Source organism: Lygodium microphyllum, chromosome 12 (genome assembly GCF_053477565.2).
Source record: "Lygodium microphyllum isolate KBCC chromosome 12, Lygodium_microphyllum_v1.1.10, whole genome shotgun sequence".
In the NCBI taxonomy this organism is placed as follows: domain Eukaryota; kingdom Viridiplantae; phylum Streptophyta; class Polypodiopsida; order Schizaeales; family Lygodiaceae; genus Lygodium; species Lygodium microphyllum.
Window position 1 is genome coordinate 113,253,443 of NC_141146.1, and position 144,179 is coordinate 113,397,621.

General features: G+C 40.9%; 2 protein-coding genes and 1 long non-coding RNA gene across 9 annotated transcripts; 2 read left to right on the forward strand and 1 right to left on the reverse strand.

Annotated features, from left to right (window-relative positions):
- Window positions 1-4,115: 4,115 nt before the first annotated feature.
- LOC148028167 (kinesin-like protein KIN-8B) lies at window positions 4,116-64,231 on the forward strand. 5 transcript variants are annotated; one of them, XM_087689844.1, is made up of 16 exons: window positions 4,140-5,265; window positions 5,362-5,586; window positions 5,696-5,773; window positions 5,871-5,960; window positions 47,397-47,485; window positions 47,610-47,754; window positions 47,823-47,918; window positions 58,665-58,756; window positions 58,959-59,060; window positions 59,189-59,335; window positions 60,163-60,313; window positions 60,720-60,782; window positions 60,925-61,161; window positions 62,092-62,193; window positions 62,305-62,418; window positions 62,520-64,231. In XM_087689844.1, exons 2-16 carry the CDS (start codon window positions 5,539-5,541, stop codon window positions 63,402-63,404), a joined length of 2,439 nt encoding a protein of 812 aa, XP_087545970.1. In that variant the 5' UTR covers window positions 4,140-5,265; window positions 5,362-5,538; the 3' UTR covers window positions 63,405-64,231. The 5 variants fall into 5 exon arrangements, 4 of the variants coding, with proteins under 4 accessions (XP_087545970.1, XP_087545971.1, XP_087545972.1 ...); XM_087689845.1 differs by having other exon boundaries at window positions 4,140-5,246; XM_087689846.1 differs by having other exon boundaries at window positions 4,140-4,937.
- Window positions 64,232-82,352: 18,121 nt separating this feature from the next.
- Window positions 82,353-82,882, forward strand: LOC148028168 (uncharacterized). Its single transcript, XR_015692584.1, has 3 exons — window positions 82,353-82,451; window positions 82,548-82,668; window positions 82,755-82,882. It is a non-coding gene; the product is annotated as an uncharacterized LOC148028168 (long non-coding RNA).
- Window positions 82,883-91,077: 8,195 nt separating this feature from the next.
- On the reverse strand, window positions 91,078-133,421 carry LOC148028169 (auxin response factor 12-like). Of its 3 annotated transcripts, none has more exons than XM_087689848.1 (15): window positions 132,832-133,421; window positions 113,121-113,233; window positions 112,853-112,951; window positions 112,286-112,342; window positions 112,025-112,177; window positions 96,164-96,248; window positions 95,968-96,058; window positions 95,673-95,837; window positions 95,406-95,528; window positions 95,202-95,277; window positions 94,631-94,769; window positions 92,751-93,992; window positions 92,404-92,633; window positions 91,790-91,980; window positions 91,078-91,679 (listed from the first exon to the last, which is right to left on the reverse strand). In XM_087689848.1, the coding sequence occupies exons 1-15, from the start codon at window positions 132,836-132,838 to the stop codon at window positions 91,526-91,528; spliced, it is 2,925 nt and encodes a 974-aa protein (XP_087545974.1). In that variant the 5' UTR covers window positions 132,839-133,421; the 3' UTR covers window positions 91,078-91,525. The 3 variants fall into 3 exon arrangements, with proteins under 3 accessions (XP_087545974.1, XP_087545975.1, XP_087545973.1); XM_087689847.1 differs by having other exon boundaries at window positions 91,092-91,679; window positions 92,404-92,663; window positions 132,832-133,420; XM_087689849.1 differs by lacking the exons at window positions 112,853-112,951; window positions 113,121-113,233; window positions 132,832-133,421 and having other exon boundaries at window positions 91,088-91,679; window positions 92,404-92,663; window positions 112,025-112,190; window positions 112,286-112,348.
- Window positions 133,422-144,179: the final 10,758 nt, after the last annotated feature.

Below are 144,179 nucleotides of genomic sequence, written 5' to 3' on the forward strand. Positions count from 1 at the left end.
TTTTTGGGTCACACTCTACATTTGGCTCACGACAGTTGTTACCTCAATTATATCGACATTGCATGCTACAAAGAGGTTTTGCAAAATCTTAGGTGTATCTCCCCATCTCCACAACTATTCCTCTCAGGACAAGGCTAGTAACATAATCATCGTTGTAATATCCATCTTCATAGCCTTTGACTCTCCACATTTCCCAGTCTCAATGAAAGGTTGATGGCCTCAACGTATTGCAATGGTTTATTTTCCAAAAAAAAAAAGAAAAACAAAAGAAAAGTGAAGAAAAAAGAGAAAACAAAAAGAAAGAACAAGCAAAGAAAAGAAAGAAAGAAAAAGGAAAAAGCACTCACAATCAGAGCACAACACCTAGGGGCCCTCAAAATTAGGTGTGTCCAGTGATCTTGGCTAACTGGCTCCGTCCTTAGTCTCCTAGCCCTTTTCACATCCCCCACAATTGTTCAAGGCACATCAAGGGCAGGACACACCCAGGGAGCTTGTCTCGCCTCGGGTTAGACATGTCACCTTGACCCATTTGCATGCTTCCTTTTTTGCACTCTACTTCATTACCATTGCAATTGATTGTGATAAGCAATGTGCAAACGATCATGGAAAGTACATCGTAGTTGTCAAGCAATACAAGTAGCTACAAGCTACCAAAAGTTAAGGTGTCGATGAGTTCAATTCGTTTGAGGGTTAACATTATTCCCTTCCTAGACGAGTGCCAGTCCCATGGCACTCACCGTCGTAGGTAGCAAGCCTTGGCATGCACTGAAGACGTGGGTGGAAGGGACTACTGTGGTTGGCCTTGGAGGAGTTTTAGTGGGGGTGCGAATGAAGGTGGTTGGTGGCACTTTGTGGGCCTGAGTGGTTGGTGATAGGGTGGTTGAAGTAGTTGATAGGGCTAGTTTTTGGGAGTTGCACTCATGGGTTGGCACATGTGTGGATGTGCTGGGAATTTGGCGGCGGGCGACGATTCGTCAATGGGCTTATAGGATGATGAAGGATAAGAATTCAGAGTGGAGTATTGATGAAGAGCTGCCTCTACTTTCGTTGGAGTCTGCAATACCTGCAATTTAAAATTTTTATATGTGGTCTCTCCTTGGGGGTAGTGCTAGTCTTCTTATCGTACACAAGACGTAGTTTGATTAGTTTGGGAGATAGGTCGAACTCTAAGCAATCTGAGAGTATTGTCCTACACTTAAGGACCCAAACGGTGTATAGATTGTGGTGCATATATTGTGTGAGTATATGTGTATGCTTCAATATTACGTAGTTAGAAGATTGCTAGTCCAGTGCCGCATAGCAACATGTGGTAGGGGAGGGAGAAGTACAGAGGAAGGTGGATGAGACATCATTTGTGCTGTGATAAGAAGCTGGAAAATCTGAAAAATCTAAAGCGGAGGACAAGGTCAAGGCACAAGTGGAACGAAACATGAAGGCATGCCAAGAAGAATCTAGAAACACAATAAGTGTAGAAAAGTCCTAAATCAAGGAGAAAGGCGCACAAGAAAAACACATGTCAATACTTTTATAAAAGAGCGCAAGGCACACCATGATTTATTTTAAGAGTATCGGGCTCTCACCTGTGCAATTTGTAAAGGTAGATGGGTGGTGGGAAGGAAGCTACAAAGATAGGAGGACAATGGAAAAAATGGCCCCGGCCATGAAAAAAAGGGGATAAGAGGATGACCGCCCAAAAGGGATTTAGGGTTTTGTATATAAAGTTGAAAAGTGAATGAGAAGCTCATTCTTGTGTGTGGCCAAAAGTGGCTTTCCTCCTCATCCTCTTCTTCTTCTTCTTCTTCTTCTTCTTGGCTTGAGCTTGTGCTTGAGAGAGGGAGTGTGAGAGTATGAGGGAGAGAGTGTGTGAGGGTGAGGGACCGAGGTGGAGAAGCTATCCATTTTCTCCTCTCTTCTCTTGTCTTACTCACAGCAATGGAGCTTGGAGTGTGGAGCTTGAGGATGGAGCTCACTTGAAGCTTGCACTTGGACCGTGGAGCTACCGGAGTGCTCGAGAGAGGAGGAATCTCGATTGGGCACGGAGGTAAGCTCACTACACTCGTAGGGATGGATAGCGCATTGGCTATGTGAGAGGCAGCCATTAGTGCTCGGCTTGGAACTCTTGAAGCAATAAGTGGTCGGCGGGTCTTGGCGGTTGATCGCCTCTACAGTCAAGATGACTACCCTTCACTTGGTTTATGCCTTGGTCACATAGTTAGATCCAGACTTGTATCAGATAGATGTTAAGATGGCTTTTTCTACATGGGGACCTACATGAGGATATCTAAATGTAGCAGCCTAAGGGCTTTGTGGAAAAGGGCAGGGAACACCTAATATGCAAGTTGAGGAAGAGTCTCTATGGACTTAAGTAGGTACCTATAGAATGATATCATAATTTTGATATCTTTATGCATTCACAATCCTATACCCATGGTGTTATGGAGCTGTGCCTTTATATGAAGAAAATATGTGATGGTTTATTATTTTGGTATTATATTTGATGATATGCTGATTGCTAGGAGTGATCATGATGAATTGGATGCTTTAAAGACTCGACTCAAGATGAGCTTTGAGATGAGGAACATGGGGTATGCTTCTCATATACTTGGTATGTGCATTATGCACAATCACTTTAAGGGACTTCTCTACTTGTTGTAAAAAGAGTACATCCACAAGGTACTTGAGCAAATTCATATGTATGGTGGTAAGCACATTAACACCCCTTTACCTCCCCATGTGAAGGCCAATCAAGCAAATTATCCCTAGTTTGATGATTAGAGGGCCGAGTTGACCAAGATTGTGTATGTATCTGTAATGGACAACTTGATGTATGCTATGATAGCCACTACATCTGACATAGCATTTGAAATGGGAGTTGTGGTTCATTATACGACAATACCTGGTTGGTACATTGAACATCATGAAAGGTATTATGAGATATCTTAAGGGCACTACAGACTTGTGTCTTTGCTATGGCAGCTAGGATACTAGAGTCATAAATTGCATTAACTGTACTTATGCAGAACATGAAAATAGTAGAAAGTCCACCTCTAGCTACGTCTTCACCGATGCTAGAGGTGCTATTTCTTGGATGCTTAGGGTATAAAAATGCAATGCCTTGTCTACTATTAAGGTTGAGTATATTGCGGCTATTGAAGCTTATAATGAGGCCCTATGGTTAGGCTATCTAGTTGTAGACCTTGGTATCACTTTTATGACTCCTGTTCTACATTTGAATTCTATGACTGCCATCTAGGTGGAATGTAATCTAGTCTTTCATGCAAAGACCAAATCCGTTTATGCTCTTCTCACCCTTTCATATCCATCTAAAAAAGATGTGAGGGTTTTTGGTGAAAACACCAATGGGGGTTATTTCCCAAAAAGCAAGATGGTTGTGAAGAAAAACCAAGAACACCCAATGACTTTAAGGAATTATTGATTTTTGGAGGAAGACTGAAACCCCCCTCCCCCCTCAGCTCAAAAACATAGGTGGGAATAGCTCCGCACACGCGCGCGCACACACACAGTCCTAACATTCCCCAACTCAATGTGGAAAAAAACAAGGGCACATTATCATGTGCAAGAGCCAATATTGCCGCGAGAGAGAGAGAGAGAGAGAGAGAGAGAGAGAGAGAGAGAGAGAGAGAGAGAGAGAGAGAGAGAGAGCACATTTTTCTTTAATTTTCTAAAATAAACTCTTCTTTCTGGATAGGCAAGTTGTCCATATATCTCAAGATTGACTATTTAACTAAAGTTATTTCCGGTGGGTAAATTTTGTGAGACTTGTGCCACCTTGTTACCGTACCATTGTATAAGCATATGTTGTTAAGGGCAATGCTAACAAAGTTACTGCAAGCAAATTTCGTTTCCCTCCCAATGCAGCTGCGTGCTAGCTACGACGTGACTTAGCGATTCACATGTAGAAACGCTGGTTTCTCCGTTATGCAAAAGTGCTCCCCTTCTACATGCGCGTGAGAGTCGAGACTCTCTTGTTGTTGCCTTCTGGTGATAATTAATTAAGGGTCCGAGCTGTGGAACACCATATGTGTAGTACACAAGCATTAGCTTGTGAGTTGTGAGTCAGTCACGATCCCACTCCCATTTTATAAAAAAATTGTGCCTTGCCTGGACCATGGGCATGCATTTCGAGCATGTCATGATTGCGTGCAAAAGTCTTCTTCTCGTGGCTGCCTTTCACTGAGCACTTTTTCTGCTGACGCTGGATGGATGGATGGATGGATGTAGATGATCTGCAGGCGAGAAGAGAGCAGACAGCATGTGCGCTCTGCCTTCATGCCCGAGAAAAGAACGACGGATCGGTAGAGAGCACAGCAACTGAGCAATCTTGTTCTTGTATACATGACGAGATGGGACTCGTGGGAGAGAGAGAAAGAAAAGAGGAGGAGCTCTCTCATTGCATCATCATGGAGATACGGCCAGCTTAAAAGCCTGCAGCTTCTCTCCAAGACGAAAAGCAACAGTGCCTCTTCCTCGCCTTTTACCATTTTCGATCATCAGAAGAGCCGTCGGTCAAGCTTTTGACACGAAGGATGCATTAAGCCTGCGAGTGTTTGACATGCACAGTCAAAAGTCTCACAATAGTCTACTATTTCACCACGCCCCCGGACGGTTCGATGCCTTTTGCCTTCTTCCTCCATAGCTTTGCTAAAAGATAGCAAGCGCAACCGTGCGTCTGTCTGTTTCCACATTTTACCCTCACGCTTCGATCTGCAGTTAAAGAGCAAGCGTTATTATAATTCTATTCCCTGTTCCCTGCCTCTTCTAGAGCACCTGCTCTCTGACACGGCCTTAACTTTGAGGTGCCGCTTTCTGTCGTCGCATGCTTTGGGATGAAACATCGTGTCATTCTCTGTGCGGGCGACGCCAGTTTGGCAATGTGCTTCCGGATCTTCCATCCGATTCTTCTTCAACGCGCAGAGGTAAGCTCAGAAGGTTGCTAGAGCTGGTATAAAGCTCTTTCAACGATGATAAGACATGGACTCCCACTCGTTCTTAGTATGGTGGACAAATGCATTGGCCTTCCTGATTCTTTTTTCAAAGCTAAGACATGATCTTGCTGCGAGCCATATTTGACGCTCAGGGGTGGTGGAAAAGCTAAAAGAGAGGTTCTGATTTCTCAAGCGCTTTCTTTGAGTCAGGACTTGGCAGTTCGACGTCAAAAGTTTGAATCTTTGGTTGCAAAACCTCGGCATTCGCAACAAGACTGACGGCTGCAGATGTCGTTGCCGGTTGACATTTGCGTTTCTTGTCAGTGACAGCACATTTTGGGCCTCTCGGCCTGTTAATTATGTGCTGCAAAGTGCCTGAAGGCTGACATCTGGCCAGTGATTTGATACTTGACAGGCAAAGTACTGTTCATTGAGGCGGGAAGGTCGAAGACGACCGATTTGCAGAATGTGCTTTCACGAAATTAGTTTTTGGAAATCGACTGTGAATTAGGCGCCCCGAAAATTTTGCTGTAGCTGAGAACGACTGGTTTGCAACGAGTTTGGCTTTGCCAAATTGCAATGCGTTACGACGATGCGCACCATACGACCGCCGGAATGTAAACGAACGACTACTCTGCAGGTATCTCGATCAAGTACAGAAGCATGCAAATTCCTGACAACGTTTTCTTGTCTTTACTAACGCTTCTTGCTTAAATCTGCTTTTGAAATCGTTCCTCCTTCCCCCGCAGGTAGCTGTAAAATGTCGTCCTCTAACGGCTGCAGAGAAAAACAAGTGCAAGGAGATTATCCGCATTTTGGACGAAAAGGTCGCTTGCTGCGTTCTCGTTTTTACACACCTGTGCCTTACCTTGAGCTGTTTGGTTGTGGTGTCAATCTTGTCTATCAATCCTTCTCCTTCCGCAGGTGGTCTTAGTGACGGATGTGGACGGCAGCAGACAGCGGGAGAAAAGATATGCATTCGATTACGCTTTCGGCCCAGAACTGAAGAATCGGGTACTTGCTTTCTCGTCGTGTACCCAAGCTTGCTATTGCTGGGAATTTAACTATTATGTAGAAATATTTTCTTGTACGAGCTCTCCGAGAATCTCGTTTCAATTGGAGTCAAGCTTTCTGACTCTGTTGAGTTTTCGCAGAGTGGACTTGTGCGGAATTGGTTCAGACGAAGGCTCTTAGTCTTGTGATAAGCATTAAATTTCTCTTTGCGTGGAAAACACCATCGAGACTAACCAGCGAGCGCTTTTGGTCACAGCCACATTTTTGAGGCTTTTCTGCCAGTAATTGGCAGATAGCCTGCCACAACGCCAGGAATCACTGGCAGTCAGGCAAGTTGAAATTGGACGGGCAAGTGTCTCCAAGAAGCCTCATAGCACTCGTGCTTAGTACTACTTCTCACTGTCGTAAGGCCCTTATGCTACAGCTTTGGCTTGGAGCCCTCCCCTTCAGACGTGAAGCTCTGGGATTTGAAGAGGGTTTGTTCAGCAGCCTCAGCTTCCTTTGATTTCGTGAAACTTAGTGAGTGAACTATGTAAAATAAGCTCTGGGATTTAAAGGCGGTTGGTTCAGCAGCCTCAGCTTCCTTTTATTTCGTGGACGAAGCACGCCACGGATATAGACATGAACAGTCTCCTTTCATCCATCAATTTACATACATGTGACCCTGCGAGCACGGCCTTGGACACCCCAAGACACCACAGTTCATTCCTACATTAAAATTTATTGGAGCATTAGGCAAATTCGTTCACCTCAGTGAACATGAGTGAACCTTTTGTGGTAGCAAAATTCCTTGTACCCAGACTTTGAGTAGTACGTTAGGAACAATCATATGGTAATTCCTAAGCTAAACACGTCGCTAAGTTGCAATGACTCATAAGACATGCTTGCTTAGTTCTCATGCAATGAGACGTGTGTAGTAGAAGCTCTTGTACCCAGCCTTAGAGGACTGGATGGAAGGGCATTTCTTTGGGTCAAGTTCTAACTAAGTTAGAAAGACTCATAGCTCGTGCACATGGAAGCTTTAGACCTCACCATGGTGAGCACCTCCTGACGTGCTATGGAATATTCTCAACCAGTGGTTAATCAATTCTCCTCCTGCAAACAAATCATAGGGAAAAGCTGTGTTCAAGGTTCTACTGTGGTAGAGTAGATTGTTTGACGACTTGTCTCCATACGATTGGGCAATTGCTTTCACTAATCAACCATAATTCGTGTGTGCTGAAATCAAAGTCAAAGTTACCATGGTAAGCCTTTTCCACACCACCCTAGTAACTCCTTTGCAATGGCATGTGAGCGGATAATGAGGAGTGGCTCCTATAAGCTTGTTGGTATTACTAGTTTTATGGGTTCTCATGAGTTTTCGTTGTGGAGAGCGGTCAGTGAGAAGAGCCCATGAAGAGACGAGAGTGGAAAATGTTGCAACTGAGAATGAAAATCAGGGTACAAACCCTGCATGATTTTCACTGATGGACAACGATGGACAGAATTAGAGCGGTACATATATGGATCAGGTTGTGGCTCTAACCAACCCTTGTGCCAAATTCCAAAGACCCTAAAAGTGAGAACTTTTTGCGTCAAATTAGACTAGGTAGTAAACTTAGGTGCATAAGAAGCCTTGTCACTGAAAACATTCCTGGGCGTCTAACGATTATTAAAAGCACTAATGGAGGATAGCTCATAGGGGCAACGTACATTTGGCGAATAGCCCCAAAATCCCCACCACGCGAAGGAGAAGGTTCTTGCGGGTTGGCTTCAATAGGCACATAAGGGTTAGCGGTAGCTTGGTATGAGTGAGTGCTCAGGAATGGAACACCAACATGCTGAGTAGGACTTCGCACAGAAGCTGGGTAACTGCCATACGGAAGCGAGACTTCAGAGTGAGATGAAAAAATTGGTAAAAGCCGGAAAGAATGGGATTTAGAGAAAGGGTTGTACCAGGAACATGGTCAACAGAAGCAAAATATGCTGAGCAAAATATAAATGTAAATATCTAACTTATTCGAGATCTTCTATGTACACATCTGCATTTAAAAAGATCTCGTACAGATTCCTTTCAAGTTTACATATTGGTATGACTTTGGGTCTCCACTTACAGTTGGTACTTGTACAATGGAGCAACAAGAAGGGATTTGCTCCGTATAAATTTGACAGAGACGTAGGAGCTTTAGGAGTTTAGGTGCATTTTCTTTATTTTGTCAGCTTCTTGTGTGTATTCCTAGGCCACTTTCTGGTTTCCACAGTTTGCCTACACCCATTGAACATTGTCATGGTCATCTGGCTCCACTTACAGGTGGTACTTCAATGTTATGGTCATCTGGCACCACTTATAGGTGGTACTTGTACAATGGAGCAACGGGAAGGGAGTTGCTCCATATAAATCTGACGAAGACGCAGGAGCTCTAGTAGTTTAGGTGCATTTTTTAAATTTGTCAGCTTCCTGTGTGCATTCCTAGGCCACTTTATGGTTTCCACAATTTGTCTACACTTGTCGAAATTGTCATTGTCATCTGGGATTTTTTCTGGGGTCTCCTCTATTTTTCTCACATTTTTTCTCTTTAGTGACCAACATTTATTGCTGGTTGGCCAGCATTTATGGCCCCTACAGGACCAGGTCTGTCAAAGTTTTAGAGGGAGAGAGAAAGACACAGACATTGGAAACCCACACAAAGAGTAGAGTACTCTCATGTTCTTTTCATTATTCATAACTCATAGACTAAAGTCTAGTCACACACACTTAACAGTCTAGTCTACTAATTGAATATGTCACTAACTACGGTTAAGTCTCCGACTCATTTATTGGATACACATGACAGATAACAACAGCTAAGACTACGGCTGTTAGGGTAGAGTCGGTATTAGTGATCATAAGCTTGAATCTCAACACTCCCCCCTCAAGCTCAAACTAACTGTTGTACTCCAAGTAGCTCTGTGAAATGAACAAACTTATCTCTACTAAGTGATGTGGTAAAGATGTCTGTTACTTGGTCTTCTGTCTTCACATGAAGTAGATCAATCTGTCCAGCAAGTACCATTTGCCTAATGAAATGGTAATGAACCTCTATGTGTTTAGATCTTGCATGATAGACAGGGTTGCTAGCCAACATTACGCTACTAAGATTGTCACAATGCAATATGACTTTGTTGTCCAACTGAATATCCAAGTCATGTAGCAGTTTCACAAGCCAAACTGCTTCGCAAGTTGCTAAGGTTGCACCCCCTGTATTTTATCTCTGTGCTAGACAATGCAACGGTTGGCCGTTTCTTACTACTCCAGCTGATGATACGGTTGCCCAAGCTAAAAGCATAACCACTGGTTGACCTTCTATCATAGACACAACCAACCCAATCAGCATCTGTATAACTTGTCAAGTCAAGTGATTTCCCATGCTCATAAAATAATCCATAGTTAGCAGTATCTTTGACATACCGCATGATTCTCCTGACAGCATCTAAATGTGGCTTACAAGGTTTTTGCATGAATTGGCTAATCAGTCCCACCGTATAGCTCAAGTCAGGACGAGTGATAGTGAGGCATATTAGATTGCCCACCATCTATCTATACATAGTGACATTCTCTATTTCATTCCCAACATCAATTGTAAGTTTGACATTCTGATCCAACGGTGTTTCCATGGGTTTACATTCCATCATCCCATATTTCAGCAGTATATCATGAGGATACTGTTTTTGGAGTAGCCATATACCATGAGGTGTAGACACAACCTCAATCCCAAGAAAATACTTCAATTCTCCAAGATCTTTCACCTTGAACTCAGCCTGTAACATTGATTTAATTTCAGCAATCCCATAATCATCATCTCCAGTGATGTTCAGATCATCTACATAAACCACCAGAAAAACATCACTATTTTGTGTCTTCTTCGTAAACAAGCTATAGTCTGCATGACCCATCTGAAAAATCAAGTAAACCCATTTACAGCCAATGGGTACTTTGCCCTCAGGCAGGCTGAGCAATTTCCATGTGTTATTTTCAATCAATGTTGCATATTCCTCATCCATGGCAGCACATTGGTTTTTATCTCTAACTGCCTCATTGAATTCGTAGGCTCTCTGTAGCCTGACACTTTGGTTATATATGCATAATGTCTAGTTGGATACCCACTGTATGTCAGCCTATCAATTGGTTTCCTGACCCTTTTAGATATTCTCAATTGCGGTTCACTATACGCCTCTCATGAGGCGGCACGTACCTGCTTTGCCTTACAACAGGTGTCATAACCGATGGTATGCCCAATTTATTGTCAAGGCTGTCATTGTCTGGTGACTCATATCCAAACGTAAGCAGGCCAGGAATATGATCAAGCAAATTTTTCTTACCTTTATCCAATCTCCCCCTCATTGACATATCCGTGTCAGTGGATCTAGCGTCATAATTGCGCAGCCGTCTTGTTGAAGGACTAACAATGGATGAACCACTATCTCAAGGGCCGTTGACTGTAGTGCTAATTGAAGGGTAATTTTCAGCATGAGTAGAGCTGGCTGATGCATCAGAAACCATTGCATTCAGAGCACCATACCAAGAGGCCAGCTCATCAAAAACTACATGTCTGTTCATCAAAGTCTCTCAAGTAGATGGGTTATAGCACTTGTAGGCCTTTCTATCTTGTGCATATCCAAGAACGATACTCTTTACTACCTTGGGGTCTAATTTCCTTTTCTTTTCATCAGACACATGAACATAAGCAATGCAACTAAACACTTTAAGGTGGTTGATGTCAGGTTTGTGCTTATACAATTTCTTATACGGAGTCAAATCATGAATTTCAGCTATAGGTGTTCAATTCAATACATAGACTGTAGTAACCACTGCTTCAGCCCAATATCCATTTAGCATATTCTTTTCATTGAGCATTGCCCTGGCAACTTCCATAATGAGATGATTTGTTCGCTCAGCCATGCCATTTTGTTGAGGTGTGTAACTGCATGTGAGCTGCCTTTTTATGCCATATTTGGTTAAGTACCTGCCAAACTCTTTAGAGACATATTCTCCACCTCCATTAGATCTCAGACATGAAATGTAACAACTAAACTCATTTTCAGCATGTTTCTTAAAATCCTTGAATACATCAAGTACCTCGTCCTTGTGTTTCAGAATGTACAGTCATGTATACCGGTTGAAATCATTAATGAATGATACATAACACCTAGCACCACCAAAAGAGACATTATGGGATGGATCCCATATATTCGTACATGTCCTAAATCATTGAACTTGAACTTTGGCAAGCCAAGTACAACCTGCTTGTGTTGCATATTTTTCAGCCTATGAATATTTACATAACCAATGCGTTTGTGCCAGATTTTTACATCTCAAACTGCTCCACTATCATGGGTAAACATGGTTGCTTTCAACTCAAGAATAGACGCATCAAGTGTGAACATCCTTCCATCTCTTCTACCTCTAGCAATCAATTTACAACCATTTCCGTACTCTTCAATAAAGCAACCATCCTTGTTGAACCTTACTTGTAAATTGTGTTTTGCCATCTAACCAACAGATAGTAGGCTCTTAGTGATTGAAGGTACATGTAATACATCATGTAAACTCTTTTTCTTGCCATTGCCATTATGCATAATCAGGGGAACCACACCTGTATACTGAATATCATGTTGTGTGTCATCACCAGTGCAAACATATCCATGAGATTTTGCTACTAACTTGTCAAACCATTATTCTTAGAAACATGCTGCATAGCAAAAAATCTATCGCCCTGATCATTCCGTGTATCATTAAAAGATACATAATTTCTATGTTGTTTACCTTTTGTCTTTATATTTGCTTGCTTTTTATGACAGTTCTTCGCTATATGTCCGTATCTATCACAATAATGACAGTCTTTATCCGTGTTAGATTGATCATGTGACTACCAGGAGCCACCTTTGCCTCTAGGTGATCTCCCCCTATCTCAAAAGACTCCAGATCCGCATTGACCTTGCACATTAGAACTTTGCCATGCATTTTGCTGCTGCTATCCATGTGCATTCCGAGTGTCCCCTTGACCTTGAAAAGATCCACGGCCTTTGCCATCTCTAGCACATTGACTAGAGTAAAGTACAGTATCTCTTCCTTGAGAGATACTGGAACTAGTGTTCAATCCAAGTTTAACTTCCTCATGCAACAATAGAGCAAGCAACTCATCCTAGTCAGGAGGTTTTACTCTCACAGATATCGATGTGTCAAATGTCTTATACTCCTTGTCTAATCCATTCAATGTAACTGCAATCATGTCATCCTTTAACACTTTAGAACCAATAGTAGCAAGCTGGTCTGCTATGGTCTTTATCTTTGTCGTATAAGCTTGGATGCTCTTGCCATTTCTAGACATCTTATTAAATTGCTGCTTCAGCTGTATCTTCCTTGCATGAGTAACATTACCATAATTCTTCATGAGAATATTCCAAGCATCCGTTGGGGATTGACAACTTGTAATTTGCATAGCTATCATTCAGAAATGTATAAAGAGAACCAATGTAACACTTTGCTTGCTCTTTCCAACCACTGTCAGTGAGCTCTTCGCTGATCATGAGTCGGATTCCGTTCAGCTAATTTAGGTTCACTTCAGCTCTTGTGCATAAATCTCAGTCGCCTCTACCAATCAAGAAATTTTGCATCTTGAATTTCCACAAAGCAAAGTTTTTATTATCAAGCTTCTCTCCCACAATTTGAGTAATATTGTCAGTGCCTTGAGCACTTGTCATATCTGCAATTATAGTATTCAATGCCGTATACCACTTGTAAGTGTTTGACTCCTTGCAAACCACTCAGTTGTTTATGACAGTTTCAGTCCAAGAACATGTAACAGTAATTCTTAGTAATAACCAACTCAGAGACATGTCAAAAACATCCCCAAACATGTAGCAAAACATCTAGATACAGTGGCATTCCAAGTAGATAGCATATAGTTGATCTAGGTGTTTTCCAACCACTTATGATAAACAACAACTGTGTTTAACCAGCCATAAATCCTCTGCACAAACTGGAGTATTTCCAGCTCAAAACAGCCTCAAACCATCTCCAACATATACCATAACCTCTGGAGTTCAATGCCTGTACATACAAGCTTCAGCAGTAGTTCAGATAGGCAATAACAATGCTAGACAAACTCTTGACAGGCTGTAGACAGCCAACCCACTACATAACCAGCAGTGAAATCAGTCCAAATTTAGAGTATTTACAGCCCACAACAGCCCATAGACATGTCCATATACTCACATGACATATATAGAGTCAATACATCTAGTTGGAGTACTCAGACAATAGTAAACCACTTTATGGGAATCTTGTCAAGATGTCTGCTAGCTGCATATTGTATTACAACAGTAAAAACACAGTTATAGTGAGGTCATTGCAGCTCCAAAACAGCTCAAAATTATCCTAGAGCACTACCACAACATGTGGGTATCAAGACAAGTCCAAATAGGCATCAACAGATGCATAAAAACCATGCCAACACGAAGACAAATCCTCTTACTGGCAATGACAGACAATAGCCTGTTATAACCATCAGATATGCTTCAGTAACCAGCAGTACATCAGCTCAAAATAGAGCAATTATTGCTCAAACCATTTCAGATATCATCCGAGAGCAATCAAACATCAATATTCCATTACAGAGGCTTTATTGAAGCATAGACACATCAAACGCTTTGCTGAATACAAAGTTTCCAGTATTCTGTCTGATGTACCTAGCCAATGGTTGAACTTAGGAAGCTCAACCCGATGCCAAGATAAAAGCCATCAATGCCTAGAGAGTGACCAATGCCTTCGTCATAAATGTCAAGAAGCATGAAAGCACCTGTTGTTCTTGCAGTAAACAACCAATCTGCACAGGTTTGTGCTAAATATTTCAAAATCCATGAAGAATTTGAAAAAACTTTCTTCTACAAAATCACGTCAAAATGACTAGGGATCGCGAGCCGTTTCTCCAAAAATCATTTCTGCTGTAAAATATGGCTTCTACAAAAACCAAGTTGCTACAGAAATACACTGATTCGATGATGTGACTGTTCTGCTCCAAATGCTGGCCTTAATGCGCACAATCCAGGACTCCAATACAAGCCAATGGACCCCCTTTGTAAGCCTCAATAGGCTCTATGAGGTGTAAACTCTAGAAAGATTGATACATACTACATCAACTGCAAGCTATGGTTGTCAATGAACCTCTACAGGGTTCCTTCTCAAGCTGCAGGTCACAGTCACCTTCTAGCTTCCAGATTCTTCAAGTCTGAGCTCTTGTGTACCACGAAGCCAAGCTAACCTAGCTCTGATACCATGTTAAAGTTTTAGAGGGAGAGAGAAAGACATAGACATTGGAAACCCACACAGAGAGTAGAGTATTCTTTGTTGAGAAACCCTTCACCCTTCACCCGCAGTTTGCGTTTTTTGCGTTTCTGTATTTTGCATTTAGGGTTTGCATCCCCAAGAAGGGGCGCTATCCTAGACTGACTGTGTTTATTTATAGGCCACTCTCTCATTCATTCCTTACAGTTGATTCATTTAGTTTGTCACCTCTTCTCTCCAGCCTCTCCACTACCCCCACACCCCTTCAGGAGGACATTGCGGTTCGTGGTTCGTGGCTATCTTTATCATCTTCCTTGTGCTACGGCACCCTTGTTCTCTTGTATCACATTCACTCCACGATTCAGGTCTTTATCATTCCATTCATTAGAGTTTTTCTCTCTTCGCTTCTCTTCTCCACGTTTGCCGAGCTCACTCCGTGTTCCTCCCCGCAAACCCTACTGTCTCGCTGGTATGTCATCTTTTGACATGGTATCAGAGCTGGATCTGCTCAAACAGCGGCAAAGATCCTCCACTCCAGTGACGGCAAAGATCGGTGGCGGGTTCAGCATCCACTTCTCTTCTTCTTCCGCTTCATCAACATCTTGTCTTTGCAGATTTCAGGTGTTTTAGCTTGCTGCCCGCACCCTATTCGCGGAGGACATCTCAACTGAAGCTGTCCATTGCTGTCTTCATTAGTTGGCGCCTGATTTCCAGCCCTCTTCATGCAGTTTGGAGCTGATTTCAGTCAGGCGACTGCTGTTCCTGCGTAGACCTGCTGCCGTATAGCTTGCCACATCATCACAGTCTTGCTGCTTGCGTTTTTAGTCTTTCTCTCTCATGTTGCCTGCGTTTAGTCTTTCTCTCTCTTGCAAGCTGTCCTGTTTGCGTTTTTAGTCTTTCTCTCTCCTCACCTGCGTTTTTCTACCGGTTGCAATCTCTTACTGCTGGTCGCATCCTCCTCCCACTAGTAGCTCACTTCCAGCCCTTCAGCTACCTTCCTACCCCTTGAGGTAGACATTGCTGTTCGTGCTTCATACTGCTCTCACACCCCTTGAGGCGGACATTGCTGTTCATGGTTTATGGTGGTTGACCTCTTCCTTCTTCAGCAAGGCACACTGGTATCCATGGCTTCTTTACCAATAGATGACTAGACTACTAGATACTCCTACTGTGGCATTACCAGACACACCACCAATGCTTGCCGATTTTGACCTTTGCTCCCCACCCCCAGGAGTACATGCATCTTCCACCAGGCACTCCTTGTGCCATCTCTCCTTTCTGGGCCACAGAGATCGTTCTGCATCGGCTATCAGAGTACTATGCTCAAGACAATAAGACGCATCCAATGCGTACTAAGTCCTTTCCAGCACATGGAGGATCGATTGGCGCTACGAGCTCCTGGAGATTGTCGCAATGCTACGGCAGTCTTCTCCCACTTATTTTCAGGTATAGTGGCTTCCAGGACCTACGGATCTGCAATCCACTCCATCGAGAGACAGTGATTGTTTGATACCGTCTCCTCGTCAGTTTGCTCCTTCGAGAGACAATGGTTACTCGACTCCTTCCTCTTCTTCAGCTACCCAATCCGCCCCACTGAGAGAAAACGCTTGTTGCCTATCTCCTGCTCATTCTAAGCCCTACCCTTCCCCACCCTCGACTACTTAGCTTCGAGAGGCCACCTCTCAGAGTTCTTCAACACCCCAGATACCTTCTTCGGCACGACCCACAAGACTTCCTTCGTCATCAGACATTTCGGAGTCCGTGATCCATCAGTTTTTGGATTCCCTATCTACTTCAGAGGGAGATGTTATTTCTTTGCCCTCAGAGGGGCTATCTACTTCTTCGACTTCAGTGGGGGCCCCTTCACCTTCCAACTCAGAGGGGGAATCTACTCCACATGAAGTTCTTCACCCATCCTCTACTTTCTTGGGGTGGCTGTCTTCGAGTAGTCATCTCTTCTATTGGTACCTAGGATCTTCAGGTACCACTTAGATTGGGACCTTACAGGTTCAGCCGTGACTTGGTGACAAGGCCTTCGTATTCCTTCCAACATGGATGCACGGAGCTAGTGGCTTCTCTCCCAAGGTTGTGTTTCGGGTTCTCTAGTTCACTCTGTCTACTGGTCTTTATTGCAGGTTTCCTTTCCGGTGAAAATCTTGGATCTTAGGGATCCTCTACATCTTCTTCCTCCTCTTCTCTTCTTGCCTTGGTCACTTGGTTAGCATGGAGCCACCTCCCGAGATCGAGTACGGGCATATCCTTATGGTTCTCAGCACCACACAAAGTCTGACATTCCTTCTATGCATTGCATGTTTTCGTCATCTTTGTACTAGGGCGCTTGGGCAAGTAAACAATTTTTCCACGAGGGACACTGTCCAAGTGGCACCTGTTGTGTGAGTATTCTTCAGCATGTAGCATTGTATATCCACCTCATCTTCTCGTTCCCCTTTTTGGGCCTGAGAGGGGGTGTCGAGAAATCCTTCACCCTTCCCCTGCAGTTTGTATTTTTTGCGTTTAGGGTTGGCAGCCCGAAAAAGGGGCGCCATCCTAGACTGACTGTGCCTATTTATAGGCCACTCTCTCATTCATTCCTTACGGCTAATTCATTCAATCCGTCATCTCTTCTCTCCAGCCTCTCCACTACCCTCACACCCCTTCAGGAGGACATTGCGGTTCGTGGTTCGTGGGTGTTTTCATCATCTTCCTTGTGCTTCGGCACCCTTGTTCCCTTATATCACATTCACTCCATGATTCAGGTCTTCATCATTCCATTCATCAGAGTTTATTCTCTCTTCTCTTCTCTTCTCCATGTTTGCCGAGTTCACTCCATGTTCCTCCCTGCCAATCCTACTGTCTCGCTGGTACGTCATCTTTTGACACTCTCATGTTCCTCTTCATTATTCATAACTCATAGACTAAAGTCTAGTCACACACACTTAATAGTCTAGTCTACTAACTGAGTATGCCACTAACTATGGTTGAGTCTCCAACTCATTTATTGGAGACGCATGACAGATGACAATAGCTAAGACTATGGTTGTCAAGGTAGAGTCGGTGTCGGTGATCATGAGCTTGAATCTCAACAAGGTCGGCTAGTCTTTTGGTGTTTTGACTATTTATAGTTGCATCCCCCACTTGGCAGACACACACACTCTTCAGTCGTTCAACCTTCCGTTTGCAGGTGCACTCTCCGATACTTCAACTCTTTGACTCTTCGTGCTTGGTACTGCCATCATCATTAGTTTGATTTGGTACCCTCATTGACGCTTTGGGCCACGTGCAGGGACTGATCAGTCCATTCCCATTGTATTAGCATTCTTCTTCAATCAGTGTAGTATTCTTCCTTCATCTCTTGCTTTCTCTCTTTCTTTCTTTCTCTCTTTGCTTCTCTCTGTGTTTGTGTTTCTCGTCTGTTGCGCACTCTCACATGGTATCATTGCCTAAATGAGGACACAATTTGGAGATTTCTTGGAAAAGAGTAGATTTTCATCGCAGAGGAGCAACCTAGATTTATTAAATGTAGATTTTTAGCCTACGTTTACCACATTTATAGCTCATATAGGTGGTCCACTACCTGTTTGATCTTCGTGTCAGCTAGATGTTATCTTTAAAAGCCTGGGCAACAACATTCAGGCATCAGACGGCCCCTATTTTCTATGTTTTGCAGCAAATGCGAATTTGCATTCTGTAGGTGACAACTTCTTGGTGCAGGTGATAGCTTTCTGACATAGAGATAGCTTCCTAGTGTAATCGACCCCCTTTTGGTGGCACGTGACAACCTTTCTTTGTCAAATGCGGCTTTTTGGGTGATTGCAGGATCGAAGATGTCTTACCAATTCACATGCTTTGATGACTCGGAGGAGGAGCTTCTTTCCAGACACTCTTTTGAATGGAGACACGATTATCATAATTATAGTTGGCAAGGGGAGTCTCTTGTTAGTACATGTTCTCCTTCTATTCATCTATCATAGAAGACTCCATCCTTAGTGAAGATGCTATCCTTGATACCCTCAGTTTGGTACCCATGTGGTATTTACACAGGATACTGTGACAATGGAAGATGCTTCTAAAAGTGCCATTCTTTGGATAGGATCCTAGGAGGGTTGGCTTTATACGCTCACACCCTTAGCCATGAGGTCTTCCCACGAGCTTGGACTGCTTTGGCATGCTCATTATGGTAATCTAAATTTTGATGCTATACGATGGGCTTCTCAAAAGAAGATGGTGGAGGGACTTCTTGGTTTCTCTCCTATTCACACTTTATATCCTAGCCATTTAAGAGGCAAGCAGTATAGCTAGCCTCATCTCCACATTGCCACTAGGAGAACTTCTACTTTGCTTGAATTGGTTCATACCAACCTTGCGGACCTATGGGCACGTCTCCCTTGGGAAGGCCAAGTATTTAATGTTGATTATAGACAAGTTCAGTCATTATGTGTGGTCTCATTTTTTGGAATAGAAGAGCAAGGTGCACTCCCATTTTTGCGACAAGTGAAAGTTATTTGTGGAGACACATACTATCTCTAAAGTTTGTGGCATGTGAGTAGATCATGTTGGAGAGTTTACTTCTAACCAGTTTTCTCAGCGGGGATCACAACATTTGGGTGGAGTATATCCATTTGAACACACCATTGGAGAATGGTGTAGTGAAGCATGTGAATCGGACCATGGTAGAGATGGCAGTATCAGGATCTTTCTCATGTCCTTTGGGGTGAGGCAGTGGCTACTACGATTCACATCTATAACCGTTCCCTAGCTTTTGCGTTACAGGATATAACTGTCTACGAGGCTTTCTTTGGTCGAAAGCCCTTTGTGTCTCACTTCCACATCTTTGGATGTGTAAGTGCGAGGAAGAACGTGAGAATGACAATACTTTGAATTTAACCAACTTGATTAATTATTACCATGGAAATTAGAAGATAGAGAGATAAAAGAGTCGGCACCACGTTAAGAGAGGAACTAGTCCCTCCCCTTTTATAGGAATTTATTGAAACAAAACCATAGGCACCAAGTGCTTGAACCATATACAAAAGGGCCGATTTATTGCAATTTTGAAAATTAGGATTTTGAAATCCAATTTTCTGCAAACTTTGGATAGTAAGTTGATTTTCTTCTTTAGTGTTTGGATTAGATTAACCTAAGTAGAAAGTGTATCTTGAATGAGAGATAGATAGAAGAGTACAAAGCATGCGGCTAAAATTTCAACATGAGAGCTTGTTTCAAATGAAAAAGAGATCTCCAATATTACAGGTGTGGGGCTTGGGTACTCAAATGTGAAAAGTAGAAGCTACAAATGACAAGTATTTGTTGAAGATGACAAATCTAGGGACACTTGTCTCTTCAAAATGACACATGTCCTCTTCTAGATACCACATGTCACTTTTCTAGAGAAAGAAGCTTTCAAACATTGTACTCTAAAAATCTCTCAAATGGTTACAAATTTGAGGTAGCTACTGAAGATAAAATTGTTCCTTGCGAAATAGCGGAGCCTTTGACATAAACAGAAAAAGTTGCCAAATTTAGATTTTGGAGAGCTTCATTATATAGGTTTACCAATTCATGGTTTGTTTCTTCGATCATGAGCACCTGGTTTCACTTTCTAAAACCACTTATTATATACACTTTTAGTCAATGTGACTATCTGAGTGTAAAAGTCTTAGTCATCCGAGCTTTCTAGTCAATCTAACCATCCGATTAAACTTTTAATTTCTCTTTGGCATCTCTCAATGATGACTAAAATATAATTATAGGGCGTTTTGGCCATTGACCACCCTTAAATAGAAAGATGAACATTTAATCATATTTTGAAACACTTAAGTAATACAAATCGCTTTTCAAAGTACATGAGCATAAAATTAATTTGGAATCATTGAGCCAATGTGTCTTGGTAACAATTAATATACAAAATGTTTGTTACATCCGGGTCTGAAATCTTTAGTAACACATAACTTGTTCTCCATCAAAAGAAATTCATCTTTGATAACATAGGAGTTTATCATTTTTTCAAATTGTAAACTCTTCTAGATGATTTTAAAATCTTTATCAGAAGCATATATATCTCTCATACTAGTAAAATTTGTATAATGAATCATGGACACTGCATGAATCTGAAGTCTTCTTGATAGGGAATTAGCTATCTTGTTTTGCTTCCCAAGAATATGCAATATTTGAAAGTTAAATTGAGCTGAGTAACTGGCCCATCGAATATGCTTTTCAGAAATCATTAGTTGGTTGAGAAAATGTCTCAAACTGTCATGGTTCGTCTTGATGAGAAATTCTCCGCCTAAAATATAGCATCTCCAATCTTTTGAAGCTTGAATGATAGCCATTAAATCCTTTTCATAGGTAGTAGCATTCCTTTTTGCATTTTGCAACCTTGTGCTTGCATAAGCAACTGTATGTCCTTCCTGGTTTAAGATTGCACCAATGTAGTCTCTTGAAGCATTACATGCCACAAAAAAAAGGTTTCGACAAATCAGGTATAATCAAAACAGTTCCTTTGTTGATATAGAACTTTAGAGCTTCAAAAGCTTCCTTCTCTAGTTTGGTCCATCGCAATGCCATTGCTTTCTTGGTTAAATTATGCAATGGTCTAGTAACCACTGCAAACCATTTAGTGAATCTCCTGTAATAAGAGCATAATTCCAAGAAACTTTGAACTTCATGAATGCTAGTCAATTTTAGCCATTCTACAATAGCCTTGACTTTTTCTGGATCCATCTGAATCTCAGCTTTGGATATAATATGACCCAAGTAGTAAATCTCTTCTAGGAAAATTTCACTCTTTTTGCCATTCACATGAAGTTTATGTTTGCGGAGTTCTTGGAACATTATTTTTAAGTGTTGCTTATGCTCTTATTTATCTTTTGAATGAATCAAAATATCATCAAAGAAAGTACTTACAGATTTTTGATGTGCAATTTTCCATTATTTATAAATATGAGTCATGTGCGCCAAAGATTCTTTCCATCATTCTATTAAAGGTTGCAGGAGCATTGGTGAGACCAAATGGTAGCACAAGAAACTTATACAAACCAAAAGTTGTCACGAATGGTGTTTTGTAAATATCTTGAGGAGCAATCCTTATCTGATGGTAGCCACTCTTCAAGTCAACCCAGCTGAATACTTTGGATCCATCCAATCTATCCAAGATATCATCAAATCTTGGAATGGGAAACCTATTCCGAATTGTAATCTTGTTGAGGGCCCTGTAGTCCACACACATGTACCAAGATCTATCTTTCTTCTTTACTAAGAGGATTGGAGAGTAAAAAGGTGAGGAGATGGGTCTTATTAGACCCTTCTCTAAGAGCTCATTCACTTGCTTCATGATCTCCTCTTGTTGTGTTGGAGTCACTCGATAGGGTGGCCTATTTGGAGGTGAGCTCCCAAGAATGAGATCAATGTGATAATCTTCTGGCCTCTCTAGTAGTAATTCGTCAGGTAAGATGTCTACAAAGCAATCTTCATACTCCTTTAAGAAACTCATTCGATCCTTGTTCATATATGAGATAGACTCTTCAATTCTAGATTCTTTGTTAAAATCTTTGATAAAAATCAAGTACAAGGAAATAGACTTTTTCATTGCTTTATAAATTTGTAAATCGTATAAGTTGGGAACAGAGTTTCCTTCCACCCCCACATAAAAAAGATACATTTTTACCCTTGAAAGGGAATCTAAACTTATTTTGATTCCAATCGATGGTTGGATCTATTCTTCTATGCCAAGGTATTTCTAATACAACATCACAATGACCAAGATTTTCCATGACAAAACTCTCATGATTTACATAATCTCCTATCTCAATTCATAGTTTCCCAAGAATGGGAGTAACCTTAGACTCCATTCCTTGAAATGCAGCACTTGACATTTCTGGTGTTTCAAACCTCTCCTTTGGTAGATGTAGAGCTTCAACAATCTGAGGATGGATATAATGATATATAGCCCCTATATCAAAATGTATGAGAACAGGTTGATTAGCAATCTTACCCGGAGCTATAAGAAGCTTGCTTTTCTCTGATGAAGTTTCATCTTGTTGCAAGGATTCCTTAGGTATAGCATTTGCTTGAGGTGTCTTTTTGCTAGTTTTTCTTCTTTGCCTTATTAGGACATTGACCAGCCATGTATCCTTTTTCTCCACAAGAGAAACATCGTCCTTCTCTTGTATATTCTGCTAAAATTACTGATATGTTAGCTTCTTTTTAGATGGCAAAGGTGGTCTATCTCCATACTTCTTATACTTTGGTTGTTGTTTATCTGACTTCTTTTGGTCAAACTTCTTAATCTTCTTTCTTTGTTGTTCTTCTTTTAAGGCTTTACCAAGCATCTATGGCATATGTAGTCCTTCAGCTTCAAAGGCCGTATCTTGGGCTACTTCAAAAGTATCAGGCTTTGTCATCTTGACAGCTCGCCGTATCATCGGATGTAATCCATGGGTAAACTTTCTTATCTCCATATTGGAAGGAACTTCATTAAGAGATGCAAATTTAAGAGAAACAATTGCAAACGTGTTGATATATATTTCAACATTTTCTCCATAGCTTTGATTCATCTCATCCCATTCTTATTGCACATCGGATTCAAAGGATGAAGGCAAAAACTTTTTGTTGAACATCTCCTTAAACTCTTTCCAAGACTTGGGTTCCTTTTCCTCTTGTACAACTTTGAGCCACTAATTCAAAACGGCATCCTTCAGTTGCATTTTAACACTCTAATTTTTTATTTTTCTGTATAATCTTTACCACGAAATGCAGCATAAAACTGTCTAATAAAAGACAGAGCTTTTTGAGAATCTCTCTTACCATAGAAAACTTAAAACTTGATGCTTTTCTCTCTAGGCTTGAAGTCTCTTTTAGTATCGTTTTCCTTTGCTAAAAGCATCTTCAGAGATTCAACTACCATGGAAATAGCTGCTTCTTTGACTTTCCCCGTGTCCTTTTTCATGGAGGGATTCTTGGGACAAGAGGAGGCAGCTCGTATATGATGAGACTTTGAAGTCATCGCTTGGGTGAATCCTTGAATGATAGGTGATATGCTACTTTTTATAGACTTAGTTGCATCAATAACATTGATATCTTTCATGTTGAGATAAGCCTTTGTAGCCATAATACCATCTATCTTAAGAGCCTTCTCCGTAAGGAAATCTTCCAAGACCTTCGCTTCAGCCCGTGTTTTAGTCCTCCTCTTCATCAGAGCTTGAATTTCTGGATTGGCTTCTAGCTCCTTGTATCTTTGTATTTTCTCACTGAGGAGCATACAAATACAAATTGTTGGGCCCAATGTGTTGAGAAACCCTTCACCCTCCACCTCTAATTTGCATTTTTGCATTTCTGCATTTTTTGTTTAGGGTTTGCAGCTCCAAAAAGGGGCGTCATCCTAGACTGGTTGTGCCTATTTATAGGCCACTCTCTCATTCATTCCTCACGGTTGATTCATTCAGTTCGTCACCTCTTCTCTCCAACCTCTCCACTACCCTCACATCCCTTCAGGAGGACATTGCGGTTCATGGTTCGTGGCTGTCTTCATCATCTTCCTTGTGCTACGGCACCCTTGTTCCCTTGTATTACATTCACTCCATGATTCAGATCTTCATCATTTCATTCATCAGAGTTTCTTCTCTCTTCTCTTGTGTTCTCCATGTTTGTTGAGTTCACTCTGTGTTCCTCCCCGCAAACCCTACTGTCTCATTGATACGTCATCTTTTGACATGGTATCAAAGCTAGATCTGCTCAAATAGCCGCAAAGATCCTCCACTCCAGTGAAGGCAAAGACTGGTGGCAGGTTTGACATCCACTTCTCTTCTTCTTCCGCTACATCAAAATCTCGTTTTTGCAGGTTTCAGGTGTTTTCAGCTTGTTGCCCACACCCCTTTCATGGAGGACATCACAGTCTCAGTTGTCCCTTGCTGTCATCTACAGTCTGGCATCTGTTTCTAGCCTTCCACCCGCAATTTGGAACTGTTTACAGCAAAGTGACCGTTGCTGATCACTCTCCATTGAGAATCTCCATTTAGAAAATAATCTCGTTTTTTGCAAATTTCAGGTGTTTCAGGTTGCTGCCCACACCTTGTTCGCGGAGGACATCTCAGCCGAAGTTGTCCATTGTTGTCTCCATCAGTCGGCGCCTGATTTTCAGCCCTTCTTACGCGGTTTGGAGATGATTCCAGCCAGGTGACTACTGTTCCTGTGCAGACCTGTTGCCTCTCTTACTGCTGGTCACATCCTCCTCCCACTGGCAGCTCACTTCCAGCCCTTCCACTACCCTCCCACCCCTTGAGGCAGACATTGTGGTTCGTGCTTCACACAGCCCTCACACCCCTTGAGGCGGACATTGCAGTTCGTGGTTCATGGTGGCTGACCTCTTCCTTCTTTAGCAAGACACATTGGTATCCATGGCTTTTTTTACCAACAAATGACTAGACTACTGGGTGCTTCTACTGTGGTATCATCGGACACATCACCGATGCTTGCTGACTTCGACCCTTGCTTCCCACCCCCCTGGAGTATATGCGTCTTCCACTAGGCACTCCTTGTGCCACCTCTCCTTTTTGGGCCACAGAGATTGTTCTGCATCGGCTATCAGAGTACTATGCTTAAGGCAATAAGATGCATCCGATGCGCACTAAGTCCCTTCGAGTACATGGAGGATCAATTGGCGCTACGACCTCTTGGAGATTGTCGCAATGCCAGCGGTAGTCTTCTCCCACTTATTTTCAGGTATAGTGGCTTCCACGACCTACGGATCTGCAGTCCGCTCCATCGAGAGACAGTGATTGTTTGATACTGTCTCCTCGTCAGTCTGCTCCTTCGAGAGACAGTGGTTGCTCGACTCCTTCCTCTTCTTCGGCTACCCAGTCTGCTCCACTGAGAGACAACAAGTGTTGCCCACCTCTTGCTCATTCTGAGCCCTACCCTTCCCCACCCTCGACTACTCAGGTTCGAGAGGCTACCTCTGGGAGCTTTTCGGCACCCAATTATCACTATGAAAATTAGAAAATAGAGAGAGAAGATTCGACACCATGTTGAGAGGGTAACCAACCCCTTCTCCCTTATAGGAATTTATTGAAACAAAAGTATGGGCATCAGGTGCCAAAACCATATACAAAAGGGCCGATTTGCTGGAGTTCTGAAATTAGGGTTTGAAACCTTGATTTCTGCAAACTTCGGGCAGTAAGTTGATTTTTTTCTTTGGTGCTTGGATTAGATCAAGCTAAGTAGAAAGTGTTTCTTAGATAAGAGATAGATAGGAGACTACAAAGTATGTGGTTGAAATTTTAGCATGAGAGCTTGTTTCAAATGAAGAGAGAGACCTCTAATATATAGATGTGGGGCTTGGGTGCTCAAAAGTGGAAAGTAGAAGCTATAAATGATGAGTGTTTGTTGAAGATAACAAGTGTAGGGACACTTGTCTCTTCAAAATGACACATGTCCTCTTCTAGATGCCACGCCACTTTTCTAGAGAAAGAAGTTTCCAGTCCTTCTACTCTAAAAATCTCTCAAATGGTTACGAATTTGAGATAGCTACTAAAGACAAAATTGTTCATTGTGAAATTTTGGAGCCTTTGATGCGAATAAAATTTTCATTTGAGCAACTTTCAAAAATAGTAAACTCCTAAATTTTAGGGGTCGTCAAATTTAGCTTTTGGAGAGCTTTATTATATAGGTTCACTGGTTTATGGTTTGTTTCTTCAATCATGAGTATCTAGTTTCACTTTTTGAAACCACTCATTGTATAGGCTTCTAGTCAATGTGACTATCTGAGTGTAAAAGTCATAGTCATCTGAGCCTGTCGGTCAATTTGACCGTTGGACTAAAGTTTTAATTTCTCTTGGGTATCTCATCAATGACGATCTAAGTATAATTATAGGGTGTTTTGGCCATTGGTCACCCTTAAAGATGAACATTTAATCATATTTTGGAATACTTAAATAATACAAATCGCCTTTCAAAGTACATGAGCATAAAAGATGAAGTTTAAGCATTGATACAATGAACAGTGATAGATGATCACAAGAACTTAAAATGAATGGGCAATGGAATCCATGAAGAGAAGCATGAGATGGATAATGCAACCCCACTAGGGTACCAACATAGCATCAATAGTGCCTCTAGTCTCCCTCCCTCTCCAAGGATGCAATAGATTGAGATGATACAAAGAGTGGAGGAGTGTGCATATATAGGCAATTGGGGTGCCATTGAGGCTTTCCTTGAGTGGGTGGAAATTGTCAAAAATAGGAATATCCAAATTTGGTAGAAATTGGCTTGACATAAACATACCATTTTAGAACAACATTCCTATTTTTTAGGATTAGCATTTTCATGCCAATCAAATGATCCTCAAATTTAGGAACTTTTCCAAGAATTAGGAAACCCCCAATATGGGTATCATACGAAAGCTCTGTTAGTTTTGTACATACCATGGCTTGGATATTTATCTTGTGCATTTGGGCTAGACACCTTTGTGAGCAGCAGGCTGGCCATTTTCTCCATCTAGGCGGCACATTTATACTGGCCAACTTGTCCTCTAGGGTGTGCCCGAGCTGCCTATGTATACCCTATCGCCCACTCTCTATCATCTCAAGACTCACATCTATTACATCCTTGGAGAGAGGGAGATTGGAGGTACTGCTGGTCACTGTGCTAGTACCTTGGTGGTATCGTATTGTTTATCTCATGCTTCTCTTTATGATTCTGTTGCCTGCTCATTCTGCATTCTTGTGTCCATCTCTCATTGTTCATTATGTCAGTGTTTATGCTTTGGCTTTCCATGCTTGCATTTGTTTGTGTATATTATCACATGGTATCAAACAGCTAAATCTTTGATTCTAGTGCTGTGTTGCTGTTTACTGACTGTTCCAGGTCTGCCATTGCTATGTTTTACTGCTATTGGAGCTATTGCACCTTGCACTTGGATCTCCAGATCCTCTGTCTACTGTAGGGCAGTCTATTCCTCAGATGGGAAACCTTTATTTGAGCTGAACGACTTGTTTTTCTGTTCTAAAAAAGGGCTGGTAATCCTGCATCTTGGCTGCTCCTATTGTTGTCAAGGCTGCTATTGCTGTTTCTGCGTGTATTGGACTTTGTGTTTTGGGCTGGATCTGCTCCTGATTGTGGTAAACTTGCATTTTTGCTGAGCTGCTCCTAATCACACTTGCTCTCTTGCTTTTCAACTTGGGGGAGGGTACTTGTTGAGATGTTTGGAATCACACCTACTTCAGTCTCTTTGGAAGGAGCAGTGAGGGCTCAGGACAAGAATCCCATAAGCATAGTAGGAGGACGTGCCTGCCTAGACTTTCCTATAAAGCATTATACTTGCTTCCTTTTTTTTCAATGATATGATAGTACTCTTTTCTTTTCAGTAAAGTGTCTATGTCATTGTACACACATAAGATTGTGTTTATGAGTGCAAGTCTCAATCTTGGAACCTAATTCACTTATGTGACAGTTGGTCTTGTCTTTGTCTATGTCCTCATGAGTTTGGTCTTTATCTTTCAATCTCCATAGCTTCCGCATTGCCATGTCCTAGATCCATGTTTCAATATGGTATTAGAGCCCAATCGGGCATGGCCTAGCTCATCTCACTTCTCTCTCAGCTCCTCTTCACTTCTGGTCAGCTTATGACATCACTTCCAGCTCCATTTTCACTTGTATCTTCAATCAAGCTTATGGTAGCCATAACCAGCTTGCACCTTGTCTCCTTTGAGCACTTGGATCTCTTCGTAGAAGCCATATCTCATCACAAATCCTTCTAGAGAATTATTCCTCAGCTAAAGGCGCTTCTCTCTGTCACTTAAAACCCTAACATTGCTGTCTCTTCAGACCAGCATTGCGTCTGCAATGATTCGCTGCTCAGAATGCGCTTGTGACCTGTTGTATTGCTGATGCTGTGCCCACAGTCCGCAATGTTGACGACCATCATAGGGCATTGATAGCCCATGAAGTAAGCTTCACTTTATAATTTTTTTTTTTGGAAATGATGCACTACAGATCTTGCAATTTGTGAAAAACCAGGTTGCCCTGCAAACCCTAACTGTGACTGCCATAGCCAAGAAATCAAAGCTTTATCTTATCATTATTTTCTCTCTCCTGACACTTAAACCAAGTCTCTGTTACTCTGATCCAATGAATCTGAAGTTGTCCAGCACTTTGTTCAGCATTAAATCAAGGAGGGGAGATTTTGAAGGTCATTCTAAAGGTCTCAAGCTTCGAGCCATAAGCATCAGTATCTCTTGATACTATTCATCTAGTGTCTTTTGACACTTGTGCTTATCAAGTACACTCAAGATTAAGTCTTCTGCTTTTGAAATCTGAGAATTTTGAAGTTGATTTGCCGCTGATCCTCCAACTCCAGCATGGGCAAGGACTCTCCAACAGTTCGCTTCAAAGGGGTCGAGTTTCACACTTGGCAGACTCGTATAAAGCTCATCCTAATGAAGAAGGGTCTTTGGACAATCACCAGTGGCAAAGAGAAGAAGCCTCGTGATGCGGATCTTGGAGTCACTTGGCAAAAGAATGATGATAAGGATCATGCCATTATTAAAATGGAGCTAGACGACAGCTATATCCACCATGTGGATAATTGTGATACTTCACAAGATACATGGAAGAGACTTGACACTTTGTTTGGTGCACAGTCTAAGTCATCAAAGTATGGTCTCTTGATTGAAATTTTCAAGCTTGAAATGAAGTCTAGTATATCACTTGCCACCCATCTAAATTACATGGAAGGACTTCTAACCCAACTTGTAGGAATCAACATTAAAACGAAAGAAGATGTTTGCATTGGTGTTCTATTCAAAAGTTTACCTCTTGAATATGATAATGTGTCAACAACTCTAATCAATATGCCAAACCCTGAGCTTGTTAATATTCAGGTATCACTGTTAGAGGAGGAAAATAAGCTAAAAACTAAGAAAGAACCAAGGACCTCTAGAGATAAACAAGCATTATATGTTAGCAACAAATACAAAGGCAAGAAGGACTAGCTTTTTTGTGATTTTTGCAGAAGGACCAGACACATCAAGAAGTTCTGCCATGCCAGAAAGAGGTCCCAAAAGGTCTATCTAGTTGTTGTTAAAGAAGAAGAAGAACATGGAGCAAAAGAGGAAGAAGAAGAAGAAAAAGACCACCAGGAGAAGGACAAACCTTATTAGTCCTTCTATTCGGATAGACTTTTTTAGCCTTGTATTGTCTAGCCCTAATGCTTCGGACATAAACTTGTAAACTCATGTAGCCTTGTACTACCTTTGTACACTTTGTGAGGTGCTTGTTATAGCCTCTGGATGTCCATCATGTTTATGGTACCCACACTTAGCCTTTTTTGTGATAGCCTCTGGTATTTTGCTACGTCTATGGTATGCCCATACTTTGCAGGTGTTGCTTTCACTAAAGCCTCTATACTCTTTGTACTTCTGGTTGTGATTGAGGGGTGTTGAGATTTTTGCAATCACACCTACTTCAGTCTCTTTGGAAGGAGCAGTGAGGGCTTAGGACAAGAATCCCATAAGCACAGTAGGAGGATATGCTGCCTAGACTTTCCTATAAAGCATTGTACTTGCTTCCTTTTTTTTTTTCAATGATATGATAGTACTCTTTTCTTTTCAGTGTCTATGTCATTGTACACACACAAGATTGTGTTGATGAGTCCAAGTCTCAATCTTGGAACCTAATTCACTTGTATGACAGTTGGTCTTGTCTTTGTCTATGTCTTCATGAGTTTGGTCTTTATCTTTCAACCTCCATATCTTCCGCATTGCCATGTCCTAGATCCATGTTTCAACAGTACTTCTTGTGTTGGTTTTTGTGTTCCTACACTAAACTCGTTTCATTGCTGCCCTATTCTATGTGTTCTTTTACTTGTTGATCTCGTTTGAGTGATTGGGCTATCTGACCACAAGTGCTTGAGGTATTGCTTGTGAACTCTTTCATTGTTACATCTTCATTTTCTCCTATGGCAACCCTATGTACTGACACTGATGATAAGCTTAAAGGGCTTGACAGGTTTACTTGGATTGCTATTATGAAGGTGTGGTTTGTGCAGAAGTGATTGTGGTATATTGTCCCCTTGTGCTCAAAGCCCTTCTCAATTACCATCCGATTGCATGGAGGAAGAATGTAAAGTAGTTCCCCATTGGGGCTCAGATACTGTTGTGGTGTATTCAGCTCTTCTCTGATGCACCTTTAAGGAAGTCCTATTGTGGGTCACCTTGTGTAGGACATATCCTGAGATGTGGATGAAGCTTTGCCATATGTACAAAGCTCCATCACCCATGTGGCCCATCACTCTCTATGGTCAGCTCCAAACCATCAAGTTTGAGCAGATGGATTTCATTCAGTCCATTCTTCTCCAAATGACAACTATTCAAAACCAACTTGCAACACACAAGCTTCCCTTGTTGAAGCACATCTAGTAGGGATGCTGTTTTAAAGCACCCTTTCGAGTTTAATGGTATGACCAATGCCTTGAGGGCTTAGACTTCATTAGATCCAATGAGCTTTCAACATGTAACATCTATGTGAATGAAGCATGAGTTTGTTAGAGTGAAGCAATGCGGAAGCGAATGACCGTGACAAAGAGTGAACAGAGAGAGAAGAGAGAGAGAGAGAAAGAGACAGTGAAACATAGAAAATCTGTAGTAAAGAATGATGTATAAGGACATAGAATTATACATGGGTGTAGAGAGAATATTTGCGTATGTTTATGTCTCCGCCTTGAGGACCTCGATCTCCATCAGCCTTAAGTGCTGTCTCCGTCGCCAATAGGCTGAAATTCGTCAGATACAAGTGTGAAAGTCTATTGGAAACTCAGCCTTAAAAAGGCTGAAACGAATACTGGAGAAAATGCCAAAAATAGGTAGGTCGGTTGCATTAAATGTCAGATTGTCTGACTGCAGTCACGTGGCAATACTGCCATGTGGTTGTGTTGACGTGGTAAGACATGACTCTTAACATTCCCTCTCAGTTCTTGGACAAGGCAGTAGATGTAGGGATCTGGAATGCCGATGAAGTAAAGCTTGGGGAAGTGCCTTCGTAAACAAATTTGCAAGATTGTCTTCAGTCTGACAGTACTCCACATCAATGGTCTCATCCAGAAGCTTCTCCTTGATGAAGTGATATTGGATCTCTATGTGCTTCGTCCGGGCATGCAATACGGGATTCTGTGCCAAGGCAATGCAACTCTCATGTAGCATTGCAAGATAGTAGGACGGGTTTGGGGGCAGCCAAGCTCCTCCAACAACCGCCGAAGCCACACAGCCTCACATGTGGTAGAAGACCCAGCCCGATATTGTGCCTTTGTCGAAGATAGGGCTATCATGGGCTGCTTCTTGCTACTTCAAGAGAGAGTCCCAGCACCCAAGGTAAAACAATAACGTGTAGTAGACCGCCTTTGATCCACATCGCCAGCCCAATTTGAATCACTCCAACCTATAAGAACAAGATCAAAAGCACTTGTACTTGCTGGATATTGAATCCCTAAGTCGGAGGTCCCCCTCAGATATCGTAGTATCCTCTGAGCAGCCTACCAATGCACTTGCTAAGGCGCACTCATGAACCCAGCCAAGAGACCTATAGCAAAATATAGATCAATCCGTGTGTTGGGGAGCCAAATCAATGAGCCAATTAGTTGGCGGTAGCAAGTAGCATCCGCCAGAGGAGAATCTATGTGAAGTGGCCTTCCAGTTCGGATCCATGAGATCCTCCATCTCAAAAGTCACCAAGAGCTCTTGTATATATCTCTGCTGAGAGATGAAAATCCCCCTCTGAGAGTGGCAAATCTCATGGCCCAAAAAGAAATGGAGAAGTCCTACTTCCGTCATCTCGAACTTCTGGTGTAGGGCTGCCTTCGTCTCTTCGACCTTCTGGGTATGATCACCTACAATAATCAAGTCATCAACATACAAAACAAACAACACACGACCTCCCTTGGAAGTGTGCACATAAAGCTGTGGATCGGCCCTAGAGCGCCGATATCCCAACTTGGGTTGGAGAAACGAATCAATCTTCTCATTCCAAGCACGCAAAGCTTGCTTCAAGCCATACAAGGCCTTCTTTAACCTGTAAACCTGCCCATCTGAAGAACCAAAACTAGGAGGCTGCTCTACATAGATCTCCTCCTTCAAATCACCATTCAAGAAGGCCGACTTTACATCCAACTGAAAAACATGCCATCTCCTATGACTAGCCAAGGCAAGAACAATATGGATAGCCGCCATGCGAGCTGTAGGGGCAAAAGTTGTGAGAGTGCGCTGCGGAAGAGAGAATACGAATACGGAGGGAGCCCCGATACCCTTAGGATCAATAAGGAATTACTGACCTTGACTGGCTGTCTTAGGATGTGTATTTCTTTTTGGCCTCTTTTAGTGGGCAGCCACAGGCAGCCCGGCCACTTTTTTTGTCACTGATATGGGGCGCCCATTTTAGGGCATTTTTAGGGTTTGCACCCATTTTAGGGTTAGGGTTAGGGTTTGTCCTTTTGCCTATTTATAGGCAGCCCCCCTCCCCACTTGATCACTTGTCTTCTTGCAGATTCCGACACTCCTCCCCCGTGGTGGTGCTGCCATCATCATCAACCTGATCCGGTGCCCTCATTGACACTGTGGGTTGCGTGCAGGGACTGATCAGTCTCCTTCCGCCTTCCCGTTTGTATTCAGCATTCATTTCAGTCAGTGCAGATTTCTCTTCCTTATTTTCTGCTTTCTCTCTACTAGCCTCCCCCATCATAACATATGACAGATATGTCAGAGCTCCTAATGTCCTCGTCTAACTCAGACTGAGGCTCACAGGCAGGAGATGACAAGGCATGACAAACATGATTGCTAACACCCCCTCAGATCCTGGATGTGGCTGAAGGCCGAAGAAGAAATAGATCTTGGGGTGGCAAGAGGAATGCCAATGTTGATGAAGTCCGTGGATGTAGACTACCGGCTGAAGGAGCTCCTCACGATCCTAGGAATGCCCCTCTAAAACACTAGGGACCAGGGAATCCACAGCTACATCACCGAGATCGTCCCCCTTTGAAAGGGATGGGGGGTACGAGGGAACCACCGGAGGAGAAGGTGGGGGATGGGAAGGAACCTGTGGAACAGAAGGTGCACAAGCGGGAACGGGTGTAGCAATAGACTGCCGCAGAGGACCCTGCATCAAAGAAGGGGAATGGAGCCTGTAAAGCCCGCTCTCTTGCCAACCTATAGATAAGACAGCTCTTGTAAAAGAATCCTCAATAACAACAGCATGCTCGGTGAAGATCACTCGTGTGCCAAGCCTCGTAAGGCCATAAACTGAGAGGAGGGGAAGGCCCAAATCTGGAACATGTAGGGCCTGTGAAAAGGAGCTCGAAGGTCGGTTGGTAAACAAAGGCAATGTGCCAACACCACTAATAGGCATCGATAAAATGTCACCAACAGTGACTGAACCCTCTGATGGACGGAGATCCTGTAACAAATCACCTCGGGGAGTCATATGACTCGAAGCACCATTGTCCACTAACCAAGGCTGCGCAGAAGACACTGCAGCCACGGAAGAAGGATCCTCCTCCAAAGCATGGATATGAAGGAACATTGACTCATGGGTAATAGCTGGTGTAGAGGTAGAAGAAGGCTCCGATGTAGATCCACCCTTCGCTCGGACGAAGGTGAGGATACTTCTTCTAGCATTTCTCCTCGGGATGTGTCTCTTTCCCACAATGTGGGCACTTCGGTCTCTTTGAATCTGAGTCAAAGAACTGTCCTTCTTCTTAGCCTTTGACTTCTTCTTTTTCTTTTGTCCTCCCTAACCTGTAACAAAGGCTCTAGTGGAGTCAGATCCACTAGCACTGACCTCTTTGAGTCGCTCGTCATGCTCCAAGACAAGCGGGGATAGCTCCTCCCATAGAAGCTTCTCACAGGTCCTCAATGTAAGAAAGCTGGTGTAGAAGACATCAAACCGAGGCGATGGCAGCTGAGTTAAGAGAATCATAGCCATGTCTTCAAAAGATATCGTCTGACTGAGGGATGCAAGCTCATCCCTCATATCCTGTAATCTGTTGATGTGGTTCTTCATGGAAGGACTATCATCAATAGCGAGCATCCGCAACTTCTTTTCGAGAGATATCCGGTGGGCAAACGTCTTCTGTTGATAGAGAGATACGAGCTTTCTCCACACGTCTGTTGCAGTCTTCAACCTGTGAACATGAACAAGGACAGAATCTTGCAAACTTAGAAAGAGGAAAGATCTGGCTCTAGAATTGAGCCGATTCCATAAGGCTACACGATCCATAGAAGTCCCATCTACAGGATCCACGGGGAATAGGAACAGAAACAAGCTCCCAAAGATCGAAGGAGTCCAAGATACACTCCACCTTGCAGGACCATAGAGAAAAGTTGGAGCCATCCAACCTGTCCTCTTTGGGCAGCTAAGGAAGTATGGGTACCTGTACAGGGGGTACCAAAGGTTGCATCTTTGGCCCACTGGAAAGTGCTCGTCGAGATACATGAATAGAAGGGGGACGGGAAAGAGGAATAGACTCCGGACGACGGTCCTCGTGATAGAAATCACGCCTCCGTTTAGATGAGTGTTGAGACAAAAGCTCGTCATCTGAGTCATCAAAGCCCGTAAATTGATGAGAAGACATATTCCAATCTGCAAAACACCAAACACCAAAGAAACCTTTGCTGATGCCGAATAATGATCAGCAGTATGGTCACCAATCACCAAAACGCAGGCGGGGGAGGCCTACAGACACCTGGAGTTGCAAAACGCAAGGTTGTTTGATGAATATCACCAAGACAGAAGCCGCCAGTACCAAAACGCAGCCTGGGAGTAGGTGGCCAGCAGGAGAAGAGCCGCTTGGAGATGGAACGACAGCTAGATCAGCAAAATGTAGACTGGAGGAATGTCGCCCAGTTGTAGGAGTGGCCGCCCTGACTGAAAACACAAGCAGGAAGTGGTGGTTGATGACGTGGCAGCCTTTGGAGGGGGCGCCTGCAGCAAACGCAAGGATGGTGACCTCCTGGAAGGGCCGCCTTGGCTGTTGGGGATGAGGCCAGCAGCAAACGCAAAGATTTGGGTGTTCTCCCGCATAAATCTCAGCTTTGTGTACTCTCCTTCGGCTCTGATACCATGTGAGAGTGCACTGCGGAAGAGGGAATACGAACACGGAGGGAGAGAGAGAGAGAAAGCAAAAAATAAGGAAGAGAAATCTGCACTAACTAAAATGAATGCTGAATACAAACGGGAAGGCGGAAGGAGACTGATCAGTCCCTGCACGCAGCCCACAGCGTCAATGAGGGCACCAGATCAGGCTGATGATGATGGCAGCACCACCACGGGGGAGGAGTGTCAGAATCTGCAAGAAGACAAGTGATCAAGTGGGGAGGGGGGCTGCCTACTATAAATAGGCAAAAGGACAAACCCTAATCCTAACCCTAAAATGGGCGCAAACCCTAAAAATGCCTTAAAATGGGCGCCCCACATCAGTGACCAAAAAAGTGGCCGGGCTCCCCACTAAAAGAGGCCAAAAAGAAATACACATCCTAAGATAGCCAGTCAAGAGTGACTAGCCTCCCCCATCATAACATATGACAGACATGTCAGAGCTCCTAATGTCCTCATCTAACTCAGACTGAGGCTTACAGGCAGGAGATGACAAGGCATGACAAACATGACTGCTAACAAAAGTATCATGAAAGTCAACACCTGGGCGCCGTGCAAAACCTTTAGCAATAAGGCGAGTCTTGTACTTGTCCAACGAGCCATCACTATGGTACTCGGTCTTGAAGACCCATTCGACACCAATCACCTTCTTATGAGAGGGACAAGGCACAAGGAACCAAGTGCCACCCCACTCAATAGCCTTCAACTTGGCTTCCATCCCCTTCCGCCAATGATCAGATTGTAAAGCCTCCTTTACTTATGTAGGCTCTCTATCATGCATAACACAAGACATCAAACAATAGTCAAAGCAAACAAGCTCCGTAGTATGTGCTTGGTGTTGCCGTGACCTCCGCGGTCCATCTTGCAGTCTCCACTCCTCGGGGACCCCCTCGATCCTGAATTTCAGAGGGTGTCACGGGCTTAATGAGGAGGAGGTCGGATCTCTCCTTGGTGCTCTCCATGTACTAAAGACTCGAGTGCATCCACTGGTGGAATCTCCACGGGGGTGGCCGATGGAAGAGAAGACTCGGAATTTGAAGAAGAATCTCCATCGAGAGGCTCTGGCTTCAAAGGAACTATCTCGGGAGTCCAACTCTCCCTTGGATCTCCAAATACAAGGTGCTCCTCACCCCTCTCTGTGGCCGGAACTTCCACGAACCGCACATCTTGGCTCGTGTAGACATCTCATTTTACGGGATCATACAATCAATAACCTTGGGATTGGGAGTTGTAACCAACAAACACTCGTCGTCGGGAAGCTGCCTCAAATTTGTTACGCTGCGTCTTCGAGATGTGCACATAGGCGTCACACCCAAAGATCTTGAAACAAGAGACATTAGGCTTAGTCCCAAAGTAAGTCTCAAAAGGTGTTATCTTGTCAAGGGCCAAAGTGGGGGATCGATTTAGGATGTGGACTGCTGTAGCCACTGCCTCGGTCCACAGAAACTGAGGTGTCTATTGGTGCTCCATCATGGTGTGTGCCATCTTGATCACACTTCGGTTCTTCAGCTCCAAAATGCCATTCTCTTGAGGAGTGTAGGTATTAGCAAACTCCTGGTGAATGCCTTTATCTGCACAAAAACGAGCAAACTCATTAGAAACAAATTTCCCACCCTTGTCTGATCGCAAGGTCCTCAATCTTCGACCAGATTAGTTCTCCTCGAAGAGAAGCCAATCCTTGAAGTGGGAGAAAGCCTCCAACTTCAGTGTCAAGAAGTAGGCCCATGTCATCTTGTTGTAGTCATCTACGATCAACATGAAGTACAAGCTCCCCTTCAAGGACTCATTTCTCATCGAGCCATAAAGATCCGTAGATACAAGCTCCATAGGTGAAGTAGACCGCCTCGAAGCTTTGTTGGGAATCGTATCCCTATGTTGTTTCCCACGAATGCAAGAGACACATGGTTGGTGGCTAACCACTATGTTTGGCAAACCTCGAATAAGCGATCCTCGCGATGCCTTTTGAAGATACTCATAGTTCAGGTGGCCAAACTGAGCATGCCATAGCTTGGATTGTGTCTGAGAGGTAAGAAGAAGAGAGGTAAGAGTGGAAGAAGACTTCAATTTGTAGATGCCATTCTCCTCGTACCTTGAAGAGAGAACCTTTCTCAATCCACAATCAAGAACTTGAACAATATCACTGTCAAACTCTACCAAGAGACCAAGAGAACAAATCTTATGGACTAAAAGCAAATGATATCCTAAACTTGGCACATGCAACACCTTGGAGGTGTGGGTACCACCACATCCATCTAGAATTAGCTGCATCTCACCGCATGTAGCAATAGACACAGAAGAGCTGTCTCCGATGAGAATATGTCCATGTGAGGGTCGCAAATGGGCAACACCTACTATTGAAGGAGTCATGTGCCGTGAGGTACCACTGTCCACAATCCACTCTCGAGTTTGGGGAGTTTTTATCGCAACATCAGAAGTCTTCGGTGTGACAGCTAAGTGTAGAAAGGCAGCTGATGAGGGTGCAGCCACCGCTCCAAAATCCTTCATGTCCTTCTTCTTGGTGTGCTTCTTGTCCTTGTCGAGGCAATCATTCTTCCAATGGCCGGTCTTACCACAAATATGGCACGTCGATTCTTTCTCTTTGTTCTTCTTGGTTTTGTTGTCCTTCTTTTTCTTCTTTTGGTCCTTTCCCTTCTTCTGAGAGGCTTGACCAATCAATGCCTCTGATTTAGAAGCATTCTGTCCCTTCAACTGTTCCTCTTAGTCTAAGACCATAGGAATTAACTCTTCCCAACGAATAGTCGACTTTTGCCTTGAAGCAATAAGAGCGGATTAAAAAGTATCGAATCGTGGCGGCAACTTGGACAATAAAGTGATTGCCATGTCTTTGGAGAAAATGGACTCCCCCGCATTTTCAACCTGCATCTGAAGTTGCCAAAGCTTGTTGATTTGTTTCCGAAGTGAATAAGACTTATTCACGGACAAGATCTGCATCTGCACCTCCAAAGAAACCCTCCTCATAAGGGTCATCCGGTTGTACATCTGGTCAAGTTTTAGCCATATCTCACGAGCCACCGTCAAGTGCTCTATATGGGCTATCACAGTTGTTGTACAAGACAGAAAAAGAAAAGAATGAATTGTGGCATTTAGTTTGTCCCAATGAGACTGGGCTTTGGTCAACTCGACACGAGCATTGGAAGAGAGTTTGGACTCATCTCTCATTGAGGGTTGGTTGATCTCCTCCATCACAAGCTCCGCCAAATCATAAGACTCCAATATGGCCAATATCATCACATGCCATATGCTGTAATTGTCACCATCGAGCTTTTGATCTGATGGAAGAGCCGGTAAGGCAGGCACCTTTTGGTCCATGATCTCCTGGAACTCCACGTCAGTCTCTATAGACATCTTTACCTGCAATGCTTGTACAAATGCAAAAGAAACCCCCTCTGACTGTGAAAACGCAGCTTACTAGGGCTCTTGTCTCCGTGTCCCGAACCTTCTTTAGCCACCAGAGGCAATGAAAAGGTAAAATCTGCACTTGAAGGCCAAAAACGCAGCCTTCTTCCTTCTCTAACAACAGAAAAATAGTAGTAGCTTTAGCAAATCTTCTCTTTTCTCGCACGCCCACGCTTGCCTCAGCCTTGTTTTGATGCGCAGCCCGCCTGCTTGCACTTGAACGCTGAAAACATAGCCTTGTGTCATGCTGAAAACTCCTCTTCAGTTATATCCACCCTAGGTTAGTCCTTTAATGCTTTGATACCATGTCGGAGTGAAGCGATGTGGAAGCGAATGACTGTGACAAAGAGTGAACAGAGAGAGAAGAGAGACAGTGAAATGCAGAAAATTTGTAGTGAAGAGAGAGAGAGAAAGAGACTGTGAAACACAGAAAATCTGCAGTGAAGAATGTTGTATAAGGATGCAGAATTATACATGGGTGCAGAAAGCATATCTGCGTATGTCTTCGCCTTGAGGACCTCGATCTCCGTCAGCCCCGAGTGTTGTCTTCGTCACTAGCAAGCTGAAATATGTCAAATACAAGTGTGAAAGTCTGCTGGAAACTCAGCCTTAAAAAGGTTGAAAAAAATGCTAGGGAAAATGCCAAAAATAGGCAGGTCGGCTGCATTTAGCTGATTGCAGTCGGACTGTCCGATTGCTGCCACGTGGCAGTACTGCCACGTGGTAGTGCTGATGTGGCAGAAGATGACTCTTAACAGAGTCCACACTCACGTCTCAAGATAGTAGCCTGCATCTATGAGCTTTTATCCTTGCAAAGAGGGTTGATAAGTGTCAGAGTGTAGCGGTGCGGAAGCGTAGGACTGAGAGAGAGAGAACGCAGAGAGAGAAGAGAGAGAAAGAGACAGTGGAAGATGAAGATCTGCTGTATAAAGTGTGCTGAATACAAAGATATGCAGATATATACATGGGCGCAGTGCGCTGGACTATGTGTCTCCACCTCGACGATGCAACCTGTTGTTCACCTCGAAGTCCGCTGCAGTCTGCACTGTCTCCTGTCTGAAATCTGCGAACAGAGACGGAATCCGCGTGTGTCACCGGTCTGTAATCTGTGAGCAGAGAAGTGTTGAAGACTGTTGGAAAAATCGGCTATTTATAGCCAGAAATGTGGGCGAAAATAGGGTCCTGTCCGACTGCACTGGCTGCGTAGCTATGATCTCTAACACCCCCTCTCAGAGCTTGGGTAGGGCAGAAGCCTGAGGGATCTGGAATATCGCCGAAGTAGAGCCAGGGGAAGTGCCTTCGTAAACAAATCCGCAAGATTGTCCTCCGTCTTGTAGTACTCCACAGTGATGGTCTCATCTAGAAGCTTTTCTCTGATGAAGTGGTACTGGATCTCTATGTGCTTCGTCTGGGCATGAAAAACAGGGTTCCGTGCCAAGGCAAGGCAATGCAACTCTCATTGTCACATTATAGCAAAGTAGGACGAGTCTGGGGGAACCCAAGCTTCTCCAATAATCTCCGAAGCCACACGGCCTCACATGTGGTGGAAGACGCGGCCCGATACTCCACCTCAATAGACAAAAGGGCTACCGTGGGCTGCTTCTTGCTACTCCATGAGATAACACTTGCATCCAAGGTAAAACGGTAACCTGTAGTAGACCGCCTGTGGTCCACATCACCGGCCTAATCCGAGTCGCTCCAACCTGCAAGTACAAGATCTGAACCATCTGTCCTTGCGGGATAATGAATCCCTAAATCAGACGTCCCCCTCAAATACCGAAGTATCCTCTGAGCAGCCTACCAATGCATCGTCTTAGGTTTACTCATGAACCTTGCCAAGAGCCCAACAGCAAAACAAAGATCAACCCGTGTGTTGAGAAGCCAAATCAAGGATCCAATCAACTGACGATAGCGGGAAGCATCCGCCATAGGAGAAGCTGAATGGGAAGTGGCCTTCCGGTTTGGATCCATAGGAGTAGAAAGGGTCCGACAGTCCTCCATCTCAAAAGACACCAAGAGCTCCTGTACATATCTCTGCTGAGAGATGAAGATCCCCCTCTGAGATTGATAAATCTCATGGCCCAAAAAGAAATGGAGTAGACCCAAGTCCGTCATCTCGAACGTCTGATGTAAAGCTGACTTCGTCTCTTGGACCTGCTGTGCATCATCACCTGTGACAATCAAATCATCAATATATAACACAAAAAGCATACAACCATCCTCGGAAGTGTGAACATAAAGCTGCGGATCGGTCTTGGAACGCCGATAGCCCAACTGAGACTGAAGGAACGAGTCAATCTTCTCGTTCCATGCACGAGGAGCCTGCTTGAGGCCATACAAGGCCTTCTTCAACCTGTAGACTTTCCCATCTGAAGATCCAAAGCCAGGAGGCTACTCAACATAGATCTCCTCCTTCAAATCACCATTGAGGAAGGCCGACTTCACATCCAACTGGTAAACAGGCCATTTCCTATGGCCAGCCAAGGCAAGAACAGCTCTAATGGTCGCCATACGAGCTGTGGGGACAAAAGTATCATGACAGTCAATCCCTGCTGGTCGCTCTGCAAAACCTTTAGCAACAAGGCGAGCCTTGTGCTTATCCAAAGAACCATCGCTAAGGTATTTGGTCTTGAAGGCCCACTTGACGCCAATCACCTTCTTATTCGGGGGGCGGGGCATGAGTGACCAAGTGTCATTCCTCTCAATAGCCTCTAACTCGGCTTCCATAGCTTTCTTCCATGGTGCGGACTGTAAAGCCTTCTTCACGGAGGTGGGCTCTCGATCCTGCATAACACGGGTCATCAAACAATAGTTAGAGCAAACAAGCTCCGTAGAATGTGCCTGGTGCCGCCGTGACCGCCGCGGACCATCCTGCGGTCCCCACTCCTTAGAAACCCCCTCGATCCCTGAATCACGGAGTGTGTCACGGGCCCAATGAGGAGGAGGCCGAACCTCCCCTCGTCTCTCTCCATCAGCGGAAGACTCTGGAATATCCATCGGTGGTAACTCCTCAGGGGTGACCGGTGGAACAGTAGACTCTGTGTTAGAAACAGAATCGTAATCAAAAGGCACGGGCTGCAAAGGAACTGTACCAGGAGCCCAACTCTCCCCTGGATCTCCAAGAATGGGATGCTCCTCACCCGTTGATATAGCCAGAACCTCCTCAAACCGCACATCTCGACTAGTGTACACATCCCGCTTGACGGGATCATATAATCTGTAGCCTTGGGACTGGGAGCTGTAGCCAACAAATACCTGTCTTCGAGAAGCTGCTTCAAATTTATCACGGTGAGCCTTGGGAATGTGAACATAGGTATCACACCCAAAGACCCGAAAGTAAGAAACATCTGGCTTGGTCCCAAAGTAAGCCTCAAACGGGGTCACCCCTTCAACGGCCGAAGTAGGGGATCGATTAAGGATGTGGACTGCAGTAGCCCCAGCCTCGGCCCACAGAACCTGAGGGGTCTGTCGGTGCTCCATCATGGTGTGAGCCATCTCGATCACATTGCGGTTTTTCCGTTCAAGAATGCCATTTTCTTGAGGAGTGTTGGTATTGGCAAACTCCTGGTGAATACCTTTATTTGCACAAAACCGAGCAAACTCATTAGAAACAAATTCACCGCCCTTGTCGGATCGCAAGGTCGTCAACTTCCGGCCTGATCGGTTCTCCTCAAAGAGAAGCCAATCCTTGAAGTGTGAGAAAGCTTCTGACTTTAATGCCAAAAAATAGGCCCATGTCATCCTACTGTAGTCATCTACGATCAACATGAAGTACGAGCTCCCACGCAAGGACTCGTTCCTCATAGGGCCACATAGATCCGTAGATACAAGCTCCATTGGTGAAGTAGACCGCCGCGAAGCTGTGTGGGGAATGGCATCCCTATGCTGCTTCCCCCGAATGCAGGAGACACATGGCTGCTGGCTCACCACTATATCCGGCAACCCTCGAACAAGCTGTCCACGTGATGCCCTCCGAAGATAATCATAGTTGAGGTGACCAAACCGAGCATGCCATAACTCTGACTGTGACTGAGAGGTAAGAAGAAGAGTAGAGTGGGCGGTGGAAGACTTCAATTTATAAATGCCGTTCTCCTCATATCCGGATGATAGAACCTTCCTCGACCCACGATCAAGGACGCGCACCGTAGTGCTGTCAAACTCCACCAAAAGGCCAAGGGAGCAAATCTTATGAACTAACAGGAGATGGTACCCTAAGCCTGGTACATGCAAAACCTCTGAGGTATGGGTACCACCTCGTCCATTTGGAATAAGCTGCATCTTACCCCGACCTGCAATAGATACTGAAGAGCTATCTCCAATGATAATCTACCCACGCGAGGGTCGTAACTGGGCAACACCATCTGATGAAGGAGTCATGTGCCGGGAGGCACCACTATCAACGATCCACTCTCGAGCTTGGGGAGCCGTCATCGCAGCATCAGAAGCATTCGGTGAAGAGTCCTCTATGACAGCTAGATGAAGAAATGCAGCTGATGATGGTGCAGCCACCGCTCCAGAATCCTTTGTGTCCTTCTTGTTGGTGTCCTTCTTGTCTTTGTCAGGGCAATCCTTCTTCCAATGGCCAGTCTTTCCACAAATATGACATGTGGATTCTTTGTCCTTGTCCTTGTCCTTATCCTTCTTTGACTTGTTATCCCCCTTCTTATTCTTTTGGTCCTTCCCCTTCTTCTGAGAGGCTTGACCTGTCAGCGCCTCCGACTTGGAAGCATTCTGTCCCTTTAGCTGTTCCTCTTGGTCCAAGACCATAGGAACCAACTCTTCCTAGCGAAGAGTAGACTCCCGCCCTGAAACAATAAGGGCAGAGTAGAATGTACCGAATCGTGGCGGCAACTGGGACAATAGTGTGATCGCCATGTCTTCGGAGGAAATCGGCTTATCCGCATTCTGAACTTGCATCTGAAGCTGCCTTAGCTTGTTGATGTGCTCCCGCAACGAAGAAGACTTGTTTACGGACAAGGTCCGCATCTGTACCTCCAAAGAAACCCACTTCATAAGGGTCATCCGATTGTACATCTGATCAAGCTCCAGCCATATCTCCTAAGCCACCGTCAAGTGCTCGATGTGAGCGATCACGGTTGTAGTACATGATAGAAAAAGAAAGGAACGAATCCTGGCATTCAGTTTGTCCCAATGAGATTGAGCCTTGGCCAATTCCGCACGAGCATCGGAAGAGAGTTTGGACTCATCTCTTACCGAGGGCCGGTTGATCTCCTCCTGTACAAGCTCTGCCAAATCATAAGACTCAAGGATAGCCAACATCATGATGCGCCAGATGCGGTAGTTGTCGCCGTCGAGTTTCTGATCTGCGGGAAGAGCCGGTAAGACAGGCACCTTCCAGTCCATAGTCGACTGGAACTCCAAGTCAATCTCTGTAGATATCTTCACCTGTAATGCCGTCACAAACGCAAAAGCAGCCCCCTCTAACTGTGAAAGCTCAGCCTGCTAAGGCTCTTCCGCGTCTTGAAACTTCTTCACCCGCCGGAGGCGATGAAAAAGCAAAACCTGCACTTGTAGGCTGAAAACTCAAACTTCCTCCGCGTCAAACAGCAGTAAACAGCAGCAAATCCACCACTTGGACTCCTTTCCTGTGCGCCCACACTCGCCTCAGTCTTGTTCCGAGGCGCAGCCCTCCTGTCTGCCCTCAAACGCCGAAAACGCAAATTTGTGTCGCGATAGAAACTCCTCTTCAGGTTGGTTCTGCGCTCAGTCAGCCCTTTAACACTGCTCTGATATCATGTCAGAGTGCAGCGGTGCGGAAGCGTAGGACTGAGAGAGAGAGAACGTAGAGATAGAAGAGAGAGAAAGAGACAGTGGAAGATGAAGATCTGCTGTATAAAGTGTGCTGAATACAAAGATATGCAGATATATACACAGGCGCAGTGCGCTGGACTGCGTGTCTCCACCTCGACGATGCAACTTGCTGTTCACCTCGAAGTCTGCTGCAGTCTGCACTGTCTCCTGTCTGAAATCTGCGAACAGAGACGGAATCTGCGCGTGTCACCAGTCTGTAATCTGTGAGCAGAGAAGTGTTGAAGACTGCTGGAAAAATCGGCTATTTATAGCCAGAAATCTGGGCGAAAATAGGGCTCCAGAAAACAGCATGTCGGTTAATGCAGCCGACTGCCTGCACAGGTCGGACTGCCACGTGGCAGTCCGACTGCACTCCTGTCCGACTGCACTGGCTGCCTGGCTGTGATCTCTAACAATAAGAAGGTGGCAAAGTGCTTCTTTTACGTTCTATGACAATAAGGAACATTTTCGAAAAGATTGCAAGAAGCTAGCGGCTTTGTGAAAGAAGAAGAGGATGAAGGACAAGGATGACTCTGACTCTTCGTCATCCTTGATACTAAATCTGATTATCCTTCCAAGAAGCTAGCCGTTTTATGAAAGAAGAATGGGATAAAGGACAAGAACAATTTCAATTCTTCATTATCCTCGGATTTTGACTCCGATTCCGATCACGCGGCTCATCCATGAATTCATTTCTATCCCTAGTGATGTTATCCCTTTTGCTATTTTCTGAGCTAGACAAAGATTCTGAGGAGGGGGTAGTGGTGGGGCTTGTTGGCCTCATCCATATCTACGTGCGGTGGGCCTTAAACATGGCTTTCCACATGCATCGATGAAGTTTGCAAGTTCAAATACTAAAGCTCGTGTGCCTTCAGGTGATTGCTTCTAGTTCGTTCTCACATGATAGAGCCCTTCAGGGATAGTTGAAGGCAGGAACCATGATCACAACATGCCTTTCACCATGCTGTTTGTGATAGGCAACAAAATTTGGCTATTTCCACTCCCTATGGTGATTCGTCTAAGGCTGGAGTAATGATCAACATCGACATTTGTCTTCCAAGGTACCTTAGTGGTGGCTCGATCACCAATGGCTTGGGTATCTATGGTCCTCTTTGTTTGTCATTGTTGTATATATTATGATGTTACGGGTTTCTAGCAAACCTTCTACTATGTTATGGGACACGGTGGGGATTCTTAGGAGCTTGTATGCCTTGTCAATTCACTTTCAGCCCCTCTTTTGAAGATGGAAAACTAATACTATTGTTCCCCTATGCAAAATTGGATACTCAAATTAACTAGGTAACACTACGAGATGAGTAAGGATGACCACCATTTTGGCTCCATTATTGAGCACAAGCTGACCAAATGGGCTAAAGGACATGGACATGGGGCAGGCAAAGAAGCTGGTTTTAGGAATAGATACTTTGCATTTGATCACATCAGACTAAGGGCCATCATTTGGAAGGCCAAGCTCACAAAAACAGGTCTTTCATATAAACCCACGGCAATGGGTTTCCTTACGGCCATGGGAGTATAATACAAGAGTACCTTGGGGTTCTTCCACCCTATGAGCCAATGATAAGCAAAGTGTAGTCGACATTGTGCTCATAGCTAATTCACCAGAGGATTTTAAAGATAATTGGATGCAGTATTCACCAGAGGATTTTAAAGATAATTGGATGTAGTGAATCTATGAAAAGTTGGGTTATAATTAATCCTCAATCATCGCATTTTCATATAGCCCCCAAAAGGAAATTCAATCAAATTAAAATGGGCTAGCCAATAATTTGGTCTATGTGAAGCAATCAATTAAATTGATTCTTGAAAAGTTTGGTGGGACAAATGCCTTGAAAGTTCTATAGCAAGGCAACCAATGGATAAGCCACTCTTCATCCTTACTTTTCCCAACCTTCATTGCCAGTTTACTCACCTTTGTTGCCAATTTTAAATGGCTCGCCTACTACCATAACCTGTCATCATCACTCCTAACCCTTCCAAAGGTGGAGCATTGTTGCTTCTGCCCAAGCAAGTTGCAACCCTTCCTGCTGCTGCATACTTGATTTAATGCCCCCAAATGCAAATATTTTTTAGAGTCCGGCTGCTCCAAGAGAGCAAGTTTGTCACCCCAAGAACGCCAATAGGTGGCCAACAAGTCTTTGGCATGTGGGAAGTGGCCACTACTTGTGCTTTGCCATTTTGTATATCGATCAACGGCATTTGGCCACGTTTGATACATGGAAGAATCATGGCATGGTAAGTTATGGCTCTGGTAGCTGGTGGAGAGGGGGCTGATTAGGTATTTGATAAGGGAGCGTGCACAGGAGTGCTAGGTGTTAGGTGATATAATGGGAGTCATGTTCATGTGTCAGTGCTCTTGGATTCTCCTTCATACATCATTGCAGTCTCGGCGAGGAAAAGTTGGCAGACCTTGTCTTCAATCCTAGTGGATTTTTTTCTCTTCTCCAATTTAATGAAGTCTGCACCTCTTTCTAGAGTTGGCTCATGCGGGGGTCAGACGGAGAGAAGGGGAGGGAGGCTCGAGGAGGGAGAGGGATGGGTTTAAGAATGCTTAGATGGTCTTGATTTAATGTTCATGGCGGGTTTCAAGATGTGGCGGGTTTCAAGATGGGGCTTATATGCTGAATTGTGCGGCTGATTCTTTGTCAATCTGAAAATATCATATGAGAGATTCTTTCTCAATATGAAAACATCACATGAGAGAGAGAGAGAGAGAGAGAGAGAGTGAGAACTTATTGTGGTATTATTCTTCTCCCAAGGATGTCTACAACCGCACAGTTGCATCAATGGTAAAGGGTGTTGTTCAAGGTTTGAATGCTACAATCTTTGCCTATGGTGCTACTGGAAGGTACGTGTTATATCCAAGTATTCAATTTTGTGTGCCTCTGTATGATGTAACTAGGATATACAGGAAGGCAAAAACATGTCTCTGATAACAGCCCCATTGATAAATGACAATTGTTATGGCTCAGTGGGAAAACTTATACTATGGCTGGAACAGCAGAAGATCCAGGTCTTATGGTTTTGAGCTTGCAAGAAATCTTTAAATTGGTCTCAAAAGAAGAAAGGGAGCATGATTTTGAGATCACATGCTCCTACTTGGAAGTTTACAATGAGGTATGCTATCACACTGGGAGAAAATTATTTACTGTTGTTATTTGGTTACTGAAAAGTCATGTTTGCAGGTTATATATGATTTGTTGGAAAAATCTTCAGGACATTTGGAGCTACGAGAAGATCCTGAGCAAGGAATAGTGGTAGCAGGCTTAAAACGAATTCATGTAAGTCAAATATGGATTCTGGATGCTATTAGTCACTCAAAATAAGACATAGCATCTTCAAGATGTGAATGCTAGTTTTTCTGAAAGTGAGTTGCAGCATCTTCAGGATGTGAATGTTAGTTTTTCTTGTGGGAGCATGAATGTCGTTTTTCTTGTTGGGAGAACTAAGCCAATTCCTAATTCAACTCTAAATAAAGTTGGTTAACTCCAAATGCCATTGGAAATTTATGCAAGCTGTAGGAATGAACTGTCAACTGTTGAGAATGGAATCTATGTTTCCTAAGTCTGCGTTCATGATCCTAAGCCTAAAGCCGAAGGACACGATAAGTTTTGATGGTGCATTGAATCCAGTTGACTTCCAAACTTGGACAATTTTTTAAATTCATGTCTGGAATAGATGTTACTTTCTATACGAAGTGTTCAAGCTGTGTTTACCCATTTGCTTGAGTTGGTATTCATGGGTATCAATATTATTGCACTCAAAGGTTTATAACATCAGGGAGCAAGATAACTATAAAATCCAAAGCAAGAACGAAGTCAGGTGTAGAACAAGATACCATCTATGATTCAGCAAAAAAGCGCTACCAAAACTTGCCTCTAATTTATCCCATTTTTATGGCATTTTTGGCTCATTAAAACAGCCCCAAAAAGGCATTTATTGCTTTTTGTACGAGACACAAGACTTCTTCTTGCTCCAACTGTTTCTGTAAAAGGGACTTAGTGTGCACATCATTCTTCATCCTTGTTTATTCCACTTACACAGTTGCTGCTATCATTATTACCCACATTGTCTACCCTTCTACCTGCTGCCATGGAGTGCCACATGGACTTCATCTACTGTGTGCATGTGCTTCCAGCTTCCATAACCAGATCTGCCGCTGCTTGGAGGCTTACATACCCTGCTGCTGCTGCCATGACATGGTCTACAGCCTCATCATTATCTCCAGACAGTAGGTGACTTGTGATTCAGCTGCTGCAATCTGTTTTACAGCTAGGCAACCTGATTCAGACCTGCACATTTCACAGGAGCTGCTGTGCTTCACATCCGCTGTTTGAGACTGGCCTGTGTTTTGCTCACCCTGCAGGTAGTGATCAGGTTTCAGACATTTTTGATCAGTCTTTCAGTCATATTCTTGCTCTCGATTGGCCCTCGGCTGCTGTGTGGCATCACCCTTATGTCCAATTGGTTGTTGTGTGACATCACTTGGTATCTGTACATGGAGGACCACACTCTGTGCAGCTCAGCCCACTTCCACGAGAGTTAGTGGATATTGGACAGCTCCACTTAAGCATTACATTTGCACTACTCATTCATATTCAAATCCATTCATTCATCAGATTCTACTCTTCTCCCATTTTTACATTTTCCCAAAATTGTCGAGTTATTGTGTTTGGTTGTTTGTATGTCTTGTGTTTTCTCTATGCAAACCCTAGCAAATCTTCACATGGCATTAGTGATGGTGCTCTATTGAAGAGTATCTAGGGGCTATTTGGAAGGCTTGGTTTGTATGACTAACCTGAGCAACACGTAATCAATCCATAGTTGCTGAGACACCTTTCTATTGGGAGCCCATTGGCCCTTAGGCTTCTCCCTGACATTATGCTCTCAATGAGGAGCACAACACATCCTCCCCCTCATCTTCGTCCACTTTACTAGATGTTGAACCGATCTTGAACGTGAGATTCATAGAGTACTTGTGTAGATCATGGCTTGAATATACTCCTACTTCACTCTTCACACCATTAGGAGTTGTGCATTAGTTAGAGTTTGCTGGTGAGATTCATCATCTCTCCACTTAGGGAGGAAATACCACATTCAAGATAACTAGCAAATCCTTGGCTTCATCACAGCTAGGCCCTTGTCATGTTTGCAAAATCCTTTTGATTCATATCAGCCAAAACATCTCTCTGTTTTTTCTTTTGTTGTGTGGGATCCAGTTGTAAGTCACCATTGAGACCATGATTGGTTTAGAAGTAGACATATGTCTTTAAGGATGCCTGTTACACTACCTTTTATCATTTGAGCATGTTATTGCTGCTAGTCATTCTCAATTCCCTCCCGTTTCTCCATCTTCACATGATAATTTAGGATTTCTTTCTTATGCTTTCAGTAGCTTAGGGTCAGGTTCCACACTTGTATCATCTACATGAGATTCCATTCCTTGATGTCAAGTACATTAGGCTTAAGATATTCTATTTTAGCACCAGGATTATTTTTGTTTCCAGTTTCATCTCTTTCTTACTAATAGGTGTATGCCACTTTGTATGTTGGTACTCTGTTGCAGGGAATGTCACTTGTACACATTGTATCTCACACCTGCTTGTAAGTGAGCACACTCGTCTCTCCTAGGAAGGCTATGTGCGGTACCCTCCTCACTTCCCCTAGACATCTACCCATGGTCACTCAAATGCAGGGATATTCATTTTTTGCTATTGATGGCATCTTACTCATACCATGGGCCACTTAGATGCAGGGATGTATGTCCTTTGCTTATGATGCATCTATCCACCCTCCCTAGGCTGCTCATATGGTGACCATGATACATGATGGACACTGGTTCAAATCCTTAAGTGTACTTTAGTTCCCTGCCTTGCCCTCCCTACTCACCACTCAACATCACACTCCAATTGCGACTACCAAGGATGCCTTTAGTGACAAGACTCGCTTTAACAGGTTGAACTTCATGCCTTGGTTGAAGCTCATGCAACAAGTGTTGGAGTCTCAGGGTCTTTGGGGCCTTGTGGTTGGTTTAGAGATTATGCCAGTCCCTTGACTTGTCCACCCTAATCATATCCATCAATGGAAGGCTCATAATGCTACAACCATTGTCAAATTAGTGTATGGGTTACTTCTAGAGTTTCACCCACAATTTCAACACTTCTCCCTAGCATCTGATTGTTGGAGTCATCTCTCAATTGCTATGCAGTGAGATTTTGGACCCTGTGTATCAATCTCAATCATGAATTGCAGGATTTCTCCTTTAAGGAAGGGGGTGATCTAAAAGTGAAGATGACCTAGTATAGGTGCCTATTTCCCAAGTTCACTACCAATAGCTCACGAAAGTCAGATGATGATTAGGTCACATTGTTCCCAAACAAGTTGCCTTCAAAATACTTCCATTGCATGCAACAATTCATCTCTATACCCCACATGCCAACCTTTTATGAGTTCAAGTATCAACTCTTATGCAAGGTTACATGACTAAATCCAAAAAAGACTTCCTCCACATTGTCTACTTCGGTCGGGGCCCTTGTGTCTTTTTCTTTGAAGAGGAAGTTTTGAAGTGACAAGAACTCTGAAGAAGGGAAGGCAAGTCCTAAACAGGGTGACACCCCTTCTTTAGATGTAAACAAAGAACCAAAAACCCGTCTGTCATTGCTCGTGTAAAAAGAATAGATATTGTACTCACTGGTAACCCCTAGGTCATTGGAGTTTCGTAACAAGGCCCAAGGTTTTCTATGTAGATCATCTCCTCAACAGACGACGATTGCATCTACGGGTAGTACTTCCCTTGGCCAACTAAGAGGGGTTTCTTGAATACTCGTACCTATTGTGTTTGCTCTTGGTACCCACCCACTTGAGTGGTGGATTGGTGGACGTGGGATATGAATGACCCCTAGTCAGCACCCTTCAGGATAGCCAAAGGTATGATTGATTGGTCTTGTGCAAGCACATCAGACTTCTTACCTTAGGCTCATCTAGCCACTCTTACTAGGGCTTATGGTTGAGTCACATTCTAATCGGTTTCTCCGCCTTGTCATGAAGGATGTGCATGATAGTGGCCACACCCTTAGGCTAGCACCTTCTAGGTTCCTTAGATACACTAGGAGAGCACATTCTTAATTATGTTGGTCCCTTGACTTGTCCACCCTAATCATATCCATCAATGGAAGGCTCGTAATGCTACCACCAATGTCAAGTTAGTGTAGGGATTACTTCTAGAGTTTCACTCACAATTTCAACACTTCTTCCTAGTGTCTTTTAGGCTACTTACCTTTAGAATTTTTCCTTCCATTGCACTCATTTATTCATTTACTCCATTGCTTTATTTTTTGCTGCATTCATTTACTCTTACTTTAGCTTTCCTTTGTTTTCTTAGCTTAGCACTAAGCAAACTCAATATGAAGCACTAGTATGTAGGTTTTGGTCTCTTCTAATACTTATATATTGGGTTCTGTATCTTTTAAGGATCCACATTGCAAGTATGCACCAATCTTGGTTGGAATAGAAACATTATTAGTTGGCTGTTCCAAGGTGACTCCGTGATCTCTCTTTGTTCAGTCCTTGACCCTTCAATTGGCATGGATGCTCCCCCTCTCAAGGCTGAGCTTTAGGCATCTTTTTGACGCTATCACAGCAGTTGCTTCTCCGACACAACTTTTCTATCTAAGTTGCTTCATCATGTACTACTTCATTAGGCTTTTGGCGCCACATAGCTGACATCAACTCGTCCTTTGACATGCACTTCCTTGGTTTGATAGGGGTTGCTTTCTCTAATTGGTACATATAGGTTTTGCCATTATCTTCTTGCCTTTGACATCGACATCCCTCCCGTGTTGTGTCTACCCTTTTGCATTGCAAACATCATTACATTTAATTCCATTATTTGTTCTTGTAAAGGGGTGCTTAGGTAAGTGAACAATTCAACATGAGGGTACTATACAAGTGATACCTTGTTCCAAGAGCATGCCCCTTATGCAGTAGTATTATGTGTATGTTGGGCACCATGGCTGGGTGAAAACACATGAAAGTAAGCGCCTTCTTAAGGGGAAAACTCATATATTTGCGTAGCACGATCCCCTTTTACCTCATCAAGCACAGCAACCATGAGCACAATGGTCACCCACCAAGATCTTTATGTCTCTATCTTTGTCTCTCTGTCTGTCTCTCTGTGCCACACACACACACACATACACACACACTCTCTCTCTCTCTCTCACACGTTGTCGGAGCGTTTGGGGTCAAAAGTCTACCACGGGGGTAAGAGACAGTAGGGTGAAGGGAGATTCGGGGAGAGCAGTTGATGAAAGAGAAGGGGTTTGAAGAAATAGAAGATGTAGAAGAAAGCTGATAGAGGTGAAGCTTGTCAATTTATTTCAGCATCCTATCATACATGGAAGACATCAACTCATAATCATAGCTCATAACCAAATACATCCAAATAAGGGTGGGTTGAAGCCCAAGACACACTGAGACAATAGCTCAGCTCATACACAAATACATAACATAACCCATGATCATAATCGATGATCCATGCTGTTGCCGTCCATTGTCTGCTATAGGTATTCACCTTAAAATTACATATAAACTTCAATCTAGTAGTGGTAGAAGCCTCTACAATTAAGACATATATCAAATACTCTTGTCAAATTCTTGTTAAAGCTAAAGAAGCACTTCAGCCCTGTCAATAACAGTGTATTCCAGCCCTCAATCAAAGCTCCAAAATGCATACAAATTCAATCATAAGCCTCTCTAATGAATGCCCAAGTTTGCCCTGCTGTTTAGGGATTGTATCCAATACATACATTCACTTAGATCACTTGCAAGCTCTTCCAAATTGAGTGGACTCTGGGCTGCCCTGTTTATGATAGTTTTGAGAAGTCCAAAACAGCCCATAGACCAAGAAAACTCACACCTTTGGCTGTCCCAAGTGGTACACTAGATCTTGCGAGCAAGAATCAAGCTCTAGGTATCAAGAAAAGCCCTGAGAATGAAGATGAAGCAAGAAGAGACCTTACTGGTAATGGATTCCTTGTTTTTCCTTGTTTAGGACAGTACCATAGCTCTCTTCCTCTCTCCCAAAATGTATAGCAAAGATATGCTTTACCTTCCTCTCACTAATCTTGACGGTTCCCCTTGAGTTCAGCTTCAGTTGCATGCCCTTGGAAGCTCCTCCTATGGTCCAGCACTCTCCTTGCAACTCAGGCCCGTGATTTGCGGTCCATTTCATGCTAAAGGCCTTGTTCTCTCCCACCCAACTCCTAAGTTTCATAAGGCATACTCAAGTTGCCCAAGTCACTAACAAAGGCATATACCATGTCCCATCCTCAAGCCAAGTGGACTTGTTGAACTTAGTGACATCCAAGCAAAAATGAACTTAAAAGAGTCACTGCATTATGTCCTGTAACTTGTCGTGAAGCTCCTGTAGACTAAGTATGCAGATCTACATGATCCACAACATTTCCATTTTCCACACTGTAAACATAAAATCCCATGACAACTTTGCATCCGAGCAGCTACCATCCCCACAACAACTACTACCACCTGAATGTAGACGCCTTTTCAAGGGGGGAACTTATAATTGCATAGTGTGATTCCCTTTTATCTCATTGAGTGAAGCAACCATGAACACAATGCTTGCCTTATGTGGATGACATGCTGCTCATTCGACCTAAGGAGGATAAAGTTGCAGATTTTAAAGTTGAATTGAAACATGCATTTGCTATGTCAAATATAGGCTGTCTACACTACTATTTGGGGATTCAATTCACCCAAAATCAGCATAGCATCATCATGTCACAGTCACAATATGTGGACAAGTTGTTACATAGGTTTAACATGCAAGAGTGCAAATCTATGTATACTCCTATGGAGCCATGTTTATGCATGATGGTGAAGAGATATTTGATGTTGTAATTTATAACCAGGCTATTGGCTATCTTATTTATCTTTGCAACACACAGTCTGATATTCAATATGCAATATCTTAGGTGAGCAGATATATGCACAACACACAGACCAAACATTGGCAAGTTGTTAAGTGGATCTTTAGATTATTGCAAGGGACTCAATTACATGCATTATTATTTCCGGAGGGGAGGAGGGACACTACTTTTTGGGCCGCTCATGCATTTCATGGCTAAGTAAGAAACAACCTACAATGGCTACCTTGTCTTATGAGGCCGAGTACAGAGCAACCTTCATGGCAACAACAATTGAATGTGTATGGCTGTGCAGATTGTTGGTTGATCTACATTTACCATTGGAGTGTCCTTTATCCGTTCTTTTGGACAGCTAGAGTGCTATTGCAGTAGTACAAAATCCTCTATTTCATGCTCGCATGAAACACATTGAGGTGCATTACCATTATGTTAGAGAGACACTATCCAAGAGAGATTAGCTTGATGTATGTACCCACACAGGAAAATGTTGTAGACATTTTCACCAAGGCATTACCACACGAGAAGTTTGAGGCTTTTTAAAAGTCCTTAACCTTAGTACCCTTTGGTGATTGATCATCCTTGTACTTCATCGCATTGGCACTGCAAGGGGGTGTGAGAATTTGCCAATTCTGGGTAGTGCCCATGTAATTTGTGTGGACACTTTGAAGTGTCAATTTTGTGTGTGTACCTAATGACTTGACATTAAAGTAGTGACACACTAGGGACTAGAGTAAGCAAGCCTAACTCCAATTAGTTTGTGGAAGGCTGGTTAGGTCAACCCTAGACCTAACTTGGGTTTTATCTTCACTCTATCTTTTCAATTTAGCAAGTACACTCTACTCTCTTGCTTCAACTCACTCACTGTCACAGTCTCTTGCTTCTCTCTCCTCCATAGCTGGTGCATTTTCTCACAAGGGGAGCCTAGATGCAGAGGGGTGGTTGGTTGGGGGAGGGGTTGCATGCAATGTGGGGGATTTGGTTGTAGAGGGTGGGGTGTATAGAGGGGTAGCTTGCTGGTGATGAAGAGGAGGAAGGAGCAGGAGGGGTTGGCTCCCAGTTGCATAAAGAGGTAGGTGAGATGACTTTGATGCATCTTGAGGGGATTCTAGAAGAGGGATAGAGAGTTGGGGGAAGGATGCAACGTGGGATTGGAAGGTGGAAGCAAAAGGTGAGGGTTGGGCAAAGGAAGTGGAGGGGAGTCTAGATGCAGGAGGAGTGGTTTGTTAAAGGAGAGGTTGCGTGCAATGTGCGGCGTTTGGTTGTGGAGGGTGGGCTGTATAGAGGGGCACCCATTGCTCTGCTGGTTGGGCACTTTAGATTTGTGAAGGTTGTCTTACTACCTTTTCCTCCCCATTCTAATGATTCGTTGGGGTACATTGCTTGTGAGGTGCCTCCTATTGCATGGCTTTATGCCCAAATCTAGGGAAGTCTACGACTTGGCATCTAAGGCATTAATTTGATTGCCTAGTGCTTGGCTGCCAAATTATGGTACCTTTGAGATACATCTCAAAGTAGATTAGTTCATGGCAGCCATTTTTTATGAGAGCAGCTCTGAAAGTTTGGAGGTTCTAACCTTGTACTTTATCTCATAATGAATATCTCCCCAAAAGTTATGATGGAGGTGGGGCTGTTTAGTGTAGAAGAAAGGGATATGAGATGGATGATCAAAATGAGGAAAGACTCAGAAGAAGCACAAGATTGAAGACAACGGGAAAAATTTTCTTACTGCCCTGATAGAGACAAAAAGGTGCAAAGGAGACTCGAACATCTCATAGTATATCATCCTCAGAAGAGGTCGAAAAGTACATAAAATAGGGGAGATACTCTGTTGTGAAGAGAAGGACATCTATCTTTGGAATGTCCCAAGAAAGGGGAAACAAGGATGAGGAGAAAGAACTGGCTAAAGAGAAACATATTCCCAAGCCAAAGGCCATGTGCAGTGGCTGATATTTAGTCTCCAAATCGAAGCAAGGATGTGAAAAATAGGAGGTAGTGGAAAGTCTTCGGCAAACTCTGAAATCAAACCTCTTGTGGTTCTGATCAACTCTGGATCTTACACAACTTCATTTCTCCAACCTCTTGTAGTTCGGATTGATTCTAGATCCAGACTTAACTTCATTTCTCTAGAGGTGACTAATGCAATAGGTCTTACCAAAAAGGATAAAGGGCTGGCAGGGTCCCCTGTTCTAGAAGAACAAGATGAAGTCACTCGAACCATTGAATGGATATGGTTGCAGATGGTACCTATCTCTGACATTTAGTCTGTTGTTTCAACTCAAGGATTTCATGTACTATTGGACATGCAATGGGTAACAAAATGCAAACTGTTCCAATCTATGGAAAAAATAAACAGAAGTTAAAGATCAATTATAGTGGCAAAAAATTTATACTTGATGTTGCAAAAGATGATAAATTTATCCCTTTAGTTAGCCATGTGCAAATTACGATGCAATAGATCTTTTGCTTGTTAATTATTAGTTTGTGAAAGAGAATCTTCATTGAAATGTAATATTGATGTATATCGGCCAAAGTGCAGGAGTAGATTGAATTTTATTCCCCAGATCTTCTTGTACAAATGACAGATGGATCTTTTTGTGTATGTGTCGATTGTAGAGCCTTTGAACATTATCACCAACAAGAACATGTATACTATCCCTACAGTTATCATCGATAGATTAGGGGGAGCCATCATCTTTAGCTGCATTGATATTAAAAGTGGCTTTTATCAGTTCCACATAGGATATTCCAAAGACACCTTTCTGAACCACCTTCAGCTTATACAAATTTTTGCCATCCATTTGGTTTGATTGATGCTCCTGCCACCTTCAATTGCATCATCAATGAAATCTTTTGACAAGATCTGAAAAATAATGGCGAAATCAAAGAACCCAGAAAATATCTACCCATTGAGCTTTAAGAGCTTTGAAATACATCACCATGAAGAAAAATGAGGTTTTCCCAAAGCAATAAGTACTTGCGTCATATACTCGGCAATGTTAACAAAATGATGGATCAAGGGAAGGTTATGGATGTGGTGAAGTGGAAAGTGGCCAGCCCCAAAACATGAACATGAAGCTAGAAGATTTCTTGGATTATATTCATACTACCAAATGTATTGACAATATAACACTAAAATAGGACCATTATATGATCTAGCAAAGGAAAGAGTGCCAACTCATTTTTCAGGCAATCCAATGTCAGCCTCCCCCACCCCTGCAGCTGGTTATCGAGTGAGCACCAGATTCTTGCCAAGCATGTGCAAATACTGCAGTGTTCTCTTTCATTTTCCTCTGGCCCTAGCTTCTTCATATGCCGTGCATATAGAGTTTGTTACTTGTACTGTGGTAGACGGGAAAATTCAAACTAAATTGGATAACCAAGTGTTTTGAGTGCACATGTTACCATAGTTTATCACTTGTACTGTCAACATTTTGGCTTGCTGACCATCATTCCTGCAGTCCCACAATGTGAAAATGTGTGTCCCTCTAATCATGGTTGAACCATTGTATTGTAGTCAAACACTGGAAATCCCATTGTGAATGGGAAGGACTCCTGTTAACCAGCAGTTCAGAATTATCCTCTTGCCAGGTTGGATTGCCGTGACCACAGTAACCCAAATGTCCCACATGTACACATCATATAACACATTCTCTCTGAGGGCATTGGAGTCCTTTTAAAAGCAAGCTGTTGATGTTGCTATGACATTTTTTGGCTTATTGTGTAATTCCATTTTTTGGCTGTTTGGTCATCTGGCTTATTGTGTAATTCCATTAGCTGGGTGGTGCTCAATGGGTGGCTATTCCCACGAACTGAATTTGTAGTCATATTTTTCCATTTCGGACATTACTATCGTGCAGATTGGCCAGCCACAAGTGAACTTTCCCTTGTTGCTTTGTACTGTGCCTTTTTCCTTAGCAATGGAAACAGATTCCGATCAGAATAAAATGGGGTCACTTTATGTAGGGGTTTTGTTTACGTGTCCTCATGCATTCTCCAGGCTTTTACTGCATCTGTGCTGTATTTATAGAAAAACAATGGGAGACTAAAGCAGCATAATTGGGTCCGATGTTTTCATAATTGCAGGTAAATTCTGCAGCCAAAATTCTAGAGCTTCTACATATTGGGAACAGTAGAAGGAAGACTGAAAGAACAGATGCAAACAGCACTTCTTCACGGTATAACTGTCACATATTAACCATTGCACTTATGATGTACTTAGCTGCTCTTTACAGGCCTTTCTTTGTACTGTGTGTATGTTACCTTCACCAGGGGGTTAGCTCCTCTGAGGTGTCGTTAATAAATGGTTTCTGTTGTTTTCTTAAAAGGGATTTCAACATGTTGCAGTATTGTAGCTGAATCCTCTAACATGATTTACAGTTCTCATGCTGTTCTAGAAATCATTGTGAAAAAATATTGCCGAAATGCTCTTGGCACTCAAGTTTTGCAAGGCAAAGTGGCTTTGGTTGACCTGGCTGGGAGGTAGGTGGTCTGTTGAAGCTAAGCTTTGAAGTCGAGTTTTCCTGTTTCATGCAGTTATGAGTTAAAGCGTTTAGCTTGGTTTACAAGTGGAAAGCATCATCTTTATTCATTTCTGGTTTTATGCACAGTGAAAGAGCTTCAGAGACAAATAACGCAGGCCAGAAACTAAGGGATGGTGCCAACATAAATAAGTCACTTCTAGCGTTGGCTAACTGCATCAATGCTTTGGGAAAGAAGCAAAAAAAGGGCCTTGCATATGTTCCCTATCGTAACAGGTAAAGTATATGCATGCTCAGTGCTTGTAATGTCTCAATCTTTGATAAATAACTTTGTTGAGTGCATGCAGCATTTTCATATGATATGGCCTGTATTAAGTGTCTGCTGGAGAGTCGATTCTCCAGATCCAATGCATAATAAAGGATGTTAATGACTAGGAGCTGGAATGTTTCGGGATTTGAGGTTAGACCACAACGCTTGTGGCTTCCAAGTCTCCTGATATAAAGGATAGACAAATTTCCCTCGGGAGGATTCTGCCTGGGCAGATTTCATTGACTTATGAAATTTAGGGGTAGATGTGAAATATTTCAATCTGAAAACTGTTCTGTTTTATTTGACTGTTTTCTTGACATTGGGAAATTGTCATGTTGCGTTAGCCCTGATCTCTCTCCATTTGGGCTCTTTCGTATGCGCAACGTCTGTTCTATTAAAAAGAACAAATTCACATCAGGCCTTCAAGCCAACCTTTAAAAACCACCCCCCCGGGAAAAACAAGAAAGTGTCGGTTAGCCTGTGACAGACAGGATAACGTAGAAGGGAAGATTGGAGAACAACAAATAAAATGGCTTGGCTGTTAAACCCCCTAAAAGACTTGGGTTTCTATACGCGACCATTCTTGCCTTTTGGCAGGCTATTCTATCTATCTATGATTGTATTGTTGTCCATGTAGCCGGGGACCGGGATGGTTACCTGCTTGTATAATCGGTTTTTTTTTTTGAACTAATATTATTGATATCTAGTAATTTTCTGCTCTTCCAAGTCTTTTCATCTAGCAGGTTTCAAGAGAAGGTGAATATTAATAGCTCTATACGTGGTTCGTTTGCAGCAAACTGACAAGGATTTTAAAGGATGGCCTGAGTGGAAATTCTCAAACGTGCATGATTGCTACTGTATCGTATGCTGATCACCAGTATCAACATACAATCAATACGCTGAAGTATGCGGATAGAGCAAAGGAAATAAAGACACATGTCCAGGTCGACTAATCATTGTCTTCTGGAACTTGGCTTTAAGAGACGATAATAGTTCATACGTTGCTCTTTAATCGAAGATGTTACGAAGTGAAAAGTATGCTGTATACGGACTACTTATTCGTCACAGCAGGTTCTAAGGGCTTCTTGTTACCTTAAGGAGGTCCCTTTTGGATGGTTGAAATTTTTGAATAGCGGTAGTGGTGTCCAGCATTTCATCTAGGAAATCGGGAATTGAATCTAATGCTGCTTTGTGTGATTCTCATATTCCCCCTGTTCAGAGTATTAAGAGGTTTGAGTCGTCACAATTAGCAAACTAATAAGCCATTGTTCAATTCGTTAGACCCATTGTTTTATCTGAACATGCCATTGCGTGTTTCCCATCTCATGAATCTCTCATTACCATGTGCAGAAAAATATAGGCACTTTAGATTCTCATGTTGCGGATTACCAGCGGATGATCAACAATCTTCAGGTGAATTGGGTTTCCTTAATAACTCTTGTGCTGTTTTGGTTACTCTAGTTTGTATAATATAACTTCTGAAGGTGATGTTGAGATAATCCACAAGCTTAAAGCATGTAGATTGAACTCTGATATCAAGAGGCCGACTTTGCAGGATGAAGTTATTAGTCTTAGAAAGGAGTTGGAAGAAAAAGAGGTCCAGCTAAATGGTCTGTCCATAGGAAAGTCACAGGACGATGGACTCTCATGGTTGGACACCCTTAGTCGGGATATCAAGGAGAACGTGGAAGAAAGGATCAATCTGCAGAAAGCACTGTTTGAACTTGAAGATAAAAATATGCACAATCACAATGAGCTACAACAATTGGACGATCAAATTGCAAGGCATCATGTGAGTTCCTCATTTTAAATTATTTTGTTTTCTTCATAGTTCTACTTGTTATCATGCACCATGTTTCTGATTTTTTTGGGTCTTCATGCCATGCAAAACTCAAATAGCTCAGTATTGAGTTCCTGCTGAGCTAAGTGCAATCTTATCATGCAGGTGTCATCAACAACAGATCTCGTCTCTTGCATTATTATTTACTCTCAAAACCTCCGAAAAAAGCAATCGTTTTTTGAAGTATGCTTTTTTGGAGCTATGAAATGGACTCTTGGGAAAATAAAAGAGAACCATGAGTGGAGACTCTGCATCTGCAGATGTCCAACATTATTACTTTTAGAGAGAAGTCCATGTTTATGCGTAATTTGTGATTAGTGTTCTTACCTCCTAATCTTGGATAGGTAGAAAAAGTTCAATGACTGTTAAAGATCTTAAAAGCAACAAGCACACAAAAATGATCAAGCACTCACATGTAAATGAATGCATATATTTGAGAACTTGCCATTCAATACATGTGTTGTTGGTTAATGCTTTGAACTTTTCTTCTCATAATACATAATACCCGGGTTCATGCCTCATAATTCATATTGCATAGTATTAATCCTATGATTGCAATCTCCATAGATCAGATAACCAGGTTCTGCATTTTGCATAGGTGGAACAATTTTGTCATGTGCATGCAAGCTTGTCATGTGAATACAAGCTGTGTTTGGAATTATGGAAGTTAGTTGCAAATTAGGACCCTCCTAGCATCATAGTAAGAGCATTGTTGTACTACTTTTCTGTCTCATAGGTTTTATGGCCTTACAGTTGAACTGTCTCTCTTACTTTCTTGCTCTGTCTTTCTCTCGGAGTTGTTTTGCAGATTGCCAATGGTCTGGGTAACTGTATGAAGGGGATAAACTGTGATCATTCTAAAATGTCTTTTTTCCCCTCCAGACAGATGACGATGCCGCGATTGAAGAAATTCTTGTTGAGAGGAGGAAGTTAGTCCTGGATAACATACGTGACAATGATGAGGCTGGGGCGCAATACCGGCAGGTAACAAAATGTTGGGTTGACTTACTTGGGCTGTCTGATGATGTGGGTTGTATAGAAGATAATCCTTTCTGCGCGTTTACAATATACTCGTTTTTTTTTGTTGCTAATCAGGAAATCGAGCAAAATGAAGCGCAACGGAAGGAACTACAAGATGTTATCGAGAAAGCTTTAAGCAGTAATAATAGTGCTACGTACTTGAGAATCCTGAGCCAGTACAGACTCCTGGTAAAACTGCGACCTTTGGTCAAATTCAGGACTTTTGATGCATGAAATTGATTTGATAAAATGACGCTGTGGGTTGTGGTTCTAAACCCGTTGATTTGTAGGGAATGTCAAACACCGAACTTCAACTTCAGATCGCTGTGAGGGATCAGATCATCAATAATCAAAGAGAGGTTCTCAGTAATTTGTGGACCGTGCTCAAAGCATCAGGTTTGGAGCAGAAACAAATCCTAGAGTTGGCATCTAGACAAGGCATCACTATAGAAGGCTGGGCAATGCCTTGTCCAATGACTTGCAATGCTCTTAAAACAGGGCATCCTCTTTTGCATGACCTACCCCTATCGAATGCATGTGAAACATGCAACACTCTGGGTCTCTTGCAATTTACATCTGTGACATCTAGATATCACGAATGTAGTGACGCCAAGCGGACTATGTATCACACTGTTAGCAGAAACACAGGTTTTCACAATGCTTATCCTAATTGCCAACAGCAAGGGACGCATGTCCATGGGATGGAGAAGAATAATGTGGTTGGCAACTTCCTCCATGCCTCAAGGTTAAGCTCTGCATGTGGGCATACAAATGGTGCCTTCAGGATGTCAATGCATCCTCACGAACAAGGCTTTCTGGGGAGACAACTATGGAAGGCATGTTTGGATGCTAAGTGCGGCACAGGCGTTTTTAATGCACCGCAAAATAACTTGTTTGCCGAAGCATTTTCAAGTATGAAGATGGATAGCCATACGGATGCAACGAGACACTCTATGGGTTCGGCCTGCTACTCTAGTGGGGCTCCCGTCTGTGAGAGCCAGTTGAAGCACAGGAGTCACAGCAGTGAGATGCCACAATTGAACTGCTGCAGTGGTAAGTGCAAAGCAGGTGGCGCTCACAATATCCGTGTAGATGACTATGAGATCGTTAGGATACGCAGCCATCAGCAAAGCAGATTGACAGAGAGTTTGTCTCATCGCTGTGGATGTGGGTGAGGTCCACACAATGTGCGTTTCTGTAACGATAATTTTCCTCTCTCTACCTTCTTTGTAAAGTCGCCACTAACAACGTTGTGTACAATAATTATGTATCAGCCTTTCAAATCCACCCCCAAAACCTCTCTCTCTCTCTCTCTCGACAGCCTGGGCACATGAGAGGGTTCCCTATGGTAGCCGATATTATTTATGCCTGACAGATATTATCAGAAATATGGGCACACACAGGATGATCTCTACCTGACGCTTGCCTGATTTTTCCACAAATATGGGCACATGTTAGATCGGTTAGTTGTAACGGGCAGAAAGATGGAGAGAGAGGGAGGTGGGTGCACTCGATTGGTTGCCGAAGAGTTGCCCCATCCTGCCGGACGGTACATGGAGGTGGTGTCCGTCAGGCTGCGATAGTGTTTCTGATTTCTCTTCCGACTGCAGAGGTCGTGACCCCCACTGCCAGCCAGAAGCATCTCAGCCGGAACCCTGCCTGAAGTACTCCATGTGCCCAGGGTGAGACAATCTCTCTCTCTCGTGTGTCTAGCGCAGTGTTTTCACGGAAAAGCAGTATAAACGTATGGGACAACAGAACAATGCATTGAATGCACTGTCGATGTGGGTGTTGTACACAATTTTTTTAAACCGGCCTGCCATGATATGGCCTTAGTGTCAAGTGATGTGGCTTTTTCAGTCACTTTCATACTTTCGAATTTGCAGAATCCTGTACATGGGTTTAAATGAGACCATTTGGATGTTCAGATCGAACTCGAGATCTGCTCAGTGCTGACCATCATGCGTGCACTGTGCAGTCTACCAGTACTCTCTCTCTCTCTCTCTCTCTCTCTCTCTCTCTCGCGCGCGCGTCCCGACTCCCCCCCTCCCCCCGAAACCACAAGAAAAAAGTGCATGGTTTAGACAAGATATTTTTTTGCAAAAATGCGACCTATATACTACTCGCATTTCCTTTCCTTATGCTTAATCGATGAAAAACAAGTCAGCTCAAAGTAAGTAGGTAGTTGAGCACTCTTATCCCCAGTCCTATGAACGTATACATCCCATGAGCATTGAGCACTACATGGACTTCTAATGGAGTTCACATAATTAATCAAAGAGACGTCTATTAATGCTCAAGCAAGATTGAAGATGCATTTAGGGTTAGTGGAACCACGTGCCTTAGTGTTGTTGGAATTGGTAAATTTCAAGTATCAGTCACTATTGCTTGGTGGATAGGAGGTAAAAAAAGACATAATGATGCAATCTTGTGATCTACTTGGTGGATATTTGAAGGATTTAATCATAGATGCTATGTTTTATAGCTAGTGTAAATGATAAAAAACAAGTGAGCCCAAAGTTGGTAATTGAGCATTTGTATCTCCAATTTTATAAATGGGTTTCTCTCTTAAACACTACATGGATCCTCATGCAATTAGTCCACAAGAATGTATTATGAACATTTGATGAAGGGAAATAGGATGGATTGTCAAATGAATGAAGGGTTTGTATGGAGGCACAAGTGCCTTGGTGTTGAAATTGATAAACTTTCAAATATGGCTCACTACTCGAAGTGAATAGAAGATGGAAAGTATGAATATTAATGCAGTGTTGTGATCTACTAAGTAGTTCATAGATGTGTAAGGGAAAATGAGAACACAACCATTTTGTAAGCATCAAATTATGAGTCTTGTGGCCATTTCTATGAAGACTAGTAAAAAGGGAAGTTGACTAATATTGGTGGCCAATCAATTTTAAATATGCTTTTCAACATTAGAGAATATTTAACCTTCAAAAGAACAAGATCAAGTTAGGCCAATTTAAGTCTACCCCATCAATCCTTTGTTGTGAGAAACAAAACAAGGTTAAAACTAAATCCTCTTTGCATCTAAGTTCCATGTTATCCCTACAAGAAAATGAGATATGCTTCATCAAAAATGACTTTTTAGAATGCACAATAGGCACAAAGAATATCAAAGCCCACCATCAACCCACTTGTATGAATGGGGCATGCTTAGCTTAAACTAGTTGCACACCAAGTGACAAACTTATTTTCCAAGTTGTTAATCAATCAAGGTGTTCACCTAGGGGTTGGACATCTACTTTTCCTTATGCATTGTAGAGAATATGACCTATCATATACTTAGCTTATTTACTCTACACACTTTTGGATGGGAAGCTTGTCAATGCCATTTTACAATGTGATGGACAAAAATACTTTTTTTGCATATGTGACCAATTGAAAAATTTACGTTGAGGCCCTTCATTACACAATAATCAAATATTAGTCAAAATGAAAAGAAACACAAATTAAATAAGAGTTAGAGAAATAAAAAAGCCATGCACGATACAAGATTGGATACAATCTCCTCCCATGCATGGATGAACACTCATTCATGCATGTAATTATAAATTGCATTAAGCTTTTGTACTCAAAAACAACATTGGAATATATATTCTATTTGGGCCTTTGCTTTTCTTATATGATTGTTATGCTTTTGCTCTCAAATTTTTAATTGCTAGCAAATAAACCTAATCTAAGGATAAGAAAATAATAATAATCAAGCATTCTAAATCTTACAAAATAATAGTATCCAAATAAATAAATAATGCATGAGTACTTGTAAACTCTACATTAATAAGTGTATTAAAAAATAATTTTAAGCTAAAGTTTTTTATTATAATTAATTATTACGCATTAAAATATGCTTTCTCAATATATTTATTTTGCATAACTTTATGGAATAGACTGCTCACAATACAAAGCACATTGATATTCTTCAATCTATCCACCATGCATAATGCAACTATTGTCACGTACACACTTATACAAGTCACGAATAATGTGACAATTAGGAAAAATGCACAAAAAGAGTAAAAATCATATTATTTTCATAATGAATTTTGATAAATACTATAAATAGCATAATTTCATAGTGTTCCTTGGGTTAAATAACAGCTTTTCTCAATTTGATTTTTTTTGAAAAAACTACAAGGGTGGCCAACCACATGCAAGTGCTATCTCATGTAGCAAATCTACATTACATATATGTATTCTATACATTTCTTATGAAAATAAGGTAACCATGGGTTTTCTCGAAATATTCTCATACATTAAATTTGTGTTCGTAGAATATTACTGTAACTATAGGTGGAAGACATTTATGAGATAATCATAAGTTTGAGATCGTACTAACTTTTAAATCCACTAATATTCTTTAATAGAATGACTTATGATTCACTAGATATATATTATACTAATTTCTAGATTTAGTTGTAGTCATGTCATGTTTAAGAATGACTTCAAGTATTAAAAAATTTGTAACTTCTAATAATAATGGAAAATAATCTATTATTGGAGTTCCCTTAAAAGGTTTCAACAAATTAATTTAGAAAGGATAACGAATTTGTCAATGAGAAGAATAGTCAAATCTGAATGTAAATTTTGAAGTCATTGAATTTTTTATGCTTTTCAATGTTTTAAGAATATTTTATAGTCTCCTAGAGTTTGGCGACTTCTATCATAGAGTAATGAGAGATTGTTAGATTTTACCAGTAACCTTTTCTAGAATATGACATGATTAGTGGCTAGAGCATTAGTTGTTAGATTATCAATAGCTATAATAATATTGGAATTTGGAATTTCTTGCTATAAACTTTCTTAATGGATGCTTTGCCAATCTTTGAATAGGCATATAATTTGATAGCTAAATAACTAGACATACAGACATTATAATATCTAAATTCCTAGACTTTACTAGAGACTATCCTCTGAATAGCCAATAAGCACAATTCAAAAATTCAATCTCTCAAACCACTTAATCTTTTAGTAAGGCTTTAGTGTATTAATAGAAAAATGATTCACTAGTAAACACAATGATAAACAAATGCTCATGCTACTCAAAGTAACATAAACATAGAGAAGAATATTGAATGCAATAATAAACTATATGTCTTAACTTTTGTACAAAAGAAAACATGAAAACAATATATACTTGAGAACAAGAGAATCGCCAAGTATCAATCACAATGTGATTTCTAAACCTTAATTTTATACAAAATTTCATTAGGCTTCTTAGAAATCGAATGTGCAATGTTTTATTTTATGAGAAAACTTATTCACAACTTTTTTCTTTAAAAAATCATACATCTATATTTTTTAAAGATTTCTACACTTACGCCAATAATTCAATTATACATTTTTAAACATTTTATAAAAATATTAAACATATTATTTTAATAGCTAAATTATTTTTTTGTAATATTGGTAATATAAATAATACGTTTTTTTCTTACTGTAATAATAATTTGATCTGCTTATTACAGATTTAATCTAGATAATATTTGATTATTATTCGATATTAATAGACACCAAGAAATGTTTCTTTTTTAAAATTTATTTAATAAAATTAAAAAGTAAAACCTAGAATTTATAAATGGAAATTCAAGGCTAGAGATTCTCTACTTTCCATCCAAGATTATCAATGTGTCTTCATACATGCTTTTTGTGGAGAATGGATGATAATCCTAATGTACTAATACCTCTCCTTGAAGCCATAACATGTTCTTTGGTGGTTTTTCTTTTCTCTACATCCTTTATTAGAATATAAATGCCACTTTAGATTGAGCTATTTGAAAGGCTTAAATGGAAAATGTCTTTGACGATAATTGGTAGGGTTACTAAATTCGAGTAAGGCCCACTTTGAAGGCTTTTGTATAAGCCTTAATGAGGCATAATAAATAGTATTGCTCCTAGAGTATAGTGCCTAGAATATTTTCATCCTCGTAATAAAATTTGATGAGAAGTTGAGTCGAGTGCTCGTGTCTCTCCAAAAGCACAAATACAAGACGTTGATTCCAAGGCAAAGTCGATGGGCTGAGTGATGCACTTGCACCATCAAGGGAGGAGGTGAGGGATGTTTATAGGAGACAATTGGTACTGAATTATTGGAGGGATGTGAGTAAGAGGCCATATTTGAAATCTTGGGGTTGGTAATGAGGATGGGAGGGCAAGTCAATGGCAAGTGGATGATGGATCCTAGAAGAGGAGTGGCCGATGAAGATGGAAGGTAGTGACGTTGATGGTTATTGAGTGGTAGTGAAGGTGGATTCATGAGCTACTTGCCTACAATATAGCGGCATACACCTTTTGAATATGACGTCTCCCCAAAAACACGAAAATAAAGTTTTGATGGAAGTTAATAAAAATAAAAGCCAAATAGTATTCCTAAGCTTTTTGAAGCTTAAGGGGCCATGATAAATTTTGAGGAAGAAAGTTTGGTGGAGAGGCATGATGAAAGTGATGCCTTAATCTGATAGTGGCCAACCAAATCACTTTGAATCAAACTGTATTCTCTTATTTAATTGAAGAGGGCCTTATTAACTAGAATCCCCCTCTTGAAAAAAAAACAACTACAAAGTTTTTTTAATAAAGCTTTATATTATCATACCTTGAACCTTAAGCTTTATGATTGGAGCTTTTTTTTTTTAAAGACGACTAGTGTTATGAACCCATGATAGAAGCAAATGATCCTACATCCATCGCTTTTTTTTGGGAGTGATGGAACAACAATTTTAGTGGAGCTAATGGTAGTTTTGAAAGTGCATCACTAGTGGCAAAATATCTATGGCAATATATTTGTGTCTCTTGTCCAAATAATGAAAATCACCTTTTCTTTCAAAATCACTATGAGAGTGATTTTGAAGCAATCTATGTGGTTTTTGGGAGGGAAAAAAGTTAAAGATGTAGCCTTTGAGTCTCTTTTAATCAACAAATGAAGAGAATGACAATTCAAATGAAATTTCTAAGCTTTTGATAGCAATATAAAGCTGTTATACAATAGGTAAAATACTAAAGCTTGATGATGAAGATAATGTTGCTCTCAAGATGGATGTATGCCTTTAGAGTGATATTGATGCATCCGCAAATCACCTCACTCTAATACCACTGTTGAGAATTATCATACAATAATCAATTATTAGTCAAAATTGAAAGAAATACAATTTGAATAAGAGAGAAGAGAAATTAAAAAACATCCACAATATAAGCTTGGATCCAATCTCCCCCCACGCATGGGTGAGCATCTCATCCATGCATGTATTTATAAATTGTATTAAGCTTTTGTACTAAAAAATAACATTGAAAAACATCTCCTTTTTGAGCCTTTGCTTTTCTTTCATAAACACCATACTTTTGCTCCAAATTTTCTAACTTTTAACAAATAAACCTAAATTGAGGTTTACAAAATGATAATAATCAAGCCTTCTATGCCTTATAAAATAATTGTATCCAAATAAATAAATTACGCATGAACACTTACAAATTTTTAATGTTAATAAGCACAAAAAAATACAATTATTCTACATTATGAAGTGCTCAGCTATAGTTAATTTCTATGTATTAAAATATGGTTCCTCAAAATATTTATTCCACATAACTCTATCTAATAATTTGCTCACCATGACACAAAGCATATTAATATTATTCCTTCCATCTAGCATGCATAATACGATTAGTGTTACATGTATATGCTCACACAACAAGTCACGGATCATACGATAAATATATAAAATCCACAAAAATAAATAAAATAAAAATCATCATGTTTTCATAGTAAATTTTGATAAATACTATGAATGTCATAATTTTATAATAAATTATATATTCATTATTTTTCACTAATTTAGTAAAAGTATCATTTTTTGTGTATAAAGATGTTACACGCATGTTTAAGTCTAGTTTTAAAAAGCGCATGTTCATAGAAAGGGCTAGGCATTCATCACTCTCTGTATAACCACCCTTAGCCCAATGAACTTATAAGGATGGTGAAAATATTGGTTTAATACAGAACAATATATGGACATACTTGATGCAAGTAGGGGTTTACTTGACAAATCTATATGTTTCATCTTAAGGCATGTTCCCCAGGTCACAATTCACTATTATGTTTGGAATCTCTTCATGAATCCATAAAGGTCACACAGTTAGAGATTCACAATTTATTAGTGAATTGAAAACCACAACCAGAGTATCACCTAGAGTGGTTCGTGGTTAAATATGACTAGAGTAATATGCATTAAATGATTAGAAGCTTCTTGATTGTGTCATATATGTAGTGATTGGATCTCCTTAAATGTAAATTCTTTTTTTTTTCTTTCATTAATTTTTTTTTGAAGTTCTTTGTTTCTAGTAGGTAGCTCTTGGTCATCATCTCAAAGTGTGTGCCCTTAAATGAATTTAGGATGATGAACCACTTTGATCCTTGGTTCAACAACTTGCACCTAGTGTAAACAAGTCCTTTCGAGAGTGCATGATATTTGATACATCTATTTTGTATAATATTGAGAGGTTTGCCTTGGGAACCCTAAACCAACCAAAGGCTCCCAAGCATATGTGACACAAGGAGTTTGGTATTCAAGAAATAAGGTAGCTTTTTCTTAAAGGGTGTTTGGAAATTATCATTATTTTTATTATCTCCTCCACCTAATTGGACACATGTACATACCTATACTATATACATATACACATACATATACATATACATATACTTATACACACACACACACACACACACACACACACACATATATATATATATATATGTATGTATGTATGTATGTATGTATGTATGTATGTATGTATGTATGTATGTATGTATGTATGTATGTATGTATAGTCTTCTTTTGAACTAGATATTTTTAATGGTTAAACATGTGCATGCAATGTGTACAAACTATAAAAACATCCACGAGTACACATTCATATTAAAAAAGAGTTGAATTTATTTTTTATTAAATACTATGCAATGGAATAATAATTGTAATGGTTGGATATGTTCATGCAATATATTTATACTCTAAAACCACACAAATACACAGACTAAACTATTTAAAAACATGAATAATATATGCACATATACATATATACACATGTACATAAGTGCAAATATGAATACACATGCTCATACATGAGACAAAATATATGTGAGAGAGAGAGAGAGAGAGAGAGAGAGAGAGAGAGAGAGAGAGAGAGAGAGAGAGAGAGAGAGAGAGAGAGAGAGAGAGAGAGAGAAAGAAAGTTATATTAACGTCTTCTAAAGACCAAAAACTGGCCTATGAGACAAATTGTGATACAACTGATGAGGTCCAGCTATCCAAAATAAAAGTGCTGAATGAAAAGCTAAAAACTGGAAACTAAAAATACGGTGCTGTGAGTGTGATAAGTGTCGTGTATGTGTATGTGCGTATGTAGCTCTGGTACTCCAGATAATGGCTACAAAAGGGGAACAAATGTCGGCTGTGATAGGGGAACAACTGTCGGCTATGATAAAGTGGTGCGATGTGTATATGTAACAGATGCAGGGAGATATACTATCCTGGGATGTAGTAGCAGTCCTCGAAGTCGCTAATAGCAGGTGATCCCTCCTGGATGCAGGATGTGGTACATCGGCGGTGGAGAAAGAGCAAACTGGAGATCTGAGATCCAATGTGTCGAGTGTCGTCGGATCTCAGTCTGCTGTCGATGTAGATCAAGAATCCTGCGGATCTCCTGTCGGTGTGGCTGTGGGGTCCGAAACCCACGGATCCTCGTGTGGCGTCGGGTACGCTGGTCCTCAGCCTGCTGTAGTGTGAGCCCGGAGGTTTGGCTGGAGGCTGGTACAGTAGCTCTCACTCTGTTTGTCTGAAAGAACTGTGTAATAGTCGTCTGGGTGGGCCCCTCTCTGACTGGGACTCGCTGTGTGCTATGCTCTCTAATGTGCCATGCCTCTCCCAGAAAACGGCCAAATGATCTCTGATCCATATCAGTCATACATCCTTGAAGTGAGCTGCTCAATGTGTATCTAGATCTCAACTCTGAGTATGCCGGGCATCTGAGAACAAAATGCTCCTCACTCTCCACCTCTGATCTGCAAAGGGGGCATATCCTCTCCTCCTGTGGGATGCCACTGGCTCTGCCACTCTCAATCATAAGCTGATGTGATGATACCCTGAGCTGTCCAATAAGAACTCTCAATCGATGTGGCATATAGATCTGCATATATCTCAGAATCTCTATGAATCCCTGCTCTGATATGCTCAAATATGCCATCTTCGATGGCAGTGGCTGTGCAGGGCTAACCCATGTCCTCTGTATATAAATATGCCATATCTCCTGTCTGATGACTCTGTTCCTCTCAGAGAGAGAGAGGGTGTAAGTGGGAGCTTGAGTATCATATAGAAAAGGTGGGAGTCTATCAATGTCCAACCCATGTCTGTCAAAATATGAGAGAGAGAGAGAGAGAGAGAATGGACACACCCGTATAAAATATGCACTTACAAATATGTAGACATACACATATGCAAACACACACATCCACACACAAATATATACATATGCATACAATCATATGTATACTACATGCCATATCTACAAACATGTGCATACACCTATGGCACACATATGAGGTGAAGAAAGATGAGATATATTAGGAAGAATTAGAAAGGAGAGACTACAAAAATGATGAGAGGAAGAAACATGAAATATATTTTCGAGACCACATAAGACACACATGTATTAAACGCGTGCACGCACACACACATACATATACATACATACATACATACACGTGTGTGTGTGTGTGTGTGTGTGTGTGTGTGCACATGTATGCATTATGTATATGCATTAATATATGACTATAATCTATCATATTAATTAGTATGTTGTTATTTTAGCTAATTATTATTATATATACTTGTATTTAATGTATTTTTTATTAATAATACTTGTTATATATATATATATATATATATATATATATATATATATATATATATATATATATATATATATATATATATATATATATATAATGATTAATAATTTAATGTAAGTGATTAGATATTAATTATTAATTATTAAAGTATATATACTTATATTTTAATTAATTTATTATATATACATATGTATTCATTATTAATTATGTGAGAGAGAGGGAGAGAGAGAAGAAGAAGAAAATTTTAATATAATTTATGGGTTGCAAAATTAATGTGATGTTATTGGCTCAATGTGAATAAAAAGCATAATTAAATGTGTGTGTATTTGAGAAACCTTGAAAAATGTTCATAAGGTTTCGTTGGAGATATAATTTAGGCTTGATCCTATTAATGTTGGTCTTTCACTCCATATATATTAGTGAGTGCCACATCCCCATAATTGCACTTTTATGTATTAAACATTATATACTCTAAGTCTCCAAAGCTTTTGAAGTTAAGATTATGTTTCTTGTATCAACCTCACATGAACCTTCTTACCACATGAAATGTGCTTTCAAACCCCAGTGCCAAGCATCAAGAGAACACCTACAAATCTAGGCGTGAAGCTCCTAGTTCTTTATAAAAACAAGCTAAAAAGTAGTATACATGTGCACATCATGGATTTTCTTTTTTTAAAGACGCACGCACGCACACGCACACGCACACGCACACGCACCCGCACACGCACACGCACACGCACACGCACACGCACGCACGCACGCACGCACGCACGCACGCACGCACGCACGCACACACACACACACACACACACACACACACACACACACACACACACACACACACACACACACACACACACACACACACACACACACACACATGTGACACACAAACACATCCTTTACCATAGATGATAGCTTATCACATGATTTGACATTTCGTAAAAGAAACTCCTTTATATTGGGCCATGTGATGGTGTCAGGGATGTTGATTAACGCCTATACAATTTTTAATAATCTCCAAAAAAGTACATGTGTTCAAAGTATATGACATATGTCCTTAAAAGATGATGTCCATTGTATCAAAATGAGACTAGATGGAAAATCATTGAATATCTATCTATACACTTTAAAAGTAAATCTAGTGATAAGAACTTGAAAGTGTTTGGTGTGCATGTGGAAGGACACTCGAACACTATATGACACATACAACTTCACATATTGCTTGATTAGATTTTAATATAGTTCTTCTTACAAGGGTTTAGTGAAAACAAACAAATCTCTTGGTGTATACCCACAAGTTGTAGTTGAGAAGGATTCGCAATCAATCAAAGATGGCATAGGCATGAAAAGGTATATGCAAAAGCATAGTATTAAACCTTAGTCTCAACAAGAAGTCTAATAGAATTGATTGAACATTGGAAAAGCATGAAATGAGAAAACCTTTGATAGAAGTAGCTTGAGAGTTCCATGCACATTGATTCACTCCAAAACAAGATGATTTCAATCCAAGCGTATAGAGATATCAATATGGGCCCCATATTTTTAGTAACATGCCGGAAATTGCTTGGTAGTTGTGAGTCTATTTAATTTTTACGCAATACAATTTTCTAAACAATCAATACTTTCATCAAGTTGCTATGTGGGCAAATGGTGTAGTATGTGTGAGTGAGTGCAAGAAGGCTATAGGATTGAATCTCGGTTGAGTTCTATCACGTTTGGATCGTGCTCCTTTTAGGGGCCTTTTAAATTCTACCCCCCACAGGAATCAAGTTATCGAGTGAATTTATGGGTTGCTTGCTAATAAGTATCCATAACCATTTACTCAAGGCAACCCCAATTCATGATTTTGAAATTCTCCTCACATGTGCATTCTTCCAATTAAGATTATCAAACCATACTTTATCCCCTTCCACATCTTAGGCATATTATATCTACCCTTGTGGAGTTGACTCTCATTTGCACTCTCCTTTGTCTGTAGCACCCATTGATTCATGCACTTAGGGTTCACAACTATGAGCATGCAATAGTTTTGTTATGCCTCATGCACCTAGGGTTCATAACTATAAGCATGGAATAGTATTCTTATGCCTCCTCTAAAGAGAGGTTTTGTGTGTCATCTTCACTAAGTGTTCAAAATCATGACCATACCAAGACCATGACATTTCATAAAAGTATTTTCTCACCATAGCTTTGCTAATAATATATAAGGGATTCGCAAGGCCATGAAAATCTTCACCGCTTACATTTATTGCTACCATAGCCACATAGCTTCACTTGATGAAACGAAGTCTTCTTCCTCTAACTTTTGCCATTTTGGCATAGTTACAATTCATAAGCGAAGTTTCAAGATATACAATAAATTATCATACTGAGCACCATGCAAAATGCCTCTTATGCCTTCTTAGAAACTTACACCAACCACAAGAAGAAATCTAATGAATGAGGCTAACACAAAACATGGAGAAGTCTCATATGAATAGTTTTGGCCAAGGTCCACCGTATACACTTGACAATGCTTGTATTGACAGGTGACCATTATATCACCTAGGTAGTTTATCACATGAATAGCCCCATTCACTAGGGTGAAAGGTCCAATAAAGTAGCACCCTCCAAAAGGAAAACACACCCCACCCCAATTCAATGAAAATTTTACAAGAAAGATGTGACTTTTTTAGCCACTTAACAATACAATAGGAAGTTTTTAAAATTACAAATGAGCTTTTAACTGAAGTCAAACAGCCATGTAAATTTTTTTATATTTTAGATTTTGTAAAACCCTAAAGCAATGCATCCTCGAGTGTCACTCTATTGGCCCCTCACTGTCCCTCTTTTATGAAGCTTTCATTTGTAACTAAGGCTACTTGATAAAAATATCAAAACATCCTAACATTTTTTCTTTGAGCTCTATATAATATAAATATTTTGACCATTAAAAAAATTTAATGCAACTCACTTGGAAAAAAAAAATTATAATGGAGGATTGTTAGATGACAATCTATTGGCCTCTTTACCATAACACTTGAGATAAACTTTTTAGAGGCCACCACTTGGCTCATCCTAGAATATCCATTGTGTTGAGCCTTCATGCATTCACACCATGCTATATATTGCAAGCATGATCATGTAATGCCCTTGGCAATCATTTCACTATTTATGTGCTTGAGTTGCAACTCCTCTCTCTCTCTCTCTCTCTCTCTCTCTCTCTCTCTCTCTCTCTCTCTCTCTCTCTCTCTCTCTCTCTCTCTCTCTCTCTCTCACAACTACTATGATCTCTTTCATGGATTTGAACTACTAGAATCCAATTTCTTGCACATTCTAGATGAGTAGAGAAACAACTTATAACCAAAAAATACCAAATGTATCTTCTTATGTTATAGTCATAAGAAAAAGGCTAATAAATTGTATCATCAACATTATAGCAAAATCAAACCATAAACAAGTTGTGAAACAATGTTTTATGGTCAAGCTTAATTACGTGTGTACATGTCAAATTGTAGCCCAAAGGAATATCACAATACCCAATTAAGTATGCAAATAGACAATTTTTGTAACACTACACATGTATAGGATTTTCAACGCATAAATTTTTAACTATAGCCATGCTATCTTTGGTTTTTATTTGCTATAGAAACAAAAGTATGATAAACACACAGTCAAAAGCCACACACACACACACACACAGGCTCACAAAGCCAAAATCAAGATGTGTTGCGAAGCACTCATAAGAGAAGGAGAAGCTATTTTCTACCACCTCAAAGATATGTAATATCTTTTCCTTGCTATTATTTTCTTCTTTGTTGTTTTTATGCTAGAGTAGAACACATGGTTAGCTATCAAGTTGCAAGCACATGTGTAGGAATTTTGTAGCCTTAACACAAGGTTACAATGTAGTTAAACGTGGTTCATCAAAACTAAGAATGCAAGGTTAACATAGTATGCCTACACTTTACTAACAGTTTTGAACACTTTTCACTTTTTGATTTGTGAAAGGTTTCATATTTGGTATCTAGTTTAAATCATTTCAATCTTTGTGCTCTAGTTTGCATACTTGTGTAATTGTAAAGAAAGGAAGGGACCATCTCCACTTAAGTATATATTTCAATTTTTATGTCATGTCATGTGACTCTCAAATGTGTTGTGTTGGATGCATGGAAAGGTTGATGTTTTATGACTTGAGAGTAGTTTGGGATTCAAAGGTCTATATTGCAATCAATTCATACATTTTTTAAAGGGCTTTGAACTTTTCAAAGTCTCTACCTACACATTTCATTGCGACATTAACACGAACCCTTATTCTATTATGGCTTTTTGATTTTTGATAAATCATCTACTCTGGGTTTGTTATGGGTTTAAGGTTTAGAATTAGAGTTGAATTTCCAATCTTTGGTGCTTGGAGAAGAGGCAAAAGAAGAAGAAGAGCATTCAAAGGTATGGCTTCCTATATTCCTTTGTTATTTGGTTGGATTTCTCATACTCCTTGTTATTTGTTGTTGCTATGGATGAGTGCGTGAGGATGTCCTAGCTGTTTCTTGGCATCGTTAGATTATTTTTGGGATTAATGTGAGGACGTATACAGTGTATGTATGTCACACTATCCCTAAAGTAGTAATTACCACCCATTTTAGTAGGTTGTGGTAGTTTAGTTGTCACAAGGAGCCTACTATTGTGACATGGTGATATGGTCACCAGTTTGGCTTTAAAAAATCTAATATGTTGGATTCAAGATAAGTAGTTATTAGGTAATCTACAAGGCACAACCTCATGATATGGTCACTTGTTTGTTTGAAAAAATATAATATGTTGGATTCAAGATTGATAGTTATTAAGTAAAGCACGAGGCAAATCTCATCATATCCTCCTTATGTTGGATTCGATGTTGATAATTATTAGGTAAACTAGAAGACACAAATGTTATATAGGTTGGTTTAGGTTCAAAAGGCCCATGTGTGCTCAAGATCATGAGAGAGCTTACACATATGCCTAAATGTATGCCTTTTGCATGTATCTTTGCTTAGTCTACACATACGCATAGGGCTACACATGTACATATGCATATGTGTAAGTGTATGCCTACATGTGTCATACATATACATATATGTAGCCCATGCATATGGATGTGCATAGTCTATAATGGCATAGCCTATGCATATACACATGCGTATCTCTATGTATACCTTATGCTATGGCTTATTATATACATCGCATATGCATAACTTATGCCATGGCTTATACACATGCATATGTGTATATGTATGTATATGTATAGCCGATGTGTATGCATGTACATAGTCTATGCATATGCACATAGGCTACACAACTATGGTTATGCATAGTCTATGCATATATGCATAGGCTATGCAACTATGGGTACATGTAGCTTATGCCACGGCTTATACCTATGCATATGTATGGCACATGCAAATGCATAGCTTATGCATTTGAATATGCATATGTCTGTGTAATCTATATGTATAACTATGCATAGAGAATTCGAGAAGAACACTTCATGATGAACTCAATAGATGTCATAATACCTATGCCAATGCATATACCTATGCATATGTGTAGGCGTATGCATATCTTATGCCTATGCATATGCGTGAGGATAGTCTATGCATATGTGTAGCTTATTGTAATGTGCCCGCCTATCCAGGCACGTTTTTAGCGGTCCTTCGAGAGACGAGTCTAAGCGACGCCACCCGACACTCCCATGGGAATGTCACGGGGTTTGTCACCTAGGGTTTCTCGAGTCCGCCTCGCAACTGAACGTTCATGGCTAAACCCACTAGGATGGACCTGAAACTTGAGTCCCTAGTGGTCAAGGTCTTCTGACAACATTCTAGCATCGGGTTCTGGACATCCTACTTTACACAAAGATACCCAATCCAAAGCAGATCCATACCGCACTTGGTTCAAAGAGAATGGGAAACGAGAGGGATGCGCCGCTCAACCTCTCTATCCGTAGGGCATAGTTCCATTTCGGTCCCTTAAAATGGCATGAATTAGGTTCTAACCTATCAATACTTAAGGGTCGAACGACGGTAAAACCTTGTGAGAAGCCTTCCAGTTCTCTGGGACCACCTTGCCATAGGACGAACCCATCAAGGGTTTCGCCCACCCGCTTCCCTCATTAGGCATTCTTTAGTTATCTAATTAGGTCATATCACATTTATGTGTGGCGTTTAAACTAGCTTCCTTAATTAAGCCTTTTAAGGAATAGGGTTCGTTTGCATAATTTATAGCACAACACGAATACAAAGCAAGCAGTCCTTTTGACAAACAAGTTCAAACAAATTCCTTAACTTATCTTCACATTAATCTTTGTCTCCTGTCCATACAGGAGAAATTATGTATCGCTCTGTCCAACAGAAGTACCCTAGTCCAACTTACATGGCACCATAATTTCCATCCATTATCTAGAATAGGATCTTCCAACGCCCTAGACGTTGGGCTCACAACAGTCTACAACTCTGTTCCAAACTCGACAAGGGGTGTCCAGAGCTCCACTGACCCCAAGTGACCTAGGAGTGAGACACAACATCCGTGGTTGACCTTTTCACCACTCAACATTCGGTCCGTGAATCGAGCAGTGTCCTCTCGGGTTGAAACACAGTGTGACCTTGGAGATGATCCACCTGCGCAAAATAGCCTTTCTTGATTAATCCAATTAAGAATCAAGTACAATCAAGGAAATCTGCCTAATATCATCTTCTATGAAAACGTCCCTTTATTCCTCATAGCAACTTGTCATTAGTGACCCCTGCCATGCATTTACCATCAAACACAAACACTTGGAATATTCATCCAAATCACATCCCAACAATCAGCTTAATGCAAAAGCATTTAGGGCGTTGTTTGATCAATCAACAAAAAAATGGTATCCTTTTCTAAACATTGCAGGAATAGTCGTGATAACCTTTTCATTGCGTGTTTGCTCTTACTCTTGGGATCAGGAGCAGTTCCATGTAAAATTGACCTAACACACCCTTCTTTCGGCTTAGGCATATGTTAAGGTTTCTGACTCTGTATAAGACATAAGTTTCATTGATCACTTATATTGATCGATAAGCTAGTTTTCTTCCCAACAAGTACAGAAACATTGATTTTCCTTTGACTTAGGGTTTTCTAATCCCTAGAGCTCTCCACTTACCTTTGAAGCTTGGAATTGTAGTTTGTACCTAGCCCAATTTCTTGAATAGGATTGATAAACATAGTTGCTATTGGACAAATCTCAAGGCATCGTAGTTTTAATCCTAATGATTGTTGTTTGTACTAGCTTTGCATAACTTCAAGATCCCAATGAACTAATAGTTCGTGATATTAATAAGACTTTAATGCAAGATCAATTTATGTACCATCGATGTATGTTTCATGTAATCTTTCCCATGAATGCACTGTCTATGTGTATAACCCTTAAGTAGTCTTATATGCTCTTTATGCTACGTATGATTTTGTCGTGTAGCACTAGGATGCAATGATTGTATTTGGCTACAAGATTTTGTGCAAACCTTAACATGCCGTATACATAATTCTATGCAAGGTCATCTTTAGTTGCGAAAAGAGTTACCCCATAATTCCCTATGAGCTCATTAACTACTGAAAAATAATTTCGGGTCACCTATTAAAATGAAGTCATGCGCATGCCAAGCAACATACCCTATGTCTCAGTGAATAGCGGAGATGGCAATTAATACATGGATATTTGGATATGAATTATCCATACCCGATGTTGTATTCATATTCACCGAAATGCCCTGTCCAATGGCTCCATTGTCAGATGCAGAATTACGGTTGATGCGAGTCTCCCTCTATTTGGGGCCCATACTTATGAAACTCTCTCTCCCTCCTCTTCTTCTTCTTCTTCTTCTCCTCCTCCTCCTCTTCTTCTCCCCTCTCTCTCTTCCTCTTCCTCTTTTTCTCTTCTTCTTCTCCTCTCTCTCTCTCCCTCTTCTTCTTCTTCTCTTCTTCTCCCCTCTCTCTCTCTCTCTCTCCCTCTTCTTCTTCTTCTCTTCTTCTCCCCTCTCTCTCTCTCTCTCTCTCTCTCTTCTTCTTCTTCTTCTTCTCTCTCTCTCTCTCTCCCTCTTCTCTCAACGGAAGCATGGCCAAGGAAGTGGTATCCCCCCCTATGAGGGGGGCGGGGGGGGCCGCAAAAGGCGTCATCGTCTCCATCTTCTACTTCATCGTCATCTATCACCGCTTCCTTCCTCTCCTCGCGATCATCGTCATGCTCACTGTCGTCGCCTCCAACTCCCCATCGACCTGTCGTATGAAAGGGGGGGCACTTTATGCAGCGGCCAAGGACATTGCACTTATGCCTATCCATATACGTATTTGCAGTCTATAAATCTATGTAGCCATGGCTCATGCCTATGTGTATGCATATGTGTAACCTGTGTGTATGATTGTAGTCATGTCATGCCAATAATCTTGATGTGATGTGTTTTTATAGATGTATTTACCCGTCTTGTTGCAAATGTTGATGTGGGTAGGATCATCACCTCATAATCACGATCCTGACATTGAGAGAGAGAACACAGTATGCAAGAAATTCATGTTAGAGGTGAAGGCTTTTTTTGGGCATCCCCCTACTTGAGCTGATTTGTATGAGTACATGACTAGCACTCATTCTTCTTGACTGCCAATGACCTCATAGTCCTTGGCTAAAGGTGCAAGCACTCTATCATCTCCAGCATGGGATCCATCCTAGGAGATTAGCAGTAGCTAAGAGAGCTTGAGGTAGGGGATGTTTGGGAAACTATTTTGGTGGTGATCATAGCCCCTTTCCATTGCTAGCCCAAGAACGTGAAGATAAACTAAAAGAAGCCCAAAAGGATGAAGGAAGACCATGCATGTACTATAGTTTGATGAGTAAGGGTGGGATCCTTCAACATGATACAAAAAAGGATGTTATGAGCTTCATGTGAACCATGGCACAAGCTAATTATAAAGATTTCTTTAATACTTCACCAATTAAGACCCAGCTAATCTCCAAGAAACCATTATTGTTGTGCATGAGAAGTTTCCTAATCTCATGTATTTGAGTTTTACAGATCATTGGGTACAAGAAGATTTGAAGAATGATTGCTAACATTAGATCACTAGTTACAATGAGAGCATAAAAAAACAAGAGGGTAGAACAAGCTTGGGTCTTGTACCAATGGGGTATTACACATAGTGTAGGGTGGGCTCAAGCACAAAATAGTGTGAAGTGTGGGATCTCCAATGCACAAGAGAGGGAGATGCAATAATGCAAAGGGAGCAATTACGAGTGTTGCCTTTCGAATTAGGAGGCATCAATGCATGAGAGGTAGAGTTTCTAAATATCTATATTTTTTCTTAAGCTTTTATGTTCTTGAATTTATAATTAAATTTTTAACTTACTCGTGGTGTTTTTATTTTATAGTTTAACATTGTGGATCAAAATCTCATTAGCCAGGAGACAACTTGTAAGCCTCGTCATCACAAGTTTGACACGAAGATGCACTTACATGAGGAGAATGCCATCAAGAAGGGATGAAATCATGGTAAGTAGAATTTGTTAAATTGTTTCTTTTATAATATGCATTATAAATTTTTGGCTATTTCTAAGTTAATATTTTCCACACTATAGGGCAACAACATCATGAGATAGACATAGAGAAAGCAAGCTAAGTGAAGGGCGATGAGGAGGATGGTGAGGATGCTTAAGAGACAATGAAGAGGGTGTGAGCAAAGAGGATGATAATGAGACCTCCTCCCATGAGTTATGATACATGTATATAGTATAGTACGTATGTTGTTCCATAGAAGCCACAATAGGTAGCTTCAAACTAATGTAAACATTGTTGTACTTATTTATATAGTTATAGTAATACAAGCTAGAATTGTCATTCTCATTCTTATTTTGTACTATCATTGAACATTTTGCCATATCAAACTATGTTATTGTGTATAGTGTTTTATAACATGTCAATCGGATTTGTATAAATAATGTCAAGTAAGAACGAAAGAAAGGGGGGAGGGCGAACTAAGGAGCTACCAGTTTTGCAAAACTATGGCTCTAGCTACACTTTTGTTGGAGCCATAACTCTACAACTAGTAACTCCCTAGTTTTTTTTCTTTGTCTACATAGAGCGCATTTATTTTTACGTGCAATGATGCATGAAAATTGTAGATGGAGCCGCCTTTAAAAAGTGTATAACCACGGTGAAAATTGCAATATCATGTTTAAACATGCATTAAAACTCATGTTTGCTATTCATAAAATACATATAACTTTAGATATTGGTTTTCTTATGAGAAGCTCAAGAATAGAAGCATATATACAGTTTTTTAAATTAAATTCAAGAAATGTGTGTATGTGGCCATCTACAGGCCTAATTCCTTGTAGTGCAAGAGACAAAGAAAATCATAGCGAACAAGTATGTTGTATTTAGGGAGTAGCCGTATGCAATAGAGGCAAAGAACATCCCTTCCAGTTATCTTCAAGCTAAGAAGTACTATACTGTGAAGACTCTAAAGGAGGAGGAAGCATCATCATTAGGCGATGAAGAGAAAATTTAGCAACAACATAGTAGTATTATAATAGTGATAATCCTATGCTTATGTTTCTGCATGAAAAGATAGATGGACCAAGGAGGTCTCAAAGAATAGAGGACCAAAGGAAAGCTTCTATTGTATAGTCATTCGCGGTTGGCCCACAGCTATGACAACTCTCTCTCTCTCTCTCTCTCTCTCTCTCTCTCTCTCTCTCTCTCTCTCTCTCTCTCTCTCTCTCTCTCTCTCTCTCTCTCTCTCTCTCTCTCTCTCTCTCTCTCTCTCTCTCTCTCTCTCTCTCTCTCTCTCTCTCTCTCTCTCTCTCTCTCTCATGCCACAATCCACCTTCAATATAATATAGTTCATCATAGTATGTAGCTTCATCCATCCCTCTCTCCATCTCTTATCCCAATCTACAACATACTTCATCACTAGTCCCAAAATCTCATTTCATCTCTTATCACAATCGCAACATAGTTTATCACTAGTCCCAAAATCTCCTTTATTCAGTTTCATCTTCATAGTAATTTATCTTTAGGATTAGGAAAAAAAATACTAAAAACTAAGCCCTTAAAATTATTATAGTTTAATAAGTAGGACTTTTGGATCGTCCAATACGAAGGCAAGATGTTGATATCTATGGAGGGTGAATCTTCTCTTTCCAAATTTTGGGTTTTTAATTTTAAAAAACATGTAACGGGGGATTAAACCAAGGGGGATGAATAGTGCACAAATATCGAGTCTCTCTACCCTCTTACAACAAACCCCCTCCCCTCATGTTTTTGACCATTTTTTAATTTTACTCTTTGTTTCTCCCACAAACTTAGTTTAACCTAAAAATAGAGTAGCAAAATTATTTCCCTCTCCTCTCTCTATTTTGGCAAATTTTCATCTACAATGGAGCTCTGTATTGAGAGACATTAAGTTTTTGATAACTTATTTTACCTCTTCAATTTTTTATACTTGTAGTAGTAGATTTTGGGGAAAACAAGCGTGCTCCCCTCTCTCTGTTTCCTCTTTTATGTTGTTTTTTCACTAGGGTTTGATATTGATTCTAAGAGAAATGAGGATTTTAGCATTCCTCTTAAATCTTGCTTTTGAATCTAACTTTGAACAAAGCATAATAACACTCTTGCTCTTCGTTTGGCCTCCCCCTCAAGGATTACATTCACCACTTCTACTTTGTTAATAGATACACTCTTGGTCCTTTTGGCAACATCTATCCATCTAGCATTTCCTTAATCTCTACTTTGGTCTACTTTGCTATACCTACAAAGGTCTTAATTTCTTACTCTACTTCCATCTTAAATTCCTTGATTTCATTTTGTAATTCCAACATGAGCACAAAACCTTGTTCAATGGTGTAGCTCTTGAGTTGCGTGATCTTTTTCTTGAGATTTATCCACTCTAGCTTCAACCCCTCAATCTCCTCATCTTTTGAAGCACATTGTGTCTTCTTCTATTATATGCATTTCCTCTTTCATTTCAAAGCACCCAAGGCCTTATGAAGTCTATATCTAGCATCCTAATTGTGGCTCCATCTCATTCTTCATTATCATATTGCATATGCCATTCCACTTATCCTTTTACAAAACCACCCCCTCCCTCGCTGGTAATTTCTTCCATACTATCAATTTTGAAGGGGGTAACCCATCTGTTGCATTTGTGTGTGTATGCAAGTTTTATTATGTGTATACCATTGCATTCATAGGCTCACTCCAAGTACTCTAATATTCAAAAATATGGCATCATAGGCATGTCCTAGGTCATTACAATGACAAGTCTAGACACATTAGAAGTCACCACAACATCCACCTAGTCAAGACGATCACATTAGGACCACATTAGTATTGTGCCACCAAGATCACATCAAATCCATGCCTAGGGCCAAGGCTTTCTCCAAAATGACTTCAAGCGATGGTGGTCTGCCCTAACCTAGAGAGGCACTCTCTTGTGAGGAAATTGGGGGGTTATCGACACTCACCTTAGCAAAAAAGTTGGTCATGGCTCACTATTTGGGTCAATCCACTAGTGTTGCTCTCCTATCGCTTATGAGAGTCTCCTTGCATTGACAAAGCTTTGCCAAAAAAAAAAAAAAAGTGCAAACATCTATGATGCATGAAGTCGATAATTTGGCAAAGATATCCAAGCCCCTCCCAAAATAGTATCTCCTCCTCACAACATATCATGCATCAATAGATGTATTATTCATTAAATTCAAACCTCTACTCCATAAAGTTGGCACATGTGATCCTCTTGAGGTATGTCCTCAAATATCCATGTCTCTATCTTCAACCGGTGCCAAGATGTATACATCTAGCCTATGGTGCATTTGAGGCTAGATAACAAGGAGTTTGTTAGAAGATATACTCAATGCCCCACCCTTGTAAGGTGACATCAATGATCCATGGTTCTCAAAGTTGTCATGCCCTCATTATGAGAAAACGTCATGTGTGAGCCCGAACATTGGTTATAGCCTCACTTGTATGTTAAATAATGTCTATTTGATTAGACGGCGAAAATGTGACTTTTGTGGGTCTAACCTTTGGGTGATAGAGTAGTTAAGCTAATAGCAACTCAAAGCATATTAAATTGAGTTGTAAGGATCACTATTTTGGAATCTAGGGGCCATGAAAGTATGCCCTGGCTAGGTCTTAGGGGCCCCCCTTGACAGGGTCTGGCAGCAACACCCTTATTGGCCTAACAATAAAGAGAATATTCCTTGTCAATCCCTTTAGAGCCATCATCCATCTCTTTGTTACCCCATTAGAGTCTTTCAAGCTAGCCTTAAGCTCGTCACCTATTGTTTGTCTAGATCGCCATCTAAGCTTTATAGTAGGTGTATGGGTGGACAACAAAGCCATTGTTGTATCAATTTATTTGGAATTGAAAAAATTTCTCTTATTTGTTATGTAATCTCTATTTCTTGCTTAGATTTTGTACACTACACTATGTAATTTTTATAGGCATGTCTATATAGGATGGTCATACAATGAAGCCATCCTTAGATAAGTGCAAAAAGTGAATCTAATAATGGGTCATCCTCTTGCCAAGTTGTTGTACTAGATTTACCCAAGTCCCCTCAATGACTAGATGTACAATGACCATTCAAATCACCCCTTTTAGATAAGCTCATCCACATGCATATCTAGACATATTAACATTGTGTCTCCCTTTCTACCACCAATGCCACTACCTAGCTCTACTCTAAATATCTTGTGGGGCACTAAAGGATTCTTGTAATTAATACATGCTTCATCATCACCAATTGTCTCTCCATGAGCTGCCATCCATCATCATGATCCCTCTTTAGACCATCCTGCCCTACCAATGGGTCTCTTCTAGTGTGACATAGACAATGGGTCTCTTCTAGTGTGATATAGGCTAGGACTTCAAATCTCTACTTCATATAGAGGGGTTGATGTGACCAATATCTCAAGTAACTATAATTCATTGTATTGTTCAGGGAATTGTACGTATGGACATTGTTGTTCTAGGGTACCTAGGGCTACAAACCCACGTGCCAATCTAACATCTACAACCTCTCTGATGGAGAACTCTGGTCCTCTAAATGTAATGCATAGATATACATAAGACCAAACAATCTCAATGAGCTCCTCACCAAGTATAAACTAATGATCTAATCTAGTCACCCAAGCCTAAGTGGTATAAAACACCACGACTTTGGTCTTCCCTAAATTCACTAATAAGTCTCTCATAGAAAAGGTTTGCAATGCATCTAGATGTCGTTGTAAGCCTATCAACTAAGTATGAAATTAATACTATATCATTTGCATATTAGGGAATAGGAATCAAGAATTGAGCTAGACCTACTCTCTGGCTTCCCATTCTTACTATCAATTCTATTGTCTCATCTTTGTAGAGTCCAAATAGTTAGGTGATAATGGGCAACCTTACTTAAACCCAACCGTGTTAGTTGCTCTTTGAGACATGCATGTACTCAACCTATGACTAAATTATATAGTGCATATATCCCCCATCATATTTCAGTTGGTACACCTAGGTCTTACAACTTCTTCAACAATCTAGCATGCTATACCATATGAAATCCTTTCTTAAAATTGAAAAAAATGGTAGCTTGTCTTCCCATGTGCATGTCCCACCATGATGGCTCTAAATGTAAGCACATGATCCAAGGTATTGTAGCTTCTCTTGAATCCAACCTACCCTAAGGCTCTACATGCCATGCTTCTTTACCCAAAGACTCAACTCATGCTCATGAACAAATCCATATATCTTGGCTAGATAATGTCTTTTTATGATTGTTCGGGGAGCATACTGCCTCCAAACTTGAAAAGTGGCACAATTTTACTACTTGGAAAACCCTCACAAATGGCTTTATTAAACATGTGTACCAAGAGTGGAGGCATATGAAAAGTGCTCAACCAGTAGGCCATCCTACTCTTGAGGCCCACTAGTGTTAATGGCCTCTAGAACCATGCTCTATGTAAAGAAGTTGCATGTGGCTAGCTTGACTGTGGTGGAATGTAATATCAATAGTAGAGGGGGGGGTGGGGGGGGTTGGTTGGGTAGTCCTTTCTTTTGGAGCATCTTCCATTCTCTTTTTTTGTCCCACCCCAAAAAGGGTTCATACAACTCTTTCTCCAACCTTGCTAGATAGTTATACTTCTTTTTCCATATTAGGCATCACATGAGCCTCTTTGTTTGTGTTTTGCGTGGCGAAGTGTAATCTTGTTGTAATTCATTTTGCATGTCATAACACTCTCATCATACTAGTTGTTTTGTGAAACTGAGTCACTCAAGGGTTCTTATTAGATTGTGTGGAAAGGCATAAGTTGTTGCATTGTGCAAAACCTCCTCTAAACTTCATATGAGCTACTCTAGAGATGTATCTTGATGGAGGATGGAAAGCCCATTATAAATTATACTATTGTAGATTCTAGACACTTCTCTAGTAAAGTGGTAATTTGGACATCTAGATAATGGAACAAGTATCATATCTCATATGTGACTACAAGCCACCATGAAGGCTAGGAAAGAATGATCCTCTACTAGCCCAACAGGTCTACTTGAGATAGTAAAGTTCCATATGTCATATATCAAAGTAGGTGACCCTACTAACCTAGCTCCTATTCAAATGGTCCAATAAGTCAACATGCTTGAACATTGCCCCCAAATAGACAATTAAGAATAACTGATCCATGTGTGTTGCCCAAGCCAATCTTCCATAATCACATGACCTATGTCTTGGCCAATGCACTAAAAAACCACTTTATCTACAATCAACTCTTTGTACATAAATTCATTAGTGATATAAATAACACCCTACTCACAACCAATCCATGCATTGAAGTCCACCCACCACCACTGATAGGTTGTCACCCAAGAGCCAAATCTAGTTTATGGGGGGAAATGAAACCTAAGGTCCATGAATACACTCTCATCTATATATATCATGTATTTACGCCCATATGTATCACGTAAGTAATATCCTCAAGGTCGTCTCTATACAGGATTGCCATTACCCCTAATCCTTTGTTTGCACCAACCATGTGTAGCTAGGGAGATAGACCAACTCCTGTCTATGGCTGTGTATGGAAGATAATCCGATCCTTGCACATTGGTATGTCTCTATGTACATAGTGTTGTCTCTTTTATCTTTGAAATAAACTTTACATCCAATTACATCCTTTACAATTTGATATTGATATTTTCAAAGTCTTACAGGATATGCACCATCATAATGACCTACATTCTTGGATAATCACTTTTCCATCTTAATATTTTGCTTTCTGTCTCACCTCTAAAATCCATGGCATGTGCTCCTATGGGCCGCTTGGATGTGCACATATCTTCATCCAACTACAATTTTTAACCCATTTGGCTTTCCTCTAAGAGAAGCATATCTTCTTGTACTCCATGGGTGAGAATTTAAAGATAGGAGATTATATATGTATATTTTGTTGCTTTTTGGAAGGGGGGATTCACCTCTTCATCTCTTGCTCTTTGGTGAGACAGATTTTGAGCTTTGTCTCATATGTGGACTTCAACGACTAATCAATCATAGTGAATGCCCATCCATTCTTAGTTCTTGGACACAACACCTCATTATCTTCTTTACACTTGGATTATTCCTACATTTTCCAATTTCTTGATCGGACAACTCTCTAGCACACTTGGCGTATCCATAATGCCTTTGTTTTTTATTTGACCTCAAATATTCATGGTCATGTGACTTATGTTCGAGGATTACTCTTATGGAAAATTTCTTCTATGATTTCAAAAAATGTGATCCTCCTTGCTATGGCTACTCCTTAGCTAGATTTTGTTCACTCTACTCCAATTCTACAACCAACATAATATTTGTGTTATTTTATAGTAGTCTTTCAACTTTCACTTGTACTTGACAAGATCTTTATGGCTACCAAGAAGACCTAATCTAACACTTGCATCCTTTCCATTTAGATGGCCTAATGGCCCGATGTAAATATTCTATACATTAATACACTTATTCATGAGAGAGAGAGAAAGAGAGAGAATATCCATCAATCACATATATAATACTTGTAACATGAGAGCCTTGTTGTGAGTGATATCTATATGTGATTGCAAATGACCCTTTTTTTGCATGGATGCAAAGCATATGTCATCCAAGTGTTTGAACTATTTACAATTGCCCAAGCGGTCTATTTATTTGGTTGTTGGAATCTCACATGGTCACCATGTAGTACATTGTCATTTCAACATACAAACATGAATCTTCTTTGATGTGTGTGTGTGTGTGTGTGTGTGTGTGAACATTACACCTCCTTGGTTAGAAAAATATGATATTGTGCTAGCAAAAAAACATGATGATGAAATGGATGGGGAGTACATTCATCCAATGATAAGAGAGAAATTATGAAAAAAAAAGGTGCGAATTGTCATGGTTGAAGTACAATCATAATAGAGGTACATAGAGAATTGATATTGATGAAGATATATGGAGGGATTGGAACTTGTGTGGCATGGTAATGTCAAACTTTGAAGTTACAAAAAAAAAAGAGAGAATTAGTAGTTTCGTATTTTGGTAGCCTTTTGTCTCTATGAGTGTTTGCTGCATGTCTCTGGTTATGCTAGGCTGGCCAGATGGCCTAATGTAAATATTTCAATTCATTAATTCAAACTTCTTCGCCCAAAAAAAGGAAAAACCTAGCACAATCAAACCATGTGAAATGTGCTTACTTTTCAAGCCAGCAGTGGAGTGAAGAGATACATTCAACGCTTGCAGGGTATGCTCCTTTTGAAGGGTCTCCATGTAACCAAGGAGCATGCTGATTCTTGGATTATAGCTCTTTCTTTAATTCCTTTTCAGTTCCAACTCCTTGGTCTTTCTTCTTATGAGAAGCATCCTTCATCTTAACATGTTCACATAAATGCTAACTCTTGGTCAAGTGACCTCTGTACGTCTTGTTTTTTTGTGATTAATCAATCACTCATTACTCAAAGAAAAAGAAAAAGAGAGATTTTGAGTACCTCCAATGTGTACCTTGAACGTGCAATTGGCATTAAATAAGCAATTTGCATTTTTTTACATCATATGTTACAGAACCAGATCCACTCCACCCAGATCTTGGTTTCCAACCCAGCAAACATACTAAAAACTGCAGTCGCTCAGAAATCCAGGCCCAATGGGTGTCACAGTAGAGGCTACCTTTAAGCCTGTCTCCAACGCCACCTACTGATGAAATAGTTGCATCCACATGCATCTTTTAGCTTGCACCAAGGAGACCATGTGCAGAAGAAAGCCCAATAGTTCTGGGAAAAGCTTCAAGAGAAGCTGCTGACTTGAGAGGTGGAGAACATTATGCTCAGACATCATTAAGGTAGAATCTCCCTGCAAAATCACGTATCCCTCCAAACTTGACAATCATCAGAGCTGCTACTTGTCTGCTGTGGCATTGGAAGACTGGACAATTGTTCAAAGCTTCCCTGGTTCATTTGAAGAACTTGTGCAGGTGACAAAATTTTTATGGCACGTACACAAGCTATGAACTCACTGGTCATGCACAAAAACCCAATTTATAATCAGAATAAGCATGGACAAGAAATTCGTCAGTTCTACATTTGATTGGAGAGTAGAAATAGTACTTAAGCGTTAAAACTTACTCCCAAGGGTCATCCCCTACGAGAAGAATATCCCCATCACGATCAACAAAAACCAACTTCCAGCAAGACCTTTGAGGATCCTCTAGCTGACCTTCAATATTAAACAAGTGAGCCAGCTCACGCCGTAATTCATCATAGCCTTTCAATCTAGAAAGGTCTATTGATCTTCCAACTGATCCTGACTTGTGCACCTGTATATTGTGCCCTCAAGCAAAAATATAGCCACATCCAATAGTCAGGTTAAAAAGACAGAATCAGGATTCTAAAAAACAAAGTACTCTCCTTTGTCCATATATGTATTTTAAGTGCTTATACACAACGTTTATGCGTATAACTACTTATAGTGGAGGTATTGCTGTGTTCCTAATGCATGTACACATATATTTATGCACATAAACTGCAGCTTGTATGCATCATGCATGCTGCTGGAGGCATAGTTGCCTTGATATAATTGCGCACCCAGTATATTTCCTTATCCCAATCGTGCTAGTGTTCCTGGGAAGGATCCCACCAGATAGCCTCTGTATAAGAGAATTTGCTTAGGCGGATCTTCAGGCATAACTGAGATCTCACTAATTCAAAATTACACCTGGAACAAAAATAATGAGGATAACCTTGGTGAATGTTCGGACAGGTGCTGGCATTTGTGACCAGCTAGAACCTCGTTGCAGTAAAGCTTCATCTAAGCCTCCATTTGCTGCTGCTATCCCAGCATTTATACGAGCCTCTGATGGTCCCGATGTAAATGATCCAGAGGGTGATGGAAATGATCCCAGAAAACTGTCGCTTATTGCACGGCCTTGCACCTCCTTATTTATGCTGCCAATTCTGGTTTGTAAACCACCTGTGGTTGGTGGAAGTATTACAGAGTTATCTGTTTCATGTCAAAGAAAATAGAAGACATGATCACAAACTTTGGTATACAGTTGATATACTATGACAAGAAGAACTGCACCTTTACCTAAAGGTTCAGGAGGGAGTGTGAATGAACAGGAAGTGACTGTTGACGGCGTATCAGACTGCCCAATTTGAATGTGTGGAAGCATCGAGGATTCATAGTGGTTGCCTTCCTTTGCAAGAGGAAACCAGCTTCCTAAAATATGAGGCTCCAGTTGGGGTAGAGTTGAAGGCATTGTCATTATCTCTGGTGTCTGTTGTTGGTGTGGCTGAGAATGCTGCATACTTTGATGTTGCTGCAGATGTGGCTGTTGAATCCTAGTCTGGTGTTGCTGTGCACTACTATGCTGTTGCTGAAGAAGATTCTGTTGCTGCAGCTGTTGTTGTTGCAGCAGAATACTCTGTGGTTGGTGCAGTTGTGGCTGCTGTGTGATCACATTCTGGTTAGGTTGGATAAGGGTGGAAAGTTGTCCATCATCTGGTGCTGAAGACCCCCTGTGAGATTTTCCAATCATGTTGTGTAATGAGAATGCATTTGAACTAGCTGGAGTGGACACAAATGCCAAATCAGACTCGGAAAGGGAAGTGCAAGATCTGACAAGTGGCAAGTTAAGTGATCCTTGAGTTTGGTTGTGATGCAGCTGCTGAAGTAGATGTACTGAAATATCTGTAGCTTGCATTGCTTGCTGCGATGTCTGTGATTGTTGTGACTGTAGCTGGGGAGCTGGTTGTGTCTGCAGCTGTGAAGTTGGTTGCACCTGTAACTGTGAAGCTGGCTGTATTACGAGCTGCTGCTGGTGCTGCTGATTTTGAACAGCAGGATAAGCTTGATGAGATAAAGAGGAATGCACAGGAGGTAAGGATGGTTGCATTGCTGATGGAGTGTTTTGGGGAAGTAGAGGTGGCTGAGTTTGCATTTGGGCTTGTGGCATTGTTAACTGCACCTGAAGCTGCTTTTGATTATTTGGTTGCTGGACATTGGACTGTGGCCACAAAATGTGTGATGGCTGTTGTTCCTGCTGCTGCTGAGGAGGTTGTCTCTGCTGCTGCAATCTTGACTGTACATTTTGTGTCGATTGTAGCAGCGATTTGGAAGCATCCATGCTTCTTGTGTCCTGGACAGGAGGAGCTGCTACTCCACCGTAGATCTCTGATTTTAATGCTTCTGATTGTTGTTGTAACTGCATCCACGGAATGTCCCCACCCAAACTTTGTAATGTGGGGCTTGGAAACTCTCTGCCACTGTTTTCTCCTCGAAGCCATGTCAAGCATCTCTTCATGCTTGCCTCCATGTCACCTTCATCACCTAAGGAGCCAACATGGTGCTTAGGGTTTTTCAAGTCAATAATCACACACATACAAAGACTGCAGGCAACATTAACATAGAACTCTCTAAATTTGACAACATCGATGCACACATTATTTTCCTCCAACTGATACTGTGGAAGTTGCAAGCTGCAGTCACATGTTAAAATATGACTTCAAAGCACTGATCTTATAAACTTAAACTGCTCAAATCTACCAAGTTCGAGTGCAAACTCCTAGTGTTCGACAGCAAGTTGATCAACATATATCATATCTAATCTAGTTTTGGTCATTGCTGTACTTTTGTTTGTTAAATTGCAAAATAAGCTTAAAAGACTATTGCCTAAAACTGAAGTTACTGACAGGATCATGTATGTAACTTCTTGAATATGGCCAAGAATGTTGATTGTCCTCCAACATCTAAGGGCCAAAACTCACGTCATATTTATTGACTGTATTCAGCAAATCTCCAACCACTTCAAGCATGCCCTCAACATGCACACTGACAATACATCAGACTTGCAACTTGTAAAAACTAGATGAAAAGTAGCAGTTACAAGTAATGTAAATATGACATGAATATCATGATTTCCAATAACAGATATTTCTGGCTGAGTTTTTTTTTTTTTGAAAACCAACCGAGGAGACCAAGGTGCTGAGGACGCTTTGGCTTTAGTGAAAAAGGAGGACAGATGAGGAATGGACTGGACACAGGCTCGATCTCCCAAACCGATACTCGACGAGGCCTCTCACCAGCAGTAGATTCATCCCAGCCGACCTGCCCATAATCAGCAAGCCAGTTTCTTGATTCATCTCTCGGGAAGTGCCTTGCATACTTTTCCAGGAGCCAATACCTGAGAGAGCAGTAAATCTCTCAAGTTGACCCGTGTGGTTATTTACTAGAACTTTTATCATTGTGAAAATGCTTGTAGATCCATTCTTCACTGAGCAATTCAGAAATAAAAGCATGCAAACCGGCTCACAGGCCGTCAACCCCTACTGTAGCTTGAAGCAAAGAATGCAGCCTCGATCATGCTCATGCACATAGCCTCTGCATCCTTGCAACAAAGAGTCAAAGAAAAGTCTACATACAAAATTGTTCTCTTGATGTCTAGCCTATAGAAAAGACATGATCAAGCACATAAAAGTAAAGATATCGAAACATTCACAACATTAAAAACGCTAATGAGTTTCTGTTACAAATGAATACCTCAAGATTACGCCACTTTGAGCCTGGCCAACGGATAGGGTCCAGATCTCCAATTCCAGTGATAGTGCCCATGTATCTATTCAAAATGATGCCCAGAAATAAGCAAAGCCTCAACAGTCCACAGCTCAACTCTGTGGGATGCCACCACAATCCAGGTTCCACAGCTAGCTGATAAGATGAACTAAGGTTTTTAACATTACATACCTACGTAAGGTTGATTCTTCAGTCTCAAAAACCATCCGAAAGCGTAGTCCAACAGAGATTTGAGTGCAATAAACAGCTTTTTTGTATTTTGCAAGTGGAATTACAAATTCTGATGGGCTTGTTCTGTAAAAAATTTACAGGGAGGCTTCCATTTATAACAAACATTTGGTCAAAAGTAGAATAGAAGAACACTCAGGTACATTTGCTTTGCTGCTGCTGAATGAGGGAAGCTTGAAACAAGTTTATTCACAGCAGCTGGTTCCTGACCTTGGATTATAAAATACTTGGAAACGACTACTGGTAGCAGCAGCATGTGCTGCAGCTGCAAGTACCCCAATGTGCATGCTGTCACTTGAAAGAACAGAAGATGGCAACATTGTTTGCTGCCTGTTGGCCCGACGTATGCCCAAAAGTAGTTGTCCTTTATCATCCCTGCAAGATGGTCATATTAATGGCAGACACAAACATAGAATGCATATAAGTATCTCAGTTGAACAGCAAGAGTTCTCTCTTGGCACATTCCTGGCTTTCAAGTGGCCTCAGACCCAAGTATAATTGTTACCTGATGAATAGGACAGAATCACCTGCAACAAGCCGCTTGGCACTGACGAAGACACTCCAACCTGTTGTGAGAAGATGCCGCTTAGGCTGCCCTGCAAAACATCATAGATGCATTATTGGTTAGATTAAACTCAGTAAAGTGGATTTCCACAGTCAATGTGGCATTGCTAAATAAGCTGCAATGGATTTGCACAAACCTCTGTAAATGTGCCGGAAAGTCCATGGATATTCATGCAAGTCCTTGGCACGCAGTTCTTGTGCTGGAGGTTGTTTTGTGAAGTCCTGCATATGGTCATGCACAAGTCATTCAAGCTGTCAAATCAGAAAAGAACAAGCATAGCATATGAAAAGCTTTTGCTGTCCTTTCTTGTTGCAAATCACAATAAAATTAAAAGAAAATGTGGAAATTCAAAGCATGTTTCTACACCTTGTGAGGACATAAAATCCAAAGACGTAGTCATAAAATAGAATACATCCACTTATGTATATCTCTGGGATGTGGTTGGCCTCTGCTAGCAAGCACGATATCTAATCCTAGTGATAATCATCATCCTAAGTAGTACGCAATCTATTTACTTAGATAGATGAGTGTACAAAACTAAATTTCCCCTTGCTTACCAGCAGGGCTGAGCCACAACCATAGTTGCGTTGGAACCAAGAAGGAAATACATGTCTACAAGAAGAGTAAATTTTCTAGGTTGATTAGAAAGGAGCTTCAAAACACTTGTAAAGGTAAACTTTAAAGCAACAGAGTATCAAAGGAGATAGGAGGATTTGCCTTCCTAGTTGCAAGTAATGTACTTTCCTTCACCCGCTCAAAGTAGGACCAAAGCAAATTGCAAGCCTCACAGAAAGTAGGTGGCATTATGTAATGTGGCAATAGATGGAAAGAGCTTGAGGGCAGAAGAAAGGTAGAGAACACTATATAGCTTCAGTATAAAGAGGATAGAGTAGTGTAGACAATACAGCGTTTGAAAGTTTGAGGATAGAGAGCTTGAGAGTTCAAGGTAGGGAGAGAGCTTGAACCTTGAGAACTCGAGGTAAGGAGAGAGCTTGAACCTTGAGAGCTCAAGGACTAGTCATTAGTAGATGGAGTGATAAATTTTGTGTGTGTGTGTGTGTGTGTGTGTGTGTGTGTGTGTGTGTGTGTGTGTGTGTGTGTGTGTGTGTGTGAGGAAGGGCGACCAAACGGATGTAGCTCAATTGGTTAAGTTGAATGCATGGTGACTAGACTGTGTTTTGGGGGGTTGGAGATATATATGTGTTTGTGTGTGAAGTGAAATAACTTATGAGCATCTACAAAAAGCCAAAACGACTTATGAGATCATTGATAACAACTCTCTTGGTTCACTATGAGTGTGTGCATGCTGCTAAATCGTAACCTAACCAGCAAACAATCAAGGAATGGATCAATATTTCTAAACATGCAACTTAAGTATAACATGCTTTGAGTCATTGCACAAGTACTTTGTGACAAACTTTATAATGACCAGTGTTTCTCCAGCCATCTTCCTCAGGAAAACTTTAGCATCTTTCTGTTGGATGATTTTTCACATCCCCTTTCCATCATAGACCTTCACACCCCAAGCGTTGTCATTTTGGCAATTTTGTCTGCATCGAAGCATCTATCATGCAAAAAGAATCCATCTACATCCAAATATGTTGGTGATTTCCACATGTGTACTTTGCAAAGTGTTCAAATTGTAACTTCTTGGCAACTTGGCAGACAAGCTATGGTAAATTAACCCTAACTCCAAGTTGATGATCTCTGATATCTTTTGGCATCTTTGTGTTACGTAGAAAAAGCCATTGTTTTGCTGATTAACATGTGTATTCTGCAAAGGGTGTGAATTGCAGCTCATTGGTGGACAAGGAAAGATACAGTGCCCTAACCCCGATTTCGTGCTCTCCGGTACTTCTTGGTACCCTTGGATTATTAAGCAAAAGCCATTGTCATTTAGATTAGAATCCAATCGTCGGAGGCAGCAGCAATCACTAATGTCTACTCAAAACCTGTGTTTTCCTTACTCCAAATGTTCCACACATCTTCATCACAGACTTCCCTTTCTTTACCTCATCTGCAAGTGCACCTATGGTTCAGAACTGCATGTATTCTACGTGGAAACTAATATCCACCTATTTCCATGGGGTACGGTAGCTTTGCTGACAGATATTGGCCTTATCATCACCTATGAAGGGATAGACCTGATTCCCATGCCTTTACATCTTCCAAATTGATAGGATTTGCACACCCCAGCTGCAGATACTCATGCCTTCACTTTTTCCTCCTAGTTGCAATAGGAGCTCCTCACCCCTTGGAATATCTAGACAACCCACTGTATGTAGTCATTGCCATTGTCAAATAGGGCACTGTATTTGGCCAAATCTCAGAATTGGGATAGGATACAAGGAACCTTACTGCTGTTGAGCGGCCCCTAGCTTTTTCGCTGCATGAAGCCCTGGCCATTTCTTACTCAGGATGGCACTAAACTTTGTTAGGACACGGGAGTATCCCTGATTGAATATGTCACTATTCTTCTATAGCAATGCTGTGTGTCCTTAACTGCTTTAAATTTGTGCTTGCCAGCCTGTAGAGAGGCCAGCCAAGAGTGTCTAGTACTTGTTCCTTTCCTTTGCACTGTTTATTATAACCAATAGAAGGAATCTTAACTCTACAACAATAATTTCCAATGGGTCAGCTAACACCTAATCAAGAGATTTGATTCAAACAGGTATCTACAACCATGAGTGTCCAAAGGTTATCTTGTGCCACAAGATTTGAAGCGCTATGGTTTTTCTTGCCAATATATGATAGTGCATCTTGAGAACAAAAATGCCATGTGCATTTTTGTGAGCCGATCTATAATGGTTTTAGGAGTCCCATAGGTATTCTAGTCTTTCATATCTTTTTGATAGTTGTGAGTTGGGAGAGGATCGAAGCTCAACAGAGGGTACACAATTGACAGTGAAGAGAGTGAGACACTGAAGACACGACTCCCGATACAATTACCAAGAGAGTATAATGAAAGTACAAAGTACAACCCTTAAACCTTAGGGTTGTTAATGTGCATTCACACCCAAAAAGTGTAAAACACGATAAGTGCCCAAACTGTGTAGCATGAACATATAAAATAAAAGAAAATATAACTTGGGGAAAAAACCTCTCATAAGGAGAGTAAAAAGTGCCCTAGTGTCCTACCGTGGATCATCGACACTCCTCTATGAGAGTAAGCGTGAGTCAAACCCAACAAACCTCCCTAGAGTGAAGAGTGATCAGCATACAAGGATCATCCACCAAAGGAGATCAAATTTAAAGCATTGCAAAATGCTTCAAATTTGTCATGAGGAAGAGCTTTGGTGAAGATGTTTGCCACATTACTGGTGGTGGGACAATAGACAAGGCTGATATCTCCTGCATGTAGCCTCTCTCTGACAAAGTAATAGTGGATCTCTAAATGTTTCATGCGTGCATGAAACACTAGGTTCCATGCCACTGCAATGGCACTCTGACTGTCAATAAACAAAGGAGTAGGCTCCATGACAGATATATCAAGATCAGCCAACAAACATCTGACTGTCAATAAACAAAGGAGTAGGCTCCATGACAAATATATCAAGATCAGCCAACAAACATCTCAGCTATACACATTCAACTGTGGTAGTGAAAGCTACCATGTATTCAGCTTCACAAGACAATGTGGCAATAGTGGATTGTTTCTAGCTAAGCCAAGAGATGCAAGATGAACCAAGAAAAAAACAATTTCCACTCATAGAGTGACGTGAATCAAAATCACCAGCCTAATCTAAATCATTGTAAGCATTTTGTTGTAGTGGTATCCCCTTGGCATAAAGCAATCCAAGAGTCCTAGGACCCTGCAAGTAACGAAAAACACGCTTCACAGCTTGCCAATGTGACATGCGAGGGCTGTGAATATATCTGCTCAGGGCTGAAACTACAAACTGAATATATGGCCTTGTGTTGCATAAATAAATAAGACATCTAACTACTAGATTATACATATGGATGTCAAACAAATCACTATCATCATGCAAGGACAGCTTGAGTCCAATCTCCATTGGTCTGCTAACTGGCTTGCAATCTTGTAAGCCAAACCTCTCAAGGAGTCTACCAATATCTCTAGACGATGACAATCCAATGCCTCTAGCATCACGAATGAATTGAATGCCTAAATAGTAGTGCAAAGGCCCTAAGTCTGACATCTTAAAAGTTTGCTGCTAATTTTTCTTGAATACTGAAATCTGATCAGCATGTGTCCCTATGAGCAAAAGATCATCTACATAAGACATCTGATCAACAAGGATCCCCCCTCTTTACATATGTAAAAGAGGGGACTCTGATGAGCTATTAATGAATCCTTGGCTGAGTAAAAAGGCATCAATTTTTGCATATCAAACTCGGGGAGCTTGCTTTAAACCATACAAATCCTTTTTCAACTTGCATACCAAGTGTTCAGATCCCTCAACTACAAAACCAATGGACTGCTGTACATACACTTTTCTCGAAGTTCCCTATGTAAAATTGCAATCTTAATATCAAGCTACTCCACAATCCGACCATGATGGGCAGCCAAAGCAACCATAGAACAAATGGTAGTCATGCAAGATGTGGGAGCAAATGTCTCCTCATAGTCAATGCCTTTCTTCTGTGCGTAGCCCTTGGCCACAAGCCTGGCCTTATATTTGTCAATTGATCCATTTGCATTTCTTTTCAGCTTATACACCCACTTTGTACCAATGGCTTTCTTCTCAACAGGCAAAGACACTAAATCCCATGTTTGATTCTTTATGATAGAATCAAATTCAGCTTGCATTGCTGCCATCCAATGCACTTTGTTGTGCATCCTCAAAACATTCAGGCTCCTCATCATCAAGTGTATCTGCTGCCATAACAAACCCCATGGTATATGCACCATCAAGCTTGCCTTCTTGTACGACCAGCAATAGGAGCATCCAAGTGACTGTCTTTCATAGTCTACAAATACCATCTAGGCATCTCCCTAGCTTCCTGACTGTGTACAAGCTCTTGCTGAATATTCAGATCAGCCTTAGGCTGAATTTCTGCATTGCTCAATGGAGCAGCTGGCTGAACATTATGTTCATTTACTGAAGCTCTAGCTATATCACCAAAAGAAATGGGCAGCACCCCTTCAAACACATCACTTGCAGCCTGATATGTATCAAAACCAACAAGGGATAATTCTAATTTTTCATCAAAAACCACATCCCTACTGACAAATACTTTCTTGGAAACTGGATCATACAGTCTATATCCTTTGCTCTCACTGTTGTACCCTACAAAAATGCATTTAACAGCCTTGTTGTCCAACTTATTTCTTAGTACTTTGAAAATATAAGCATACGCAAGACACCCAAAAGTACGAAAATAGCCAACTGAAGGTTTCTAGTTGTTCCAAGCCTCAAAAGGCATAACATTTTTCAATGCCTTGGTAGGGACTTGTTCAAAACATGGCAAGCACACATAACTACTTCCATCCAAAAACCATGTGGCAAACTCTTAGCTTTCAGCATACATCTAGCCATCTCCATGAGTGACCGATTCTTCCTCTCTGCAACCCCATTTTGCTATGGAGTATATGCAGTAGTATACTGATGGACAATGTATTTCTGCTTCAAAAAATTTATTAAGCATGGAAGATATATATTCCCCCCCTCGATCCAAACAAAGAGTCTTAATCCTACAGCCAGATTGATTTTCAGTAAGTGCAACAAAAGCCAAAAATCATACATCTCTGACTTTTTCACCAATGAGTAGACCCAACAAAAATGAGTAAAGTCATCAATGAAAGTGACAAAATAATAACATCCACCCAATGACTGTGTGCATAGGTCCACACACATCCAAATGCACAATCTATAATCTCGCGGTTGACTTAAAAGCAACATCACGAGGAGACAAGAATTGATGCATTTTCCCCAAAATACATCCCTCACAAATATACTCAGGAGATCTCTCCAAGAGAGGTAAGCCATCTAGCATCTAAGTACGTTGCATAAGTATCAAGCTACCATAGTTGAGATACCCCATGCGAGCATTGCCATAACTCTGCTTATGACATAGCAAGAGTAAGAGTAGATGCTAAATAGACCAACTGATTAGTCGAATAAGCATCTAACTCATATAGTCCATGACATAATATGCCAGTCAAAACCAAAGGCAAGAATCCTTTATCCCTAACCATACATTTGTCATCATCAAATGTGACCTGCATACCACACTTTGCCAAAGAAGAAATGGACAACATTATCTTCTTTATGCCTTGCACATATAATGCATCCTATAAACGGAGAGTAGACCCATCAATGGCTATCAAGACAATCTCCCCAGCACCTCTAATAGAGTAAGATATATTGTTGGCACACTACACAAACTTGCCAATAGGAGCTGCAATAACAGAGAAAAACAAATCCTTGTAAGATATAATGTGGTTAGAAGAACCACTATCAAAGAACCAAGTGTTGCTAGTATCCTTGGTAGAATTAAATACTCTATCGGCCCAAGAAGAGTCATAATTGCAAGTGTAGAAACAATAGTCATGGTCTACAATAAAAGACATAGACTCAATAGCAGTAGAAGGTGTATCAAAAACAAACATCCCTGACTCCTCCTCCTCCTCCTTGGCGATGTGTTTTTTACATTCCGTAATGTAATGACCTGGCTTCTAACAATAGTGGCACTTGCTCTTCTTGGCTTGCGTGCCCGTTGTTTCTTGTTGCTCTATGAAGTACCTAAACTACCAAAACTCTGTGAAGCATTTTTAGACTGGCTACCCTTGCCCTTCTACCTCACCATAAAAGCCTATTCAGAGGCTATTACATCTACCCCACTATTCTTTTTTGTTTGCTTTTCTTCTAGGAGAAAACTAACCAACTATAGGAAAGTAAGTGGTTTTCGAGAAATTCTCATGGTGAGATTTAGGGCTATATGAAAGGCCGAATAAGAGGGCGGCAAATAATTCGAAGTAGTAGAGATCAACTGTGCATTCGAATAATACTCATCTACATTCATTAGCTGCTCATACAAGTCTTGAATTTCCTGCATGGAATCACCTTCATTCATCTTCACATTCTCAAGCTCTTTCTTCAAGAAAGAGATGCATGTCTCATTTTTTCTAGCAAGCATCTACTCAAGTGTAAGATATGCTTTACATGAAGAAGTTGCAGACCATATGTGTGGAATTATAGACCATTGAACTGTCAACGCAATCAGTGACAATGCTTGAGCATCCGGTGTGTCCCAAGCCTTTTGTACTGCTGATCTCTAGGGAAGTGGTTGAACTAGAATGGACCTTTGACCACGTCCTCCTATAGGAGATGTTGCAAGAACCAGAACTCCATGATGGACTTCTTCACCACTAGCATAATCCCAAAGATTTTTCGCAATCAGCACATTCTTCATCATGAAAGTCCATAGAGAATAGTTGTCGCCGTCCAATCTATCCTCCTTGGACACATATGTGAATACATCACTCTATCCCTAATTGCCAATAATAAACGTCACTGTTTCAAAGAGCATAAGAGCAAGAGCTAAAGCTAGAACAACCTAGAAATCTAGAAATTTCCAGAAATTACCGCATGCACCACGCTGTAATTGACGTGTCACACTCTTGTCAAAACTGCCCAATTTACACGCTGTCCAATGCACAAACAGTGCTCAGCAAAATGCAAAAGCCCCAAAATTTTGTTTTTCTAAAATGCACAATTTCAGTCTATTTCTGACTGAACCTGAAGAAGTTCAAGTGCCAACATCTGCACTAAACTCAAAAGCCCCAAATTTCTTGGCTCGCTGCCCAAGAAATCACTGCCAAAAGTGTGTCCAAGACATGAGACTATCTAGGCAAGAAGCCTCTCTCTAAAATTCAAATTTTGAATTTAAAGCAAATGTCGCTTTTACCTCTTTTATGGGCCAAGGATGCTGATGAAGTGGCGAGCTGCAGGTGGAAACCATGGCAGGCTGTGCCTGCTCAGGGCGCACCTATGGCGGCGGCGTAGGTGCAGGGGACCAGGCAACCAGGCTGAGGAGGCAACCAAGCAACTAGGCAGGCGGTGCCCAAGCTACAGAAGAGCTGGCAGCTTGCAAAACAGAGCCACGTCGCACTGGCTTACAGGCAGAGTTGACAGGCACAGGACTAGACCGAGGAAGCTAGTGTTGCAACCAACAAACAGATAAATCTCAGCTCTGATACCAAAGATGGGAGAGGATTGAAGCTCAGCTAAGAATACACATTTGACAGTGAAGAGAGTGAGAGAGTGAAGACACGACTCCTAATACAATTACCAAGAGAGTATATACAAAGTACAACCCTTAAAACTTAGGGTTATTAATGTGTGTCACCCGAAAGGTGTAAAACATGATAAGTGCCCAAACTGTGTAACATAAGCACATAAAATAAAGATAATATAATTAGGGGAAATATGAGAGTTGAGAGAATGCACAGAGATCGAAGCTCAAGCTCAGTTGAGAGTACAATTGACAACGAAGAGAGTGCGTGAGAGTGTGATAGCATGACACCCAATCAATAGTTTGAAGAGTGTAAGATACAAGTACAAAGTACAACCCTTAAACCTTAGGGTTGCAAGAGTTTGTTCAGGCGTAAAACACAATAAGTGCCCACACTATGTAACATAGGTATATAAAATAAAAGGAAATAAATCTGGGAAAAAAAACCTCTTGTAAGGAGAGTAAAAGTTACCCCAACGTCCTACCAAGGATCACCAATACTCCTTTGTGAGCATAAGCATGAGTCAAACCCAGCAAACCCCCTTGGCGTAAAGAGTAATCAATATACATGGGTCATCCACCAAAGGAGATTAAATTTAAAGCATTACGGAATGCTTCAAATTTGTCACGAGAAAGAGCTTTGGTGAAGATATTTGCCACATTATTGGTGACGGGACAGTAGACAAGGCTAATATCACCTGCATGTAACTTCTCTCTAACAAAGTGATAGTTGATCTCGATGTGTTTCGTGCACCCACAAACACTAGGTTCCGTGCCACTCCAATGGCACTCTGACTATCAGTGAACAAAGGAGTAGGCTCTATGATAGATATATCTATGGTAGTTAAAGCTACCTTGTATTCAGCTTCACATGACGATGTGGCAATAGTGGATTGTTTCTTACTAAGCGAAGAGATACAAGATGAGCCAAGAAAGAAGCAATTACCACTAGCGGAGTGACGAGAATCATAATCACCAGCCCAATCAGAATCATTGTAAGCATGTAGGTGCAATGGTCTCCCCTTGGCATAAAGCAAGTGTCATAAGGACATGTATTTTTGAAACCTCACTTAATATGTGGATTAACTTTTAACCACATGGTTAGGTAAATATTGCACATGTAAGGTGTAACTAGGGTTAGAATAAATTTACAAGCCCGGGACCCGAGGAAATCACGAGATGTCAAAGGTAAAAGTTGTTGTAAGTTATGCCATACACGTACTTAGTGGTATCTGGTGCTAGCTGTTGGCCTAGATCATTCATTTGGCCATAAGTGTCAGTTGTGACACTAGAGAAGTGGCATTTAATGGTACCTAACGCCAATCTAATGGTCAAAGATGGCGCAAAGATACTCAGGAATGAAAGTTGTCTGGCCAATTTAATTATTGGCCAGTCTGATTATTTTTCGAGGCACTAAAATAATTATTAGATTAATCTTCAATATTCAAAGACTGAAAATTAATATTTAATTATCGAATAATGCTAGAAAAACCATTTGGAAAGAGTGCCACTTGTCAAAAATGCCCATGCAAGACTGAAAAACATCTTTAGGAACTAGAGAGAGGTATTTGATTAGATTCAGTCTGCAAGAGAGAAAGAGGAGATGTTGTTGGTTTGATTTGCAACCACTAGAGGACCTTTTGAGACAGCTAGGGAGCAAGAGAAGACCAACCGACAGCAAGTGACAGCATCTATAGGCTGTTGAGATAGGGCAACAACAGTAAATGACTGATTTTCTTCAATTCTTTGCATCTACAAGCTGTTGAAGTAACAGATTTTCTTCAATTCTTCACGAAGAAAGTTTGAATTTTCTCTGCTCCTTAGCATTCTCTCTCATCTCCCAGTCTTTCAGTTTCTATAGCCTTGCTCCAAAGATTATAGCATTGAGATCACTAGAGGTTGAGAAATTTCAGATTTCTTTTCTGTAAACCCTAATTTGTAGCAAAAATTAGGATTTAGCAACAACCTCAAGAAGCATGCCAAAAATTGGAAGCTCCAAGACTTAGATTCAACAGGGCTGAAGCTGTTTTTAGTCAAATTCAAGTGGAGGACCAGCAAATCAATGAATTTGGGGCATTTTCCATCTCCATCAAAGCAGGTGACGTCCAATTAGCTACCGAAATCAAGGACCAAATCAAATTGAAGACTTGTTGGTCATTTTGGATAGCAAGGAAAGTTGAAATACCGAAAGGGATTGGGAGAATCCCATTGTACATCGACTTCTTCTTCAATTAAATTAAATTAATACCAAAAGGGGCACCAATTTTGGGGCCAATAGGGTGTCCAATGTCCAAGATTATATGGTAAAGTGTGCGTTTCAGTTTTGTAAATCAGGTTATTTACCACCCTATCCGAGAAGGAAGGCTAGTTTCAGCAAGCCAAGAGTCCTAGTACCCTACAAGTAACAAAAAACACACTTGACAGCTTGCCAATGTGACATGCCTGGCTGGTGCATATATATACTCATGGCTGAAACTGCAAACTGAATGTCTGGCCTTGTGCTGCATAAGTCTGGCATCTCAAAATTCTGCTACAAATTTTGTTTGAATGCTGAAATCTGATCAACATGTGTCCATGTAAGGAGAAGATCATTAACATAAAGACATATGACCAACAAGGATCCCTCCTCTTTACATACGTAAAGTGTAGACTCTAATGAGTTGTTTATGGACCCTTGGCTGAGTAAAAAAGCATCAATCTTTGCATACCAAGCTCAAGGAGCTTGCTTCAACCATATAAAGCCTTTTTCAGCTTGCACACCAAGTGTTCACATCCCATAACTACAAAACCAATAGGTTGTTGTATAGACACTTCTTCTTGAAGTTCCCCATGTAAAAATGCACTCTTTATATCAAGCTAGTGCACAGTCCATCCATAATGGGCAACCAAAGCAACCATAGACCGAACTGTAGTCATGCAGGATGTGGGAGCAAATGTCTCCTTATAGTCAATGCCTTTATTCTATATGCAGCCCTTGGCCACCAGCCTGGCCTTATATTTGTCAATGGATCCATTTGCATTCCTTTTCAGCTTATAGACCCACTTTGTACCAATGCCTTTCTTCCCAACAGGCAAAGACACTAAATCCCATGTTTGATTCTTTATGATAGAATCAAACTCAGCTTGCATTGTTGCCATCCAATGCACACCATGTTGTACATCCTCAAAACATTCAGACTCCTCATCATGAAGTGTATCTACTACCATAACAAACTCCATGGTGTGTGCACCATCAAGCTTGCCTTCTTGTATGACCAGCAATAGAAGCATCCAAGTGACTATCTTTCATAGTCTACAAATACCATCTAGGCATCTGCCTAGCTTCCTGACTGTGTACAAGCTCTTGCTGAATTTGAAATTCAGCATCTTGCTGAATATTCAGATCAACCATAGGCTGATTTTCTGCAATACCCAATGGAGCAACTAGCTAAACATTAAGTTCACTTGTTGAAGCTCCAATTGTATCACCAAAAGAAATGGGCAGCAGCCCTTCAGAAACATCATTGGCAGCGTGAAATATATCAAAACCAACAAGGGATAATTCTGATTTTTCATCAAAAACCACATCCCTGCTGACAAATACATTTTTAGAGACAAGATCATATAATATATATCCTTTGCTGTCACTGCTGCACCCTACAAAAATACATTTAACAGCCTTGTTATCCAACTTCTTTCTGAGTACCTTGGGAATGTGTGCATACGCAAGACACCCAAAAGTACGAAAATGTCCAACATAAGGTTTCCGACTATTCCAAGCCTCAAAAGGCGTGACATTATTTAATGCCTTGGTGGGGCACTTGTTCAAAACATGGCAAGCACACATAACTGCTTCCATACAAAAACTATGTGGCAAGCTCTTTGCTGTCAGCATACATCTGGCCATCTCCATGAGTGACCGATCGTTCCTCTCTACAACCCCATTTTGTTGTGGAGTATAAGCAATAGTGTACTGATGGACAATGCCTTTCTGCTTCAAAAAAAAATTCGGCATAGAAGACATGTATCATACACTTCTGACTTTTTCACCAAAGAGTAGACCCAACAAAAACAAGTAAAGTCATCGACGAAAATGACAAAACAGTAACAACCACCCAATGACTTTGTCTGCATAGGGCCATATACATCTAAGTGCACAATCTATAATCTAGCAGTTGCTCTAAAAGCAACATCACAAGGAAATGATAAACGATGTATTTTTCCCAAAATGCACCCCTCGCATATGTGCTTAGGAAGTCTCTCCAAGAGAAGTAAACCATCAAGCATCTATGTATGTTGCATAAGCATCAAGCTACCATAGTTTACATGCCCCATATAAGAATGCCATAACTCTACCTATGACATAGCAAGAGTTAGAGCAAATGCTAGATAGACTGACTGATCAACTGAAAAAGCATACAACTCATATAACCCATGACATAAAGTGCCAGTCAAAACCAAAGTCATATATTCCTTATGTCTAACCATAAATCTATCATCATCAAAGGTGACTTGCAAGCCATACCTTGCCAAAGAAGAAATAGATAGCAAATTCTTCTTTATGCTTGGCACAAATAAGACATCCTGCAAACAAACTTATCTCTAACCATACATCTGTCATCATCAAAGGTGACTTGCAAACCACACCTTGCCAAAGAAGAAATAGATAGTAAACTCTTCTTTATGCCTAGCATAAATAAGGCATCTTGCAAATGAAGAATAGAGCCATCAATGGCTGTCAACACAATCTCCCCAATGCCTCTAACAAGGTATGATGCGTTGTTGGCACACTGTACAGACTTGCCAACAAGGATTGCATTAACAGAAAAAAATAAATCCCTATGAGATGTGATATGTCTAGAAGCACCACTATTAAAAAACCATGTATTTGTATCCTCAGTAGAGCTAAATGCTCTATCAACCCAAGAACAGTCATAGCTGCATGTGTAAAAACAATAGTCCCGGTCTGCAAAACAAAAGACGCGGACTCAGTAGCAGTGGAAGGTGCATCAGAAACGGACATCCCTAACTCCTCCTTGGCTATGCACTTTCTATATTCTATGATGTAGTATCCTAGCTTCTTGCAATAGTGGCACCTTCCCTTCTTAGCTTGCATCCCCCCCTGTTTCTTGCTGCCCTGTGAAGTACCTGAAGTCCCAAAGCTCTGCAGAGCATTTTCAGTTTGGTTGTCCTTATCCTTCTATCTTGCTATAAAAGCCTACTTAGAGACTATAACATAAACACCATTGTTCTTTCTTATTTGCTCTTCCTCTAAAAGCAAACTGACCAATTGAAGGAAAGTAGGTGGTTGTGGGAAAATCCTCACGATGAGAGTCAAGGCCATATGAAAGGCCAAATACGAGGGCGGCAATGATTTCAAAGTAGTAGATATCAACTGCGCATCTAAGTAATACTCATCTACATTTATAAGCTGCTCACACATGTCCTGAATTTTATGTAGATGATCCTACATAGAATCGCCCTCATCCATCTTCACAATCTCAAGCTCTTTCTTCAAGAAAGTGATGTGTGTCTCATTCTTTCTAGCAAACATCTGCTCTAAGGTCAACCATGCTTCTCGTGAAGAAGCTACAAATCAAATGTGTGGGATGATGGACCGTTGAACTACCAATGCAATCAGCAACAAAGCCTAAGCATCTCGTGTGTCCCATGCCTTTTGTGCTGCTGATCTTTGGGGAACTCGCAGAGCTAGAGCGGGCTAAACAGGTTGAGTGGGCTGAGTTGCCCATTGTCCACATTGTCTTGAGGGAGGTGTAGCTGGAGCCACAACTCCACGCCTAACTTCTTCACCGCTAACATAATCCCAAAGATTCTTTGCAATCAGCACATTCTTCATCATAAAAGACCATAGAGAATAGTTATTACCATCCAATCTATCCTCCTTGGACACATATGTAAATATATCACCTCCTTGGTTGGCTATGATAAATGTCACTGATCAAGGAGCAAAAGGACAATACTTCGAGCTAGACCAGCCTGGAAATCTCAAAATTTCCTGAAATTACAGCAAACACGTTGCTGTAATTAGCAAATTTAATCACACTCTATCAAAAACTATCTGAAGCACACACTATCCAAGGTGCAAACAATGCCCAGCAGCACTAAAAATGAAAAAGCCCCAAAATTTCTTGTCTCAAAATGCACAAAATCAATCTATTTCAAACTATCACTTATGTACATTTGCTAATCTTAGAGCTAACAACAAAAGCCCCAAAATTCTGACCGAAAATTTCACAAAATCTCTACGAGAAATGTGTCCCAAACACTTGCAAGAGTAGAGAGATGTTGACTGGGCACAACCCCCTTCTAATGAATGAGATCTAAATTTAAAAATGATCAAATATTATTATTTTACCTTTGATTCTGAGCTGTGGCAGGTCGATTATAGCGGAGCAATGGCTAAACTGGAGACAGCCTCCCAAGGCAGATGCTAGTGGAGCTCAAGTTGGAGGCGGGCGGGCTGCGCAAACAGGGTGCTTGTAGTGCTGGCAGCGCCTGCACAATGGGTGTAGGGAGTAGAATGAACTGCACGGGCGGCGCAAACACGCGATGCTTGCAAAGGGCAGCGTAGACAAGTGGGCAATGTTTCAGCTGGCGGGTGCTGCAGGTGGAAGCGCTGCAAGCACTAGAGGCGAACTGGGCAAGGCGACTGCTCAACAGGCGCTACTGGAGGTGGCGTAGGGACAGACCAGAGGGTGGGCACTCACGCAACTGGCAAGTGAACAGAGCTAGGCCAAGCGGCACTGGCGGTGCTGGCCAGCAAGTGGGAGAGACTGGCAAACGAGCTGAGCTGAGCAAAGGGCTACTCTAATACCAAATGTGAGAGGTGAGAGAATGCGCAGAGATCGAAGCTCAAGCTTAGCTGAGAGTACAGTTGACAATGAAGAGAGTGTGTGAGAATGTGATAGCATGACACCCAATGCAATAGTTTGAAGAGTGTAAGATGCAAGTACAAAGTACAACCCTTCAACATTAGGGTTGCAAGTGTGTGTTCACACCCAAAAAGTGTAAAACACGAAAAGTGACCAAACTGTGTAACATAGGCACATAAAATAAAAGGAAATAAATCTGGGGGAAAAACCTCCCGTAAAGAGAGTAAAAAGTGCCCAGTGTCCTATTGAGGATCACCGACACTCCTTTGTAAGCGTAGGCATGAGTCAAACCCAACAAGAAAAACCCTCTCATAAGGAGAATAAAAAGTACTGGAGTGTCCTACCATGGATCACCGACACTCCTCTGTGAGCGTAGGCGTGAGTCAAACCCAACAATAGTCTGGGATATTTAAAAATGCATCTAGCTTTCAGCCGTATCAATGATGGCAATAATAACTTTTGTGTATGCCATCATGATCAATAGCACAATTCTCGCCCCCTGACATAAAGAGGCTAAGTGGGCAATTTCTAACATTTAAATTTACTTGGATGTTTTGCAACACTCATTCAATCATCACAACATAATACCAATGGATATCCCATGTGCCAAAAAAACAGTAGATGGGAGAATACATCCAGGCCATCAAAGTTGATGACAATCTGCTTCCTAAGGGTTCACAATATTTTTAAACAAACCAGGAGCCTGTCCAAACAACTGAAGAGCTTGCATAAGGGTTTGCAGAATGTTTCACATTGTCAGGCAAAAAGAAGATGGATTGTCAGGGGAAACCACAATTAAATTTTTTCTACAAACACACAAGATGGATTGTCCACCAGCTTAACAACAGACAATTTTAATAGGCATAGAACTACCAAAATAGAAATGTAAGAGTAAAGATACAAAAAACAGTAATCTTGATACATACAAGTGGAGGGAAAACTTTTTCTGCAGCTCTACGTGGCACAGAAAAGCCTCCATGAGTGCTAGTGTCACTTGCAGTCAAGGTCTTACAAAAGAAGTCAGTGGGCTGCCTGTTTTGAGTGCCCACATCAGGAGGCAGAAACAGCTCTCTGTCTTGCTGGAAAAATAAACTAATTAAACTTAGAGCCTCCAACTTGACTTACAAGCACACATAATTCCATGTACTGAATATCAGCAGACATTGAATTAGAGGACATCTACTCACTTCATTTACAGGCTGCAAAGTCATTTGTGCAAATACTTCATCAGTCTCTGCATCTGCCTGAAAAGGCAAGCACGCCATTAAAATGATTTTGAAAAACCAACTTTCTTGTACCTCTACAAGAAGTTTTCACATAAAAGTTTAATGTTCAGAATTAAGTGTTGTTCGAGGCAGCATATATGAATGCTTTGGTAGTGTTTTCCGCTTCCATACTTTAGCACAATCTCTACTTTGGCATTTTTCTATGACTAGAATTTCTGGTCTGATTTCTGGGGAGAAATGTCAATAGGTGTGTTATCTTACTTTGATACCTAGTGTTTTGTTGGAAGCTGTCTCAGTAAGAGTGTCACCGTTATCCATTAACACATACAATCACTCTGAGTTGAACAATACTCACATTGTTATAACCCCACAAATGTGTTTTCCTATCTCTAGCTACTTCTTTCTACTAAATGTGAAAAGACAATGACATCTCCAAGGAACATAAGCATATAGTCAAGAACATTTAAAGCTATTGATAAGCACAGAAATAAAAGGAGGCATTAAGGAAAAAGTGAAGAAAACACACACATGTAATGTGATGTTATGGAGCTGACAAACAAGTTGGGATTGAAGGGTTGGATAGTTCGGTATGTGCCCATCCACTTCCTTTTGTGTTGAAGCAGCAACCTACAAGAAAACAAACAACATCTGAGCTTCCACGTTTTGATCTCAACATCGCTTGATAATATCAATAGCTGTTTGTTGCAAAGTAAAGTGAAGTGTTAAAGCACTTTCACTAGCTTTACAGGCCCTATAGATGTATCATGCTCGGTAAGCATTTTCCTTAAAAAGTAACCTGTTCACTATGGCCTTGTGGAAAGTAAACTACTAGACTTCCAACAGATGGCAATGAGACACATGGTCCAGCACATGCATGCCACAACTCTGAGTTAACACTCCTCCTTTCCCCTGCAAAACAAGATTCCTCACAGTGAATACAATTTTGCATTATCTTGAGATAAGCAACAAGAGATTCAAATTAGAAGTTATTGTGCCCTGTCCTTGTTGTATTAGACACCAATTCTGATTTAGTACATAGTTACTAAGCCCCATACGAACATACATGTCTACTGCTTGATTATTCATTTATATTAATAAATACCTTGTATGTGTATTATAGTTGCTACTAGCACATTGAGCATGGTATATGTGGATGGTTAAAAGGAAAGGAAAGGAACAAACACTTCATCTCTTCATCTTTAACACCATGAAAAGAACATAATCATTTTACAATCATGAGGTTTATCAACTGTGTTGTGCTGCCTGGTACGTGTCAAAGAGGTCTGAATGCTAAATAAACAAATAGATATAGATCTGTGTCAATAAACAGTGAATCACAAAACCATAGTTTCCAATCCAAACTAGCATTTCAAATGAGCTTCATAAATCACAATGTTGACATAATGTATATTCTTTTCTTCTCCAAGAAATTTTTATTACTTTATTTAACAAAAACATTCTATAGTAATATCCAAGGATAACAAGAGGCTGCTAGAGTAACCTTTTCGAAAAAGTAAAATGATACCCTAACCTGCAAATACAAATTGATCACAGACAATCTGGAAGTCCAGATGGCCCAATAATTCAGCCAGGATATGAAGAGAGCATCCGCAAACTGGGCCTTTGTTCATGACCCATGCAACCATCCCCGATGTCATAATCATAACTCAGCTGAGGAATTGATGGGCTCTTTTCGCCAGCCCAAGAAAGGCACTTGTAAATGATGTACGTTATGGTCTTTCACTAGTGTTAGCTGCACATGTAGCTAGGAAGCACACAAATAGATAGTACTAGGATCTCTCAAGAATTCTTGTAATATTTGGTATTGGTCCTTGTGTTGTATCGGTCAAGGTTTGGTGGAAAGAGACTATAAAGGTAGTTTATGGCAAGGTGGCTGGGGGATTACTCAAGAATTCACAAAGGCACGGACACCTAGTAAGCAATGATGATGTCACAGGCAGTTTTGTCATGAGAGCACCTTTTTTTAAACCTCAAATGGGCTTAATCCTTGCAGCATGAGAATGAGGGTTATGATAAGGTTGAAATAAGGATTTTTCAAAAGCTGTATAAAGGCTATTTGTGGGAAATGAAGATGACTACTCACGTAAGTAATTGTATCTGATGCTCCACAGATCTCATACTCACGTAAGTAATTTAGCAAGCTTGGAAGGAGCCTATGAGGGTATCACAACAATGCATGAGCCGGATACTTGGCATGTTGGACACACGGACTATAATGGTGGACAAGCTGAAGAGTTCCAGGAGCACTATAAATGATCATTGAGCTTTGTAGTGGAGAAGAGGACCATTATGGTAAGACATGACTATCGTTTTCTTCCTCCCCTCATCATAATGATATTATGGCCTGTTGAAAGATATGACAAATGATGTATGCTTTACGAAAAGATGCTCTGTATCCCATAAGCACAGCAAGGAGAGTGGAACAACCCAAAGGCTACATAAGCATGTACTTCGTTCTTATTTCAAAGCAATGCTATTGTACCTTGTACTTCCAATTTGTGTCCTTGTCATGTCCTACTCAAGATTGTGTTTATGAGTCCAAGCACTTAATCTTAGAACCTAATTCACTTGAGTAACAATCATTGTCTCTTGTCTATGTCATCACGTTTCATGTCTATGTATTCTATCCTCCACAGCTAAAGCATGCTCAAGATCCGTGTTTCTCAACATGGTATCAGAGCCATGGTGGGCATGGCTCAACTCCGAAATCTCTTCTCTCAGCTCCTCTTCATCTCTGTCCACCTCAATCCAAGTGGTTGACTTCATTTGCAACTTCATCTACACTCCCTACCTTTATAGCAGCCATAGCCTGCAGGACCCTGCCTACTCGGAGTTCTCATGTCTCTCTCTACATGCCAAATCTCACTGAGTTTCCTTCTAGAGAAGTGTTTCCCTACTACTAAAGCTTCTCTGTATCACTTCAAACATCAACATTGCCCTGCCCTGAGCCGAGCATTGCAGAAATTGGAAATCTCTGTCCAGATCTGCACATACACTGGTCGTACACCCCCTAACAAGAAGCATGCTTCAATATGCGACCATAGGGATTTGTTAGTACACTATATGAGCTTCTTCCTCACCAAATATCTCGGGCATTGATCGCTTCTACATGCTACTGTAAAGGAATAACCGGTCGGGTTCAGAAACCCTAACTGTGGACTCCATAGCCTTTAAGCTTCAAGCTCATCTTTTACTTCGATATTTTACTTCCTTCAGCTCAAGCTGGTCAATGCCAGTCTAATCTACTATAACACTCAGTATCCAGCAAGGAATCACAACAAATCAACAAGCAACTGCAACCCTCATTAAGAATATTTAGATTTAGAATACTCAAGCTCAAAAAGAAGATCAAGCATAAACATCAGGCTCATCAAGATAGTATCTCTTGAAACTTATCTAGTGCTTCTTCGCACTTGTGTTTTTTGACACATCCAAGAATAACTCATTTGTTGTTTTTACTTCAGTTCTTGCAATGACAAACATAAAGATTTTTAATGTGAAATGCCCAATTGATTAAATCCCTTGTAAGCCTCAATCTAATTGTAAAAGAAGAGACACTACCCAAGTATACTCGTGGTAAGACCTTCTTCAAAATGTCTCAACTTGAGCAAATAGCCAAATTCAATGGTGAAGGCTTTCATGCCTGGAAAGAAAAGGCAATGTACCATCTCATGAGGAAAGACCTCTGAGATCTATTTGAGGATGATACAGGAGATGCAAATTGCAAGAAGGAAGATGATGAAGAATGGTTCGTTGAATAAGTCCAGTTCAAGACAAAAGAGTGGAAAAAAATGAACAACAAGGCTCTAGGCATCATTGTCTGGGGACTATCTAATGATGTATTGCACCATATCTCCAACATCAAAGATACAAAAAATGCACGGGATGAGCTTGACAGGATCTTTGGAACTCAAGCTAACAACTCAAAAGTAAAATTACTCATGCAGTTCTATAAGCTCGATGTAAATGATAGTTCTTCTATGACTATATACATTAACAAGTTTAAGAGCCTAAAAACTCAACTTGTAACTTTAAAGAAGAACATAGATGAGGATGAAGCCATCGCAATGCTACTAGCAAGTGTAAATTAAGAACCGTATAAGAACCTTGTGTCTATCCTAAGTAATGTTCCTAATCTCTCACTCAAAGACATTGAGCATTCTCTACTTGATAGAGAAAGTAAACTTAAAAGCAAGGATGAAAAAGAAATCATCTCAAAGGAAAATCTCTTGTACACCAAGGGAACTTATGGAGCAAAAGAACGTGGACGAGAATTCAACACCAACAACAAGGATCAGGTCACATGTCATTATTGTAGTAAGACTGGGCACATGGCCAATGAATGTTTCCACAGGAAAAGAGCACGACAGGTGCAGAATGATAACCATCAAAATCAGTTCATAAATGAAAAAGATGAAGAAAATGCTTCCGCTATCACCAACAACTCTGATAGATTGTTTTGAATAAATTTTCATTGTATCTTTCCCATAGTGGATTTTATTTCCCTTAGAGAATGTTGTTTCGTAAAAACCCTTGCCAAAGATGTACAATTTCAAGCTTTAACTTGACTAGGCGGCTGCCTATGACCTAGTCTCTCGGGCCATCTCATCATGTAAGGGGGAGGGGGAGCAAAAGCCAGCAAGTGTAGGAACTCATCATTTGAGAGGAGGTATTGAAAGATATAACAAATGATATATGCTCTACGAAGAGATGCTTTGTATCCCATAAGCACAGCGAGGAAAGTGAAACAACCCAAAGGCTACATAAGCATGTACTTTATTCTTATTTCAAGGCAATGCTATTGTACCTTGTACTTCCAATCTATGTTCTTGTCATATCCTACTCAAGATTGTGTTTATGAGTCCAAGCACTTAATCTTGGAACCTAATTCACTTGAGTAACAATCATTGTCTCTTGTCTATGGCATCATGGTTCATATCTATGTATTCTATCCTCCATAGCTAAAGCATGCTCAAGATCCATGTTTCTCAACATGGCCATGGGCTGCTGTTGTCCTTCTTACAAGCCATCTTTCTCCCCTTTTACCCCAAAACCATGTGAGCTCTTGGGGTTGTTGAGATCTGGAGTACTATCCATTCAAAAGGACTCAACCTATTGTAAAGATTAACAAAAGGAGGCTTTGACAACTCACACTAAAGATATTGACATTTGCAAGCTTTGGGAAGCTGCTGGCCTGATCTCTCCTTGACTTAAAGGAAGCTTCATAAGCTTGAACTGTGGGTTTTCCTACTTGTACCCTTATGGTCAATCATGAAGATATTTTGCTTACTCTCTCTCTCTCTCTCTCTCTCTCTCTCTCTCTCTCTCTCTTTGAAGCCAGGAAGAACATAGGCAAGGAGGCTGATCCTTCCATTGGTTAGCACTTTCAAAGGAGGAGGATTGTCTTTAGCTAGAAACAGTGTTGAGAAGAGGCTACTTGTCTCAGGTAATTTGTTACTTAAAAGGCCAAGTTATAAATGTTGGAGGGGTTTTTCTTGAGTAGATAGTAAGGAATTTGTAGTTGAGTCCTTGGAGTTTTGATATGTCAACTTAAGTAACTTGCTTTTACACTAATCCTATGAGCTAACTCAGATGTACTCATCATGAGTTTTGCCTCAAGAAATGTTGTAAATGTATGTCAATAATCCATGTATTCGATCATCTCTCTTGAACCTTGGGCTCAATCTTTTATATATTGAGGAGTTGCACTTCAGATTTGTATATGAAACATACTCCTTGTACGAGCACTTTGTGGCGATAAAGACCTTGCAACTCTGATCTCTAAAACCTTGCCAAGAGGAATCATTGAAGTAATACCTTGTTACGAAAGGATACATGTGTGATGCACTTTAGCATATTGTATCAATATAGCATTTGCTTGTGGGCTTTCTAATAAACAGCTATGAAAATATGGATCTTTACTTGATCCTAGCTTTGTCTCCTACTTTCTCCAACTGTTGTATAACTATATGGGTACCTGTGTATTGAAGTCATTTCATGGCAATTCTCTAATGAGTGGACTCCCAGATGAAAGGAGGCAAACAAAGAAAGCGAGAGAAAGAGGGGTAGCGAGAGAAATAAAGAGGGGAGAGAGAAAAGGAATGGTGGAAAATATAAGAATGGAGATTAAGAGAGATAAGTAGAGATTAAAATGGAGGAAGATCATCAATGAGAGAAAAAAAAACATATTGTTTATCATAACAAAGACCAAATGGAGAATAATGATGGTCCTGACATCCAAGATTGTGAGGCGTATCTTAATTAGCGTGTCCCGTGTCCTTGCACTCAGTACAAGCTAACAATGAAACGAAAGCGTCGCTTGTCCATAGACCACGTATGATCGAGTCTGCTTTGTAAAAGATCCATGCCCTGTATATGTACCCTACTTGTAGAACCTTTGTAAGTGCAATCTCACAAGTCACTTATAGCATAGACACAAGGAAATACAAAAGACTAAAACCTTCTAAAGGAAGTCCTTGGTTACTACTTGCAAACTTGTTGCTTTGGATTGTTATTTGGGTCTCCAGCACTGTTATCCAGCCATTTGCTGCTGTTCGGAACTATGTTTCTTAATCAATCTATGCATTCATCATACAAATGTGTTTATATTCCATAAACGAGCATTTCATTACATGGTATTAGTGCTACATACTCATTGAGGAAACTTAGGCCCTTCTTCGGGAAGCTCCATCTTTAGAAACAAGAACTACAGAGGAAAGATGACATCGAACACTTCCGCACCTACTCAATGTCCAAAAAAGCCTATGCTACAAACTGAGAAGGGGTGCCATCCACTTGCAACTCTGCAAGGTTCAAACACCGCCTGAGATCCTTCTAACTACGTTGGAGACGCACATCATTATGCACAGATAAGGAGCTACAATTGATCGTGGCTCATAGAGCCAAGAAGAGTGAAGAGCTTTAAAGAATAGCTTTTCGACGAAAGTTAATTGAATAAGGTATCATTGATTCTTTCTCATCAAATGTTTGCATATAAATCTAATGATGTTGCAGGCCCATCAAGACCTCCATCAAGGATGCCCCCCCTTCTTAGAGAAAGAGATCCGAAGTATGTCCCTTACTTTCAAACCATTCCTACTACTCCAATACAAGGTACACCAGTTTTCACTTTTGTTCCTTCTTCTTCTTTTACTTCACTGCCTTTGCAGTATTATGGTAAAGATCAAGATGAAGCTAGAGTGTCATATGTTGATCATAGTAAAATGTCCCATTCAAGTTTCATTTTTGAATGTTAATACATGAAGGGGTGACTATAAGAAAGAGATTGGTAACTCTTCTTCTTCCTTTCCTCCTTTGAATTTTGCTTCTCAAAGTCGGAATGAGTATGGTGTTTCCTCTTCTATGCATTATGCCTAATTATCATCTTTTCAATTTTCATCTTTCACTCAAAATCAATTTAATGCATCTTCATCATTGTTCATACCACAATTTTCAAGCCCACCCACCCCACCCGCTTCTTCCAATGCATCACACTTTACATTCACCTTTTCATTGCAAACACCACCAATAATTGCACATACCACACTGGGGGGGTTCTTCAAACGTAGACACAACTTTGAGAAACTCTACACCTTCAATTCCAGGTGGTGCTCATGCACCTTTGGGGGAGGCTCAGCCTCCACCTTACACACCTTTGGGCTATTCACAGCATGGGGTCTACCAACCCAATTGCCAACTGGTTGATACTACAATTTGCCTCCATGGCAATTCCTACTGAGCCATCTGGTTCTGTTACCATGCCTCAGCTGACAATTGCACAGAGTTTGAGAGTCCTCGTCCCTAGGTACTTGTGGGCCCCGCTTCAACTTTCTCTACCTGCCCACCCTAGCCCCCTGCTTATCCTTACTACTCATACACTTAGACACCTCATAGTTCTTCATCCTCACTCTTAAGACAAAGGGTAACTTGGCGAATCTCTCCACCAAAGCTCTTCCTCAAGCCACTTTACATCAGCACTCCGGATCACCAAGTCTTATGACCCATCCAAGATCTTAGGAGGGCCCTTGGATAGACAATAGGGCTTTCGGACAATCAAGTAGGGATGGCAGGCAGTTTTTAGGCAGCACAAGGCACACAAGAAAATTCGGGGCAGCATGGGCAAACTTGCAAATAATCAAGCAGATTCCAACCAAGTATGCTGCAACTGCCCACATAGCAATGCAGTCGGCCAGATTCAGCCTGGCCAACCTGCTACTTCTTTATTTATGCTGCCCCAGCCCTAGTGATCATGTACTTTTGCTTTCTATCAAAAGTGTGAGGTCATGCCTATTAAATACGAGGGATCTAGAGCATGGCAGATGCGGAAGCTATGGAGGTTGAAAGAGGAAAAAAGAACTCATGAAGACATTGACCCTGAGTAGGACAAAATGTTACACAAGTGAATTAGGTTACAAGATTAAGACTTGGACTCATAAACACAATCTTGTGTATTGACAGTGACGTGACACTTTACTGGACAAAAAAGAGTACTATCATTGCATTAGAAAAAGAGTGCAAGTACAATGCTTTATAGGAATTGAGTGGTGGTACTTTCTCCTATTGTGCATACGGGATTCTGGTCCTGAGCCCTCACTGCTTCTCACAAAGGGACTAAAGTAGGTGTGATTGCAAATATCTCAACACCCCTCCTCAATCACAACCAGAAATACAAAGCGTATAGAGGCTTTAGTGAAAGCAACACCTGCAAAAGTGTGGGCACATCATACACATGGCAAAACACTAGAGACTATCACAAAAAAGGCTAAGTGTAGGTACCACAAACATGATGGACATCCAAAGGCTGTAGCAGGGGCCTCACAAAGTGTACAAAGGCTGTACTACAAGGCTAACTGAGGAGTTTACAAGTTTATGTTTGAGGCATTAGGGCTAGGAAATACAAAACTAAAAAAGTCAATCTAAATAGAAGGACTGATGAGGTTTGTCCTTCTCCTGGTGGTCTTCTTCTTCCTTTGCTCCGTTTTCTTCTTCTTCTTTGACTACAACTAGATAGGCCTTTTGGGATCTCTTTCTGGAATGGCAGAACTTTTCTCGGTGTGTCCGGTCCTTTTGTAGAAATCACAAAAGAGTTTATCCTTCCTGCCTTTATACCTATTGCCAACATATAATGCATGTTCATCTCTAGAGGTGCTAGGTTTTTCCTTAGTTTTTAGCTTCTTTTCCTCCTCTAACAGCAATGTTTGGATATCAACAAGTTCAGGGTTTGGCATATTAATTAGAGTTGATACATTATTATATACAGGAGGCAAACTCTTAAGTAGAACACCAATGCAAACATATTCTTCTATTTTAATGTTGATTCCTGCAAGTTGGGTTAGAAGTCCTTTCATGTAATTTAGATGTGTGGCAAGTGATGTGCTGGACTTCATTTCAAGCCTAAAAAACTCTATCAGGAGCCCATACTTTGATGATTTAGACTGTGCACCGAACAAAGTGTCAAGTCTCTTCCATGTATCCTGTGAAGTCTCACAGTTATCCACGTGGTGGATATAGCCATTGTCTAGCTCCAGTTTGATAATGGCATGTGCTTTGTGATCAGCTTTCTGCCAGGTAGCTGCTAGGGCAGCGTCCCGGGGCTTCTTCTCTTATTCATTAGTAATGGCCCAGAGACCCTTCTTCATCAAGATGAGTTTGATACGGGTCTACCAGGTGTGAAACCCGACTCCTTTGAAGTGAGCAGTTGGAGAGTCTTTTCCCATGTTAGAAGGCTGGAGCAACAGCAGGTCAGCACTAGATTTCAGCAGTAGAGTAGTTGAGTACAAGTGCCAAGAAGCACTAGGTGAGTGTCAATGGACACTATGTCCTTGAATCTTCAACCTTTCAAAAAATCCTTCAAGATCTTTCAAACCTTAGTCTTTATAATTTCCATCAAGAATCAATCTTGAAACTCTGAAATTTTTCAGTAGTAGAGTTGATTTTTAACGTGTCAAAAGACACAAGCAATGGCAGTGTAGTATCAAAAGATACTAGTTTGAACTTTGATGTTTGTTGCTTGAGTTTGACTTGATGATCTTCAAAAAACTTCCAAGCCTTCAAGATACTTCACAAATGTCTTCTCCTTGATGTTTATCACTAAGTAAGTCAGTGAATCAAAGTGGTAGTAGGTCGGTTTGAGTGTCAAAAGAGAGAAAATGAAGAGAGAGAAAAGCTTGAAGTGAAATGGCTATGGAGGACTAGATTTTCTGACAGACAGGCGACTGATTTTTCATTTACAGCAGCATATACAAGTGATTATTTTGGAAAATCTCTGGTGGGTGGAAGGCTTATAAGGTGGGCTTGAATTGCCCTAAGATCACAAAGAGTATGGCGTCGCGTAGAGGAAGATTTGATGGTACGAACTGTCAGAAGTGGAGCAGCGGTGGAAGCATAAACATGTGCTGAAATAAACTGCTGAAACACAAGACAAAAAGAGAAAAGAAAGAACACGATACAGATGAGAACTCAGATGTATGCACGGGAAATGGAATCCATATATCTGAACACGAGACAGTCGCATACAACAGTGAGTCACTGGCTGCGTGGGCACTGGCACTGGCTCCTCTCTCCACAGAGTCTGCAGATGGTGAAGATGATGTGTCTGACTGAGGAGGAGCCACTGAGTATAAATAGGCTGAAAAAGTGGGGAGCAATAATGCTGGTTGGACAGCATTAATGCTGGCCGACTGGTGCATAAAAATGCCCCAATGGCATAAAATGCCACACCAGAAAAATACCTAAAATACCTAATAAAAATGCCCAGCCCAGATCAAGCTCAGACTCACACATGAGCTGACAAATACTCTGCTAACACCCTCTCTTAGATCATGAGTGATCTGATACAATACAATAGTACAATGAAAAGGAATCAGAAACTATACAACATAGAACCACCAAGTAGAACCATGGATACCCAAGCAGTGGGTGATCAAGCCACCACCAAGGTGCCTCGGAGAGAACCTAATGTCGATGTCGATCGTACCAAACACCTGAAAATAGAGAAGATCATAGCATGTCTCTGTGTCCATCATCAATGTCTCGCAGTAGCATACAGGACCATCCTGTCAAAAATGCCTCTGAACATAGGTGACCATGGATTCGCCGCCTTTGGCCAGACCACCAAAGTGTCCCCTCATGTGAGCTCCAGACGAAAGCCTCCCGCTCTCTGTCAGATAACCAGCTCAGCATGAACCTGGATGTCAATCCCAGCTCCAGGATTTGATTCCGCCAGACTGAAGTCGATGCGTCAGGGACGTCCCTCTCTGGAACCTGTGCACCTGTATAAAAATATAGATGAGGCACGGCTGCCCCATCTGAACACCCGCTCACACTCCCTCTCTGGCACAAGAGAGTCGTGAGGGATGACCTCATCACCACCACTAGAAAGCAGCCGAGGAAGGGGCCACCAAGCCCTTCCCGCGATCCGAAGAAGAGGATCCCTTCCGCGCCTTGGACTTCACCTTGGTCGGAGGATCGGAGTCGGAGTCTGATGAAGGAGAGGACTCATCGGTAGAGTCAGCATCCCGCTTCGTCTTCTGCTCCTTCTTCCTGGAAGCCGCTAACTTCTTGCAGTCCTTCCGCAAATGTCCCTTCTTGCCACAGTGGTAACACTGGGCCTTCGACTTCTTCTTCCCGTCACCCCTCTCTGAAGCTACATAAGCCTCACCTCCATAATGTGCCGGAAGCCGCCCCTGTAATCTCAAGGATGCATCATGCTCAAGAAGCATCGAGGTCATATGTAACTTATCATCAGTGCACGGAGGAGCCATATGGAGAGGATAAGAAGAGAAGTAGAGAAGAGATGGAATTTAGAGAGGAAACACAGCCAAAACACAAGCACAGACTACAGAAAAAGAGAGTTCACATGCAATATAACCCAAAATCTGATCAATAGAAGACAAAATTTGCTGCAAAAAGTTAAAAAATCAGTCAAAAACTGCCAAAAACAGCAAAAACGGCCTGAAGTAACAGTCACCCAGCCACGAGAGACGCTGAATCAGCCAAACGCAGGCTGTAAACTGGAGAAAAACAGGTAGAAAACTATCGCCAACAGCTACAGATGAAAAACGCAGGCAGCAGAGGGTGCGTAGGCAGCAGAGGGTGCGGAGGCAGCAGGCGATGGCAAAACTGCAAAAAACGCAGGCTGAAAACAACCCTAAAACAGGTCGCCTGGCTGCGACAGCAGTCGTCTGATCAGCAGGGGTACAAAACAGTCCTGAAATCAGCAAGAAAACACAGCAGAAACACAAATCCTGAAAACTGATACCATGTCAGAAGTGGAGCAGCGGTGGAAGCATAAACATGTGCTGAAATAAACTGCTGAAACACAAAACAAAAAGAGAAAAGAAAGAACACGATACAGATGAGAACTCAGATGTATGCACGGGAAATGGAATCCATATATCTGAACACGAGACAGTCGCATACAACAGTGAGTCACTGGCTGCGTGGGCACTGGCACTGGCTCCTCTCTCCACAGAGTCTGCAGATGGTGAAGATGATGTGTCTAACTGAGGAGGAGCCACTGAGTATAAATAGGCTGAAAAAGTGGGGAGCAATAATGCTGGTCGGACAACATTAATGCTGGCCGACTGGTGCATAAAAATGCCCCAATGGCATAAAATGCCACACCAGAAAAATACCTAAAATACCTAATAAAAATGCCCAGCCCAGATCAAGCTCAGACTCACACATGAGCTGACAAATACTCTGCTAACACGAACAGCACAGGCGCAAAAACGGGCAGTGACGTTCAATTTCTGAAATACTGGCTCAAATGATCATCAATGTTCAACTGTGATGTACTAGGGAGCTGCGCCCTAAGGTGATAAAGAGATTCTCAAAAGACATTGTGAGCTGAAATGGCTTGTAGTGTGAGATCCAGGGGCTCAATCAGAGCTATGTGCTGTTTGGCTATGGCTGCCACAAGCTTGACTGAAGATAAAGTTGAGAAAAGAAGACATACACTGATCCTGAGTTGTCCAGGGGTGAAGAGGCTCTGAAGAAGCAGAGAAGAGACATGAGACATGTTAAGCCATGCTCAGCTGAGCTCTGATACCATGTTAAATACGAGGGATCTAGAGCATGGCAAATGTAGAAGCTATGGAGGTTGAAAGAGGAAAAAAGAACTCGTGAAGACATTGACCCTGACTAGGACAAATTATTACACAAGTGAATTAGGTTCCAAGATTGAGACTTGGACTCATAAACACAATCTTGTATATTGACAGTGACATGACACTTTACTAGACAGAAAAGAGTACTATCATTCCATTAGAAAAAGAGTGAAAGTACAATGCTTTATAGGAATTGAGTGGTGGTACTTTCTCCTACTGTGCATATGGGATTCTTGTCCTGAGCCCTCACTGCTTCTCACAAAGGGACTGAAGTAGGTGTGATTGCAAATATCTCAACAATGCCGAGTGCATATTCCATAGACTTTACCAATTATGTCCTAAATTTGGGTAAGAATAGATACAGAGTCTTGCACAAAGAGGGCAACTACTTTGAAGGATTCAATGGGACTAGCTAGGCGACTTAAGAATGCCTAGGTAAGAATATCTAGGGGCTTCATCTCACATTCTTTAAAATCTAAAGATGTGAAATGAATCATATATATATAATATAAATGTATACACATAATATTATATGGAAATAAATCTTGTAAACTTTAGATTTAAGTCAAATTCTCAATCAATTTATCTAGACTGTATATTTGAAAATAAAGTATTTAATTGTGTAATTTTAATGTAACTAATTTTTTCTTAGATTTGACTTAGGCTATCTCTAAATAAGATTTATTACTACACGGTGGTGTTAGAATAAGATCTAAATACATAATACAAATAATAGTTATCTATGTAGATATATAAATCTACAATTCTATTGAAAGATATGATTAAATTAGTAAAATTTGGATTCAAAACTTTCTAGAATTACATATATTATTGTATATAATTAAATAAGATAAATGATGTATGATGAAAAGCATGTACAAAATAATGGTGGTTAGCTAAGTATTCTAGCCTGATAAAGTATTTTAATTACAAAGAAAACCTAAGAAACTCACTTATAATATCTTACTGATTGAAAGGGTTCTTCAATTTGTTTATTTAAATGGTATAATAGCATATAACCAAACCTCAAAAGTTCTAGAGTTCCTTATGTTTGTTCCAAATTAGAGATGTCTAGCTTGTTGTAAAGACAGGTCCTGAAAGTGTCAATCCGCCTTCGTCGAGGCATCCTCTATAAATTTGATTTGTATTAATGCTTCTAATACAATTTCAGAGATCTTAGGATTCATTGTAGCCATTAGGTTGAAGTCTTACATAGTTCATGCTAGTATTGTTTTGTGAAAGGCTATAACAATTGGGTGGCATGAGGCATATGATCATAGGCTACAAGCTTTTGAGAGAAAGCCGTGGTTTAAAGAAGCCTTAATAGGACACCTTAAGCCTTAGATGGAAGGGTTTAAAATAATTGAACTTCCAATTACAGGAATGACTGCTTGTAGGCTTTAGTTATAATAAGCCTTATCTTAATAAGGCTAAATTTTAATATAAATACTTGATTTGTTTTGCTTTCTTTTTAACAAAAAATTCTGCTTCAGTTTGCAGCAATAGGGCCTTTGGGCAATCAAGTAGGGGTGGCAGGCAGTTTTGAGGCAGCACTAGGCACACAAGCAAATTAGGGGCAGCATGGGCAAACCTGCAAATAGTCAAGCGGGTTCCAACCAAGTAGGCTGCCACTGCCCACATGGCAATTCAGTCAGCCAGATTTGGCCTGGCCAACCTGCTGCTTTTCCTTTTCCTGCTCCTATTTATGCTGCCCCGGCCCTAGTGATCATGTACTTTTGCTTTCTTTCAGAAGTGTGAGGTTGTGCCAAGTGCATATTCCATCACTCACAGTGCACATATTCTGCTTCAGTTTGCAAAACTTCAGCCTGCACTCCTCTCTCTCTTTTTTTCCCCTCATAATAGGTAATTGTATTAATTACAGAAAAAGTACAAGATTACAAGATGCAGGATGGCTGTAGGCTATCATGCACAAAAAGATACAAAGTCATGGCAATGGCACAAAGGAGATTGCCGTATGCCAAGTAACTAAATCCCCCCGAGGGAGAAGATCAGCATATGGGATAAGATCTAACTGCCAATGCAAGAGACCCTTGATCCTGGCAATATGTCCTTGAACACTTGTAGCTGAATCGAAGACAAAAGCATTCTAGGTAACCCAATTATGCCAACAACCCCAAATTCTGAAAAAATGAAACGCAAGCTTCATATGTTGTTGCGATCGGGTGGGATATTTTGGCCTAGCAAAAACCCAATTAGAGGGGCGCAATAACAGACCTGCCACAATTCTCCAGATATCTAACAAGAAAGTCCAAATTTTCCTGGCTAAAGGGTAGGAGATAAATCTATGACGTGAGGACTCCATAGTGGTCATGCAAAAGAAGCAACTACCATTCGATATTCAGCGCTTCAAAAGATCCGAGGCAAGGGGCATCCCATCAATGATCACTCGCCAAAGAAAGACCTTGCATCTTCCTTTGTGTGTGTGTGTGTGTACCAGGCAATTGTATTAATTATGAAAAAATACAAGTACAAGATTGCAAGATTACAAGACAGGATGGCTCTAGTCCATCAAGCATTAAAAGATACAAAGTCATGGCAAAGGAACAAAGGAGATTGTCATATGCCAAGGAACTAAATCATCTTTGATCAAGATATCAACGTGCTGTAGAAGGTCAAGCCGCACTGCAGAAGTCCTTTAAGCTTCACAACGTAACACTGAATGCCCAAGGCGGCATCAAAAATGGCTGCATTGCGAGTGACCCAAATATGCCAGCATCAAAATAACATTGGGAAGGTAAGAATAGAACAAGCATGAGCAGGTTATCATTGGGAACCTTAGAAATCAGATTAATCAAGTGAAGTTCAGCGTGCAAATGCGTTTGAGGCATTGTGATGTGGTGCCTACAAGAAAGGTCTCAAATGAGTAGGAGTTTGGTGAGCAGGAAGACACATGTTCTACACAGGAATGAAGGGTTGTGTAACTGGAAGAGGACCAAAATCTGAAAAAGCGAAAGAGGATCTTCATATGAGGTTGTGGGAAACCATTGTATTTAGCTTTACCAAAAACCCAATCAAGCAAACATATCCTTGAGCCCACCATCACAAGCCAAATGTCCAAGAGAAGGACCCAAATCTTCCGAGCAAAAGGGCAGGAAATAAATCTGACAGGAAGACTCAGCTGTAGTGGTACAAAAGAATCAATTCCCATTGGAAATACCTCTGTAGCAATGAAAGGCCGACACAAGAGGGAGGTCCCCCCACCAATATTCTCCAAATGAATACATTGCATTTGAATGGTGTCTTATTAATCCATCCCTCCATTATTGTCAGTTTCCCCCAAGCTTTAGATTTGTGCAATCCCCAAAGCCGATTCTCGTAACTATTTTGGTGTATCAAAAGGTTTTCCAAAATACCACAAGCTAGATGAAAACCATTCTCTAAATACTTACCAATAATAATGGGATTGTCTCCCTTTATTAGAAAAATTGGTTGTTTTGGTGATCCATGCACGATCTCTAATCATGAGATGATAGATTTGATTAACTAAAGAGGACTAAAGGATCAAACGCCCTGCAAAACCCCAGTCCTCAAATCAGAATCCAAAATAGGAAAGGGCTGTCAGTCTTGCAATATATCAAAGACTGTACCCCCGAGGTCTTTGTAGCCACGCAATACCCAAAAGACTCTTTTGATGGTGCGAAAGGACACCAGGGTGCCTCAGGGCAAGAGAGTGGCATCAGCCACCAAGGTCAATCCAAGACGTGCTATGTGATTAAATTTAGGTCTCTCCTCCAATTTTTCTTCCCACAAAAGAATAGGAGAGACCACTAGAATTTCCATCGGCAATGAATTAGTCGCTTGTCTATCCTCTGCTGGGCAATTGACCTTGGAAAGGACGATTTTCCATGAAGACACCAAATGATTAAGAAGACCCAAGGCAGATGTAGAAAAGTGAGCCTCAACATTAAGCACATGCCACCACGAACCCTAAATCCTTGTACTGCCATGCCACAAGTCCCATTCTTCAAGGAAAGTACGAGCAATAAGAGTCAAAGGTTGTTGACCAATACACAAGGCCTAAAACAGTGACCAACAGAGGGCTGCCATATGGGTCCCCACATCCAAAACAGCCCCACCTCCCATGGATTTGGGGGTGCAAACATGACTCCACGATATCCAAGATATACCTGTCTGCACAAAAACCCTCTCTCTGCACTCCACTCTTTCTCTCAATTTGTGCATCTGCTTCCGCAATGCTGCGCTTTGACAGTTGGAAGGCATCGATGATGCCTTGAATGCTCAAGGAGGGGAGGGGCCAACTACGACGTAGCTAGAGCAGAGCAAAGGCTTGAAACATAAGCAAGAGAAGCCCACATAGGTCTCCATAACTCAAGGATCCAGAAGTATGGGGTGTTGAAGGTGTCAATGATGCCTCGACTCAAACAAGATTACCATATCGTACTCTAATAGATCCTGGAATGAGCAGCCAGCCAACACACAAGTGGCAGACTGCCTCTCAAACCTGCGTTTAGGGGTCCAATCAGCTGCACAACGATAGGGAGCTAATGCAGAAATCTGGATTCTCAGGTAGAATGATGGCATGGCAGGCAGCAATCCCTGTATAGACAGCAGCAGCAACAGTGAGGCAATAGGAGATAGCAACACAATTATTTGGGGCTATCGTGAGGCAGCAGGAGCTTGCCTTTGATGGCTGGGCAGCATCAGTGCCATGGCAGTAGCATGGTGTCATCTACAGCAGTCTCAGGCAGCTAACTCCTCTGTTCAATGGCTGGGCAGCAGGGAAGACGGGATGGGGATCTGTGTCAAGAAGATGTAGATCAAACAGTAGATAAGGCCACCTAAGCAGCAAATACCAGCACCTATCTTCTACGTGCATCAAAGGATGATGAACACTGTAGCAACAGCAAGGATGGCATGAGGACTGAAAGGATAGCAATGAACATGATGGTGGCTGCCAGAAGAATTCTGAGCATAATAACATTAAAAGTGGGAATAAAGAGGTTTGGAACTTTTTGAAACATTTGTCCTACCAAAAACTCTCAGTTCTCAGTTTTGGTTTATCTAGTTTATCTTAATTGTTTGTCTTTTTGGGGCTGTACAAGAAACAAATAAATTGGCCGGTAATTAAGGATTGATTTTGAGCTAGCTTAATGGAAACTGTATTTTGATGAAGGACAACAGGGTGGCAGAAGAAAACCCGGTCCTGAGGAGGGCAGCAACAGTTAGAGACATGGCAGACCTGCATTTGGTGGACAGCAGCTGCATTTGATGGGCAGCAGTAGCATTGAAGGCTAGAACAGCAGTAGACATCACCTGAAGGAATCATACAGCAACAAACACCTACATTTTGCAACTTGGCAGCAACAAACAACAGCAAAGATGATCGCCAGGGAATCTAGAGGTGCTCAGCAGCAGCAACAGTGCTCAGCCTTGGAAGTTGTCACCTAGGCGACAGGGTGGTGCTAGAGGCTGTGATGATGGTCATGGAGTTTGGAGATGAAGACTGCAAGTGTGGGATGGCAGAGTGGTACTCACCTCAGATAGAGGTAAGGTATAGATGACTAGGACCTAAACCTACAAAGGAATCTAATGGGAAAAGAACTATCCCAGTGGTTTGAGTGTGGGTTGAGTATTGTGGGTGCATCAGTTCAAACCCTGGGTTTCACTTCCCCGGTGGCATATTTCATTACGCATCTAATGGGAAAAGGAACTAAATCAACATGAGAAAATGGAATTGAACCTGTACCTATATTAAGGAACAGAGAACTAGAAAAAGGTAAGAGAGGTGCTACGATTGAGAATGTGAAGCACCAAAAGCATACACATATGAAGAGACTGTGAACTCTAATAAGTACCAGAAAAATCATACCGATATGCATAGAACCTATATCAGAATCGTGAGAGATATAGGATTGAGAATGTGTCACACCAAAATCATACCTCATGTAAAAGTTTGAGGAAGAACAGGAATATCTTATTGAGATCCTCTGCTTGTAAGGCTTTCTTTATCAAGGTTTTCTTCTAGGTGCTTGCAACAATGAATAAATTTCCTTGCATTGGACAAAACTTTGGGCTTCTTAGAACAGCATGCTTTAGTAGAAACAATGAATTATACAATTTGGATTGCTTGTAATGAGCAACTTCTCTCTCTCGGATTGACCAGTATATTTCATTAATCTGTAGCAATCTTTATACAATTATCATCTACTACAGCAGATAGACCAACAGCCGTCAAATTTGCTCTCACCTATTTTATTGTTAGATATGAGAGAATTGTGCACGCTAGGGGATCTTTTCTACAAACACTAAAGTGACAGACAGTGTTTCCCCCCCCCCCCCCAACACACACATAAACACAAAAGAAGGGAGATAAGGAGATAAGTGTCCATTGAAACACATCAACTAACTGAAGTATAGCAAACCTCTTCACCTAGAAGTCAATACAGCCATGCTGCCTGTTCAGCACTGAGACCTGCTCTTTCTGATCTCTTTTGGGCCTCTGGCCTTCACTTGGATCACATAAATAAATACATGCACATAAGATTCTGCATTGTGACCTTATATTGGACTTGCCGTGAAAAACTGTCACAACCACATGAAACTAGTATGGGATAATAAGATTGGATTGACTGTTGCCGAGGTCAAAGCATGTCAAATGAAGCCATTGTTGCAATCGTATTAAAGTATGGATGATAAGATCGGATTGAAAGTTGAAGAGGTGAGAGAATGTCAAATGAGGCCACAAAAGAACATTGGAAATCAAAGTGCATCAGAACTGACTGAAGAGGCTGAGCATTTTTGAGGCAAAAGCTTTCCTGCTGTTATTATCTTCTTCCAAGGTCTATTCCACCAATATGCAACTGTCAAGACAAACAAAAAGAATAAAGAAAACGACTCTCTCACGGTCCTTGCATCATCCACAGACGACACACATCCAGTCTCTCAGATTCTTGAAATAAAAGGCTTTCACATGTCCTCGCTCTGGTTGTGACTAACTTACCTATCCTTGAACTAGCTGGCTGGATCTCAGGGACCAACATAACTGAGTTTGTCAGGCACAGCTTAGAAGTGCAATCTTGCAAATAGGTGAAAATAGATGTGTTGTTTTCGTTTGGTTCTGCTGTTTTTTAGCTTCTAGCAGAGGTAAGTAGCTTTAGCGTCAAATTTACTGTACTTTCTCTTCTTCTTTTTTTCAGCACCCTTGGACGCGATGAAACCTTTACAGGACTGATCGTTCATATTCGCTTGTCTTATAGGTCATATCGGCAATTTATCGACGGTAATCTCTCTCTCTCTCTCTCTCTCTCTCTCTCTCTCTCTCTCTCTCTCTCTCAGAGGAGCATTGCACAGGGAATCCTAGGAAATGCAGAGCAGCCTAATTGGGAAAGTAAATACCTTCCATTTGATGAGAGTTGATTAACTAGAAAGGGGAGCCAAATCCACTGGAAGAGATCGGAAGGCAGGCTCTGGAGGATCAACAAGATCAGGTTCGTGCATAACATAACCGCCGTATGTGCCTGCACATCCCTGTTGATCCAGAAGCAAACTGAGCCTGAATTCCGCAAAATTTGCGAGCTCTTGAATCCAACTTCTCACTGCTTGATGGAGGGAAACATAATGCAAGGGTGATGACGATGATGATGATGATGATGAGTTTGAACTCCCTTTGTGTCCTCTTTGGTGCCACTGTCTCGAGTGCAGAATGCAGTCTAGCATCAAAGGATGACATCGTTCAACCTCCAGTAGAGCTCTGCAATCTCCATATCCATCCTTGTTTTCTCTTCCTTTAACTTCACTCTGCCTTTCCCACAGTCAATATCTCTCGTCGGTCAGAGCATATGGCATGGCAGCTAGATGCAAGCAACTAAGGTAAAGGTGGTGCTGGATGGGAAAGGGGATTTTGAGAGAGAGATGGGGGGAGGGGGGAGGAGGAGGGAGAGAGAGATCGAAAGAGCATGACTTGTTAAACTATAGTTTTGACACTCCGAGTGTCCATTGCATGAGAAAGAGAAAGGAAAGATGATGATTTTGTTGATAATGATACCTTTAGTTTTTTATTTAAACCTTCGATTTAATATGATTCTAGGGGATAGTGAAAGTGCCATCGATAGTGGGTGCAAATAAACAAGGTTGTACTCATTTGGATGCACCCACCACCCCCTCCCTTTTAGCTCCATGACCTCTACCTATCCCAAGTCCAATTCACTGAGCCCCAAGGGCACGTAGTTTCTGTCGAAATGCCTTATACCTAGATACCGGTGTATAATTTGTTTACTTAAATTAATGTTAAATTCTAACTAACTTCTCAAAAAGAAGAGACATATGGGTGGGGGGAGGGTAGAGAGAGAGGTTGTCTAAGGTAGACAAACCAGATGCCTACCTTATGTTATGACACAACCATTTTTTCTGAGTTGGTATTTAGCAATAGCTTTTACAAACACGTCATGGAAGTATAAATAATGTTTTCATAAAGAGCAGGAGACAATGTGAACAAAAGAAAATCGAACATGCAACGATTGGGAAACAACACAATTGGTCATAAGGTGGTATTCTTTGTAGGATGTCTCATGCTTAAGACTCCCATGTAACTTACATCATGCAAATTTAGCACCTTCAATAATATGCAACTCATAACACCCTTTATAGGGAGGTTAAAGCTACCTCCCTAGCTATTTCAAGTATGAGGTTCCAAGTTTGATGGATGACCAAGTGTTGATATGATAAGTGCAAGCAAATGATCAAGCATCTAGAATGAGATCATCATGGTAGATGTGATGCCAATATATCTTCCTAGTGATCACTTTAGGCCTTAATGCAACTACCTTTTTGAGATTTTTACCACTAATGACATCGGACAAGAACTCGATGCCCATGGAATAAACAATGACAATCAAGGTACCCAAAAAAATTACAAACCTAGCTTGCATAATCGACCTAGTATCTTTAAAGTTTTTTATTGGATTCTACAAGTACATTTATGTCTAATGATTAAAGCCATGTTCAATGTGCAATCTACTATGGATCAACTACCAACTTAAAGTGTGTTTGAGTTCAAGTTTTCATGCTTAAGCATTAGGCAAATGTGTGGAGGTGAAGTTTTGAGTGTTGTTAATTTTAGCAATATAACATCCATGTGCGATATTGATGAAATGCTCCTTCTCATCAAGTAGCAAAGTTAATCATTGAATTCAATCAATTATAATTTGCATGGAATATCCATCTCTCCCTATTCTTTACTACGAATTTCAATCATTAGTGCAAAATATTCTCAAATTGTGAAATGAAAAAGTATTTGTCCATCTAGCATGGAAATGTGCAAGACCACACTTCCCTATAATTGCACATATCCCCTTGAAATTTGTCAGATCATGTGGACTCTCAACCTTTAATCTCATGTTGGGATTTTATCTTGCTTGTTTTTATTTTTGAACCGGAATTGCTATTGTGTTAATAGTCCAAGGCTTACATTATGGACTTGTAGGTGAATAACTAAGAAGGATTTTTAAACACATGGCCTTTGACATATGTTCTAAGGGATGCTCACCATCACTCGAGAGAATCGAAGTCATCTCTACCTCGTGAGCAAGCAAAACTTGGCCCTTATTCTTACTTTTACCCAATGCATATCTTTCATAATACATCAATGCAATAGGTCAAAAAGATGTACATACAAGTGAGTCAAGATGAATCAAGTGGTTTAACAAGAGCCTTAGACATGTAGCCATCTTTACAAACTTTGTGGATCAGGGCATAGATGCCACTTAATACGCCTTTATATTATGCTCTCAAACTTGTAGTATTTTAGTTTCATTCGATCAAAGTGCAATGATGTGAGGGCTTCATTAATCCATCCTCACCATCCCTTGAGAGAATGGAAGTCATGTCCACCTCATGAGCAAGCAAATATTGGACCTTATTCTTACTTTTACCTAATGCATATCTTTCATATTACATCGATGCAATAGCTCAAAAAGATGTGCATATGAGTGAGTCAAGATGAATCAAGTGGTTTAACAAGAGTCTTAGACATGTAGCCATCTTTACAAACTTTGTGGATCATGGCATGGATTCCCTTTAATACACCTTTCTATTATGCTCTCAAACTTGTAGAACTTTAGTTTCATTCGATCCAAGTGCAATGATGTGAGGGCTTCATTAATCCAAATGAAGCCATCAATCCAAGGTGCAGCACAACATCCATCATTCACCTTTGTGATAGTCTCACTCACAAATGCGGATGGCCTCATTCACAAATTCCACATGGAGATATTAATAATAATATGAGCCCAACATCATGAACAATAAGTTTCATAAAACATGCTCAAAAGACTTATGTGGATTGAGCACTACACTATTGTTAAGAGTGAGCAAGTCATAAGACCTAATCTTACTTTAGTAGAATGAAATTTTGTGCTAGGTAGGTTAATAAGGCCTAAAGGGCACTTATATACTACATAAAAAATGACTCCAAAATTGCACATCCCTGATAAAGAAAGGTAATGACATTAGCTATTTCATGTTCTATTTCCCTCCCTAATGAGAGGACAAATAAATCAACTGACCTCAACCTCAGAGGCAATGACAATTGCATGGCATTTGCTACACCTTCAAGAGGTCACCATTGTCTATAAGTCATTACTCCATTTGTCAACTTCTAAATATTCAATGATCCGATTCTTTGGTGAGTGTCCTAGGTGGAACTCAAGGTTTCATGCCTAAAGTTTCCAACTTCATTATGAACCTCAATGGGGGGTCTTTTCACTTTTCTATGGTATTGTTTTGCTAGTAGTCACTCAAAAATATATAGCTTTGCAAGAGGATCCTCTTAAGAGCAAAATAAGAATGTTTGCATATTCATGTACTAGAATTTATAACATTTGAATTTTTGCATCAAGAAGACATTATTTTAACATTGAGCACACAAAATGTTTACAAGCTAGGACCAATTCATTTGATTTTTATATTTGATACTAAACAAGACATTAACTACACATATAGTTATTGGATGATTGTTAATGTAGTTTGATTGATTTATATATCATTAAATAGGCCAATTTGGTGCATAAGTGAATTTTTTCCCAAACCAGTCTCAATGAATTGGGCCGCATTATACAATGTTATTGGGGATGTCATTCAATTGGCCCTTTTACCCCTTCCACTTTAGAATATTAAGTCTTGTTATTTAGTTGAATGAAACTTATGAAGTGCCTTGATCACATGTATGAAAGTTGAGGGGCCAATAAAGTGTTAGGTTTTCAAATTTTATTTGCACACCATTAGACCATTTCAATAAGCCCCACATACACCATGACCCAAGAAATGTGTATCCACACATAAGGTTTTCCACCTTTGTGTTGCATATGTTGAGGATTATGTTGTAGTCAAGTAATTGTACTTACTTGCACATTTTTGAACTCTCCACTGACAAATTGAGCTTTTCCCTCTATTTCCATTCCACTTCAATAAGCCTCACATACAACATGAGCCCAAGAAAATTGTATCTCCACATAAGGTTTGTTATTCTTTATGTTGCACATGTTAAGGATGACTGTGTATCTAACCCAAGGTAGCTTTACTTATTTGAAGATATTGAAATTTCATAGTTTTCCTATTTTATCTAGGTCTCACGAATTGGTTTTAACTAGTTCCCAGTTTCTTTCTTTAGCCAAGATGTCTCCACCCTTTCATCTTTCTCAAGAGCATGACCAACCCTCAAAATTGTTGAAATATCAGAGTAGCAACATGGAAATGTGTGCACAAAAGGGGGAAGAGAGCTCAAGTACAAGAAAAAGTTCTTACTTGTTCAATTGCTCAATGTACAACTAGAGTACACTCTCTCATCTACATTGAGAGTGATCTTTTGGGCTACAAATATAGCCATTGGAAACCAAGGTTTGGGTTTCCCATGTCCTCTAGTTGATTCATACCTCACCTTCCCTCATGCACCCTTGCTTACACAAGGTTCCCATGCTATACTTCTAACATCCCCCCCCCCCCCCCCCCAATGAATTAGCGGGTTGCCTTTATAAAGTAGGCTACAAGGATGCTTATGGAAATATGATACAACAAATACTAAAAAAGGTGGCCATCAAGTGCTTTGGAGACAAAGATAGCCTCCAATTATTTTGGTACTTCAAGGGAGTTAGAGCATTTACTAGTGATATGTTTTATTTGCTTACATTTGTTGCACTTCATCTTGTTGGGATATTTTTTTTAGCAATGCTTACAATATGTCCCTTTTTATTGCAAAATGAACATTTAGTAGAAATAGTATGGACTAAAAGTTGATCATGGGTTTTTGAGGTAGATGAGCTAATGTTGGCTTCCTTTTGATTTCTTTTATGCTCATCTAGACAAGATTGTATGACACCTTCAAGTGTAGGATTTGGTAGATTTGTTAGGGTAGTTACAAGAGTTGAAAAGACTTTCCTTACAACTTTTAAAAGTATCGCAATAGCACCTTCTTCAACAAGTGGAGCTTGGACTAAGCTTGGGCCATCGATCCCTTCATGTGGGAAATGAACTTTCCAAGTCTTCTCCTTGCTTGTATTCCAAGCCGAAAAACTCTATTTTGAGGAAGATTTTGGAGTTCTTTCCTCTTGTATTGTACAATTTCTAGAGCTCATCCCACTTCTCCTTTGCAATTGCAAGTCGATCAATGTGGTGAATTAAGGATTCATCTAGGTGCAACATTATTATGACTTGGGCTCTTTCATTAACTTTGACATCTATAGGGTTGGATGGGTCTGTGGCTTTGGTCCCTTTAATGAAGGGCCAGTAACCCTCTCCATCATTTTATATTTCACTAATACCTACCATGGATGAAAGTCTCTTCCATCAAACTTGCAGATTTGAGGTTTTACATCAAGATAGGCCATGATAGGAAGGTCTTACCAATTGCACAAGGTAATGGTAGTGTCTAATCCTTTACAAGGCAAGCAATAAGAGTGGAAATAATGAATGATGCTTATACATCAGGCTGAAATTGATTTAGAACGATTTGATGAAGAGATGAAATGGTCTATATGTTTATATCTGACACATTGCCTTACAACAAATCAAGAGAGAGATGATGAAAGTTAAGCACTTAGTGAATATGCTTAAGGTCTAAAAAACTAATCTCCTCAAGACTGAGGTTTAGTATAAAACATCTTCCACATATTGATTGGAAACAAGATTGTGATTGATGAATGTAGCATTAGTGCTTACAAGCACTCATCTCACAATGTATGCTTATGAGTTGGCTTTTGATAAACTTAATGATGTCCACCAAGTGTGTCCAGACCTAAGATGGAGCTTCTAGATTTTCAATGAGTTCCAAAGACAGTTAATCGATGATTAGAATCACTGTTAGAGTACAATGATTGGGTTTAGGAAAACCCTAAAGCTTGCAATGAAGCTTTCATGGTTGCTAGGACCCACTATTAGGGTTTCATTTTGTGTGAGTAGTAAAGAGAGAATTGTGCCAAACCCTTTTAGGGTTAGGAGGTCCACTTAGGGGGCTACCAAAACCCCATGAAAGTTGCCAGCATTGTGTTACCTATAACACATGCCACCTTGTTGAACATTACACTTTCCAAACTGCACCTTTTTTTGGGAGATGAGCAATGTCGAGCCTGCAATGTGGTTATTTTAAGTGATAGGCGGGTGCACCTTGAGTTGGGGAAGAGATCTTCACAATGACTTGTAGGTTGAAATGGCCTCCTTTTCCCTCATCAAGTCTTCCACTGACTATTGGTATAGTTTTGGCTATGGAGGTTGAGAGGTTAAGATGAAGTGTGAAGGTCACTTGTGCATTTAGGTCAAGCTATGATTGTGGGAATCTCAAGTGGATCAGAGGTGGCTTCAATAACATGTTGAATTACTAGAGTGGCAACATGGAAATGTGTGGACAAGCGGGAGAAGAGAGCTTAAGTACAATAAGAAGATATTGCTTATTTAGCTGCTCAAAGACTACTAGAGTACACTCTCTCATCTACATTGAGAATGATCTTTGGGTTGTTTGTATAGCCACTAGAAGTTAGAGTTAGGGTTTCCACTATCCTCTAGTCCATTTACACCTCACCTTTCCTCATGCACCCTTGCTTACACTGGGTTCCCATGCTATACTTCTAACAAATATTTGTACTTTTGATCTCCCTTGTAACAACAAATTGAGTTTTTACCTCCATGTTTCTAGTCATCCATGTGCCCATTTCACACCCTTAATTGATACTCCCTAATTGTACTAGCCAAAAGTGCAATGAGTACCACATATACCCTTCAAGTGACTCGCACATCATAGCAAATGAAAGGTGATGTAGTAGCTCATCTATGTTTGAATGGTGCCATCACAAAGCACTAACCCAAAAATTGAAGGTCTAATCATTGTCGAGAAAGAGTGGTGCTTAATATCAATACCTTAGTAGACACCTAGAGAAAAAATGACTTGTCGATTGAGTAGTCTCCCTCATATGCTCATTTGTGTGTCTTTGGATGTGAGGCCTTCTGCCATGTGCCCAAGGACAAACACAATAAGTTGGATTCTAAAAGTGTGAAATGCATTTTCCTTGGCTATGGAGATGTAAGTGAGATGGGATATCGTATTTGGGACCCGCAGGCTTGGAAAGTGATCCGCATCCATGATGTTGTATTCCATGAGGACAAAATGCATATGCAGCCTGAGAAAGTTATTGAGATATGCAAGGTTATCTTTCAGGAGGAGTCCCCCTACTCCCACACAACCAGCTAGATAGCCTGCACCAGCAATTGATCCTCATGGCCAGGATATTAGACAGGATGTTGGATAGATAGCATAGCTTGCATTCAAGCATTCTACTAGAGATAGACAACCTCCCTGACCGTTATGAGCCCTCCATAAATTATGTCTTGGTTACAGATGCAAGAGAGCCTCTCACCTCTCACGGGAGAGGGCTATGCAATCTGAGATTGACTCGTTACATAAGTATTGTACATGGGATTTGGTTTCCTTGCCTAGTGGCAAGAGGGCTTTGCCTTGCAAGTGGGTGTATAAGTTGAAATGTATCCCTAGACACCCCTTGGTTGGCATACAAGGCCAGATTGGCAGCAAAAGGTTTTAAGTAGGAGTATGGTGTTGAGTTTGATGAGGTTTTTTCTCCTGTGGATAAGATGACCGCCCTACGCTTAGACTTGGCTTTGGCTGCCCAACTTGACTTGGACTTGTATCAGTTGGATGTCAAGACGGCTTTCTTACATGGGAACTTATATGATGAGATATACATGGAGTAGCCTAAGGGCTTTGCAAAGCCTGGCAGGGAATACCTAGTGTGTAGATTGAGGAAGAGTCTTTATGGCTTGAAATAGGCACCTAGGGAATGGTACCACAAATTTGATGCATTCATGTAGTCACAGGGCTACAATCATAGTGCTATGGATTAATATTTATACACGAAGAAATCCCGTGATGGTTCATTACTGATTTTGGTACTCTAGGTGGATGACTGTTGTTAGCAGGGAAAGCTCATGATGAGCTAGATGCTCTTAAGGCTCAGCTCAAGAAGAGATTTGAGATGAAAGATTTGGGACAAGCCTCTCATATACTTGGTATGTGCATTATGTGTGACAAGTCTCAGGGACTATTCTATATGCCACAGAAGGCGTATATCCATAAAGTCCTTGAGTGTTTCCATATGCAGGATGTGAAGCCTATTAGATGTCCATTGCCTTCTCATGTGAAGGTATCACACATTGATTTTGTGCATAAATAGATGAGTAGAGGGCCGAGATGACCAAGAATCCCTATGCATCTGTCATAGTGGATAGTCTTATGTATACCATGATAGTCACCCGTTCAGATATTGCATTTGTACTTGATGTTGTGGCATGTTATATGGCTACACCTAGCAAGAGAGGCATTGGGATGCCGTGAAGGGTATCATGAGGTATGTGAAGGGCATTGCTGATATGTACATATGTTATGGCCGTCAAGATATATGAGTCATGGGATACACTAACTTTGACTATGCAAGACATGTAGATAGTAGGAATTCCACTTCTGGCTATGTGTTCACTTTTGCTTGGTGTTGTTTCATGGATGTCTAGATGTCTAGGGTGTAGAAATGCACAATCCTTTCTACTACAGAGATCGAGTATATTGTAGCCACTAAGGCTTGCAAGGAGGCCATTTGGTTGGGTCATTTGGTTATTGACCTTGGTATTGCAGATGTTATCCCTACACTGCATTCCAGTTAGCCAACAACCAAGAATCTGGTTTTCCATGTGAAGATGAAGCACATTGAGGTGAGGTACCATTTCATTCATGAGGTCATTGAGGATAGTCTGTTGACCTTGTCATGATCTCAACTGACTAGAATCCTACAAACTTGCTCACGAAAAGCCTCTCTATAGAGCGATTTACCTTCCTTAAGAGGTTGATGGGCATTGGATGAGATGACATCTTTCCTCATCCGGTTGTATCTATGTATATATTGTACTATATTTTCTTTTCTTTTCTTTTTTCACTCCTCATTGAGGCAGATTTGCCTTTAAGTGGGAGGTTATTGGGGGTAAAGGCATCTCTGCTTAACTACCTACGTATTACTATACTAACAGTATCCATGCCTGCACATTGCAGGCAGCAGGTGCCCATCACTGTCACTTCATTCTTTATTCTTTTAGTGACATGTGAATAAAGGAAAGTCTGATCACACATTGTGATTGTTGGAGTTCTCACATTGTGTGTGTCTCTCTCTCTTGCTCTTGCTCCTTCTACCATAACTCTTGCTCCGACTTGTGCTTCCACTTCAAGGCTCGCATCCCTTCACCTCTTTGGGTACGTACAAGGACCAATGGCATGGAATTTCACTCTAATGTAGCCCCATATAGTCAAATAATTAAATCTGATATATCACTACTTAATCAAGATGATATCACACCATGCCAATGTTATACATCTAGGTGTTATTAAGGTGGTTGACACTAATTTGGCAACATAAAAGTTGGTAGTGGTAGTAATAACCAAAGAAAACTAATTGGTTATATAGTAACTAGACAACACATAACTATATGTTTTTTTGAAATTGGGCCATTTACCATACTAAGATCAAGAAATTTATATTCCAAAGTGAAGCTTTATAAAAACATAAAGTTTATAATGTAATTGCAAGTTGTGTATCTTACTAAAATCTTCAACTTGACACTCCATAAGCATATACACCATCCTCATTTAAAAGTTCTAAAATCCACCCCTTCTCCCTCTTGTATACCCATTTTTTGGATCCAACATGTCAAGATGCTTAATGCTAAAATAGACATGCTTATAATGTTGTTCAAAATCCATTTATTATTTAATTTTATTTAGCCTCTTCTAAGTTTTTCATTTTAGAAAGTCTAAACATGTTGGCCTCTTCATACGAAAACCTTAATCATTCTTATATTACTAATGTTGCATGGACTAAACTATAAATCATTGCTTTGAATATCGATGTGCTTGTGGATGAAGTTAGCCTAAACATCAAGGATTGCTTATGCATTGGTATGCTCATGGGTTTTCTTTGCCTATATGTTAAATGGTTGGTCTATTGGGCCACTTTCTCATTGAGAATTGTGTGGAATTACTAACATTCCTTTGAAGGGCTTTTTGAACGAAGTTGAGATGTTTAGTTAGGAGAAACTTTCTTATAGTTCAAGAAAGTGAGAATGGTTCAAAATATAGAAATGGATGGGATTTTCTTTTGGTCTATCAAGAAAAATGGTAATACCAAGCATATCCTCAAAATGTAGAAATGGATGGTTGCTCATGGTCTATCCAGAAAAGTGACGATACTAAGTATATCCTCATGCATGTGATGGTATTTGTAGGAGCATTATTTCCTTTCCCTAAAAGTTGTTGGTCTCAATTGGATTGTATGTAAACAATTGATTTGGTCTTTTTTTAAGAAAAACAATTGGCATGCCATTTCATTTAATCAACTAACTACTACTGAGGTTAGTGGTGGTATTGGATTAGATGAAGTGCATTTAAAGTGCATTTAAAAAAAGCTAGAAATCTTTGCTTTAACCTTCTTCAAATGTTCGACTTGAATCAAAAGCGAACGAGCGTTATTGGGTTTGCAATGGTCAATTTTTAGAGATAAATAGATGTAGAAATTACATGGCACAATAGACAGAATCTGAGCAAAGAGTAGAGAACACATAGCAAATATGAGAAGAATAGAGATTGCTTTAATTTCAAACAAACTGATACAAAGATGGCTCTGTCCACCCATGTGCTTCCACTATGAAGCTTAGATGGCGATCTAGACAGATGATAGGCAAGGAACTTAGAATAGCCAAAAGAACTCTTATTGGGTGAAAGATGGGGATTGACGATGGCTTTAGAGAGGTCTTCCTTTTATAGCCCAGAAAGGTAGTTTGGTTTGCATGTTTGATTGTATTACAAATCTTCCTTAGGTGGCTAGTGAATATTCCAAGGAAGTTTCCCTTTACCATTAGGCTAAGGGCGTTGTCCCCAAACCCATATTAGGGGGCCACTAGCCCCCTTGAGACCCCTCAACTAGGGGCCGCTTCCACGGCCCTTGGACCCCAAAATAGGGGATTTTGATAATTCCCACACCCTGCAACTCGATGCATTGTGCCTCAAGTTACTACTAGCATAACTACTCTATCTAATCCACAAGCTAGATCCACAAAGGCCACCTTTTTGCCATTCGGTGACATAGACCTCATCTGACATACAACTAGGACCCACCCAATGTTTGTGCTTACACATGGCTTCTTCTCAT

Excerpts from the sequence above, each read along its gene's own strand:
- LOC148028167 (XM_087689843.1), top strand. The coding sequence starts at position 5,539 with ATGCGCACCATACGACCGCCGGAATGTAAACGAACGACTACTCTGCAG. Across the intron at positions 5,961-47,396 it reads GCCCAGAACTGAAGAATCGG|GATGTCTACAACCGCACAGT; the intron begins GTACTTGCTTTC and ends TCTTCTCCCAAG. Across the intron at positions 58,757-58,958 it reads GCAAACAGCACTTCTTCACG|TTCTCATGCTGTTCTAGAAA; the intron begins GTATAACTGTCA and ends CATGATTTACAG.
- LOC148028169 (XM_087689847.1), bottom strand. Across the intron at positions 96,059-96,163 it reads TTTCCGGCACATTTACAGAG|GGCAGCCTAAGCGGCATCTT; the intron begins GTTTGTGCAAAT and ends GATGTTTTGCAG. Across the intron at positions 91,981-92,403 it reads CTGTCCGAACATTCACCAAG|GTGCACAAGTCAGGATCAGT; the intron begins GTTATCCTCATT and ends CACAATATACAG.